Here is a 144179-nt window from a genome sequence, read left to right as displayed (position 1 = left end):
AAAAGGGACATCAACATTGATAATCAGGGCACTGATTATCAGTGTCCTGATTATTAGTTTAGTCCTAACAGTACCCACTAGTGCTGCCATCAGTGCTCATCAGTGCCTCCTCATCAGTGCACATCAGTGAAGGAAAAGAAATCCTTTAAGAAAGTGTGTAGAGCCAAAAGTGAATGAACAACAATGAAATGTGGATACTGTGTTATAAATAATAAAGTAAAAAAAATGTGCATATATAAGTCCAATCTTGAATGAAAATCAACAATAAAAAAACAATATATTGAAAAATATAGATTTAAATGCGCCGTCGCATGCTAGGATCAGCAATACAAACTTATTGGTGAAAGTTCAGTGCACAGATGTGCAAAAAAAATGGTGGCGACTTGAAAAGTGAAGAAGTGATCCAGTACAGTGCTCCAGAATCATCCACCACACCCCTGTGAAATGGACACTCACCGGAAAAGCTGAGTGCCATTACAGCAGCAAACGCACCTTTTTTATTTCAATAAAATTACCTGTTTGCAAAAAATTATTTTTCAAACTTTTCAGTCTTTTTCAATTTATTCAACAAAAAATAGAAAACCCAGTGATAATTAAATACCACTAAAAGAAAGCTATATTTGTGTAGCATGACCGTGCAATTGTCATTCCAAGTGGGAGAGCGCTGAAAATTGGCCTGGGCAGGGAGAGGGTGAAAGTGCACAGTAGGCAAGTGGTTAAGATATCTTTTATCACCCATATATTTGACATATATCAGATACAAATTTTTTTTTAATGACTTTCGTAAAGCGGTAAATGCTGCAATTTTCATTTTTCCCCTTCATAAAAAAATAATAATGTTAATGCATTGATTCTAACTGGAAAATAAGCTGCTCTGCAAATGTTATTAGGTGACACTTAAATCTTCACCCAGAAAATAAATGTATATAGACACCTGCAGTAATCAATGGTGTGTCTGCATGGAAGGCTAAAAGAACAATGACAGAACTTCCTCTTTGTTTAAGTGGGTTGTGCGGTTTCTGCCTTGTCAAGTTGCCTTGATGCTTATTTTCCATTTTACTGCAGTAGAAACATGTTAATGTGCAGTCCAGGAATCATCATGCAATTCTGAATTTGCCTGGAATCCCACCTTTGGTCGACGGCTCACAGACACCTGCAAGTGCCATGCAGGAGACTTAGGATGTCTGCAGTCAGTGACAGAGCCGATGCTTCCTGTATAGTTCCGGCCTGTCACAGGCGGAGCGATATGAAATGCACCCTGTCTGTGACAGGAGCAATACAGGAAGCAGCGGCTCTGCTCTCTACTGCAGCCACTGCTTCCTCCAGCAGTACCCGCATGACCAGCATTACCCACTAGTGACCGACCGATATTGTTTTTTTTGTTGCCGATACCGATACGGATATTTTGGCCAATACATATCGGTATCGGCCGATATTTTCATACATTTAAAAAAAAAAATTTAACATTTTTTTTCTTGACAGGCACTCTTGTGGAGGGATCTGGGGGTCTAAAAGACCCCAAACCCCTCCTCTGCACTTAAAAGCATTCAAAACGCCAAGTCATGACATCACTTCCGGGTTTTTGCATGGAGACCCAATCAGAGCTAAATGCGGCTTTGCAAAGCCCTAGTACCCACCAGCATTACCCGCCAGTAGTAACCACCAGCATTACCTACCAGCATTACCAGCCAATAGTAACCGCCAGAAGTACCCACCAACACTACCCGCCAGCAGTATTCACCAGCATTACCCACCAGCAGTAACCGCCAGCAGTAACCGCCAGCAGTAACCACCAGCAGCAACCGCCAGTACTACCTGCCAGCAGTAACCGCCAGAACTACCCACCAGCAGTAACCACCAGCAGTAACCTCCAGAACTACCTGCCAGCAGTAACCACCAGAACTACCCACCAGCAGTAACCGCCAGCACTACCCGCCAGCAGTAACCGCCAGCACTACCTGCCAGCAGCAACCACCAGAACTACCCACTAGCAGTAACCACCAGCACTACCTGCCAGCAGTAAGCGCCAGAACTAGCCACCAGCAGTAACCGCCAGCACTACCTGCCAGCAGTAACCACCAGAACTACCCACCAGCAGTAACCACCAGCAATAACCGCCAGCACTACCTGCCAGCAGTAACCGCCAGAACTAGCCAATAGCAGTAACCGCCAGCACTACCTGCCAGCAGCAACCACCAGAACTACCCGCCAGCGGTAACCACCAGCAGTAACCGCCAGCACTACCTGCCAGCAGTAACCGCCAGAACTACCCACCAGCAGTAACCGCCAGCACTACCTGCCAGCAGTAACCACCAGAACTATCCACCAGAAGTAACCACCAGCAGTAACCGCCAGCACTACCTGCCAGCAGCAACCACCAGAACTACCCACCAGCAGTAACTGCCAGCACTACCTGCCAACAGTAACCGCCAGAACTACCCACCAGCAGTAACCGCCAGCACTACCTACCAGCAGTAACCACCAGAACTACCCACCAGCATTAACCACCAGCAGTAACCGCCAGCACTACCTGCCAGCAGTAACCACCAGAACTACCCACCAGCAGTAACCACCAGCAGTAACCGTCAGCACTACCTGCCAGCAGCAACCACCAGAACTACCCACCAGCATTACCCGCCAGTAGTAACCGCCAGTAGTAACCGCCAGCAGTAACCGCCAGCAGTAACCGCCAGCAGTACCTGCCAGCAGTAACCGCACCAGCAGTACCCGCCAGCAGTAACCGCCAGCAGTCTGAAAAATAAGTAGAAAAGGTATGTGCATTAGTGTGTGTAAATTGTTGCAATATTTTTTTTAATAACTAGTTGTGCTTTGTCATAATATATCATGTCCTTGTTCATACATGTATTGCATTACATTACATGCATTTTCTGTCTGCCTGAGTCATATGTGCTAGGGGTGCAACTAGCCCCCAGCACATAACTGTAAATATCCCAGCATGTGCAGGGTTTCTGACTCCTCCCACCATGACCACTTCAAATCACTGAAGTGGTCATGGTGGTTAGAGTGTTCCTTTTATATCTCTTAACGAAGTAAACCTCTGTATACTGATTCCATGTCATTTGATCATCCTCTAGTTGTGTTAAATTAGTGCGGGGGGGGGGGGGGGGGGTGCCTGCATATGATTAGTAGGTGCCTAGACTATATAAATTCTTAGTTACCTCAAATGTTTGTTTAAATCATGGTAAAAAAAAACTATAAAGCTATAAAAAAAAAAACCTTAACATGTCTATTTAAAAATGACCTCGCAGGGAAGTACAAAACAATAATCCAAACCTTTTCATTAATCTCTCAAGAGTTAAGCTGTCCATGCACGGGTTAATAAAAAACAGACTCTTTTGTCCCATCCACACATTCAGGCTAGGTTCACACCTATGCCTGCGGGAATTGCATCAGTACTCGCAACCACCCGCAGCCGAATCGCGCTGTTCTTAGGAGATGTGCAGGGCTGCCATTCATTCTGCATGGCATCCCTACGCATCTCAGCATGCAGCCCGCTTGGTGAAACTGCAGGGAAATCGCATGGTCAAAAAGACTGCGATTTCCCTGCGGCCGCGTTTTTGAATAGGTGCATGCGGAATCATTTGAATGGGCTGCCGTGTCGGTGCAAGCGTGGCCCGCACAACAAACGCGTCAATATGGATGGGGGAACCCTCCCCACTGTGTGATTGTATTCCGACAGTAAGGAGACTCGCCCAGCCTCAGAATATACAGATCAGTTTTGCAGCCTATTGCCTGCAGCGCTGATGGCGGTTGAACAGAAATCGATCAGTATATCAACTTCTGCTTAACCACAGTGTCCACACATGAACTTAATTAATGCCGGTCGCTGTTGAACCAACTGAATTTCGATCCATGCATAGCCAGCACATTACACTATATTATTGATTTAATGTTTTAAATAATGATGAGTAAAGCACTGCAGGTGTTTGAGCTAGCAACTTGGCACATATCTTTGGTAGAATTCATTGATCACATTTAATATTTTAGAGTGATAGCGCTGATTACCTTTATTAAATAAAAAATCATACTCACCTAGATGGCTGCAGCAACGATCACGGCTGCAGCAGCAATCCCAGCTGAAGCTGTCCCCGCTGCCTCTACCCTGAGAACTGAGCGTTCAAACACCGCTAATCACTCAGCTCTCCCCCTCCACTCTGAACAGAGAGCCGTGAGTTTAAGTCACCGTCTCTCTGCTCTGCCCCTCCAGCGCTCATTGAAGCGCTGGGCTGTAAGAGGAGATGGGAGCAGCTGGCTCAGTCTCTTAGTGGCATGCTGAGAAGCTGAGCCAGCTGCCGGTCCAGACATATGGGTGGATCCCAACTGTAAAGTCGGGATCTTTCCCAAGCCTGGACCGTCTGAGTGACATCAGTCGACAGTGAGCTTTAACCTGCTGTTGGTTGAAAACAGGTAACAGGACTGCAGAATGATCCAAAAGGCTTTGGCTATACTTCTCCTTTAAGGGTACCTGTACAGATGAGATATCTGGCTCCCAGACTGTTTATGTATGGGCACCAGCCATTGCAGTCATCCCCTATGATAACATTCTTACCAAAATGATTGATTAGTCTGAAATGGATTTTCACAATGACTTGCCATTGTTCCTCTTACAGAAGGCTGTTGCAGAACAAAATGTAATCCAAACATATCCCCTGACAACATCCATAGTCCATCTATAATTATATCTTTTACTGACTCATTAACATATCATCATCTTATGCAATAGTCTGCGCACACCAATGGCATATGGAATGGTAATCTCAAAGTCTTTCAGTGGCGGAGCTACAATGGTCGCAACAGTGGCACTTGCGACTGGACCCTGGCGTTCCGCCACTGTAGGGGGATCCCAAGACAGTAGGAAAGACTTCCAGTCAGGTGCGTTATATAGCAGCCACAAGAAGGGTGAGCTCCAGCACAGCTGGTACTCACTTCTGCCACTTTGGTCCAGTGACTTGCCTGCATCTTGTGCTGGGGGTGGGGGGGGGGGGTGTGCTAATCTGAGGTTTGTACTGAATCTGAAATATACAACATGATACTTGCAGGGGAAAGGGGACAAGTTGTCAGAGAAGGATACTTGCAGTGATTTGGGGGGGGGGGGGGGGTAAGAAGATGCTGTATGTGTTAGGGGGCACTTTGGGAGGGGAGAGAACTTGTGCTATAAGGGGGGTTTAATATAAAATATGACCCCCCCCAGCACAAGTTCTCTTTCTCTCAAAGTGCCCCCTAGCACATACAGCATCTTCTTATCCCCCCCGAATCACTGCAAGTATTCTTCTTTGACAACCTGCTGCCCTTCCCCCTTATTTAAAGAGATGCTAGCTGCTATTGAGGAGACAATTGTGGTGTCTGGGATCCCGGGCATCTTGCTAGAGATTCATGGAAATCACCCAAGGTGCCCACAATAGTGCCCCCCTGTCAGACAAGTTAGTGAAGCCGAGTGCCGGAACTTTTTTCGGCACTGGGCTCCAGGACTCATGGTCAGTTCATGCCACAAATTTCAAAGGAACACACTGTGCATTCCTGTGCAATTCACAAGCCTTCCAGGTGTTGTGCGATTTCAGCCCTTTTATTTGAATAGGCTGAAATTCTGCTCATCTTCATTAAGAGCTGTGCATGCTCTACTGTACAAAACGCACAGCAACTAGATTGCATGGTACTTCTGATCATACGATCTGGGGCAGGCAAACACTGCATTTGCGACCTGCATTTGGGGAGTCATTAAGTTGACATGTCATTATGGCAGTTCATTTTGAATGCAGTGTGGGAAACGCACACAAAATGCAGGTTTCCCTCACGGCATTCTAATATGAACAGAGCCTTAGTCTGGATACACAGGATTTAATTTTTATCTCAGAAAGGTCCCACCAACTAGGACAGTTGGGAAGTATGGATTTGTTTTAGAAGGGGAAAGGACTTGTGTTTGGGGGGGGGGATTGTACTGGGAAGGGGAATTTGGGTTTGTGACAGAACTGGGGAGAGTACTTATGGGGGGGGGGGGGGGGGATTGTGCTGCAAGGGAGGACCTGGGGGAGAGGATCTGTGCTAGAAATGGGGATAACATTTTGCTGAGAGGGGGATCGGGTGGGTGGTGGATTTGTTCTGAGGGGATTTGAAGAGACGTTCTTGACATTGCACCCCATTAAAAATACAGGTGCAATGTGATGGAGGTCCCAGCATGGCTGGAGACAGTGGGGGTGGGGTGTTACATTGTGGAGAAAAGAGGGGTGGAAGAAGGACAGTGTGGTGGGGGGCACCAAAATGCACCTTCATCTGTGTAAACAAAAATCCTTGCACCAGCCCTGCTGGTACTAAAAACCGCTGCCTGACTTGGCCCCCTCCCCGCCACTGCTAGCCCAGTGCTGCCAATCTGATCATCCATGTCCTTAGTGTAAGCCACTTGCTGTCAGAGCTCTCCTCCTGCACCACTGCGGCTCATATTCCTGAGGTCGGCGAAGGGTATGCTGGTTCTCCTGTCATGGGTTATCTGCTCAGGGTCCCCTCCCCGAGCCTGCCAGTAACATCCTGTTTAAAAGCCTTCCAGAAGCTGGGAGTGCAGGTCTTATATGTCGGTAAAGTCTCCTAACATTTATAGCAGTACCTAAATACAGGTGGAAAACAGTGGCGAAACTATCCGGATCACAAAGGTTGCACTTGTGACTGGATCATGGCCTTCTACCACCATGGGGGGCCCAAGATGGCAGGAAGAGGGCCGATGTGGTACCATAATAAAGTGCCCCATGATGGACAAGGCCAGCCAGACAAACTATTTCCTTCACTAAGTGCTGCACTGTCTCTAAGCACATTATGTACTGCATGTAGCTACGGCAACATACAGTACACAGTGCTGGGTTCCAGCTGTGTGACAGAGACTTCCTATTACACACCAGGAATAAAATGGAGTCGATCTGAGTGATGCCCAGCCATTCATAGGCAGCTTTGAATTTTTTAAATTTAATACAAAGCTTCCTCTGGCAAGGTCAGAGATTGTGATGTCATCAGCCCGCCTCTCTGCCTCAGCCATTCAGAGGAAGCTTTGTACTTATTCACAGAATACAAAGCTACCTATGAATGGCTGAGCACTGCTCTGACCGACTCTAAATTTGTTCTGGGTGAGATGGGTCTATGTCTCACAGCTGGAACCCAGCACTATGTACTGTATGTAACTGAAGCACAGTTTATACAGTGCTTAGAGACACTGCAGGACTTAGTGAAGGAAATAGTTTGTTTAGACCAGCTTGGTCTATACAAACTATTTAAAGTGACAGGAAACATGAAAATTAGCTTCAACCACTTGTCTACTGGGCACATTCACCCTCTTCCTGCCCAGGCCAATTTTCAGATTTCAGCGCTGTCACATTTTGAATGACAATTGCGCTGTCATGCAACACTGTACCAAAGCAAAATTATTATCCTTTTTTTGAGACAGATAGGGCTTTCTTTTGGTGATATTTAATCACCACTGCTTTTTTTTTTTTTTTTGATAAACAAATAAAAAAAACCTGAACATTTTGAAAAAAAAAAAAAAAAAGTTTCTGTTATAAAATTTTCGAAATAATTAATTTTTCTCCTTCATTGATGTGCGCTGATGAGGATGCACTGATAGGCTGCACTAATGGGCACTATGAAACGGCATTGTTGAGGCTGCAGTGGCACTGATAGGCGGCACTGACAGGCAGCACTGATGGGCATTGATTTGCAGCACTTGAGAGCACTATTGGGGCTGCACTGATAATCGGGACACTGATAAGTGTCCTAATTATCAATGTAGATGTCCACTGTGTGGGATAACCGGCAAATACTGTTAACACTGTGATAAGCTGTGATTGGTCACAGCTAGTCCCATGGTAAAGAGCCGCTGTGATTGGCTCTTTACCCTGATCTGTGATCAGCAGTGTTCTTCGGACACAGATCCATGATCACAGATGTGTCCCGCAGGGGGCGAGCGGGAAGCGCGATCATAGGAGGATGTCCAGTGATGTCTTAGCAATATAAGCCCACGCTGTAGCCATCTTTCGTCTATAGCGCAGGTTGGGGGTTAAATACTTACCTGGCTCTTCTTCTGATCCAGCGCTGTGCAGCATCACTTGTCTTTTCTGCCTATTTCTCACAGGCACAGAGACAGCAGCCGGAGCCATCAGCTCCTGCTGCTGTCAATCAAGTCCTGTAAGAAAAGAGCAGTGGTCTAGGTCTAGCAGCACTGTGTGTGTCTGAATGCATAGAATAGATTAAGATTTAAAAACAAATCTTCTGCCTTTAGAACCACTTTAATATTTTGCACCAAGTTCATATAACATGTGTGGCACATTTGGTTCTGACAGGACCACCAGGTGAAACTAAAGGAAAAATAAAAGCTTAAAAATAGAAAATTTCTTTGCAAAGTGAACAGTGTATTTGCCTTTCATAAAATAATAAAAATGAAATGATCATAAGTGAAACAGTCTGACAAATTGAAATCACTTCTCCATATGAGTGTGTGTTGAGAACCAAAAATTCAATTTCCACCACACTGTGGCTTTCACTGGAAAGAAAATGCAGTCTCACTCCTTGTATGTACACAAATCACTCACTGGAACAACTGTGACCTTTAATACTAAATAAGGGCCTGCAGTGCTTGTTAAAAAGGAATTCTGCTTCCCATGCCCCCCTCTGGATTATCAGTATGTTCCACTCCTTGCCAGCATAACAAATAAAAGGCGCAACAAAGTGTGACAACATAATTGGTTAACCAGTTCCCCTGTATATCCTAGTCACTTGTCACTTTTCCTGGCTGCTGTGGCTGGAAAAGAAGCTAATGGAGCACAGCGTGTGCTCCATTAGCTTCAATAAAGGGCAGGTGAGACATCTGAGGTCTAATAGATTGCCGATGTCTCAATAAAGAAAACCTGTCACAACAAAATTGACTTTTGATCCCCCATGTGATATACATTTTTAGTGTAAAATAAAGTTACACCCAAGCAGTTAAACTCTTCCCCTGAAAATGTAAGCCCATTCTGTCCTCACTTAGGCACACATAGGAACAAAGCATATGTGTCGGGGTGCCTACATATGAATGTAGCACCCTCTTAGGTAGGTGCTAGTGAGAGAGTAAAGTTTTTGGCTCTGTCTGCCTATCAGAGGAGCAGCAGGCAAATCTATATTGCTTTCTGCCTACCAGAGAGCAGGATCTGTGAGTTAGGTCTGCTTATAGTGCTCAGTGTGTGATTCATCTGGTCTAGGATGTGTTTCACACTGGTCCAATAGGGGGGCAGATTGGACAATGGAGGAAATCTGACCAATGGGTACACAGGCTTTGGTACAGCCCCAGTGATTGGCACAGACTGATTGTGCATTGTGGGGTGTGGTATAAAAGCCAGGAGTACATGTGCTGCGAGGGTTTTTGGCTGGTGAGCAGAGTCCCGGAGGCAGGGTGGCGGTTGCCTCCTCCTCTGTAGCAGTGGCATGCGGTCACAGGTAGTTGGCCTGGGGACTAGGAAGGAAGGAGCTGAGCCCAGAGGTCCATGAGAGCTGACTGAGGGGGTAGAGACACTGGAAATCCTCAAAAAAACAGCATCAAGAGTACAGGGGATCAGAGGCGTACCTGGGGTCTCCAGCGCCCTTGGCGAAGAGCTGTATCGGCGCCCCCCCGAGAGAGAGAGAGGGTTTGACAGAGAGAGACAGGGGTGTTTGTCAGAGAGAGAGAAGGGAGAGAGAGAGAGAGAGAGAGAGAAGGAAGGGGGTGACAGAGAGAGAGAGAGAAAAGGAGGGGGGTGACAGAGAGAGAGAGAGAAAGAGAGAGAGAAGGGGGTGACAGAGAGAGAGAAGGGGGTGAGAGAGAGAGAAGGGGGTGACAGAGAGAGAGAGAAAGAAGGGGGGGACAGGGAGTGAGGGGTTGGCAGGGAGAGAGAGAGAGGGGGTGACAGGGAGAGAGAGGGGGGCTACAGGGAGAGAGGGGTTGACAGGGAGGGTGACAGGGAGAGAGGGGGGTGACAGGGAGGGTGACAGGGAGAGAGAGGGGGGTGGCAGGGAGGGTGACAGGGAGAGAGGGGGGTGACAGGGAGAGAGAGAGAAAAGGAGGGGGGTGACAGAGAGAGAGAAAGAGATAGAGAAGGGGATGAGAGAGAAGGGGGTGAGATAGAGAGAAGGGGGGGACAGAGAGAGAGAAAGAAGGGGGGACAGGGAGTGAGGGGTGGGCAGGGAGAGAGAGGGGGTTACAGGGAGAGAGAGGGGGGTGACAGGGAGGGTGGCAGAGAGGGTGACAGGGAGAGAGAGAGGGGGGTGACAGGGAGGGTGACAGGGAGAGAGGGGGTGACAGGGAGAAAGGGGGGGGTGACAGGAAGAGAGGGGGTGACAGGGAGAGAGGGGGGGGGGTGACAGGGAGAGAGGAGGGTGACAGGGAGAGAGGGGGGTGAGAGGGAGAGAGGGATGTGACAGGGAGAGAGGGGGGTGACATGGAGGGTGACAGAGAGAGAGGGGGTTACAGGGAGGGTGACAGGAAGAGAGGGGGCTGACAGGGAGATAGGGGGGTGACAGGGAGGGTGAGAGCGAGAGGCCAGCCAGGGCAGATCTTCCGTCACTGCAGACAGAGAGGGCATTCATCCACCAGCCTGGAGCTGCCTAGGAGCCGACTGATGAGGTCATGTGTGCAGAGCCCTGTGACGAGGGGAGCCACCAATCTCACCGAGCTCCGACACAGACTGTCATCTCCTGCCTGGCCCTGGACACACAGAGAGCTCCGGTCGGCTTCCGGGATTGGAGGAAATCTGACCAATGGGTACACAAGCTTTGGTACAGCCCCAGTGATTGGCACAGACTGATTGTGCATTGTGGGGTGTGGTATAAAAGCCAGGAGTACATGTGCTGCGAGGGTTTTTGGCTGGTGAGCAGAGTCCCGGAGGCAGGGTGGCGGTTGCCTCCTCCTCTGTAGCAGTGGCATGCGGTCACAGGTAGTTGGCCTGGGGACTAGGAAGGAAGGAGCTGAGCCCAGAGGTCCATGAGAGCTGACTGAGGGGGTAGAGACACTGGAAATCCTCAAAAAACAGCATCAAAAGTACAGGGGATCAGAGGCGTACCTGGGGTCTCCAGCGCCCTTGGCGAAGAGCTGTATCGGCGCCCCCCCCCCCCCCCCCCCCCGAGAGAGAGAGAGAGAGGGTTTGACAGAGAGAGACAGGGGTGTTTGTCAGAGAGAGAGAAGGGAGAGAGAGAGAGAGAGAGAGAGAGAAGGAAGGGGGTGACAGAGAGAGAGAGAGAGAAAAGGAGGGGGGTGACAGAGAGAGAGAGAGAGAAAGAGAGAGAGAAGGGGGTGACAGAGAGAGAGAGAAGGGGGTGAGAGAGAGAGAAGGGGGTGACAGAGAGAGAGAAAGAAGGGGGGACAGGGAGTGAGGGGTTGGCAGGGAGAGAGAGAGAGGGGGTGACAGGGAGAGAGAGGGGGGTTACAGGGAGAGAGGGGGTGACAGGGAGGGTGACAGGGAGAGAGGGGGGTGACAGGGAGGGTGACAGGGAGAGAGAGGGGGTGGCAGGGAGGGTGACAGGGAGAGAGGGGGGTGACAGGGAGAGAGAGAGAAAAGGAGGGGGGTGACAGAGAGAGAGAAAGAGATAGAGAAGGGGATGAGAGAGAAGGGGGTGAGATAGAGAGAAGGGGGGGGGGGACAGAGAGAGAGAAAGAAGGGGGGACAGGGAGTGAGGGGTTGGCAGGGAGAGAGAGAGAGGGGGTTACAGGGAGAGAGAGGGGGTGACAGGGAGGGTGGCAGAGAGGGTGACAGGGAGAGAGAGGGGGGTGACAGGGAGGGTGACAGGGAGAGAGGGGGTGACAGGGAGAAAGGGGGGGGGTGACAGGAAGAGAGGGGGTGACAGGGAGAGAGGGGGGGGGTGACAGGGAGAGAGGAGGGTGACAGGGAGAGAGGGGGGTGAGAGGGAGAGAGGGATGTGACAGGGAGAGAGGGGGGTGACATGGAGGGTGACAGAGAGAGAGGGGGTGACAGGGAGGGTGACAGGAAGAGAGGGGGCTGACAGGGAGATAGGGGGGTGACAGGGAGGGTGAGAGCGAGAGGCCAGCCAGGGCAGATCTTCCGTCACTGCAGACAGAGAGGGCATTCATCCACCAGCCTGGAGCTGCCTAGGAGCCGACTGATGAGGTCATGTGTGCGGAGCCCTGTGACGAGGGGAGCCGCCAATCTCACCGAGCTCCGACACAGACTGTCATCTCCTGCCTGGCCCTGGACACACAGAGAGCTTCCGGGATTGGAGCAGGGGGGGGGGCGCCGGCCGCTGGGGCGCAGGTTGAGCGGAGGAGCGGTAAGTCACTGCGTCTGTTACACTACACTTCCAGTGATTTTGCGCCCCCCCCTCGGACTGCGCCCCTGGCGGGCGCCTTTCTGGCCAACCGCACGGTACGCCCCTGCAGGGGATCGTGTCTAGGAGCCTGACCTGAGGGGGGCCACCCCAGTGTAGGATAGTTAGAGGATGAGTGTCTGCAGGTGGAGTGAAAGGGGGTACTAGGTGTGTATCCCGAAGGTCATTCATCCTAAAAAGTCAACAAAAAAGAGACTTAATACTAAATTCATCTAAGTGTCAATGTGAATCAGCAGCCTGGCTGCATCTTCAGACAGGAGTCCTCATCTACTGTGAATAGTTCGAGTTGGAATATCCCACTCTTCCCTTCTCCCATTCCTAATTTAAATAAAACCACAAAAACAACTACATCCCCTAGACTGTTCATTGACTGAGCCAGAGAGTAAAGAGTTAAATTGTGCATGCTGCAGTTGCTAACGGTAACTAAGGGGGATCCCAAGGTGTACAATCCAGCAGTCCTCAAGGGGGCAGTGCTACATGAAAATTTCAGTTGCGCGTTACATATCACTGCACAGGCCAGAGAGAAAGCAATAATGCTATGCCAGTTATTTATATTTCTCTTCAACCCCTAGGTGCAGAGCGCATGTAAATATGTAGCCTCTTGGTGCCGAGCGGCCGCAGATTTGCATGCGTTAAAGCCAAAAGAACTGTGCCAAGAGCACGCACCCTTCACGCTCCCAGCACAGTGGCTGGCGGCTCACAAAAATCTAATTAAACAAAAAGAGTTTTCTGATCAAGTGACCGCCATGACAGCCAATCATGGCGGTCACATGGTCCTGGAATTCACAACCCCCTAAACCGCCGGTGGAAGCTGGCACCAAAAGGTTAGGTTGGTGGGGTTTTAAAATGTTGCCTATAGAAAATTTAGTGTACTGAATTGCATCAACATTTCACAGGCACATGCAATTTTAAGGCTTGAGATATTGGGAATCTATATGCTTGGTGCAACCTCATCTTTTATATTTTACAAAAAAATTAGGTAATATAATTAATTTTGTGATGTCACTTGGGCGGAGCTATGGGTGACATCACAACACTACTGGCAGTGCCTCCAGGAACTGATCCTGTGGTGTGGAGCGGTAAGTGATCACAGGTATAATAGCAAGTAGCAGCAAAATACATTCTTATAAGCTTGGCTGGATATATTACCCTGGAGTGCTTTTATTCCTGTATTCAAATACATGTTTGTTAAAATGAAATCACTATGAGTGTTGTTTGTTTTTTGAGTTTACTTGCCCCATGGATATAAAGTCACATTAAAATGACTGAGTGAATAACCCCTGGTGGTATAAAGCACTTTATGGAATTGTCAGTTAGTAGGTCCCATTCATTAAGGTGAGCACATACCTGGGGTGTTGTTTTGTAGTGTAACCACAGTAGAGAATGCACAAAAAATTTACAGTTTTGGGTGGAGTATATCACTGAAGAGTGATGGTGGAAAATTTAGAAGACAAATTGTATGACTGGACCTATTTTTTAGGCACTGGATACATATTTGTATTGAACATATTTATTTATGGACTAGATATTTACAATATGTGCATTGGACATTTTTTTTTTTTCTTTGGTATTGTATGTTTAGTTTATACAGTATATGATGATGTAATCTATCAGAGTGCAGCACTTTTTCTATATACTCCTAATGTTCTGGTTCTCTGCCAGAGAGATCACTTAAAAAAAAAAAAAATTATATATATATATATATATATATATATATATATATATATATATATATATATATATATATTCCTTACTTAACTTACTTAACTTCCTTACTTAAAATAACTACTGACAAACATTTGGAGTCATTGCACATATCTAGACCAACTTCCCTAATCCACTGCTAAGCTGGCTCTATATTCACCACTGTCAGAGGTTCATGACTCTATGCCATATACACTCAGCGCTTTATCACATCTAACATGTTTCAACAGTTAACCATCTTCATCAGTGGTGGAGAGCTGAGCAGTCACACTTCCTTTATCTTACCAGGAAAGTACTTCATCTTGGTCTTTAACCCAAATCTCATTCAATACCAAACTTATAAATCATTAAAACCATAGGTTTTTTGACCAATGAATACAAAAATCTACATTCACTTTTAAAACACAAATAGCAGTTTAAAGTAAAATCCATATTTAAAGTGGTTCTAAAGCCTAAATATTTTTTACCTTAATGCACTGTATGCAATAGGGTGAAAAATGCTTTAGTAGCAGTATTGCCCCCTCAATCCCCCCCTTATACTTACCTTACTTCCTCACTCAATCCAGCGTTATGCCTGTTTGTGGTGGCTCTCTCCTTTCTCCCCTCTCACACAGGCTTTTCTGAGGCAGTGAGAACCATTGGCTCCCAATGCTGTCAGTCAAATCCTGTGACATTGTGTGTTTCTATGGACACAGGCAGCGCAGCTTGAGAACAAGCCCACATGTGTGCCTCCGTAGGAAGTGGAGAAGAGGAGGAGCCAGGCTTTTTTAAGCTTTTTTACCTTTTTTTTTTCTTAAAGCCCGTGGCGTGTGAAACACACTCAAAAGACTCCACCCGGTGCATAAAAAAGTGCACACACGCAAACGTGAGAACACAAAAAGTGCACAGGGTGTGCGAAAAGAATGGTATTCCCTCCGAAGAGGTAGGACCCTAACCTCGATCCCCCGGGGCGCAAGACTCCTGACAGGGATTTAAGGTACTTATGGTCAGTCGGCCGAAACCAAACTGACCCCGTTCTTCAGGGGGACTGCTGAAACAGCCCACCCCAAGTACTAAGTGGGGCTCCCCCGAAGGGAGACCCCATGAGAGAGGGCGAACTAAGCCAAAAGGCCATATCCACCCCCTCCCAAGACTCAAGGCTGGGCCCGAGGACCCACACCCTACAAGTTGTGCAAATAAAGAAAAAAAAGGTGATAGTGCAGTGTACAAACTACAAAGAAAAGGAGACAAACAAACAAAGAAGTGGGGGAAGGGGAAGTGGGGAAAGTGCTATGGTGCCATGTGAGGAACCAAGGCAGGCCTTCCAGCCGGAATAAAAAATTCCTCTGGTGCAAGCCAAAAGGCCTGTCCCAAGAGGCAGGTGTGAAAAAGGTGTGCATGGTGCAGTGACCAAGGTGCCGAAAAAACTCAAGGCGAGCTGCCCCTCACCAGTGAGAAATGAAGGCACCCCTGGGCTGCCACCCCAGGGGTACTTACACCACGGGCTTCTTCAATCTCAGCCCCGGCCAGACCGAGTGTAGCCTATCCCCACCAGCAGACATCAGAACCTGGACAGCTTAGAGAGAGCTTACCTACCACTGGGGACAGGCCGTCGCAAGCCCGGCCAGATCGAAACCCAGGAGAGAAAGCCCTCCCCTCGCCATCCCGTTCCACATCCAGGAGCAGTTCCACCGGCCCCCCTGTTAGACCGGCTTTCCTGCTTTTACCTTTATTTCACCTGGTGATTAAGCCAATAACACATTTTCAGTCTTAGGGTGTCTGCATTCTGGAAGTAATAAAGCAGACACCTTTGGACAGCAGCATTGTCAGCCTAGGGAGAGGGTGTTGTTAGACTAGCAGATTTAAGCTGGGTATACGCTAGTTGAATTTTGAAACAAAAAATTGAATGAAAATTCTCAGCACATTCAATTGTTGTTCAAAAGTAGTCCAAGATTTTGTTTGCATAAAACATTTAATTTTCACTTTACCGGATGAAGCCAGTGCCACATATACTGTTAGAATACTGTACATTCGATAAAAATTTTCTTTGAATTTCTTGTCACTTTAGTTGAAAATAAACACCAGTTTGACCAGTGGCGGCCGGCCCATAGGGGGCGCAGGGGCGCCGCCCCCCCCCCCCCCCCCCCCAAAAAAAGAAAAAGAAAAAAAAAAGATTTAAAAAAAAAAAAAAATAAATAAATTTTTTGCCCACAAGGGGCGCCCGTCTCATTGGTGCTTATGGGGGTGGGGTTTTCCACCCGCAGAGGCGCCGATAGACGGCCTTCTGGGGCGTAACTGTAGCGCAGAGCTCTGCGCTCCACCACCCCTCTTTCGGCGTCCGCCGCATTGGTGCCGATGGGGGGTGGGGTTTTCCACCAGCAGAGGCGCCAATTGGCGGCCTTCTGGGGCGTAACTGTAGCGCAGAGCAATGCGCTACACCACCCCCTTTTGTGATGTCTTGGATCATGATTGGTCCAGACTCCAGCCTGGACCAATCATGATTCAGGACATCCATGGTGACCTCGTTGGGGGCGGTGCCGGTGCGTGCATCAGTCACTCACCGTCACCGCCCGGTCACTTTCCCGCCGCAGCCCGCGAAGAAGAGGAGTCGCGAGGAGGGGAGAAGCCGCCGCCAGGAGCCGAGCAGAAGAGGACGGACATCCGAGTCGCGAGGAGGGGAGAAGCCGCCGCCGGGAGCCGAGCCGTCGCCAGGTAAGTGCCTATTCCACCACCTGCGCCATGCCTGTGCCATGCCTATTCCACCACCTGCGCCATGCCTGTGCCATGCCTATTCCACCACCTGCGCCATGCCTGTGCCATCTGTGCCATGCCTATTCCACCACCTGTGCCATGACCTTACCACCACCTGTGCCATGACCTTACCACCACCTGTGCCATGACCTTACCATCACCTGTGCCATGACCTTACCATCACCTGTGCCATGACCTTACCATCACCTGTGCCATGCCTATTCCACCACCTGTGCCATGCCTGTACCATCTGTGCCATGCCTATTCCACCACCTGCGCCATGCCTGTGCCATGCCCATTCCACCACCAGCGCCATGCCTGTGCCATGCCTATTCCACCACCTGCGCCATGCCTGTGCCATGCCTATTCCACCACCTGCGCCATGCCTGTACCATCTGTGCCATGCCTATTCCACCACCTGTGCCATGACCTTACCATCACCTGTGCCATGACCTTACCATCACCTGTGCCATGCCTGTACCATCTGTGCCATGCCTATTCCACCACCTGCGCCATGCCTGTGCCATGCCTATTCCACCACCTGCGCCATGCCTGTGCCATGCCTATTCCACCACCTGCGCCATGCCTGTACCATCTGTGCCATGCCTATTCCACCACCTGTGCCATGACCTTACCACCACCTGTGCCATGACCTTACCATCACCTGTGCCATGACCTTACCATCACCTGTGCCATGCCTGTACCATCTGTGCCATGCCTATTTCACCACCTGTGCCATGCCTGTACCATCTGTGCCATGCCTATTCCACCACCTGCGCCATGCCTGTGCCATGCCCATTCCACCACCAGCGCCATGCCTGTGCCATGCCTATTCCACCACCTGCGCCATGCCTGTGCCATGCCTATTCCACCACCTGCGCCATGCCTGTACCATCTGTGCCATGCCTATTCCACCACATGTGCCATGACCTTACCATCACCTGTGCCATGACCTTACCATCACCTGTGCCATGCCTGTACCATCTGTGCCATGCCTATTCCACCACCTGCGCCATGCCTGTGCCATGCCTATTCCACCACCTGCGCCATGCCTGTGCCATGCCTATTCCACCACCTGCGCCATGCCTGCCTGTACCATCTGTGCCATGCCTATTCCACCACCTGTGCCATGACCTTACCATCACCTGTGCCATGACCTTACCATCACCTGTGCCATGCCTGTACCATCTGTGCCATGCCTATTCCACCACCTGTGCCATGCCTGTACCATCTGTGCCATGCCTATTCCACCACCTGCGCCATGCCTGTGCCATGCCCATTCCACCACCAGCGCCATGCCTGTGCCATGCCTATTCCACCACCTGTGCCATGACCTTACCACCACCTGTGCCATGACCTTACCATCACCTGTGCCATGACCTTACCATCACCTGTGCCATGCCTGTACCATCTGTGCCATGCCAATTTCACCACCTGTGCCATGCCTGTACCATCTGTGCCATGCCTATTCCACCACCTGCGCCATGCCTGTGCCATGCCCATTCCACCACCAGCGCCATGCCTGTGCCATGCCTATTCCACCACCTGCGCCATGCCTGTGCCATGCCTATTCCACCACCTGCGCCATGCCTGTACCATCTGTGCCATGCCTATTCCACCACCTGTGCCATGACCTTACCATCACCTGTGCCATGACCTTACCATCACCTGTGCCATGCCTGTACCATCTGTGCCATGCCTATTCCACCACCTGCGCCATGCCTGTGCCATGCCTATTCCACCACCTGCGCCATGCCTGTGCCATGCCTATTCCACCACCTGCGCCATGCCTGTGCCATGCCTATTCCACCACCTGCGCCATGCCTGCCTGTACCATCTGTGCCATGTCTATTCCACCACCTGTGCCATGACCTTACCATCACCTGTGCCATGACCTTACCATCACCTGTGCCATGCCTGTACCATCTGTGCCATGCCTATTCCACCACCTGTGCCATGCCTGTACCATCTGTGCCATGCCTATTCCACCACCTGCGCCATGCCTGTGCCATGCCCATTCCACCACCAGCGCCATGCCTGTGCCATGCCTATTCCACCACCTGCGCCATGCCTGTGCCATGCCTATTCCACCACCTGCGCCATGCCTGTACCATCTGTGCCATGCCTATTCCACCACCTGTGCCATGACCTTACCACCACCTGTGCCATGACCTTACCATCACCTGTGCCATGACCTTACCATCACCTGTGCCATGCCTGTACCATCTGTGCCATGCCTATTCCACCACCTGTGCCATGCCTGTACCATCTGTGCCATGCCTATTCCACCACCTGCGCCATGCCTGTGCCATGCCCATTCCACCACCAGCGCCATGCCTGTGCCATGCCTATTCCACCACCTGCGCCATGCCTGTGCCATGCCTATTCCACCACCTGCGCCATGCCTGTACCATCTGTGCCATGCCTATTCCACCACCTGTGCCATGACCTTACCATCACCTGTGCCATGCCTATTCCATCACCTGTGCCATGCCTGTACCATCTGTGCCATGCCTATTCCATCACCTGCGCCATGCCTGTACCATCTGCGCCATGCCTATTCCACCACCTGTGCCATGCCTGTACCATCTGTGCCATGCCTATTCCACCACCTGCGCCATGCCTGTGCCATGCCTATTCCACCACCTGCACCATGCCTGTACCATCTGTGCCATGCCTATTCCATCACCTGTGCCAAGCCTGTGCCATGCCTATTCCACCACCTGTGCCATGCCTGTACCATCTGTGCCATGCCTATTCCACCACCTGCGCCATGCCTGTGCCATGCCTATTCCACCACCTGCGCCATGCCTGTACCATCTGTGCCATGCCTATTACATCACCTGTGCCATGCCTGTGCCATGCCTATTCCACCACCTGCGCCATGCCTGTACCATCTGTGCCATGCCTATTCCACCACCTGTGCCATGACCTTACCATCACCTGTGCCATGACCTTACCATCACCTGTGCCATGCCTGTACCATCTGTGCCATGCCTATTCCATCACCTGCGCCATGCCTGTACCATCTGCGGCATGCCTATTCCATCACCTGTGCCATGCCTATTCCATCACCTGTGCCATGCCTATTCAATCACCTGCGCCATGCCTGTACCATCTGTGCCATGCCTATTCCACCACCTGTGCCATGACCTTACCATCACCTGTGCCATGCCTATTCCATCACCTGTGCCATGCCTGTAACATCTGTGCCATGCCTATTCCATCACCTGCGCCATGCCTGTACCATCTGCGGCATGCCTATTCCACCACCTGTGCCATGCCTGTACCATCTGTGCCATGCCTATTCCACCACCTGCGCCATGCCTGTGCCATGCCTATTCCACCACCTGCGCCATGCCTGTACCATCTGTGCCATGCCTATTCCATCACCTGTGCCATGCCTATTCCACCACCTGCGCCATGCCTGTACCATCTGTGCCATGCCTATTCCATCACATGTGCCATGCCTATTCCACCACCTGCGCCATGCCTGTACCATCTGTGCCATGCCTATTCCACCACCTGTGCCATGACCTTACCATCACCTGTGCCATGCCTGTACCATCTGTGCCATGCCTATTCCACCACCTGTGCCATGCCTGTACCATCTGTGCCATGCCTATTCCACCACCTGCGCCATGCCTGTGCCATGCCCATTCCACCACCAGCGCCATGCCTGTGCCATGCCTATTCCACCACCTGTGCCATGACCTTACCACCACCTGTGCCATGACCTTACCATCACCTGTGCCATGACCTTACCATCACCTGTGCCATGCCTGTACCACCTGTGCCATGCCTATTTCACCACCTGTGCCATGCCTGTACCATCTGTGCCATGCCTATTCCACCACCTGCGCCATGCCTGTGCCATGCCCATTCCACCACCAGCGCCATGCCTGTGCCATGCCTATTCCACCACCTGCGCCATGCCTGTGCCATGCCTATTCCACCACCTGCGCCATGCCTGTACCATCTGTGCCATGCCTATTCCACCACCTGTGCCATGACCTTACCATCACCTGTGCCATGACCTTACCATCACCTGTGCCATGCCTGTACCATCTGTGCCATGCCTATTCCACCACCTGCGCCATGCCTGTGCCATGCCTATTCCACCACCTGCGCCATGCCTGTGCCATGCCTATTCCACCACCTGCGCCATGCCTGCCTGTACCATCTGTGCCATGCCTATTCCACCACCTGTGCCATGACCTTACCATCACCTGTGCCATGACCTTACCATCACCTGTGCCATGCCTGTACCATCTGTGCCATGCCTATTCCACCACCTGTGCCATGCCTGTACCATCTGTGCCATGCCTATTCCACCACCTGCGCCATGCCTGTGCCATGCCCATTCCACCACCAGCGCCATGCCTGTGCCATGCCTATTCCACCACCTGCGCCATGCCTGTGCCATGCCTATTCCACCACCTGCGCCATGCCTGTACCATCTGTGCCATGCCTATTCCACCACCTGTGCCATGACCTTACCACCACCTGTGCCATGACCTTACCATCACCTGTGCCATGACCTTACCATCACCTGTGCCATGCCTGTACCATCTGTGCCATGCCTATTCCACCACCTGTGCCATGCCTGTACCATCTGTGCCATGCCTATTCCACCACCTGCGCCATGCCTGTGCCATGCCCATTCCACCACCAGCGCCATGCCTGTGCCATGCCTATTCCACCACCTGCGCCATGCCTGTGCCATGCCTATTCCACCACCTGCGCCATGCCTGTACCATCTGTGCCATGCCTATTCCACCACCTGTGCCATGACCTTACCATCACCTGTGCCATGCCTATTCCATCACCTGTGCCATGCCTGTACCATCTGTGCCATGCCTATTCCATCACCTGCGCCATGCCTGTACCATCTGCGCCATGCCTATTCCACCACCTGTGCCATGCCTGTACCATCTGTGCCATGCCTATTCCACCACCTGCGCCATGCCTGTGCCATGCCTATTCCACCACCTGCGCCATGCCTGTACCATCTGTGCCATGCCTATTCCATCACCTGTGCCAAGCCTGTGCCATGCCTATTCCACCACCTGTGCCATGCCTGTACCATCTGTGCAATGCCTATTCCACCACCTGCGCCATGCCTGTGCCATGCCTATTCCACCACCTGCGCCATGCCTGTACCATCTGTGCCATGCCTATTACATCACCTGTGCCATGCCTGTGCCATACCTATTCCACCACCTGCGCCATGCCTGTACCATCTGTGCCATGCCTATTCCACCACCTGTGCCATGACCTTACCATCACCTGTGCCATGACCTTACCATCACCTGTGCCATGCCTGTACCATCTGTGCCATGCCTATTCCATCACCTGCGCCATGCCTGTACCATCTGCGGCATGCCTATTCCATCACCTGTGCCATGCCTATTCCATCACCTGTGCCATGCCTATTCAATCACCTGCGCCATGCCTGTACCATCTGTGCCATGCCTATTCCACCACCTGTGCCATGACCTTACCATCACCTGTGCCATGCCTATTCCATCACCTGTGCCATGCCTGTAACATCTGTGCCATGCCTATTCCATCACCTGCGCCTTGCCTGTACCATCTGCGGCATGCCTATTCCACCACCTGTGCCATGCCTGTACCATCTGTGCCATGCCTATTCCACCACCTGCGCCATGCCTATTCCACCACCTGCGCCATGCCTGTACCATCTGTGCCATGCCTATTCCATCACCTGTGCCATGCCTATTCCACCACCTGCGCCATGCCTGTACCATCTGTGCCATGCCTATTCCATCACCTGTGCCATGCCTATTCCACCACCTGCGCCATGCCTGTACCATCTGTGCCATGCCTATTCCACCACCTGTGCCATGACCTTACCATCACCTGTGCCATGCCTGTACCATCTGTGCCATGCCTATTCCACCACCTGCGCCATGCCTATTCCACCACCTGTGCCATGACCTTACCATCACCTGTGCCATGCCTATTCCATCACCTGCGCCATGCCTGTACCATCTGTGCCATGCCTATTCCACCACCTGTGCCATGACCTTACCATCACCTGTGCCATGCCTATTCCATCACCTGTGCCATGCCTATTCCACCACCTGTGCCATGACCTTACCATCACCTGTGCCATGCCTATTCCATCACCTGTGCCATGCCTATTCCATCACCTGCGCCATGCCTGTACCATCTGTGCCATGCCTATTCCACCACCTGTGCCATGACCTTACCATCACCTGTGCCATGCCTATTCCATCACCTGTGCCATGCCTGTACCATCTGTTCCATGCCTATTCCATCACCTGCGCCATGCCTGTACCATCTGTGCCATGCCTATTCCACCACCTGTGCCATGACCTTACCATCACCTGTGCCATGCCTATTCCATCACCTGTGCCATGCCTGTACCATCTGTTCCATGCCTATTCCATCACCTGCGCCATGCCTGTACCATCTGTGCCATGCCTATTCCACCACCTGTGCCATGCCTGTACCATCTGTGCCATGCCTATTCCATCACCTGTGCCATGCCTATACCATCTGTGCCATGCCTATTCCACCACCTGCGCCATGCCTGTGCCATGCCTATTCCACCACCTGCGCCATGCCTGTACCATCTGTGCCATGCCTATTCCACCACCTGTGCCATGCCTGTACCATCTGTGCCATGCCTATTCCATCACCTGTGCCATGCCTATACCATCTGTGCCATGCCTATTCCATCACCTGTGCCATGCCTGTACCATCTGTGCCCTGCCTGTACCATCACCTGTGCCATGCCTGTACCATCACCTGTGCCATGCCTGTACCATCTGTGCCATGCCTATTCCATCACCTGTGCCATGCCTATACCATCTGTGCCATGCCTATTCCATCACCTGTGCCATGCCTATACCATCACCTGTGCAATGCCTGTACCATCACCTGTGCAATGCCTATTTCATCACCTGTGCCATGCCTGTACCATCACCTGTGCCATGCCTGTACCATCTGTGCCATGCCTATTCCATCACCTGTGCCATGCCTATACCATCTGTGCCATGCCTATTCCATCACCTGTGCCATGCCTGTACCATCACCTGTGCAATGCCTATTCCATCACCTGCGCCATGCCTATACCATCACCTGTGCCATGCCTATACCATCACCTGTGCCATGCCTATACTATCACCTGTGCCATGCCTATTCTACCACCTGTTCCATGCCTATACCATCTGTGCCATGCCTATTCCATCACCTGTGCCATGCCTGTACCATCTGTGCCATGCCTATACCATCACATGTGCCATGCCTGTACCATGACCTCAAAGTCATGCAATTTTTTTACCTCGTTTTTTGCCGCGAAGCAATACCTATTACATTTTTGTTTTTGCGCCCCCTCAAAAATTTTGAGCACCAGCCGCCACTGTGTTTGACCCAATTAATGATTAGAAAATCAAACAGTCTTACAGGTTTTTACAATGTTTTTAAAAAGACAAATGTTGAACAAAATTCTGCTAGTGAGTACCCAGTGTGAAGCCCTTCCACTGTGAAAATGGTTGGAAAAAGAACACAGGATTCGTCAGGAGACGAGATTTCCCTTACAAATGCAGCTATCACAAGAGCTTAGTCAACCCAGGCCACCCCAGATTTAGATGGACTTGAATGATAAATTGAATCTGAACAGCTATCACAATATACGCAGTTAGGCAACAGTTTATTATGGGATAAAGGTTTTACATAACTTAACCACTTGCCAACCAGCCGCCGTAGTTTTACTGCAGCAGGTCGGCTCTATTACACGAAACAACGTACCTGTACGTCACTTCATGTAATAGACAGTGGGGGCTAGATGGGGAGAGCCAATCAGCCGATCTGGCGGACGCAATATCCACCGCCCACCCGCGATCACTCCCCATGGAGACAGAACGGCAGTCTGCCTATGTAAACAAGGCAGACTGCCATTCTGTCACAGATGATTCCTCCTATTTAGGAACACAGGTCTCTTTGTTCATCTATTGAGTACATCCCCCACACAGTTAGAAAGCGCTATACTATACTGTATATATTATGTTGTAGCGTCTACAAACGATGCAATATTTTTATGGATTTTTTTTTTTACTAGTAATGGCGGCGATCAGCGATTTTTAGCAGGACTGCGGTGGACAAATTAATCATCTGACTGACATTTTTGACACTTTTTGGGGACCTGTGACACCAATACAGTAATCAGTGCTAAAAAAAAAAAAAAAAAAAAAAAAAAAAAAAAAAAGCACTGTCACTGCACTAATAGGGGTTAACATTAGGGTTGATCAAAGGGTTTAATGTGTCCCTAGGGGGTGCTTACTAACTGTTGGGGATTTCACTGTTCGGGGGAAGACAGAGATCGGTGTTCCTGCTTAGCAGGAACACAAGAACTCCATCTTATCTCTTTGTAGAACGGCCATCTACCTTATTTACATAGGCAGACTGTTCTGCCTCTCCCGGGGATTATCGCGGGTGGCCGGCAGACATCAGGTCCTCGAGGCCTGCTGATTGGCATCCCCTCTAGCCAATCATGGCGAGATCGTGCCATCTAGTGGCTATTGAATGAAATGACGTACAAGTATGTTGTTTCGCACAATAGAGCCACACTGCCGCAGTGAATACTTGGCAGGCAGTCGGCAAGTAGTTAAAGGAAGCTGAAAAATAACAGATACATTTTTTGTTTTTGGGTTTAATATGGCTTTAACTATATTTAAATGATGGATTTCCTCACTGGTCTTTCACATTTTAGCATTTTATTTTTAGAGTGCAGCGCCTAAAGAAATTATACAATACCTATGCTAATTGATTGTAATTGATTGTAATGTGCATAATATAAACTTCACCATAAAAATAAACGTCAAAACATATGAGTGCACAGAAAAATGAATGAAAACAAAAAAAGATCCAAAAAGAGTGTAAAGAGGTGAGATATCTTCTCAGTATGTAGCAGAAAAAGAGAGTAAAATGTGCATCCTAATAGCCTGAAGGCCTTTCGGCAATAGAACCACCACACAGACCACCACGGTGTATAAACCGGACAAAGATGTCCCTCACTGAAGAGAGGTCAAATAGCGTTATGATGTTTTGCAGCACCTCCAACTTCCTTACGAGATCTAAACCGATGATTGCCCCTCTGGGTATACCAGCAGATCAGTGTGCAATGAAGCTCAGCGCCAAAATGATGCCATGAAAGAAGGAAGAAACCTAATCCTAATTCTAATCCATCTCCCTTCTTTCTAAAACTAAGAAAAAAAGTTTTTTGCCTTGAGTTATACTTTAAGCAAACGCAGACTGAAACCATTTGGATTTTTGCTAATCAGATTAGTGGGGGATTTATCTGTCTCAGTGTGGCTGCTGCATTATTTTGATCCTCTATCCCTTGATGTGTGCTGCAGGATCTATTTTCTACTTTCTGGTCATTTCTCCACCAATCGACTTCTGTTTAATCTTCCTGTGGGATAAAACTAGCTCAACCAGAGCTGCAGGCAATAATCTGCAAGTGCTAATCTGTGTATTCTGACAGCGGGGGAGTCTCTCTCCTGCCAGAATATAATAGTGCAGTGGGGAAGATTCCTCTGTCCACCTCTAATGTGTGCATGAAAAAAAATTGGTTCAGTTTGTTTTGTTCAGCCTGCTAGATGAAAGGGAAAAAAAACTGAACCATGTATGGCGAATTTTACAGATTCGTCCATCCACACAAACAAGGGGGATGGAGGACTCCCCCTGCCGGGGCATTATGTTCTGACCGTGCCACCCACTGCTTTCAAAATACACTGATCAGTGGCTGTGGCCACTAATCGAGAAAAATTCCAGCATGTCCTTTTGACAGAAGGAAGAACAAGGGGCAGCCACACACTGATTGAAATTTTGATCTATGTATGGCCAACTTTAAAAATAAGAAATGTACTACTTGAGAAGGAGTCAGTTAGATTTGAGATAAGATTATCTATAAGGCGTTTTTATCAACTCAATTAGGCTCTGGGTGTGGGCGAGAGAGAGAGAGAACACTATCAGATTCAAATATTTGATAAGCGTAATTGTGATTAAAAAATACATTTAAAATCTAAAAAAATAGACACAAGTCCATCTGGCTCAACCAATAAAAAACCAAAAGAAAACACAACCATACAATCCCATATACACAATCCCATACCCACAGTTGATCCAGAGGAAGGCGAAAAACCCCAGCAAAGCATGATCCAATTTGCTACAGCCGGGGGAAAGATTCTTTCCTGATCCCCCGAGAGTCAATTGGATAGTCCCTGGATCAATTTTTGGGAAAAAAGGAGAGGTTGGAAACGGCGCTACCGTTTAATACCAGGTAGCGCCGTTTCCAATCACTTCTTTTTTCCCAAACATTGTTGGCTCCTAATTTTTTAGGGGCTGGTTGGTGGCAGCTTTTACACCTATATACATTTGTCTCCATCACTCCATAGCGCTGGTCACCCCCCATTCACCCCCTGGATCAATTTTACCTGTAAATGTTAGTACCCACTCATATCATGTACACCTAGGAAAGATTCCAGGCTTTCTTTAAATTGCTCTACAGGCACACAATTGGAACTACCAAAGTAAACGAAAAGAACAAAAAGAAAAACTGACAGATCGTTGCATCAACACAAGCAATGGAAATCAATCAGCTTCTAACTTCCGCTTGTTCAGTTAGGCCCCTTTCACACAGGCGAACCGTTCAGATCCGCCTGTCCGTTTTTTTGGCGGATCTGAACGGTCCCCCCATGCATTCCTATGGGGCATCGGATGCCAGCGGAGACATGTCCGCTGACATCCGACCCGATCCGTCAAATCTGGACGGATGGAAACCCTATTTTCCATCCGTCCAGCGGATCGGATCGGATGGGATCGGATGAGAACGGACTGACGGTCCGTTGACATCCGATTTCCCCCATAGAGATACAGGGGGAACTGTCAGCTGTGTCTCCACACACAGCGCGGAGACACAGCTGTCCTCCTGCTGCTCAGCGGGGGATCAGCGGCTCGATTCCCCGCTGAGAAAAACGGAATCCGTCCAGCGGACAGAGTGTGTGAAAGAGCCCTTAAGCTTTGGCAATTAATCCTGGAAGCTGATTGCAGAAGTAAGCCTGATTTTGCACTCTACAGCTTTAGTAAATAAACCCCATTGCATTCTGACATGGGAACCTTCTCCCCCTCCCCTTCTAGAATACACTGATTAGCACTCAATGATTGGCTGCAAGCACTGATCGAATGCTGGTTTTCCAACATGCTTGTTTGACAGAAACTAGCCATTAGACCAGCTTCTGTAGAATTGACAGCTGTACACAGGGAACGAAAGTCAGACGGTTCCTAGTAAAGGTCGGTTTTGGCCCGTGTGTACTGCGCTTAGGTTGGTTGCTACATCTAAAACTGATGATAAAGCACTAGGGACAATATTCATGAAGAAATAAACTAGGAAATAGGAAACAAAAGCACTTTGGATAGGAATTGTAAGTTTTCTTTGGATAAGATCCTAGCTCAAGTTTTACCATTTTTTTATTTATTTGGAATTAGAATTCTGATATACTGTAAATCTAGACTGTATATACAGTATCTCACAAAAGTGAGTACACCCCTCACATTTTTCTAAATATTGTTTTATATCATTTCCTGTGACAACACTGAAGAAATTACACTTTGCTACAATGTAAAGTAGTGAGTGCACAGCTTGTATAATAGTGTAGATTTGCTGTCCCCTCAAAATAACTCAACACACAGCCATTAATGTATAAACCGCTGGCAACAAAAGTGAGTACATCCCTAAGTGGAAATGTCCAAATTGGGCCCAAAGTGAACCCTACCCCCCCCCCCCCCCCCAAACCCTTCAACCTCTGCAGCAATGCTGGCAGCCCTAATACATCTATTTCCCAAAGACAACCTCTGGATATGACGCTAAACACATGCACTCTACGTCTTTGGTCGACCATGGTGAGGCCTGTTCTGAGTGGAACCTGTCCTGCTAAACCGCTGTATGTTCTTGGCCACCGTACAGCAGCTCAGTTTCAGGGTCTTGGCAATCTTCTTATAGCCTACGCCATCTTTATATAGAGAAGAATTATTTTTTTCAGATCCTCAGAGAGTTCTTTGCCATGAGGTGCCAAGTTTAACTTCCAGTGACCAGTATGAGAGAGTGAGAACGATAACACCAAATTTAACACACCTGCTCCCCATTCACACCTGAGACCCTGTAACACTAACGGGTCACATGACATCGGGGAGGGAAAATGGCTAATTGGTCCCAATACGGACATGTTCACTTAGGGGTGTACTCACTTTTGTTACCAGCATTTTAGACATAAATGGCTGTGTGTTGAGTTATTTTGAGGGGACAGCAAATTTACTCTGTTATACAAGCTGTACACTCACTACTTTACATTGTAGCAAAGTGCCATTTCTTCAGTGTTGTCACATGAAAAGATAAAAAAAAATATTTACAAAAATGTGAGGGGTGTACTCACTTTTGTGAGATACTGTAAGTGTTTAGAAAGTAGGTGTAAGATCCCAAACCTTTTATTACAGGTTTATTCAATACCTCTTGGGCTCTAGCGATCACAGGATGATCACATTTAGTATAAATAACAATATAACAAGGCAAGTGGGGAACATAAGAACCCTAAACTTCAGAAGGGCAAACTTTCCAAAATTGTACTCATTGATGGAAAGGGTAAACTGGGACCAAACCCTGGGATCCCTGACCACAGAGGAAAAATGGGAATGCTTTAGGAACATATTAGGCAAAGGCATCTTGCAGTGCATTCCTATGGGAAATAAATTTAGAAGAGACAAAGCCAAACCTGGCTGGCTAAACCGTAGCGTCAAAAAACTTATTAGGGGAAAAAAATTGGCCTTCAAGAAGTATAAATCAGAGGGCACAGTATCGGCTTTCGAGCAATACAAGGAGGCAAATAAGAAAAGTAAACAAGAAATCAAGATGGCTAAAATCAACTTTGAGAGACAAATAGCGGAGGATAGTAAAAAAAACCCAAAGAAATTCTTTAAATATATCAACAGCAAAAAAACTAGGGCAGAGCATATTGCACACATAATTAACAATGATGGGAGGATGGTTACAGAGGACACTGAAAAAGCAACCGTGCTGAATGCTTTTTTCTCGTCAGTCTTTACACAGGAAACGGAGGGGTACACTGACCATGACTGTTTGGTTAGTAGTAATACACAGGACTTGCCACTATGGCTAACAGAGGGTAAAATCAGGGAAAGGCTGGATAAACTCAACACAAACAAATCACCAGGCCCGGATGGCGTACATCCGAGAGTACTCAAGGAACTCAGTAAGGTTATATCCAGACCACTGTTCCTGATCTTTGCTGACAGTATTAGGACAGGAGATGTACCAGGGGATTGGAAGAAAGCTAACGTGATTCCGATATTCAAAAAGGGCCAGAGGCATATCCCGGGAAATTATAGGCCTGTCAGTTTGACATCAATAGTATGTAAACTTCTGGAGGGGATGATAAGGGACTATATCGTAGAGTTTGCTAAAGACAACAACATCATCAGCAGTAATCAGCACGGGTTTACAAATGGGCGTTCTTGTCAAACCAATCTATTAACATTTTACGAGGAGGTGAGCTGTGAGCTAGATAGGGGGAGACCAGTGGATGTGGTGTACTTGGATTTCGCTAAGGCGTTTGATACAGTTCCCCACAAGCGCTTAATTTATAAAATAAGATCTGCAGGTATCGACAGCAGGGTTTGCTCTTGGATGCGGAATTGGCTTAAAGGGCGTGTCCAAAGAGTGGTAATAAACAGCGCATACTCAGACTGGTCTGAGGTAGTAAGCGGGGTGCCCCAGGGCTCAGTCCTGGGACCAACCTTGTTCAATTTATTCATAAACAACATTGAGGTCGGGATCAGTAGTTCGATATCAGTTTTTGCAGATGACACAAAATTGGCCAGAGCAATAACTGCACAGCATGAAGCAGATATCCTACAGAATGACCTGGACAAAGGAGGGAATTCCAGCAAGGGCATAGGCCTGTCCCTATGGAAGGGTCAAGACTACGTCCCTACAAGAAGAAAAGGGGGTTTGAATGTGCCTCTACAAACAGTCAAAGTATGCACATGTTCTTGTAACATAGCAACGGTACACAACTGTTATTTTTTTAAAAAATTCATAAATCTTTATTAATACATAATAAAAACAAAAAGTATATCACTCTAATAGATAGAACATTCAATACATGGTGACAGGATTAGTATAAATACAGATAGAAAATGCTGGAGCTACGCGTTTTGTCCTTCTGACAAGCAAAGCATAAAAGAATTTGTTAAACAGAAATGGTTTTTCTCTCCCTCCTTTTTATCTAAAGGAATCTATAATATAGGAACTAATATATTAACCAGCTATATTTATGGAAAATCTATCTTTTGATCTACTTATATAATTGTTAAAAAATTAGAGTAAAACTGATGTGTTCAAGGTTAAGATATGAGTATAAGTAACATACAATTGATAGCTGCAAATAACAAACTGAGAATAATAAAAATGTTATAAGACATATGTGTATATTCACAAATCTAATAACTGTTTTATGTACCTTTAGATTATTAAAGATTGAATCTCTGTTTACATACTTTCCTTTGCTGGACCCTGAGGAAGCGCATAATGCGAAACGCGTAGCTCCAGCATTTTCTATCTGTATTTATACTAATCCTGTCACCATGTATTGAATGTTCTATCTATTAGAGTGATATACTTTTTGTTTTTATTATGTATTAATAAAGATTTATGAATTTTTTAAAAAAATAACAGTTGTGTACCGTTGCTATGTTACAAGAACATGTGCATACTTTGACTGTTTGTAGAGGCACATTCAAACCCCCTTTTCTTCTTGTAGGGACGTAGTCTTGACCCTTCCATAGGGACAGGCCTATGCCCTTGCTGGAATTCCCTCCATTGTTTGCATATGGGGGCAGGTGCCATTATAATCTCTGATTAAAAAGACCCCAATCCCCCCTTCCATCTATACTGTCTAATGACCTGGACAAAATTACAGAGTGGGCAACGACATGGCAAATGAGGTTTAACGTGGAGAAGTGTAAGGTTTTGCACTTGGGGACTAAAAACATAAAAGCACAATACACGTTAGGAGGGGAACCCTTGGGGGAATCAAAAATGGAGAAGGATCTGGGAGTCTTGGTTGATGATAGATTAGGCAACAGCATGCAATGTCAAGCGGCAGCTGCCAAAGCCAGCAGAATATTGGCATGCATAAAGAAAGGGATGTATTCCAGAGATAAGACTATAATCCTTCCACTTTATAAAACTCTGGTCCGACCGCATCTGGAGTATTCTGTCCAGTTCTGGTCGCCAGTCCTCAGGAGGGATGTGTTGGAGCTGGAGAGAGTCCAGAGAAGGGCAACTAAACTAATTAGGGGATTGGAGGACCTTGACTATGAAGAGCGTCTACAATCGCTCGATTTATTCTCCCTGTAGAAGAGACGTCTGAGGGGGGACATGATAGCAATTTATAAATATCTTAATGGGGATCCCAGCTTAGAAAAAAAGCTGTTCATTCGAAGGGATTGCATGAGGACTCGAGGGCATACAATGCGATTAGAGGAGAAGCGTTTTAACCTCAGGCAACGTGGGGGGTTCTTTACTGTTAGGGCTACAAGATTGTGGAATTCTCTACCACAAGAGGTGGTTTCTGCGGGTAGTATGGTGGCTTTCAAAAGACTCTTAGACTTACATCTCAAGGATCAGAACATTCAGGGGTATGTGAGATGATTACAGCCACACACACCTACACAGGTTGAACTGGATGGACTATTGTCTTTATTCAACCTCACCTACTATGCAACTATGCAACTCTTTCTCAATGACAGAATTTGAGAGCGCTGTATTGTCACTAAAAAAGGGCAAATCTCTGAGCCCAGATGCATAAACCATGCATTATTACTTTTTTGCAGAATTAGGTCCACCAGAAAAAAAATATAATACAGACTTTGGTTTTTCAGAAAACATTACATGTAAGTGTGTTCATTTATATAGAAACCTAGAATGACAGAAACAAGTCACACAACATGAACTTAGTCAGTTCGGATATATTCCTCCCATGAAAAAGCAAGGAAGTCAAATAATTGGTGCTAAAAGCAACCACCCATCACCTGGAAAATCTCTTTGCATCAATGTAAAGTTAGTTAAACCTGGACCATTGATTTTATTTTTTATAGTGTTTAGGTATGTGCTTTGGGTTCAGGTCAAACATGCATTCAACCTAAACCCAACTTGTTGGTTTGGTGAGCATTTGAAAAAACAGGCAGTAGGTGAACATCATTGGGTGGCACTCATTGTGACTGACATGTATCTATATCACTAGGCAATGTTATTGATATTGGATTTACATCATGGGATATTTTTTTTCTTTAATAAAGAACTTTTTTATGATGTGGTTATTTTTAATTACTTTTTCAATTTCTTTTTGTGAATGAGTAACCGGGGTTATTATGTACCCTGTGCTCATTCATGTAAAAAGGGGGTTATATAAAAGAGGGCTTTCAGAATCTGATAAGTTCCCCTCCTGTAAGAATCAGCATATTGGGACACATCCTACAGACTGTAAGTTAAGTTGCTTGTGCAGCTTGTTTCTGTTTTTAACTTTAGCTGCATTTGGGCTTTAAGGAATCCTTGAAGTATGTTATTTAAAGTGATACTAAACACACACTGTTTAATTTACATTGCCCCTTCTATTTCTGTATGTGGATGATGCCACTATAATTATTTATTTAATTGGCACTGTAATTTTACCTTTTTCCTAATCAATATACAACTGTCACATGACCCAGCTCTCTCCCAGCCTGCCTGCAGGGAAATTTAGGCAAAAGCAGCATCTGGTCCTCTGCTGCTGGACACATGTTAAAAAAACTGCCTTTGGAATAGAGAATCAACATAAATAATGCATATCAATAAACTGCTTTAAATTGTCATACAAATATATATTTGAAATCAAATCTTTATTATTTTTTGGCACTAACATGGTGTAGGCGGATTTATGCCAGTCATAGGTTGTGTCACGCCCCTCCAGCCTGTGTCTTAAAATAATTTACATGTAATATCCTGCCCCCATTGTGTTTAGCTGGGTATTGGACATGGAGGAGGAGGGAGGGAGTAGGCTGTCATTTATCACTGTGTTATACGCCCATATGTGTAACTCTATGGTCACATGGGCTGCTCAGACTTGATAGGGAGGAAATGCTCAGCATAGAAACTCTCTGACAACTGATGCAAAAAAGTGACCAGGTGTGCTTCTCAATTAACAATCAATAATCATCATGAAATGTGTACTACATAGCCAATACATAAATAGTTTAAACAAAACAACTTGAATGTTTTGTTGGATGTCAAATGGGAAAGGAGCCTCCTTTCCCAGTTGACGCCTGTTATGGGGAAACGCATCGGGTGGAGCCACATCTGAGACGTCTGTGTACACGAGCTGGGTGGCGGGGTCCGCAGCTGTGTTTGTTTGATTCTATACCACGCTAACAATGATAACCTGCAGCCAGCAAGAAACGAATGACTATTCGCAATGACCAATGATAAAAAATATTGCAGCACTGGTGATGTGAAAATAAATAAATAATAATAAATAAGTGAAGTAGGATTCAAAACTTACAGATCAATATGTGCAAATGAAGCAAAAATCGTGCTAACATATATTAAAGTGCATTGTGACATAAACCATAATAATGGTAATAAAAGTGCATATAAGTAATACATAATGATTGAATGCATATAGTCCATCCAGTGAGGTGAATATATACAATGCTGTCTGTAGGAAAGTCCACCAAAAGTACAAGGTGCAGAATCTCCTTTGAATAAAATATAGTGATCTCTGGTATATGTGACCACCACTGGTTAATGAGGTAAGTAGGGGGCTTACCAGATGGATAGGACCCAATAGTATATACACTCTTTAGGTCACTCACGCATTTGAGGAGAAATATTTGTCACTCTATTGCTGATGCTGGAATGCCTTCAGTACTCAGGGACCACCTCCAAATGCATCACATCATCCATATGGGAAGATCAATGGGTAACTGCTTGAGACCACGGGCAAGATATCCTCCACAAGAGCACAATAAAATAGATAGCTCACATGTGTGTACCAATAAAGGAACCATTTATTTTAAAAGTAGGAACACTTACAGTATCGATGAGAAAATAGTGCTTATAAGTAGTAGACAAAGTAGATGCAACACCTGTAGATACTACTGCTGATTGTTTTCATCCTATTTGTGAGTGCAAACTATGTTTTAATGAACTGGAATGTTTTAAATACTACACTATGAATTGCCTACCTCTTCTTTCACTTTATACATGCTGAGGATCGATTTTACCACTGTTGGAGCGTTTTATATGTAAAATTGTCTGGTGGTCACACATTGAATTATCTGGGTGACAGTGGCGTAGCGTGGGGGGTGCGGGGGGGGGGGGCAATGGCACCGGGCGCAACATTCCGGGGGGCGCATCGCGCCAGTGTCACTTTCTAAAGTTTTACAATTTCCATTGCATGTGTCCCCAGCCGCCGCCATCTTCAGGCTCAGCGATGGCTGGCCGGCGCCCTGTGACTGGGCGAACATCGTCATGTGCTGCAGCTGGGCTGGCCAATGGCGCAGTGTGGGTGGCGCATGCGCAAACGGTCCCTTTGGAACCCCCGCCTCGCCGCCTGGGTCGCTGTCTTCTCCACGTGGCCGCTGCGGAGCAGATGGATCAAGACAGCAAGACACCGCTAAGTCATTTGCGTGGGGGGGGGTTAGGAGTGGACACGGTCTGGGGAGGAGGCACAGTGTAGTGTAGTGGACAGTTAGTGTAGTGGACAGTTAGTGTAATGGACAGTTAGTGTAGTAGACAGTTAGTGTAGTGGACAGTTAGTGTAGTGGCAGTTAGTGTAGTGGACAGTTAGTGTAGTGGACAGTTAGTGTAGTGGACAGTTAGTGTAATGGACAGTTAGTGTAGTGGACAGTTAGTGTAGTGGACAGTTAGTGTAATGGACAGTTAGTGTAGTGGCAGTTAGTGTAATGGACAGTTAGTGTAGTGGACAGTTAGTGTAGTGGCAGTTAGTGTAATGGACAGTTAGTGTAGTGGACAGTTAGTGTAGTGGACAGTTAGTGTAATGGACAGTTAGTGTAGTGGACAGTTAGTGTAGTGGCAGTTAGTGTAATGGACAGTTAGTGTAGTGGACAGTTAGTGTAATGGGCAGTTAGTGTAGTGGACAGTTAGTGTAGTGGACAGTTAGTGTAATGGACAGTTAGTGTAGTGGACAGTTAGTGTAATGGACAGTCTAGTGTAATGGGCAGCATAGTGTAGTGGGCAGTGTAGTGTAGTGGTCAGCGTAGTAAGTCATTTGCGGGGGGGGGGGGGTTAGGAGTGGACACGGTCTGGGGAGGAGGCACAGTGTAGTGTAGTGGATAGTTAGTGTAGTGGACAGTTAGTGTAATGGACAGTTAGTGTAGTGGACAGTTAGTGTAGTGGCAGTTAGTGTAATGGACAGTTAGTGTAATGGACAGTTAGTGTAATGGACAGTTAGTGTAGTGGACAGTTAGTGTAATGGACAGTCTAGTGTAATGGACAGCATAGTGTAGTGGGCAGTGTAGTGTAGTGGTCAGCGTAGTGTTAGTGGTCAGTGTAGTGTAGTGGGTAGTGTTGTGTAATGGTCACTGTATTGTAATGGGCAGTGTAGTGTAGTGTTCAGCGTAGTGTAGTGTAGTGGTCTGCATAGTGTAGTGGGCAGTGTAGTGTAGTGGTCAGCGTAGTGTTAGTGGTCAGCGTAGTTAAGTGGGTAGTGTCGTGTAATGGTCACTGTATTGTAATGGGCAGTGTAGCGTAGTGTTCAGCGTAGTGTAGTGTAGTGGTCAGCTTAGGGTAGTGGGCAGTGTAGTGTAGTGGTCAGCATAATGTTGTGGTCAGTGTAGTGGACAGTATAGTGTTAGTGGTCAGTGTAGTGTAGGGGGTAGTGTTAGTGGTCAGTGTAGTGTTAGTGGTCAGTGTAGTGTTAGTGGTCAGTGTAGTGTAGTGGTCAGTGTAGTGGACAGTATTGTGTTAGTGGTTAGTGTAGTGTAGGGGGTAGTGTAGTGGTCAGTGTAGTGGACAGTATTGTGTAAGGGGGTAGTGTAGTGGTCAGTGTAGTGGACAGTATAGTGTTAGTGGTTAGTGTAGCATAGGGGGTAGTGTAGTGGTCAGTGTAGTGTTAGTGGTCAGTGTATTGTGTAGTGGTCAGTGTAGTGTTAGTGGTCAGTGTAGTGTAGGGGGTAGTGTAGTGGTCAGTGTAGTGTAGTGGTCAGTGTAGTGTGTAGTGGTCAGTGTAGTGGTCAGTGTAGTGTGTAGTGGTCAGTGTAGTGTGTAGTGGTCAGTGCAGTGTTATTGGGCAGTGTAGTGTAGTGGGCAGGTAGGTTAGTGTAGTGGACAGTGTAGGAATCAGGTAGGTCAGTGTAAGGGTCAGTGCCGTGGACAGGTAGGCCAGTGTAGAGGTCAGTATAGGAATCAGGTAGGTTAGTGTAGAGGTCAGTGTAGGAATCAGGCTGGTCAGTACTTATGTAGGAAGGTACTCAGGGAGTGCTAAAAGTCCGCAGGTTAGGGGGCGCAAATTACATGCCTTGCCCCAGGCGCTGACAACCCACGCTACGCCACTGCTAGGTGATGATCGGATATTGCAAGTTATATGCTGAACCATCTTGGCTGATGACCGATCTTTCATCTTAAATGAAACACAGAAGTACGGAGAACAAAGCGTTTTTGGCCTTTATCATTGGAGACCCATGGTCTCTGGTAAGAGGTGAGTGAATCGGTGGAGAGGGATCTGTCAGAGCACCCTATCACTATATGTGTTGCCATGTTTTCACTTTTATTTTCACTGGGAAAACTCTTAAGACTTTTTTTGTGATTAAGTTTCTTGTACTTAGACATAATTTGGTTATACCAGAGTTAAATTTTTACTAAACCCACAACAGTAAAATCAGTCTGTATATGCAGTAAAGCATGCTTGTTATACCCACTATGGAACCTAAGGGGTAAATCCTCTGCAATGTGTAAAAATGCTGTTTGATCCTGTATGCACAGATCCTCCTCTTCTTGCACTGTCCCCATAACCTGTCCGGAAAAGACAGAGCCTTTGGAGTCAAGCTGCACATGCTCAGTTTGATGTGTATGGCTAGAGAGTTTTTTTTTTTTTCTTGGGAGAGTGCATGTGATTAGCACAGGGCCAATCAGCACTATCCAGACAGAGGGTTAGGGGTCACACATCCTGATAGGACAACCAGTGCAGTATGAAAACTCCTCCTACAAGCTGTAACCAGGCACCAATAGACGTTACAAGACTGCAATTATACTGCTGATAAGAAAAGGTATTTAGCAGTTTATATTTACAAAAACTATTGCATTTCCATGTTCTGTGTACTGTGGGAGACCAGATATAGTGACTGCAGAGTCCTGGGTTTAGTAACACTTTAAGCTTTAAAGTTGTGGAAGACTAGAAAAATAGCCTTCATAAATTTGCAGTCTACACTGACAAAAGCGATCACCTGGAAAGTTCGCCTATGTCAAATCTTTAAAATCCATTAATAAACCATTATAGCATTCACAACCCAAGCGCACACAATGTTTTGACAGCATTACTCCATACATCCTGTTGTAATGGTTTACATTTTCCATATTTTCCTTTTACACAGCTGTCAAAGCATTGATTCAATGGTTTGGAAAATATTGAGTGGAGGTTTTTTAAATATGACAACATGAAATTGTTATATTATTATACTACAGTGAATGGCTACATAAGCATTGGCTCAGCCTATACACCCAAGGTTTGTTATTCTCATTCCTGCACCAGCACTATGGTGTCCATTCTCAAAAACAACTTGGAGAAGGAAATATTTCAGATTAAAGGGGATAGACTGGTTCATGTTTTACAGCTTGCAAACTTAAGTAAAGAAGATCCCAAGACTTATCTATGCATATCTGGTATGTATCTATTTTCGTATTAGTTGTTCAGTTAAGTGAATATTGCCATATAACTGAAAATAATTGTTTCAGATTACTTTAAAAAAGCTTAAGAGCAATGCACATTTAAAAAACAAAAAAAAACAAAAAGGTTTGTTTCTGCTTTAAACTTTACAAAGAGTTTTGGAAATGTTTATTGAAAATACAGCATGTGTTATCTTATTATAATTAAGACTGTCCAGGACAGTTTGTAGTGATTGCTAGCTGATTTTATTTTCTCTATAATGTAATCATATTTTACTGTTATGTCTTATACTGGCTTACTTGACTATAATGGAACAGTATAATTTCAGTTACCTAACATAAGAAATAGGTATATAATAAAAAATATATAATATGCATTTATGGCACATCACCTTCATTAGATATAGTTGTAAATATTGCTGAATAATACAAGTTTAGCATGCGGACAGGCTCAGGAAATGTAGTTGTTAGACCAGACATTAGAATGAGGGAGTTGGTTGATCTAAGATGCTTTGACTGTGGAATTAGTTTTGGTGCCATTTGTAGTGGTTGTAGTATGTTGGAAATGGTTGATCTCCTGGGATGTTTACACTTTATAGTCTCTAAAGCTGCTGTGGGTATCACCTTTGTTAGTCAATTTCCTTGTTACTGAGAAAGGGCAGAGGAGAACAGCGAAACGTATTCAAGCTGACGAAAAAAAAACAGAATTTCTCAAAACTATTTTTGCAGTAGTGGTATGCAGAAGGGTAATTTAGATTCCACAACACTTTTGGACCTTGAATATGACTGGCAGCAGTAGAGAAGATCAAGGCAGGTTCAATTCCTGTCTCCTAAGATCATGAAAATAATGGGCACCAGGTCACTAAAACTGGTTGACTGGTGACCTCTGATTTAGATTGTGTAAACAGATTTGGCTAGCAGAGGTATAGTAAAGGGGGGTGAATAATTTGCCTGGTACACTTGAAACAAAAAAGGCTATCCCCATAGGAGGAAGGATTGAGGGGGGTTGTCTGTGGTTTGTGTTCCCACATGCCGGATGAAAGGGTCCTGTGTGGCTCCAAAACGTTGCTATCTGCTGTAACAATGTGATCACTGATTAAATATTTGGACCCACTCTTGAGACCCTTGGTGTGTTGGTGAAATTTTTTTGCTTTGACTTTGATACAGTTCCAGGCATTGGTCGCTATAGCACCCACTTAGATGCACAGCCATTTCTACAGGAACATGTGCGTTGGGATTAGTGCATTGGTGATTTTTGCCCCCCCTTACCCCTATGTGGATTGCTTTTTTACTCTCTTTTTTTTGTTTCAAGTGTTATTTATTATGCCGATTGTAAATCTATACCCTTGCATCACATTCATTGTATAGATTTTCTTAATTTTTACATTTTTCCTAATATCTGTCAAGTTTGAGTATAATGACTTGAAGAAGAATAATCACAAAACACTACACTGACTTGATACACACAACAGTAATCCTCTTTTGTATGAAATAATTGATTCTCTGTACCTGTGCTTTTAGAGCCGGTTCACACTGGGGCGATCTGTCAGGCGACCTGGTCGCCTGACAGGTCGCCGTAGGTCGCCTGCCATAGAGAAGCTGTGGACCTGTTCTAATAGGAGCGACACAAGTCGCTCCGACTTAGAAAAAGGGTCCGGAGCTTCTTTGGGGCGACCCAGAGCGACCCGGAGCGACCTGCATAGACTTCAATGTTATGAAGTCCGTGTCGGTCGCTCCGAGGTCGCCCAGGCAAGTCGGATCGCTCTAATGTGAACCGGCTCTTAACCTTTGTAATACAATTATGTTTGTAAATCTTTTTAGATACATCTAATTGTTTTGTTTTTGGTGTGTAATTTAAATGTCAGTGGGCCACCCAAGAACATCCATTCCTTATCCTATTTTTACTTTACTTTTGATCTGCCCAGTAACACACTACTTAGGGTCTTAGGGTGTCTCCACTCCAATGCAAGTGCAGTGCAGATACCTTTGGACAACAGCATTGTCAATGTGGAGGGAGGGTAGTTCTAGATACATTAGCTAATTTAAATGGATTTGACTAAGGGCGGCCATACTCAGTGCAAACCACGAGTGACAGGAAAGAAATTGGACAATTCCCCCCACCATCCCTCCTGCCGAGCCATTGTCTGCTCCTGTTGGGGTGATGGAATAATTATCGCTAGTGGTTATAGCAGCAACTAGCAATAATCGTAAGAGAATCCAGCAGGCTGGTTGTACCCAAGTTAATCAATTAACTTGGTACATTCTGCCTGCCCATTAATGTGTATGGCTGGCCTAAAAAAATTAAGCCAAACCCTTTTTAAGTTACAGCAAAAGTTTTTCTTTCCCTTTTGAAATAAAGGTTTTATATAAATGAATAAAAGCTGTAATTTGTAAGCACCCTGACAGTATGCTCTTAACCCTCTAACTGACACCTAGCTAGATCACCAGGTGAAAAAAACAAAAAACAAAGAAAGAAAATGATTGAAACCACCACATCTAAGTATTGGTAAGCTGCAATCGTATACATTTTTGTTTTGAGGTTTATTGCTGAGACACAGCAGCTGTGCCATTGGCTCGCTCTGCTGTCAATCAAAGTCAGTTAGCCCTTGAGGAGATATAGGGGGCAGGCCCGAACCGTGGCTCCATGTCTGAATAGACACACAGCTGCGGCTCAGCTCAATTGCCCCCATAGCAAGTTGCTTGCTGTAGGGGAACCCGGCGGGAGGGAGGAGCCAGGAGCGCCAGCGAAGGACCTGAGAAGAGAAGGATTCGGGCTGCTCTGTGCAAAACCAATGCACAGACCAGGTAAGTATAACATGTTTGTTATTTAAAAGAAAAAAAAGAAAAAACAAGGCCATAGTATCACTTTAAGTACTTCTAAAGGGATGCATGCACTGCAGCTTTCGTCATTAAAACACTGAAAGTAAATCAGACCCTGTCAATCAAGAAGGAGTCTGCAAAGGACTGCTTTTTTTCTTCAGAACAGAAACATGTAGGAATTTGCTACAAAGTTTGTTACAATCTTTGCAATGTACATTGATCACACAGAAGGGACTGTTTTTTTCTCAACAAAAATGGAGTTACACTTTAAATAATATCCAAACCCAAGAACCCAAATTTAAATATATTGCAGCTTATTGGTTCCTTAACTGTGGTGGGTGCATTTGTTTTTTTTTTTTCTTTTTTTTTCAGCCCTTTTCCCTTTATTTTTTGGATAACATGCCAGTAACATGATTTTTGTCCAGGACTATAGAACACCTCCACATCTCTTTAAAAAGGAAGAAGGTGTATTCTGTAGTGCACAGAGGTAAACTAGGCAGGGTTGATAGCACTGCTGAAGATAACACTGCAAACAGCAAAGAAAGCAACAAGCTCAGTATATTTCAGGCAGGGCCAGCTAGTATTTTCTTTGTACTTGTAGCACCCTACAGGTAGGTGCTAGGTAAACGTATAGTGGGCATTGTCTGCCTAGCAGCAGGGCTGTGATTTGTTTAGTCAGGGTGTCATGGTTTCCAGGTGTGCCTGCTGAAGGGGGGTCTCCCCACTGGCTCCTGTGAGAGGCTTCTCATAGGGCAGAGGAGGAAACCCAATCAGGGGACACATTCAGGCTTGTAACTACCCCAGAAGGCAGATTATGCTGCAAAGGATTCTGGGAGTGGGCATAAGTTTGGGGGTGGCACATGACAAGATGTCTTTGATGGGAGCAGAGTCCCAGGAGTGAGAGAATGGCTGTCTCTCCTCCTGTCTGAGGAAGAGGATCTCGGAGTGTTGCCTGCAGATCCAGAGAGTGCTGAGCTAAGCTGAGGGGATCCAGTGTGCCGAGAGCCTGCAGAGCGAGAGAGGGGTCCAGTCCCAGGAAAGCCTACACAGGTCATGAGTACTGTGGATTGTCTCTGGGGGTCTGCCTGAAGTTAGAGGGGACCACTCCAGTGGAGGTTCGGGGATCCAGTGCCAGCTAGTGGTGAAAGGGGGTACCTAGGTTGAGGACCCTGAAGTGACAGAGGGGGTACATAGTAAGTGAACCCTGAAGAGTTCAAAGTTAAAGGGGGTGCCTGCAGTTGGGCCCTGAATTGTACAGAGTGTGCCAGTTGGAAGTTGCAGCTTTACAGAATCCTACAACATACTACCTCAAAACCAATGCAAGGTGGGAGGGAAGTATTCAGTGACTTTGCATTATAGCAGTGTCAGCAGTTCTACAATTCACAGTCCTGGATTTTCTGGACTTCAAGTCGAGGATTCAGCAGTTCTATTGAATGTCAGAGTGCTCTCAGAGTTAGTGAGCATTGGCTGGCGCCGGCTGGCGTCAAGGAAGCGCCAACGGGCATTTTTCAGGAACAAAGTCTCAAGTGTATAAAGTTGAAGCCTAAAGGAGTACCCCACTCATTCCCTTCTCCCATGCCCTTTAAATCAAATAAAACAACAAACAAAGATGCCGGAGTTGTTGATGTCTCAGTGCTCACACCCAGGGTCACAGCTCACAGGGGCTGGAGAGGTAACCAGTACCGATGGCAGACCCACATCAGGCCACAGGCCTGGAAAACCTGCTACATACTTATTGAGCAGGTACAAAATGTTTCAATGGAATATTTGAAAAAAGGAAAAGTTTATCTTTGGAACATGTTACATGTAACACCCATATCAATAAGTTATTGATAGCGCTGTCACTTATTTATATCAATCACAAAAGTGTTTGTAATACTTTAAAGATAACAATTGCACTTTTTATTAGGAGATTTTTCTGTGGCACAGATATATCCTTTCTTTGAAAAGTGTGTTCAGAAGCTCGTCATTGCACCTATGAGCTGCTGATTGTGGGTACAGGTTTCTGTTTTAAGTAAATGCACATTTTGTACCCGCAAACATTTGTGCATTTATTATTTTTTTTAGGTAAAGGCGAACTTAGCCTTTAAAATACCAAAAGAGCAAAAGTGAGCAAATAAGAGAAGTTCACTTTAACATTTATGGGAGCCCCCAAAGTGACACACACTCAGTGTGACTAAGCTCAAATGCAGCACTCAGGGGCTTTTTAAGCTGGAGTTGCAAAGCTTTAACCCATCCATCACACATTGCTTTGTCCTTTTAGTCTCCAAGCTCATCCTTGGCAGTCGCTCTTATTCTCCTACAGGAGTCCAACATGCATGAACACCACAATTGCATCACAGAGCTAAGGGATGAGCCAAACCTACGTCGGTTCAGTTTAAGGCAGGTTCAGTTAACATTAACTGAAGTTCAAGTTTAAGTGCTGAATCCAAACCCCACTGAAGTTAATAGAAGCTGAGTGTTAAAAAAACAATATCAATTTTCTAGACTAATAGGCAAGATTTTGTCAAACAAATGGCATGGGGCAGATACTGCCTGAAGAAAATGTACCAAAGCAAAATAATTTTTCCTGACAGACTTCCATGACAGCAAACATTTGGGTAGCCCTTTGGGACCATCGGGTCCGGGGCTTTTGAAAAGTTATTGGTGTGCTGTGTCTCTTGCCAAGATAACAGCTTTAGGCTAGGAAGGATCCTTTGGTGACTTACAGCTCCAAATAGGATCCCCTCTAGTCCAGTTGGAGTAAAGATTGAGCCATTATGTCTTTCCCTCTAGGTCTATGTCCTCTGCAGGAAGCTTGGCCAAAATCAGGGCTCTTAAGGCCCCTTGACAGCGTGCTTCTCCAGGTGGAATCTTTCAGTTCATTTTTGAGTAAATTCTCACTCATGAAAGCAGCCTTTCTATGGGTTCTTTTCCTCAGTCGGGAGATTTGCCGGGATCTGGGCCTTGTGCCAAGAGGGATCCTTGTGGCTTTCTACCCAGTATGGGTAGTATTTATATTCATACTGGGTGGCAAACTGAGGTGGCTTCGGCATTCTATGAGAACAAAGGATTTGTTCCTCCCTTATGCAGGACCACCATGAATAACTGGTTCCATGCCATGGTAATTGGAATGTTTCGAGCATGCTTTCAAACTACTGTTTTGCTCAGAGTTTTAGGACACATTTGTCACTCTCTCTAGCAGAATCAGCAGGGCAGTGATGTCATTCAGAATTTTTTGCTAGATGGGTCATTCCAGCTAGTCATTAGGTTTATAAAGCTTAGCGCTTGGTTCCTATGGAAGTAGTCACCACACACTCATACTCATCTAAGAGTGTGTAGGCTTCGTGGGCTCCCTGTGAATAGGCACCAGGAATAGTTGGAGGATGATATATCTTCTTTTTTTTCCAATAGGTTTTTATTGAGGTTTATATAACAGCCAGTATACAGTATCTCACAAAAGTGAGTACACCCCCTCATTTTTGTAAATATTTTATTATACCTTTTCATGTGACAACACTGAAGAAATGACACTTTGCTATAATGTAAATTAGTGAGTGTACAGCTTGTATAACAGTGTAAATTTGCTGCCCCCTCAAAATAACTCAACACACAGCCATTGTTGTCTAAACCCCTGGCAACAGTTTGCTGAAGACAAGCAGACTAAGGACATGGATTACTGGAACCATGTCCTGTGGTCTGATGAGACCAAGATAAACTTGTTTTGTTCAGAAGGTGTCAAGCATGTGTGGCAGCACCCAGGTGAGGAGTACAAAGACAAGTGTGTCTTGCCTACAGTCATGCATGGTGATGGGAGTGTCATGGTCTGGGGCTGCATGAGTGCTGCTGGCACTGGGAATCTACAGTTCATTGAGGGAACCATGAATGCCAACATGTACTGTGACATACTGAAGCAGTGCATGATCCCCTCCCTTCGGAGACTGGGCCACAGGTCAGTATTCCAACATGATTACGACCCCAAACACACCTCTAAGATGACCACTGCCTTGCTAAAGAAGCTGAGGTTAAAGGTGATGGACTGGCTAAGCATGTCTCCAGACCTAAACCCTATTGAGCATCTGTGGGGCATCCTCAAATGGGAGGTGGAGGAGCGCAAGGTCTCTAACATCCACTGGCTCCGTAATGTTGTCATGGAGGAGTGGAAGAGGACTGCAGTGGCAACCTGTGAATCTCTGGTTTACTCCATGCCCAAGAGCGTTAATGTCCAATGTGGACATTTTAACTTAGGGGTGTACTCACTTTTGTTGCCAGCGGTTTAGACATTGATGGCTGTGTGTTGAGTTATTTTGAGGGGACAGTAAATTTACACTGTTATACAAGCCTTACACTCACTGCTTTACATTGTAACTAAGTGTAATTTCTTCTCTTCATGTTGTCACATGAAAAGATATAATAAAATATTTACAAAAATGTGAGGGGTTCACTCACTCTTGTGAGATACTGTATGCATCTGCGTAGTACAAAATTGGTGTTTACAACAGACAACGTAGCTACATCTTAATCTAACTGTAGTACAATAAGGATTAGGTATGAAGTCCACTTCCAGCAAGAGAGCCAAGTAGAGTCCCGGTTGGGGAACATTGTGGTGGGTAAGTTGAGATATGAGCTTCGCTCTTCCTCACCCAAACACCCCATTGGGATCATACTGTGTTATGGAGTGGGAGGTGATGCTCAATCCTAGATAATAGCTCCCAACGTCTGCTTGGTGTACATACTGTATGAAGAGACATGGTTAAGGAGTCAATTTAGTATACGTGAGGAAACCTCAATACCTTAACTAATACCCTAACAAAATAGAAACAACTTGTAAATCATGATAAGAATAAAGAGTGCGCAGGGGTACTGTACTCCCAGGGTGGTTCTGGATGCAAAATACCCATAGGGAAGAGAGAAGAGGAGGGCCAGGGGGGGGGGAGGGAAATAAGGGGAATGGAGGGGGAGAGGGAGGGGTTATTTTGGCCACACATCTAAGGGAGGGGCGTGGAGGTAGAAGATTATTGGAGTTGGAATAGCAGTGTGTTGAGCCTGTGGGCCACAAATTAGGAGATATTCTTATTTGGGGGGGGGGGGGGTTGAATGTGTACAGTTCCTATTTTTGAGGCAGGGTGACCAGGATTCTAGGAATTTTGTATATGAAGCGTTTTGGACTGCTGTTAACTTTTCCATTTCACATTGGTGATTGAGGGTGGATATCACATCGGAGATGGCTGGGATTGATTATTGAGTGTTCCAAAGTCTAGTGATGCATAGATTTGCAGCTATAGGGTGAATATCACATTGGTGATGGCTGGGATTGATTATTGGGTGTTCCAAAGTCTAGTGATGCATAGATTTGCAGCTAGTAGTAGGTGGGTGACTACAACTCTTAGTTAGGTTGGATAGTTGTCAATACCTATATGTAAGATTGCCAGATCGGGATCTGTGGGTTTATTGTCTCCTGATATCTTGGAAAGCAGGGTAAATATTCTATTCCAATAAGATTTATTGGATTTACAGAGCCAGAGTACATGGTATAGGGGCCCAGGTTCTCCGCAGTTACTCCAGCTAGAATCATTCTACGTTTGGTAGATTCTCGAGAGTCTGATGGGGGTTAAGTACCATTGGTGAAGATCCTTTAGTAGCATTTCAAAGTGGTGTAGCTGAGCGGGTTATATTTATGGCTTTGAGCCAGCTCTTTTCAGGGATGGGGGCACTTAAATCCTTTTTCCATTTGATCATAGTGGTCATTTTGGAGAAGGTATTTCCCCCCTGTAGGAGATTGTAAAAAAGGATATGCCTTTTGATTTGTGAGGCGATTCCTGGAAAAATTGGTAGATCACCTCAGGTATTGTAAGTTTTGGAAGTAGGGAATTATGCACAGAGGATTTGAGGCCTTGGTAAGTGAAAGGCATCGGAGGTATCCAGCTCATAGAGATAGGAGATATGCTCAAGGTGGAAAAGAGTATTACCTTCTGCAATGTTTGGGGATCGCAGGACACAGGCGTTGCAACCAAAGAAATGTTTATTAACTTAAACAGGCTTCATAGCAGCAAAAAAACACAACAAGGAAAAAAACAGTCTCACCGACTTGAAGAGTTCAGAGCTGCTTTTGCCGTCAAACAGTCCCAACTTTTGAAGAGGGTAGCTTCCCCTGGCAAAAGGTTCCCATTCAGCACACTGACATGCGCCCTCTCAGCTGTACAAAAGTCCACCATCCCCCATCCACAGTCTCCTCTATGCTCCACCACACCCAATCTACAACTTCCTGTCCTTCTTAAACCCACTTCCTCTGATCAATGAGTTAACCCCTTTTGTTCCCTTAAAGGGACCAGAGCCCAAACAGAGGGGAAATATAGCGTCCTTCAAGGACCCACCCTCGACAACCTGTACATACCCCCCCCCCCTCTGCCCCAACGCCAAGGAGGTGGAGGCAACAGTGGAGCTAAGACAATGGGCTCATGAGAGGGCATCTCCATTTTGTTGCTGTCTCCTAGGCCTGTGCTCCACTACAAACCTAAATTCCTGGAGTGCCAGGAACCAACGGGTAATCCTGGCATTAGTCCCTTTACTTTGTCTCATCCACGTTAAAGGAGCATGGTCCGAAATCAGCCTAAATTTCCTCCCCAAGAGATAATACCTGAGGGATTCTAAGGCCCACTTAATGGCTAAACACTCTCGCTCAACTATCACATAGTTTCTCCGCTGGTGTCAGCTTCCTACTGAGGAACATTTGGAAGGATTGGGAAACAGAGATTTCGGGCACAGGAGTTTTGTTAAAAAGATTTCTTTTATTCAACACAGAACTAAATATTTTAAAATCATAGAAAAATACAGGCAAATAATTGTGTATTAAGGACACAGTGAGACCACACAACAATGGTCTATGTTGTACAATATCTCAGTGCATAGAACTTATAAAAGTCGGTTTACATACAGTTCAAAGTACAAGATCATTAGTAGTCATATAATCCTTGGAAACGTATTGCTTGTTATCAGAAGAACCGCCGACGGACACCCAAGCAGTATGGTGCCGGTCAGCAGGGTCGACTGAAAATATAAGTTAACATTCACCATGTAATATATGACCTTTGCTCGACATGTTTCGCTTTCTTAGACAAAAAAGCTTCATCTGGAGCATATCATTTCTTTTGTCTGTGTGAGAAATAACAGTATTTAGATAGATTACATATATGTGTTACCTTATTTTCAGTATGTTATAATTACAATTGCATATCATTTATCTTTTCTTTTAATTACATATAATCGTCTTACACATCTCAGATAAGTCCTTCTATTTTTGCAATATCAACACAATATAACATTGGGTCTTAAGTTGCATTCAGACACTAGAGGAGTTTAGGGGAAAGAACGGAGGTTGCCAATAGTGAGTATATGTGGGGATCCATGCTGTAATTATAGTATAAGCATATATATCCTATTTATATACCTGGTAAATGGACAGAAAGATGTATACATACCTGTACATATAGTAATCAGGCACATATCTCAATTTCCATAGAGAATTCTTTAACGAGGAGGACTGTGCGTTTTGGGAAACTCAAAAAGGCAATGTATAGTGACATAGTAGTGAGGGTAGTCACTCCATGTCTCATATCTGGGTGGATGAGAGCAGAAAAACAATGTTTCTCAGAGTAGTAAGCGTTTTAATTCTATGATATCACTTTAAGGGAAAGCCCATAGGAATGCCAAACCATAAGCTCAAGTGTTCTAAAGTGGTAAAATCTGTATGCCTCATGCTTGTTATAAGAGTGTGTAAGTACCCATAGAGCCCATAGAACATCTGCCCTAAAAGGGGGGGGGCAACAGAAAAGACACATAGTCATTCTGGACCGTAAGAGAAGACAGGTGCCATGCGTTTATAAACGATTACACACCAACATATAGAGTTTACCCATTCGTATATGGGCTACCCCTATAGTAAAATATATATCATGTATACTGATTTGCTTTCACACACATATGTGAATATGTGTGTGTAATCAATTTCGTATCCGGCCCACCCTCCTCTATAATAGTAGGGGGGTGACCAGGGTTATATATAGATAAGCAGTTGCTACATGAGGTCCAAGATGAGTACATGCAAAGCGTACTTAGAATAAACATAAGTAATAAATATAGTAGTAAATATATATAGAGTGCCACCCAAGATGATAGATCGCTATGCAGTACAAAGGTTCCAAACATACACAGACACCTTAGCAATGCTCACCAAACTTAGGAAGGACCAGAGCTTAAATGTAGGGAGCGTGTCTCCTCTGCTTGTATGTCGGCTGTTAAGCACAGTAAGATTAAGGTGAATTCCCGGATATCACAAAAGTGTAATGTTACAGTATTAATACTGGCCATATAAAGCTTACCCCTTGCCACGCTGTTCCCAGCTTCCGCACAGTCCTCACCGGATGGGGAACCTCCACCATACCAGGGCTTGTAAATGGCGCCCTTAAGTAGCATGGATCCCGGGTGGTTCGTCAAACGGACGTCACCGCCCCGGCCACTCCCACCGGACATCGCTCGAGAGCTAGCGCGGGGACACCCCGGCGAGGCTCTCGGCTTAGTCACAGGTGTATGCAGACTATACAGAGGCAGGAAGTGCCTCCGCAGTCCGCTCAGGTGCCACAGGAAGTTCCGCCCGGAAGGGGCGGGACTGACCTGCGGCCTATCTGGCCGCACATATCTCACTGATGAGGCCGACCTCCATGCTTACCCACACTGCCCCCACAGGATCGGTCCGCAATTACATCAGAATTCTAATTGCCTGAAATGAAAAAACAACACAACAAGGACAGAAATTATATATTTAAAAAATACAGATATAAAAGCAAATTTCACTAAGGTACAAAAATGTTCCTGGTGAAACCAGGAGATATATATCGGTAACATATTTGTTTATCAAAAATTATTCTATAACCATGTTTATTTTTTGACATTAACCACTAGTAAGGGCTTCAATAGTAACAGCCCTAATGAAAGAACAGGGGCTGAACTGCCCCCTACTAGAAACACTTCCATACTTCAAACCCCAAGAGAAAGTTGCATATTTTGACTTATTATAAATCCTCAAGATCATAGTATTGATGAGATAGGGATTATAGCACAAAAAACTGTTTGTTATACATAAGAAAGGAAGAGGGGTATATGTGCCATAAGACCTATTTAATGTGAAGAGGTATCAGAATAATTGAATATATGTATATACGGGGGGAGGGAGGATGATCACGCCAAAACCAAGCCGACACCCTGACCCATATATCCCACAGAGGGCCATTATCGTAACCCGAGTATACTACTCGAGGTCAATTAGGTCTGTTGGCATTAGGTAAGCAAGGAAACCTTCACAGAAAGGGTTTGTACGACTGTGTTTCGTTTAACCCAGGTCTATAAGTGGCATTGAGACGCTCTATCCAGAGAGTTTCTCTCTGGAGAATTTTTTTGTCCCAGTTGCCACCCCGAGGATCTTGAGGGATAACCTCAAGCACATAAAATCTTGCCTTTTTGGGATTGAACCTGTGGTATAGGTCAAGGTGTCTGCTCACGGGCGTGATCATCCTTCCCCCTGCTGATACGTACACATGGTCATTTATCCTTTGGCGGAGCTCTCTTATAGTTTTACCTATATAGAACATGCCGCAGGTGCAATGCATCATGTATACCACTCCACGTGTGCTACAGTCGGCTCGAAATTTTGGAGCAAATGTCTCCCCATTAGGTAAAGTGTATTCAGTATTCTCCTCTATCCAAGGACATAAAGCGCATTTGCGACATTTATAAGTACCTCTACCTGTTGTTACTTTATTTCTAATGGGTTGATAGTGGCTTGTTGTTAGTTGATCTCTTAAAGATCTTGTTCTCCTGAAAACAATTTGGGGATGTTTGCCCACGTATTTGTTTATAACTGGATCATCACGAAGAAGATGCCAGTTCCGTTCAAGAATATCTCTCAATACTTTTTCATGAGCGGAGTATTTGGTTATTAGTTTAACTGTCGATTGCGTATTTGGAGGTTTGGCTCTAAAGATGAGGCTGTTTCTATTTTGAGAAAACGCTTTGTTAAAAGCTGTTCTCAACAGACGCTTACTGTATCCACGAGCCATTAGGCGTTCTCGTAAAAGGTTAGCCTGTATTTTGAAATCCTTATCAGATGTGCAATTACACCGTAGGCGTATGTATTGGGCGTATGGAATACTACGTATAAGCGCCCCTGGGTGGGCGCTAGACGCATGTAATATTACATTCCCTGACGTCTCCTTTCTGTATAGGTTAGTCGTCAGGTGTCCATCCACATGTTTGAGTACCGTTAGGTCAAGGAAATTAACACTCGAGTCACTGATGGTAGATGTTAACTTCAAATTGAAGTCGTTTATATTTAGTTGGGCAATAAACTCATCTAGCATTGATTTTGAACCTGTCCAGACAGCAAAAATGTCGTCTATATAACGAAACCAGATTGCCACAGAGGAAAAAAAATGGGATAAATTTTCATCTGATGTGATTTGTCGCTCCCACCCCCCCAGGTACAGGTTGGCGTAGGCCGGGGCACAACAAGTGCCCATGGCCACGCCCTGCACCTGGAGGTAGTGGGACCCGTTGAAAGTAAACCAGTTGTGTTTCAAAATAAACAATAGAAGTTCCAAAATAAAATCACAAAATGGCCAAGTGTGATGATCTTGCTCATATAAGAACGTGCGTATCATCCCGACGCCCTGCTCGTGAGGGATACTGGAGTATAATGCCTCCACATCCAAAGTCACGAGCAGGGCGTCGGGAGGAACCACCATATCTTCAATCATTTTTAAAAACTCGAGTGTGTCCTTGACGTATGACGGTAACCGCACTACGTGTGGTAGTAAATAATAATCGATCAAACGACTCGCATTTTCAGTTAAACTTCCAATGCCCGATACAATAGGCCTCCCCGGTGGAGAAGTTAAATTTTTATGGGTTTTTGGGAGTGAATAGAATGTCGCCTGTCTCGGAAATTTGTTGTTAAGAAAATTATAACAGTCTTTGTCTATAAGAGCCAATTGATATGCACGTCCAATTATGTCCAAATATTCTGCTTTAAATTCTGTAGTAACCGATGGGGATATCTTTTTGTACCATGTACGATTTGAGAGGATATTAAGGCACATTTTTTCGTATCCCTCTCGAGTCATCAATACTAGGTTACCACCCTTATCTGAGGGTTTGATAACCAAGTCTGTATGGTTTCTTAGTTTGTTAAGCATCTGTAGTTGTTGTTTAGAAAGATTATTTTGTGTTGATTTTAGCTCACAATTTTTAATCTCACCTACCACTGTGGTCAGAAAAGCCAAAAGGTTAGGATTTGTAGTCAAGTCAGGAAAATTATTGGATTTTGGTTTGAAGGGGACCTGTCTTGGATTTACTGTCTTTGTTTGTATAGGTTGATCGGGGGACTGGGAATCCGGAAGACTGCCTTCCTCCAATAGTAAGATTAGATCCCGTAGAACACGGAATTCTTGCATTGTATAATGTTTTATTTTTTCTGAAATTTCTTTATCTTGTGTATTGCGTTGTCTTTCTGGGTCGTAGATATGTTTATACGTCAGGTTCCTTATGAACATATAGACGTCCTTTATGGTCTCATATCTATCCATAGGAGTAGATGGACAGAACGTGAGGCCAAGTTCAAGGACCTCTTGTTCTTGGGGGGAGAAGTGATAAGGGGTTAAGTTAATGATCGATAATTTTAAGTGGGAAGGCTTAGTGATGTGCTCAGGGGAAAATTTGAGGCCTGGGCCTGTGAAGCTGCAAAGTGGCCATCAATAGTGGTTTGTCTAAGAGAGGTAGTGCTGGGTATATTTAAAGGTAGTGTGTTAGAAAAAACCGGTGCCACAGCACCTAGTGAATGTGTTTGAGAATTAGATGTGAAATCCTGTGTGGATGGATTACTTGAATTAGTGTTAGTGGATAAGGGTTGCAACATTTGTATCGCTTGGAGAGCCAGGGGTCCCAAATAAGGGTCCTGTGCTTCCAAACCATCTTGTGTGAGTGCCTCGACAGATCGAACAGTCTGTCCAATTTGAGTCCCCCCAGTTCCTAATGGTTGAAATTTGGAAGTTTCATCGGGTCGCTTTTTGGAGCGTGGTGTGTAATTGGCTCCTTCCTGTTGTCCTCGTTTACGTGTCGCCATGTCTGTTTTTGGTCTAGTATCTTGATTAGATCTAATCGATGTTTTGGATCTATTAGATTGTGCGGAGATCGAAGACGAGTCTGATTCCCAGTCGGTTTCCCTTGGACCTGTATTCAACATCTGTTCACGGGGGCCTCGCGAATAGCGGGGTCGCCTTGAACTATTGGGTCCCGGCCATCGGTAAGCATAGCCTTCCGTGAAGGCCATCTTATCTTTTAAAAATTTAGTTTGTTTTTTGCCAATGATATCCCTATTAAGTTTGATTCCATACTCCTTCACCTCCTTCCATCTTGCCTCGTAATGTATATGTTTTTTTAGATTCTCGTTCTTAGTATATAAAGATGATAACTCAGTATCCAAAGTAGCTAGGTCTAATTTGTATTGGGACACCAACAGCTGGCACAAGTCGGTACTGCATTTGGTTAGAATACGTTCCCACAAAGTTCTAAACTCGCTCGAAGCATTATCGAAGGAGGGGAATAGATGAATCCTCAGACCCATAGGGCATACATTTGCCTGTATATACTTCAAGAAAAATTCTATATGCCAATATAGATTTGACTTTTTTTTAATAAGTCTCTTTACTGTATTAATATATTGGTTTAGGCTTATATCGTCCTTGGCCGGGATGTTACAGGTAGATTCAATTTCAGTCATAAGACCCGTCCATGCATTTCCAACGAAATCCATGGTTGTCCTATGAGTTCTATCAGTTGTTGTTAGAATGATTTATGGTCTCTTCTATATAGGTTTCTATTTTTTGAAGAAATGTGTATAAATTATGGCTTGACTAAATAAACAAATACAAAATTATCTTCAAAGGCCAGATGCAGGCCAAAAATTGGCACTAGAAAATTATAGGCAACTTTTTACGGGGTTTTTTTGCATAAAAGATGTTTCACGATCCTTCCATATGATACTGCTCAAATATAATATGTATACAAGGTAATAAGTGATACTTAAACCTATATACTTTGCTGCTTGCCACTTCCCAGGATGGCTGGTGCTTCCACCTTTATATCAGAATTATTTTACAAGTCATGTGTCCACAGATAGCAGCCATCTTGGCCATGACGTATCCAATTTAGGGTGTGCCCCTATCCTCAATTGATCAATTACATTTGGAAGGATTGGGAAACAGAGATTTCGGGCACAGGAGTTTTGTTAAAAAGATTTCTTTTATTCAACACAGAACTAAATATTTTAAAATCATAGAAAAATACAGGCAAATAATTGTGTATTAAGGACACAGTGAGACCACACAACAATGGTCTATGTTGTACAATATCTCAGTGCATAGAACTTATAAAAGTCGGTTTACATACAGTTCAAAGTACAAGATCATTAGTAGTCATATAATCCTTGGAAACGTATTGCTTGTTATCAGAAGAACCGCCGACGGACACCCAAGCAGTATGGTGCCGGTCAGCAGGGTCGACTGAAAATATAAGTTAACATTCACCATGTAATATATGACCTTTGCTCGACATGTTTCGCTTTCTTAGACAAAAAAGCTTCATCTGGAGCATATCATTTCTTTTGTCTGTGTGAGAAATAACAGTATTTAGATAGATTACATATATGTGTTACCTTATTTTCAGTATGTTATAATTACAATTGCATATCATTTATCTTTTCTTTTAATTACATATAATCGTCTTACACATCTCAGATAAGTCCTTCTATTTTTGCAATATCAACACAATATAACATTGGGTCTTAAGTTGCATTCAGACACTAGAGGAGTTTAGGGGAAAGAACGGAGGTTGCCAATAGTGAGTATATGTGGGGATCCATGCTGTAATTATAGTATAAGCATATATATCCTATTTATATACCTGGTAAATGGACAGAAAGATGTATACATACCTGTACATATAGTAATCAGGCACATATCTCAATTTCCATAGAGAATTCTTTAACGAGGAGGACTGTGCGTTTTGGGAAACTCAAAAAGGCAATGTATAGTGACATAGTAGTGAGGGTAGTCACTCCATGTCTCATATCTGGGTGGATGAGAGCAGAAAAACAATGTTTCTCAGAGTAGTAAGCGTTTTAATTCTATGATATCACTTTAAGGGAAAGCCCATAGGAATGCCAAACCATAAGCTCAAGTGTTCTAAAGTGGTAAAATCTGTATGCCTCATGCTTGTTATAAGAGTGTGTAAGTACCCATAGAGCCCATAGAACATCTGCCCTAAAAGGGGGGGGGCAACAGAAAAGACACATAGTCATTCTGGACCGTAAGAGAAGACAGGTGCCATGCGTTTATAAACGATTACACACCAACATATAGAGTTTACCCATTCGTATATGGGCTACCCCTATAGTAAAATATATATCATGTATACTGATTTGCTTTCACACACATATGTGAATATGTGTGTGTAATCAATTTCGTATCCGGCCCACCCTCCTCTATAATAGTAGGGGGGTGACCAGGGTTATATATAGATAAGCAGTTGCTACATGAGGTCCAAGATGAGTACATGCAAAGCGTACTTAGAATAAACATAAGTAATAAATATAGTAGTAAATATATATAGAGTGCCACCCAAGATGATAGATCGCTATGCAGTACAAAGGTTCCAAACATACACAGACACCTTAGCAATGCTCACCAAACTTAGGAAGGACCAGAGCTTAAATGTAGGGAGCGTGTCTCCTCTGCTTGTATGTCGGCTGTTAAGCACAGTAAGATTAAGGTGAATTCCCGGATATCACAAAAGTGTAATGTTACAGTATTAATACTGGCCATATAAAGCTTACCCCTTGCCACGCTGTTCCCAGCTTCCGCACAGTCCTCACCGGATGGGGAACCTCCACCATACCAGGGCTTGTAAATGGCGCCCTTAAGTAGCATGGATCCCGGGTGGTTCGTCAAACGGACGTCACCGCCCCGGCCACTCCCACCGGACATCGCTCGAGAGCTAGCGCGGGGACACCCCGGCGAGGCTCTCGGCTTAGTCACAGGTGTATGCAGACTATACAGAGGCAGGAAGTGCCTCCGCAGTCCGCTCAGGTGCCACAGGAAGTTCCGCCCGGAAGGGGCGGGACTGACCTGCGGCCTATCTGGCCGCACATATCTCACTGATGAGGCCGACCTCCATGCTTACCCACACTGCCCCCACAGGATCGGTCCGCAATTACATCAGAATTCTAATTGCCTGAAATGAAAAAACAACACAACAAGGACAGAAATTATATATTTAAAAAATACAGATATAAAAGCAAATTTCACTAAGGTACAAAAATGTTCCTGGTGAAACCAGGAGATATATATCGGTAACATATTTGTTTATCAAAAATTATTCTATAACCATGTTTATTTTTTGACATTAACCACTAGTAAGGGCTTCAATAGTAACAGCCCTAATGAAAGAACAGGGGCTGAACTGCCCCCTACTAGAAACACTTCCATACTTCAAACCCCAAGAGAAAGTTGCATATTTTGACTTATTATAAATCCTCAAGATCATAGTATTGATGAGATAGGGATTATAGCACAAAAAACTGTTTGTTATACATAAGAAAGGAAGAGGGGTATATGTGCCATAAGACCTATTTAATGTGAAGAGGTATCAGAATAATTGAATATATGTATATACGGGGGGAGGGAGGATGATCACGCCAAAACCAAGCCGACACCCTGACCCATATATCCCACAGAGGGCCATTATCGTAACCCGAGTATACTACTCGAGGTCAATTAGGTCTGTTGGCATTAGGTAAGCAAGGAAACCTTCACAGAAAGGGTTTGTACGACTGTGTTTCGTTTAACCCAGGTCTATAAGTGGCATTGAGACGCTCTATCCAGAGAGTTTCTCTCTGGAGAATTTTTTTGTCCCAGTTGCCACCCCGAGGATCTTGAGGGATAACCTCAAGCACATAAAATCTTGCCTTTTTGGGATTGAACCTGTGGTATAGGTCAAGGTGTCTGCTCACGGGCGTGATCATCCTTCCCCCTGCTGATACGTACACATGGTCATTTATCCTTTGGCGGAGCTCTCTTATAGTTTTACCTATATAGAACATGCCGCAGGTGCAATGCATCATGTATACCACTCCACGTGTGCTACAGTCGGCTCGAAATTTTGGAGCAAATGTCTCCCCATTAGGTAAAGTGTATTCAGTATTCTCCTCTATCCAAGGACATAAAGCGCATTTGCGACATTTATAAGTACCTCTACCTGTTGTTACTTTATTTCTAATGGGTTGATAGTGGCTTGTTGTTAGTTGATCTCTTAAAGATCTTGTTCTCCTGAAAACAATTTGGGGATGTTTGCCCACGTATTTGTTTATAACTGGATCATCACGAAGAAGATGCCAGTTCCGTTCAAGAATATCTCTCAATACTTTTTCATGAGCGGAGTATTTGGTTATTAGTTTAACTGTCGATTGCGTATTTGGAGGTTTGGCTCTAAAGATGAGGCTGTTTCTATTTTGAGAAAACGCTTTGTTAAAAGCTGTTCTCAACAGACGCTTACTGTATTCCCCTAAACTCCTCTAGTGTCTGAATGCAACTTAAGACCCAATGTTATATTGTGTTGATATTGCAAAAATAGAAGGACTTATCTGAGATGTGTAAGACGATTATATGTAATTAAAAGAAAAGATAAATGATATGCAATTGTAATTATAACATACTGAAAATAAGGTAACACATATATGTAATCTATCTAAATACTGTTATTTCTCACACAGACAAAAGAAATGATATGCTCCAGATGAAGCTTTTTTGTCTAAGAAAGCGAAACATGTCGAGCAAAGGTCATATATTACATGGTGAATGTTAACTTATATTTTCAGTCGACCCTGCTGACCGGCACCATACTGCTTGGGTGTCCGTCGGCGGTTCTTCTGATAACAAGCAATACGTTTCCAAGGATTATATGACTACTAATGATCTTGTACTTTGAACTGTATGTAAACCGACTTTTATAAGTTCTATGCACTGAGATATTGTACAACATAGACCATTGTTGTGTGGTCTCACTGTGTCCTTAATACACAATTATTTGCCTGTATTTTTCTATGATTTTAAAATATTTAGTTCTGTGTTGAATAAAAGAAATCTTTTTAACAAAACTCCTGTGCCCGAAATCTCTGTTTCCCAATCCTTCCAAATGTAATTGATCAATTGAGGATAGGGGCACACCCTAAATTGGATACGTCATGGCCAAGATGGCTGCTATCTGTGGACACATGACTTGTAAAATAATTCTGATATAAAGGTGGAAGCACCAGCCATCCTGGGAAGTGGCAAGCAGCAAAGTATATAGGTTTAAGTATCACTTATTACCTTGTATACATATTATATTTGAGCAGTATCATATGGAAGGATCGTGAAACATCTTTTATGCAAAAAAACCCCGTAAAAAGTTGCCTATAATTTTCTAGTGCCAATTTTTGGCCTGCATCTGGCCTTTGAAGATAATTTTGTATTTGTTTATTTAGTCAAGCCATAATTTATACACATTTCTTCAAAAAATAGAAACCTATATAGAAGAGACCATAAATCATTCTAACAACAACTGATAGAACTCATAGGACAACCATGGATTTCGTTGGAAATGCATGGACGGGTCTTATGACTGAAATTGAATCTACCTGTAACATCCCGGCCAAGGACGATATAAGCCTAAACCAATATATTAATACAGTAAAGAGACTTATTAAAAAAAAGTCAAATCTATATTGGCATATAGAATTTTTCTTGAAGTATATACAGGCAAATGTATGCCCTATGGGTCTGAGGATTCATCTATTCCCCTCCTTCGATAATGCTTCGAGCGAGTTTAGAACTTTGTGGGAACGTATTCTAACCAAATGCAGTACCGACTTGTGCCAGCTGTTGGTGTCCCAATACAAATTAGACCTAGCTACTTTGGATACTGAGTTATCATCTTTATATACTAAGAACGAGAATCTAAAAAAACATATACATTACGAGGCAAGATGGAAGGAGGTGAAGGAGTATGGAATCAAACTTAATAGGGATATCATTGGCAAAAAACAAACTAAATTTTTAAAAGATAAGATGGCCTTCACGGAAGGCTATGCTTACCGATGGCCGGGACCCAATAGTTCAAGGCGACCCCGCTATTCGCGAGGCCCCCGTGAACAGATGTTGAATACAGGTCCAAGGGAAACCGACTGGGAATCAGACTCGTCTTCGATCTCCGCACAATCTAATAGATCCAAAACATCGATTAGATCTAATCAAGATACTAGACCAAAAACAGACATGGCGACACGTAAACGAGGACAACAGGAAGGAGCCAATTACACACCACGCTCCAAAAAGCGACCCGATGAAACTTCCAAATTCCAACCATTAGGAACTGGGGGGACTCAAATTGGACAGACTGTTCGATCTGTCGAGGCACTCACACAAGATGGTTTGGAAGCACAGGACCCTTATTTGGGACCCCTGGCTCTCCAAGCGATACAAATGTTGCAACCCTTATCCACTAACACTAATTCAAGTAATCCATCCACACAGGATTTCACATCTAATTCTCAAACACATTCACTAGGTGCTGTGGCACCGGTTTTTTCTAACACACTACCTTTAAATATACCCAGCACTACCTCTCTTAGACAAACCACTATTGATGGCCACTTTGCAGCTTCACAGGCCCAGGCCTCAAATTTTCCCCTGAGCACATCACTAAGCCTTCCCACTTAAAATTATCGATCATTAACTTAACCCCTTATCACTTCTCCCCCCAAGAACAAGAGGTCCTTGAACTTGGCCTCACGTTCTGTCCATCTACTCCTATGGATAGATATGAGACCATAAAGGACGTCTATATGTTCATAAGGAACCTGACGTATAAACATATCTACGACCCAGAAAGACAACGCAATACACAAGATAAAGAAATTTCAGAAAAAATAAAACATTATACAATGCAAGAATTCCGTGTTCTACGGGATCTAATCTTACTATTGGAGGAAGGCAGTCTTCCGGATTCCCAGTCCCCCGATCAACCTATACAAACAAAGACAGTAAATCCAAGACAGGTCCCCTTCAAACCAAAATCCAATAATTTTCCTGACTTGACTACAAATCCTAACCTTTTGGCTTTTCTGACCACAGTGGTAGGTGAGATTAAAAATTGTGAGCTAAAATCAACACAAAATAATCTTTCTAAACAACAACTACAGATGCTTAACAAACTAAGAAACCATACAGACTTGGTTATCAAACCCTCAGATAAGGGTGGTAACCTAGTATTGATGACTCGAGAGGGATACGAAAAAATGTGCCTTAATATCCTCTCAAATCGTACATGGTACAAAAAGATATCCCCATCGGTTACTACAGAATTTAAAGCAGAATATTTGGACATAATTGGACGTGCATATCAATTGGCTCTTATAGACAAAGACTGTTATAATTTTCTTAACAACAAATTTCCGAGACAGGCGACATTCTATTCACTCCCAAAAACCCATAAAAATTTAACTTCTCCACCGGGGAGGCCTATTGTATCGGGCATTGGAAGTTTAACTGAAAATGCGAGTCGTTTGATCGATTATTATTTACTACCACACGTAGTGCGGTTACCGTCATACGTCAAGGACACACTCGAGTTTTTAAAAATGATTGAAGATATGGTGGTTCCTCCCGACGCCCTGCTCGTGACTTTGGATGTGGAGGCATTATACTCCAGTATCCCTCACGAGCAGGGCGTCGGGATGATACGCACGTTCTTATATGAGCAAGATCATCACACTTGGCCATTTTGTGATTTTATTTTGGAACTTCTATTGTTTATTTTGAAACACAACTGGTTTACTTTCAACGGGTCCCACTACCTCCAGGTGCAGGGCGTGGCCATGGGCACTTGTTGTGCCCCGGCCTACGCCAACCTGTACCTGGGGGGGTGGGAGCGACAAATCACATCAGATGAAAATTTATCCCATTTTTTTTCCTCTGTGGCAATCTGGTTTCGTTATATAGACGACATTTTTGCTGTCTGGACAGGTTCAAAATCAATGCTAGATGAGTTTATTGCCCAACTAAATATAAACGACTTCAATTTGAAGTTAACATCTACCATCAGTGACTCGAGTGTTAATTTCCTTGACCTAACGGTACTCAAACATGTGGATGGACACCTGACGACTAACCTATACAGAAAGGAGACGTCAGGGAATGTAATATTACATGCGTCTAGCGCCCACCCAGGGGCGCTTATACGTAGTATTCCATACGCCCAATACATACGCCTACGGTGTAATTGCACATCTGATAAGGATTTCAAAATACAGGCTAACCTTTTACGAGAACGCCTAATGGCTCGTGGATACAGTAAGCGTCTGTTGAGAACAGCTTTTAACAAAGCGTTTTCTCAAAATAGAAACAGCCTCATCTTTAGAGCCAAACCTCCAAATACGCAATCGACAGTTAAACTAATAACCAAATACTCCGCTCATGAAAAAGTATTGAGAGATATTCTTGAACGGAACTGGCATCTTCTTCGTGATGATCCAGTTATAAACAAATACGTGGGCAAACATCCCCAAATTGTTTTCAGGAGAACAAGATCTTTAAGAGATCAACTAACAACAAGCCACTATCAACCCATTAGAAATAAAGTAACAACAGGTAGAGGTACTTATAAATGTCGCAAATGCGCTTTATGTCCTTGGATAGAGGAGAATACTGAATACACTTTACCTAATGGGGAGACATTTGCTCCAAAATTTCGAGCCGACTGTAGCACACGTGGAGTGGTATACATGATGCATTGCACCTGCGGCATGTTCTATATAGGTAAAACTATAAGAGAGCTCCGCCAAAGGATAAATGACCATGTGTACGTATCAGCAGGGGGAAGGATGATCACGCCCGTGAGCAGACACCTTGACCTATACCACAGGTTCAATCCCAAAAAGGCAAGATTTTATGTGCTTGAGGTTATCCCTCAAGATCCTCGGGGTGGCAACTGGGACAAAAAAATTCTCCAGAGAGAAACTCTCTGGATAGAGCGTCTCAATGCCACTTATAGACCTGGGTTAAACGAAACACAGTCGTACAAACCCTTTCTGTGAAGGTTTCCTTGCTTACCTAATGCCAACAGACCTAATTGACCTCGAGTAGTATACTCGGGTTACGATAATGGCCCTCTGTGGGATATATGGGTCAGGGTGTCGGCTTGGTTTTGGCGTGATCATCCTCCCTCCCCCCGTATATACATATATTCAATTATTCTGATACCTCTTCACATTAAATAGGTCTTATGGCACATATACCCCTCTTCCTTTCTTATGTATAACAAACAGTTTTTTGTGCTATAATCCCTATCTCATCAATACTATGATCTTGAGGATTTATAATAAGTCAAAATATGCAACTTTCTCTTGGGGTTTGAAGTATGGAAGTGTTTCTAGTAGGGGGCAGTTCAGCCCCTGTTCTTTCATTAGGGCTGTTACTATTGAAGCCCTTACTAGTGGTTAATGTCAAAAAATAAACATGGTTATAGAATAATTTTTGATAAACAAATATGTTACCGATATATATCTCCTGGTTTCACCAGGAACATTTTTGTACCTTAGTGAAATTTGCTTTTATATCTGTATTTTTTAAATATATAATTTCTGTCCTTGTTGTGTTGTTTTTTCATTTCAGGCAATTAGAATTCTGATGTAATTGCGGACCGATCCTGTGGGGGCAGTGTGGGTAAGCATGGAGGTCGGCCTCATCAGTGAGATATGTGCGGCCAGATAGGCCGCAGGTCAGTCCCGCCCCTTCCGGGCGGAACTTCCTGTGGCACCTGAGCGGACTGCGGAGGCACTTCCTGCCTCTGTATAGTCTGCATACACCTGTGACTAAGCCGAGAGCCTCGCCGGGGTGTCCCCGCGCTAGCTCTCGAGCGATGTCCGGTGGGAGTGGCCGGGGCGGTGACGTCCGTTTGACGAACCACCCGGGATCCATGCTACTTAAGGGCGCCATTTACAAGCCCTGGTATGGTGGAGGTTCCCCATCCGGTGAGGACTGTGCGGAAGCTGGGAACAGCGTGGCAAGGGGTAAGCTTTATATGGCCAGTATTAATACTGTAACATTACACTTTTGTGATATCCGGGAATTCACCTTAATCTTACTGTGCTTAACAGCCGACATACAAGCAGAGGAGACACGCTCCCTACATTTAAGCTCTGGTCCTTCCTAAGTTTGGTGAGCATTGCTAAGGTGTCTGTGTATGTTTGGAACCTTTGTACTGCATAGCGATCTATCATCTTGGGTGGCACTCTATATATATTTACTACTATATTTATTACTTATGTTTATTCTAAGTACGCTTTGCATGTACTCATCTTGGACCTCATGTAGCAACTGCTTATCTATATATAACCCTGGTCACCCCCCTACTATTATAGAGGAGGGTGGGCCGGATACGAAATTGATTACACACACATATTCACATATGTGTGTGAAAGCAAATCAGTATACATGATATATATTTTACTATAGGGGTAGCCCATATACGAATGGGTAAACTCTATATGTTGGTGTGTAATCGTTTATAAACGCATGGCACCTGTCTTCTCTTACGGTCCAGAATGACTATGTGTCTTTTCTGTTGCCCCCCCCCTTTTAGGGCAGATGTTCTATGGGCTCTATGGGTACTTACACACTCTTATAACAAGCATGAGGCATACAGATTTTACCACTTTAGAACACTTGAGCTTATGGTTTGGCATTCCTATGGGCTTTCCCTTAAAGTGATATCATAGAATTAAAACGCTTACTACTCTGAGAAACATTGTTTTTCTGCTCTCATCCACCCAGATATGAGACATGGAGTGACTACCCTCACTACTATGTCACTATACATTGCCTTTTTGAGTTTCCCAAAACGCACAGTCCTCCTCGTTAAAGAATTCTCTATGGAAATTGAGATATGTGCCTGATTACTATATGTACAGGTATGTATACATCTTTCTGTCCATTTACCAGGTATATAAATAGGATATATATGCTTATACTATAATTACAGCATGGATCCCCACATATACTCACTATTGGCAACCTCCGTTCTTTCCCCTAAACTCCTCTAGTGTCTGAATGCAACTTAAGACCCAATGTTATATTGTGTTGATATTGCAAAAATAGAAGGACTTATCTGAGATGTGTAAGACGATTATATGTAATTAAAAGAAAAGATAAATGATATGCAATTGTAATTATAACATACTGAAAATAAGGTAACACATATATGTAATCTATCTAAATACTGTTATTTCTCACACAGACAAAAGAAATGATATGCTCCAGATGAAGCTTTTTTGTCTAAGAAAGCGAAACATGTCGAGCAAAGGTCATATATTACATGGTGAATGTTAACTTATATTTTCAGTCGACCCTGCTGACCGGCACCATACTGCTTGGGTGTCCGTCGGCGGTTCTTCTGATAACAAGCAATACGTTTCCAAGGATTATATGACTACTAATGATCTTGTACTTTGAACTGTATGTAAACCGACTTTTATAAGTTCTATGCACTGAGATATTGTACAACATAGACCATTGTTGTGTGGTCTCACTGTGTCCTTAATACACAATTATTTGCCTGTATTTTTCTATGATTTTAAAATATTTAGTTCTGTGTTGAATAAAAGAAATCTTTTTAACAAAACTCCTGTGCCCGAAATCTCTGTTTCCCAATCCTTCCAAATGTAATTGATCAATTGAGGATAGGGGCACACCCTAAATTGGATACGTCATGGCCAAGATGGCTGCTATCTGTGGACACATGACTTGTAAAATAATTCCTACTGAGGAAGACTACCGGGTGCTCCTCACCATGAACAACCTGACAGGACTGCTCCTAACCCCATATCTGAAGCATCAGTCTGGACAATGAATTCTCTTGAAAAGTTTGGCGCTATCAGGACAGGGTGTTGGCACAGTGCTGACTTAAGCTCCAAAAAAGCCCTTTCAGCGTCTGCATTCCACTCAACCATGACCAACTTCCGACCCTTAGTCAGATCGGTCAGTGGAGCCGCCAATGTGGCAAAGTTGGGTACAAACCTCCTGTAGTATCCCACTATGCCCTGGAATGCACGTACCTGCTTCTTTGTTAGGGGGCGGGGCCAGTTCTGTATTGCCTCTACCTTGTTGACCTGAGGTTTTACCAGCCCTCTACCTACGATATACCCCAGGTATTAAACTCCTCCATTCCCAACGCACATTTTTCTGGATTCACTGTGAACCCCTCCTCCCAAAGGGAGTCCAGCACTGCCTGGACTTTAGGCAAGTGTGATTCCCAGTCTCTGCTAAAAATGACTATGTCATCCAAATATACAGAGGCATACTCTGGGTAAGGTCGTAAAATCCTATCCATTGCTCGTTGGAAGGTGGCTGGAGCAGTTTGTAGTTCAAAAGGCATTCTTTTGTACTGAAAACTCCCCTCTGGGTTAAAAAAAGCAGTTTTCTCTCTGGCAGCCTTAGTCAGGGGGATTTGCCAATACCCCTTAGTAAGGTCTAAGGTGGTGATATACCTGGCTGGGCCTAGTCTTTCAATAAGCTCATCCACCTGGGGCATAGAGTATGCATCAAACTTTGAAACTTCATTAAGTTTCCAATAATCATTGCAGGACCGCAGAGTCCCATTGGGCTTTGGTACCAACACAATTGGGCTTGACCACTCAATCTGCGATTCTTCAATAATATCCAGGTCTAACATCTTTTTTACTTCCTCTGAAACCGCCTTTCTCTGAGCTTCCGGGATACGGTACGGCCGGACACAAACTTTGACCCCTGGTTCTGTGATAACATCATGCTCGATGACCGTAGTAAGACCTGGAAAATCTGAAAATTTCTCTTTATTTCTCTGCAAGAACTCCTTTGCTTGCTGACTTTGGATTTTAGACAGGGTATTTGCTACTTGGACACTCTCCACACCAACCTGAGGTTCAAGTCTTACACCAGCCAGGGAGGTCACCGGTTCCCTGTCCATCCAGGGCTTTAACAAGTTTACATGATATATTTGATATGGCTTCCTCTTGCCTGGTTGGTGGACTCTATAATTTACCTCCCCTATTTTTTCCACAATTTCAAAGGGACCTTGCCATCTGGCCAAGAACTTACTTTCCACAGTGGGAATCAGTACCGCCACTCGATCCCCCACTTGGAAGTGCCTTATTTTAGCGGCCCTATTATATACCCCCTGTTGAGCCTCCTGGGCTTTTTGCAAATGTTCCTTGACCAGTGGCATCACACTCATGATCCTTTCCTGCATTTTGGAGACATATTTAAGAACACTCTTATGCTGAATAGGCTCACTTTCCCATTCCTCTTTAACAAAATCAAGCAATCCACGAGGTCTCCGCCCATACACCAACTCAAAGGGTGAAAACTCAGTGGTGGCCTGAGGCACTTCCCGAATAGCAAATAGGAGAGCTGGTAACAGGCAGTCCCAGTCTTTCCCATCTCTTTGTACCACTCTCTTGAGCATTGACTTTAGAGTCTTATTAAATCGCTCTACCAAGTCGTCTGTTTGGGGATGGTAGACTGATGTGCGCAGCTGTTTAATCCGAAACAGCTTGCACACATCTACCATAACCCTCAACATAAATGGAGTGCCCTGGTCCGTGAGTATTTCCTTAGGAAATCCAGTCCGTGTGAACAATTGGAATAACTCCCGAGCAATAGTCTTAGAGGAGGTATTCCGCAGGGGTAGCGCCTCTGGATATCGGGTGGCATAGTCAAGGGTTACCAGTATATAGGAGTGACCTCGAGCAGACTTTACCAAGGTACCCACTATATCCATCGCTATCCTTTCAAATGGGACCTCAATTATAGGCAGAGGGACCAAAGGGCTACGGAAGTGAGTCACTGGAGCGGTTAACTGACAGGTGGGACAGGAGGCACAGTATTTCTTTACCTCTGCTTTCAGACCTGGCCAGTAAAACCGGTCGGTGATTCGTTCTTCTGTCTTCTCCATTCCTAGGTGTTCCCCTAAAACATCGTTATGGGCCAGGTCAAAAACCTTCCGTCTACATTGTTGGGGTACCAACAATTGTTCTACCACATTTTCTCTTATTTGGTTAACCCGATAAAGCAATTCATTGCATACTGCAAAGTGTGGCCATCGCTCATTTGCCCCTGGCTCTTGTGGAACCCCATCTACTACCACAACCTGTTCCTGTGCCTGGGCCAAAGTGGGGTCCTGCATCTGGGCAGTACCAAATGCCCCCTGGGTAACACCCAAATCTGGTAGAGCAGGGGTAGAGGCCACTTCCTCCTCTTCTTCCCCCAGCATCACCTGAAGTGGAGAAGGTTCCCCCCCCCCTCAGTATTCAGGTTGGTCTGTGGACCATGTATTTTGGCATCCTCAACAGTTTCAATATTGCTTTTATCCAGTTCAACCTCAACAAAATTTGGCAGATCAGGATTACTCTCCTCAACAGCAGGAACAGAGGGCGTTTCTCCCCAGTCTCTGGGCCATTCATTTGGTTGTCCTTGTTCCCACAGTTTTGCAAACAACGGACAGTCTCGTCCTATGATCACATCATGCACTAAGTTTTGCACCACCCCCACCTCTTGAGTACCAGTGCCACACGCCGTGGAGATGGACACCAAGATGAGAGGGTACTCTCTAGTGTCTCCGTGAATGCACACAACCCGTAAAGTTTTGCTTACTGGGCCGATTCTCCCAATAACTCAGATTCACCATGCTTCCTGAGTCCAACAAAGCCCAGGCAGGAAGGTGGTTCACTCAAACTTCACACTCAAACTTCCCCTCACCAAGATCCAGATGTGTTGTGCATGCTTTATGGGCATAAAAAGACCCCTTTTGGAGGACCCCGCATTCCATGGGCTCCTCTTGCGGTGGGCAGTGTGCTTGGGTATGGCCCCAGGAATGACACCGCCAACATTGTATATCCCCTACTTTCCAAGCAGGAACAGCCCTCTGAGGAGGCACAAGGAGTGACTCTTGGCCTTGTGGAATTGGTGCTCCAGGGTTCCGTGGGATTTCCATCTGAGTGGCTGCAGTTGACCGAACAGGCCGAGACGTGCTGGGGCCTTGGCACTTGGTAGGGCCAAGAAGATCCTCCACTACCGTATATCGTTCCACCATCTCAACAAGGTGGTTCACTGTTTTGGGATCTCCATGGCTGACCCATCGTTGAAGGTCGTCTGGCAGGGACCTCAGGTATCGGTCCAACACAACAAGTTCCACAATTTGGAGGCCAGACAACACCTCGGGGCTGCAGCCATTTTTTTACCAGTTGCACCAGGTCGTGCATGTGGGACCTTGGTGGCCGGTCTGGATAATATTTTCACTGGTGCACTCGTTGGGCCCGAACAGCCGTAGTTACCCCCAGACAAGCCAGAATTTCTGCCTTTAATCGTTCATAGACTTTTGCTTCATCAGGCGGCAGATCAAAGTAGGCCTTTTGAGGATCTCCGGTGAAGAAAGGAGCAATGAGACCGGCCCACTGGTCCTGGGGCCACCCTTCTCTCTATGCCGTCCTCTCAAATGTAGCAAGAAATGCCTCTACATCATCACTCAGAGACAACTTCTGCAGGAAATTACTGGCCCTCACCATCACCTGGTTGCTAGGGGTAACCGCTGCCTGTTCATGACTCTGGGAAAGGTGCTGTACTACCGCTTGTAAGGCATTCACCTGAGTCTGTATAGCTCCTTGCTGGGCTGCCAGCTGGGTTACCAACAGGTGAGTACTTTATTGTTGCTGAGCCAGAGCCTCTTTGTGGTGAGCTTGTTGTACCTCCATCTGGGTTGCTAAGCGCTGATTAGCTTCCTCATGACGAGTCTGCGCTTGCATATTAGCCAGGGATAACTGTTTAATTAGCTCCTCCATTGTTTCAGGTTTTAGTGCAGCTTTAACCCAGGACATAAGTCAAATGTACTGTCCCTTTAAATGTCAGTTTTCAGTCCAATGCAAAAAAAAAAAAAACTTTTTTTTTTTCTTGTGCCTGTTACTCTGTCCTGCCCCACATCCTGCACCAGTTGCAATGTCTGGGAAATCAGCTGGATTGCAGGACACAGGCGTTGCAACCAAAGAAATGTTTATTAACTTAAACAGGCTTCATAGCAGCAAAAAAACACAACAAGGAAAAAACTGTCTCACCGACTTGAAAAGTTCAGAGCTGCTTTTGCAGTCAAACAGTCCCAACTTTTGAAGAGGGTAACTTCCCCTGGCAACAGGTTCCAATGCCCAAACAGAGGGGAAATATAGCGTCCTTCAAGGACCCACCCTCGACTACCTGTACACTTCGTATAGGTCCGGGCAGTGCTTTAAGTGAGCCGGTATGCACGTACCGCCACTTCCAAATATGGCTCTTGAGCATACCGCCACCTCTCCATGCACCTTAGCATACCAGTACACTCATTTTGGACATCTGCACCCTCAATTGCCCCCCCCCCCCAAGAATATTTCCCACTCCAGAGCCAGACCAGTCACCACCAGTGAGTCCCCCTGCTCCGGAGTCCCAGCCCAGGCCAGGGGGGGTGCTCTGTGGGGACCCTGATGTGGGGTGGGGGGGGGTGCGACAAAATTTATAGGCTATAATAGAGTACCTCTTTTGGGCCACTTAAAGCACTGGGTCCAGGATATATGTTAAACCTTTGCTGCTCCATCTAGATAGTGGGAGGTCTGGGAGAAAATTAGCGAGTACTTGGATAGGTACTTGAAGGGATTGAGATGGTATGGGGGCTGTGAGTATCTTTCATAGCGATGACCATGTTTGGGTTGATACTTTGATTGTGGGGAACTGGGAAGTCATGTTTGGTAATCCTAGACTAATCACCATAAGTGCCGATTTTAAGTTAGAGTGTGATATTAGAGTGGCTTCCATACTGGACCATAATGTATCGTTGGAAGGGGAAGAGGAGCTGGTCTAATACACAGGCCTTATGGTAGAGGGAGATATTTGGGACACCCATTCCTCCAGCTTTCCTATGTCTCATCATTATGAGGAAGGAGCACCTGGGTGGTTTATTGTGCCAGATGAATTAGTTAAAATGTTTTTGGAGATTCCAGGAAGGAGGTTGGAAGGGAGATAATGAGGGTACAGGATAGATAGAGTAGTTTTGTAAGGATGCTATTCTACCCATTGTATAGAGTCCATGTGTTTTTAGCTGGGATAGTGTGTTGGGGAGGGATGACAGAAAGGTTTTGAAATTGTGTGTACAGGTTCGATGGTTTGGGTGTAAGTAGGATACCAAGAAAAGGCGTAGAGTCTAATCTCCAGCAAAATGGGAATTTGTTAAGGAGGGTATTACGGAGTCTGCTCGGGATATTGAGGCCTAAAATTTGGGATTTGTTGGCATTTAGTTTGTAAAAGGATACTTCACTAAATTGGGATAGTATTTTTTGGATTGTGGGTAGGAACTTCTCGGGGTAAGTCAACATTACCATGACGTCGTCCGCAAATAGGCTGATTTTATGCTCACGTTTTGCCATATTTATACCAGTGATACTTGGGTGGGATCTGATGCTTTCCGCTGAGGGTTCCATTAGCAATGTAAAGATAATTGAGGATAAGGGACAGCCCTGTCTTGTGCCATTAGTGATATGTATAGGGTTGGGCATTATACCTGAGGACAATACTACAGCAGAAGGAGAGGAATATAGGGATAATATAGCTGCTTGCATCTATCTAGTGATTCCTAATTTATGTAGGACTTCTTTCAGGAATCCCCAGTGGACCCTGCTGAACTCCTTCTCTGCCTCCTTGGACAGAAGCAGAGAAGGCGTTCGTGCAACCTTAGCATGTGTAATGAGGTTTAGAAGGCGTCTGGTTCCATCTGGTGCTTGTCAGCCAGGGATGAAGCCCACCTGATCTGGATAGATGAGAGCAGGGAGAACCTTTTGTAGTTGTATTGCTAGAAGTTTGGCCAGTACAGTATTTTTACATCTGCATTTAGTAAGGATATAGGTCAGTAATTCGTAAAATGAGAAAAATTGCACTGCGCTATGGGTATAAAGAATAATATATATGTATAAATAAATAGAAAAAACCTAAATGCTGCTGTTCAAAAAATATACATTTTTTAAAATATGAAATGACTACTACACAGCGCAAAAAGGTCGTGATAAAATAATACACATTACAGTAAACATTTAAAGTGTAACACACACAGCTGAAAGTGCAACGTGCCAGATAGTTGCATCAAAATTGTGTGGAAAATGCAATAGTGACAAAAACAACCATATATAGTGAAACACTTGAATCCTAAATATTTCACGTGAAAGTCCAGAAATATCAATAAATATAAATATAAAGTGCATTCAGCAAGTGATTAGTGAAAAAAAATATATATAGTCCACATAAAAATAAATATAAAGTGCATTCAGCAAACAGCCAGTGAAAAAATAGTCCAAATATTAAAGTGCCAAAAAAATGTGCAAAACCATGCCAGCAATCCAGTGCAGTGTAGATGCAGATCCACCCCTAATTCGTAACCATATCAGGATCTTTGTTAGGTTTCAGAATCGTCACAATCAGAGCTGTAAGCATTTCAGGTGGCAAAGAGCCAGAGGAGGCGGCAAGATTGAACACTGATAGTAGATGCAGAGCAATATGCATAGACATTTTTTTGTAACATTCATTGGAAAAACCATCCACTCCAGGGCATTTGTGGGGTGGAGGTTTTCCAATGGTTAAATACAATTCTTGTGTAAATGGTTGTGATATAGAAGCCAATTGTTCAGGTGAGAGTTTGGGGAGATTAATTACCTGAAGGAAGGTGTCAATGGCAATGAGGGTAGTTTGTGGGGTGGTGGGGTCTGATTTTAGGTCATACAGTGATTAGTAATATACCTGGAATGCATTAGCTATGTCATGTGGATTCATTAATCTGTTTTGGGATGTAGGGTGTTTAATATGGGGAGATCTTATGTTTTAGTTTGCTTGCTTTGACTCTATTGGCTAGCCATGCTCCGACTTCATTGTTTAGGCTAGAAGTATCTGCTTTAAGATATTTTAGGTGATCCTCATATTTGTACAGGAGTAGGCTTCTTCACTTTTGTCTCAGGAGAAGTACAGCAAAAGCTTGTTTGGCTGTATATCTCATATGGATCACAGAACTTTGTGTGTTCGCAAATTTGCGAAATCACGAACGTTTGCCGATGTTCGCGCTAATGTTCGCAAAGCCATGTACTTTTACATTCGGAAGAACTTTGACCCATGAGACTTCCATCAGGTGGTACAGGACAGCCCATTGAGACATTTCAGCACATGGACATACCCCCTACCTTATAAATAGACTTCAGCTGGCTGCCATTTTACATTCTGTCTTTTGTCAGTGTAGGGAGAGGTTGCTGTGAGGAGCAGGGACAGACTTTTAGTGACACAAATTGCTAGGTATAGGTCCACAAAAGTCCTTTTAAGGACTGGTATAGGTGTACTATTCTTTGGTGTGCAGTATTTAGGGGTGTAATACACTTATAATATACTTTCTAATATAGAAAGCAGATTATAGTGGATTTGTATCGTGCAGCATTGTGACTGGTGTGGTTCTGCAGCAATGCTTCAACTACAAAGAGTGACAAATGTAGATGTGAACCAGGGCTTGGAGAACCAGGGCTTAGAGAACCAGGGATTAGAGAACCAGGGCTTAGAGAACCAGCAGGGTGATATATATATATATATATATATATATATATATATATATACTTTCAGAATAGTGTATTTGGGTACTGCAGAATTTATTTTTTTCCTATAACACAAAATATTAGATTATGAGATCGCAAATGCGCTTAATACTTCTGTTACATCAGTGTCCATGTGTAGGGATTATGTGTGCACAGCTAGGAAGTATTTGGGGCTGCAAATACGACCTGTAGGTTTTTAAAGTCCGCCTGCCATTAAAGTCAATGGGGTTCGCCGTGAACTTGCGGTTAGCGAATGTTTGAGCGTGAGCGCGCAAACGCGTTCGCGAACCGCCCCGGACGATGTTTGCCCCATCTCTAGCGACATTACCCCACTCAGTCTTTCAGGACTCGAGCACCACGTAACTGTACCAACCACCAGGTACCACCATAAACTGTGTCTGCCCACACCTGAGGGGCAATATAAACCCAGTAAAGTTAGGGCCGTGACAGAAGGGAGGGAGGGAGGGAAGATGACAGTTTAACCACTTCAATACAGGGCCCTTTCACCCCCTTCCTGCCCAGGCCAATTTTCAGCTTTTAGCGCTGTTGCATCCTGAATGACATTTGCGAGGTCATGCAACACTGTACCTAAACCAAATTTATGTCATTTTTTCCCCCAAAAATTTTGCTTTCTTTTGGTCGTATTTGATCACCGCAAGGTTTTTTCTTTTTTGCTAAACAAATAAAAAATCCTGAAAAGTTAAAAAAAGTTTTTTCCTGCACTGATGATCATTGATGAAGCCACACTGACAGGCACTGATAAAGTGGCACTGATGATGAGGCACTATAATGCAGCACTGATGGGCGCTGATAGGCGGCACTGATATGTGGCACTGATGGGCCCTGATATGTGGCACTGATGGGCCCTGATATGTGGCACTGATGGGTGGCACTGATAGGCAGCACTGATGGGCACTGATGGGCACTGAAAGGCAGCACTGATGGGCAATTATGGGCACTGGTGGGCAGCACTGATGAAAATGATGGGCAATGGTGGGCGGCACTGATAGATGGCAATGATGGGCAACACTGATCCCTGGTGGCCATGGGTGGGCAATCCCTGGTGGCTCTAGTGGCATCCCCTAAGGGTCTGCACTGGTAATCAATGCACTGTTTACCAGCACAGACCCCCCCCCCTGTCAGGGGAGCCGCCAATCGGCTCTCCTCTATTCATGCCTGTCAGGCGTGAACTGAGAAAAGCCGATCAACGGCACTTCCTATTTACTATGTGACCAGCTGTGATTGGACACAGCTGGTCACATGGTAAAGAGCCTATGTCATAGGCTCTTTACCGGGATCCGAGATGCGGTGTGTCAGAGTGACACACCGCCCCACCGATCGCCGCTCTGCGTGCCCCCGGGGGGGCATGCAGAATGGCCTGTCCTGCTGGACGTCCTATGACGCCCAGTCGGGATAGAGCAACCACTTTGCGGCCGTCATTTTGCTATATGACGGGCGGGAAGTTCTTAAAGAAGATTCAAACTGTTGTACCAAACCACAGATGTTGGCACCTCTGAAACACTTCATCCCCAATGGTTGCTTGATTGGTTGCCTGATTGACTTTCAAATTACATTTTTTTTTTATACTGCCCAGGATCAAAAAAGTGATTAATTTCTGTCAATAGCTGTCTTCTGTGCCTCTTTAGCTGGGACCAGGATGTGACGAGGGGAGGGGAGAGATGTCCCTGGACCTGAAAAAAAAAAACAGAGAAAGCAGGCAGAAAGATTCTGTACCTTTTTATTGTGCTAATTCAATTAAAGCTGTAAACCATGGAAGAACATACAAGAAGGAAAAAAGGAGTTGGTTGTAGAGGGTGACAAGTCCCATGGGGTCATTTGGCTAGCCCCGTGTCCTTAGCATTCTCTGCTGCAGCACCCGTAATCTCCTTCCACTGTGCTCAACCCCTTTCTTGTGATTGGAAGATAAAGGTTTTTCCTAACAGTTATGTAACTCAGTGAAAGAAGAAACAAATCTCTTAAAGCCCTCGTTCACACTAAGGGTGGGTTTGAATTAGTGTAAATTCAGCTAAACTCGCACAATTTCAAATCCGCAATGTCAGTGCAAGTTCGGGGGTAATTTGACAGACATCTGTGTGGGTTCCTGCACAGATGTCTATTGAAATCTCCCTAGAAGTCACCAAAAGTAGTGCAGAAACTACTTTTAAGAATCGGTGCGGCGCAGCAAAGTCGGCGTCGCACTGATTCATACGATGACATTACGGGCAATAGGCTCTGATTTGGCATGCGATTTGACATGTCAAATCACATGTCAAATCGGCTCTATGTGAACGGGGGCAAAGACACATTCACACTAGCCCCTTTGTGCTTTTCTAGCACACAACACGCTGCGTGCTAGAAAAATGTAGGATATGTTACACTTTTGCACACCGTGTTCTGACACTATATAATGCATCACAACATGCTGGCACGCATTGAGTTTATTGAAATGTCAGATTTATTACAGTTTAAAAAAAAGGAGAAAAAGTACAATCGCTGAAATGCAGTGAGCAACTATTCCACACACAAGCACACATACACAGGAAATAATATATGTAATAAAAAAGGAACTAAAAAGAAATTGCTTCCTGTACCTAAATATATACAAACGTGTCATGAGGAGGTGAGGTCATAAAAAGTAAATGTAGTGATGTCAATATGAAAGTTTAATCAGTAACATTTTTCTCCTTTTTTAGCCAAGTTCAACTTTTCAGTGGTATGCGTTCGTTACGTCTATATACTAAACTATACTAGAATAAATGTATTTTCCAGTAAGACACAAAATGCAACTTTCAGTTATGTAAAGTGGGCAAATATTTTTTTTTATCCATGTGTTGTTAAAGAGGAAGTAAACCCGCTGAATCAAATGTGAAAAAAAAAAAAAACCTGTAAAGACAAAGGCATAATGAGCATAGTATGCTATCGCATACTAGCTCATTATGAAGTAATTACCTAAAAACGAAGCCCCCGCAGTGCCGACAGGACAGCCGACATGTTTGGCCGTCCTGCTTCCTGGATCGCGTCCTCCGGCCATCTGATTGGCCGAAGGCGCGATTACAGCACTCCCGCGCCTGCGCGTGGGAGCCGCCGTTCACGGCACTGTGCTCTGAAGGAATGGCACAGGTGGCCGTTCCTTCAGAGCGTATGCGCCGATGACGTCATCGGCTGCATGCACTGTAAATATCTCCTAAACAGTGCAAGTTTAGGAGATATTTATAGCACCTATAGGTAAGCTTTAATATAGGCTTACCTATAGGTAAATGTCAACAAAGTGGGTTTACAACCACTTTAAGGCGTACTAGGCCAATACACAAAAAACATAAGCAGTGGTTTTCTGGGAATATCATCTCTGCTTCCCCTTTTAAAAGTGTTTATGGAATAATTTAGCTGTTAACCACATACTGCTGTGTCTCATGCAGGCTCATAGGCAACTAGGGTTGCCACTTCATTCCTTTAAACCCAAACCCTTATGAATTACACAGGTTCTGAGGCTAATTTAATGCAGATAAGGCACCAAGTGAGTTTAATTACCAACTTAATCGGCCACAAAACCTGTGTAAATAATATGTGTTCTGTTTTAAAGGGATGAGGTCGCAATCCTATAGGCAACACATGATTTCACCTATGACATCACCACTGATCAACATTTAATAATCTGATCCCATCTCTACCCTATGTTGACTTTGCTATCCTAAAAAGTATGTTCCTTGTTGACAAAGCCATTCAACTCACAACATCAGGACTTTCCTGCCCAACTGCTGGTGCTTTCTCTGGGAATTGCACAAGAAACAAAGGTATATAGTGTAGGCAATTTCATTTTTGCACAGTTGAATACTGTGCGGGTAGCATTAGCAGATTGGTAATTCATTTTACATGTCATCTAGATTTGATATTTAATGGATTGTTATACTTTCAGTCCTACACTGCTGCTATTTTTGGAAACTGACAAACACAGAATCAGAATAATGGACAAATCCAAGATTTTCTTTGCTAGGTGAATATCTGAAATTTGCTTTGAAAACCAATAAAGGAGTCCTCTGTATATTTCCTATATTTCCTAGTCAACTTGAGGAGAACAATGCACACCCCACCCCTAACCATTGGAGAACTGGTCAATGAGCACAATGGACCCAGTGGGGAACATGCTTTTTATTGTACATAAGACTGCCCAAGATTGTGGGTCAGAATATCTTCCCCTTATTTACCCAATATGGATGTACTAAGCTTCTATTCTAGGCTGCTATGATTACCAAATATGGCATATCTTTAGAGGAGGAATAAATAAATCTCTGTAATGTACAGACTTCCCATGAAAAGCAAACACATGAACTTTTTAGGGGTTCAAATGAACCTTTTTTCAGGCAGTAGATCAGATGGGTTTACCCAGCAGAACAAATCAGAAGTTTTACTGGAAACGTTTGATTTTGTACATTTAAGTGCTAAGTTCACACAAAACAATTCAGTTATTGCATCAAACATTTCCTCTTAATGTAAGTTATTATATTTTATGACTTAACCTTTTGGGGCCAACAGGTCTCTCAGCGGGTGGTTCTTAACACCAAGCGCCTAGAAACGGAAAAGCTCTCAAACACTGCTTGCAATTGGAAGTTTACTGAACATGTGACCGCTGTGACAGCCAATCACAGCAGTCACATGATCATAACCCCCACACCGCCTCCCGACATCGGAAACCCCTTAAAGGCGTTAAAGAGTAATAACACAAAGTGCTTTTTACATATTAAAAGTGTCTGTCCCAATAATGAAATCTCATTAAACTTTTATTTGGGGGGAGGGTTAAAATATTATACATGTACAGTATCTCACAAATGTGAGTACACCCCTCACACTTTTGTAAATATTTTATTATACCTTTTTATGTGACAACACTGAAGAAATGACACTTTGTTACAATGTAAAGTAGTGAGTGTACAGCTTGTATAACAGTGTAAATTTTCTGTCCCCTCAAAATAACTGAACACACAGCCATTAATGTTTAAACCGCTGGGCTGGCAACAAAAATGAGAACACCCTAAGTGAAAATGTCCAAATTGGGCCCAAAGTGTCAATATTTTGTATGGCTACCGTTATTTTCCAGCACTTCCTTAACCCTCCTGGGCATTGAGTTCACCAGAGCTTTACAGGTTGCCACTGGAGTCCTTTTCCACGACATCATGGAGCTGGTGGATGTTAGAGACCTTGTGCTCCTCCACCTTCTGTTTCAGGATGCCCCACAGATGCTCAATAGGGTTTAGGTCTGAAGACATGCTTGGCCAGTCCATCACCTTTACCCCCAGTTTCTTTAGCAAGGCAGTGGTCGTCTTGGATGTGTGTTTGGGGTCGTTATCATGTTGGAATACTGCTGTCAGGGCACAAACACCAGGAGAAGGGCTCTAGGACCCAGCAGCACTAGCAGCACTTTGGCAGGAGAAGGACTTTAGGACACAGCAGCACTACCAGCAATTTACCTGGGCCTATATAAGGAAGCCTGCCAATGATTTTAGTTGCTGGTTGATCTTCGGCTCCTGTGTTATCCTTGTGATATTCCAGTTCCTGTCTCCTGTTACCGACCCGGCTTGTCCTTGACCTGTCTCCGATTGTTTCCTGTGTTCGACCTCAGCTATCCACCTGACCATGCTTGTTCTGATATCCACCTGGCTCCTGATCTTGGCTATCCACCTGACCACACTTGCTCTGATATCCACCTGGCTCCTGATCTTGGCTATCCACCTGACCATGTTCCAGTCTCAGCATTATCCAAGTCCTGCAAACACCTCACGGGCGCCACCTGTCTGCTGATTCCACTCCAGCTGTACTCTGGATCCTCCTGCACAACAGTCCAGATCCGTGCTACTTTGGGCCTGAAACTTAGCCGCAAGGGAAGCCCTCTCTCTCCATTGGCCTCCAGCACCAGGTACGTGATAACTGCCCTGCGGCCCAGTCTCCGAAGGGAGAGGATCATGTTCTGCTTCAGTATGTCACAGTACATGTTGGCATTTATGGTTCCCTCAATGAGCTCTAGCTCCCCAGTTCCGGCGGCACTCATGTGGCCCAAGAGCATGACACTTCCACCACCATGCTTGACTGTAGGCAAGACACACTTGTCTTTGTACTCCTCAGCTAGTTGCCACCACACACGCTTGACACCATCTGAACCAAATACGTTTATCTTGGTCTCATCAGACCACAGGACATGGTTCCAGTAATCCATGTCCTTAGTCTGCTTGTCTTAAGCAAACTGTTTGCAGGCTTTCTTGTGAATCATCTTTAGAAGAGGCTTTGACAGCCATGCATACCGGTTTAATGCAGTGTGCAGCATATGGTCTGAGCATTGACAGACTGACCCCTCACCCCCATTAACACTGGCAGCACTCATGCGTCTATTTCCCAAAGACAACCTCTGGATATGAGCAAGTGCACTCAACATATTTGGTCGACCATGGCGAGGCCTGTTTTGAGTGGAACCTGTTCTGTTAAACCACTGTATGGTCTTAGCCACCATTGCGCAGAACAATCTTATGTAATTGTGTGTTAAAGCCTTAATGCACTAACCTTCTTCTACCTTAAAGTTAGCATACACATAAAATAATAAATTCCCCCATCCTCCCTAAACAGCATATTAAGGTGGAATCTGTGCTGTCAGTTATTGTGTTCACTATTGTATTTATGCAACCTTCACACCCATGGCTTAGAGAATAATTTTGTAAAAATATTATATGACCTCGGCCAATAGTAATAAAAATATAATTCCAGCCAATCAGGAAGGAACACTGTCATTGTAATCAGGCAGATGTGGTATATGAGGTAACGTTTTGCACAGGCACTTCACTGCTGCTATCTAGGGATTGCTAGAGAGCAATGGCATGAGGGAAGGAGCAATAAAGAACTCACAACAGCCTCTATGACAAGTCACCTTACGTTTATGTGAAACATAAAAGTTATGTCTTCAAATGGTAACACCTTCTCTAGTTTAACCACTTCCATACAGAGCAGTTAGACACCCTTCCTGCCCAGACCAATTTTCAGCTTTCAGCACTCTCACACTTTGAATGACAATTGCTCAGTCATGCTACACTGTAATCAAACAAAATTTTTAACATTTTTTTCACACAAATAGAGCTTTCTTTTGGTGGTATTTGATCACAACTGGGGTTTTTTTTTTCCGTGATATATGCAAAAAAAGAGCAAAAATTTTGAAAAAAACACACTTTTTTTAGTTTCAATTATAAAATTTTGCAAAAAATTAATTTTTCTTCATACATTTGGGCCAAAATGTATACTGCTACATGTCTCTGGTAAAATTAACCCAAATTAGTGTATATTATTTAGTCTGTGTGAAAGTTATTGAGTCTAGAAGCTATGGTACCAATTACTGAAAATTGATCACACCAGATGTACTGACTGCCTATCTCCTTTCTTGAGGCCCTGAAATGTCAGGACAGTACAAATACCGCCCAAATGACCCCTTTTTGTAAAGTAGACAGTCCAAGGTATTTAGTAAGAGGCATGGTGGGTTTTTTGAAGTTGTAATTTTTTCCCACAATTCTTGGGAAAATGAAGAAAAATTTTTTTTTCCTTTTTTTTCTCACAAAGTTGTCAATTTATAAGCTATTTCTAACACATAGCATGTACACAGCAAAAATTACACCCAAAAATACATTCTGCTACTCCTTCCGAGTATGGCGATACCACATGTGTGAGACTTTTACATAGCCTGGCCACAAAAAGAGACTCCACGTCCAAGAAGCACCTTCAGGCGTTCTAGGAGCATAAATACACATAAAACTTTCTTACTACCTATCACACTTTTCAAGGCCCTAGAGCACCAATACAATGGAAAAGTCCACAAAATGACCCCATTTTGGAAAGCAAACACTCCAACGTATATTCTATGAGGCATTATGGGTCGTTTGAACATATCATTTTTTTCCACTGGTTTTTGGAAAATTTACACAAAGTTGTCAATTTATAGGATATTCCTAACACATAGCATGTACACAGCAAAAATGACACCCCAAAATACATTCTGCCACTCCTCCTGAGTATGGCAATACCACATGTGTGAGACTTTTTCACAGCCTATCCATATAGAGGGGCCCAACATCCAAAGAGCATCATCATGCATCCTAGCCACTTGCCTAGGCCTATTTTTGACATTTGGTGTTTACAAGCTAAAATCAGTTATTTTTGCTAGAAAACTGCTTAGAACCCCCAAACGTTATATAGATTTTTTAGAAGAGACCCTAGAGATTAAAATGGAGATTATTGCAATATTTTTTATCACACCGTATTTGCGCAGCGGTCTTCCAAACGCAATTTTTTTGGAAAAAATTCACTTTTTTTAATTAAAAAATAAAAACCAGTAAAGTTAGCCCAATTTTTTTCCATAATGTGAAAGATAATGTTACGCCGAGTAAATAGATACCCAACATGTCATGTTTCAAAATTGCGCACGCTCACGGAATGGCGACAAACTTTGGTACTTAAAAATCCCCATAGGCGACATTTTAAAAATTTCTACAGGTTGCCATCTTTGAGTTACAGAGGAGGTCTAGGGCTCAAATTATTTCCCTTGCTCTAACGATCGCGGCGATACCTCACATGTGTGGTTTGAACACCGTTTACATATGTGGGCGGGGTTTCCGTATGCGTCGCTTCTGCGCGCGAGCTAACGGGGACAGGGTGCTTTAATTTTTTTTTTTTTTTTTTTTTACTATTTATTTTATTTATTATTTTTTATTTTTACACCGTTTAACAAAAAAAAAAATGGATCATTTTTATTTCTATTACAAGAAATGTAAACATTACTTGTAATAGAAAAAGGCACGACAGGACCTCTTTTTTGTGAGATCTGGGGTCAAAAAGTCCTCAGATCTCACAAGTACACTAAAAGATAGAAAAAAAAAAAAATTATTATATAAAATGAAAAAAAAAAAAAAGGACCTTTAAACCGGTTGCTAGGCAACAACATTTTCCGTAGCTCCGGTCCTCCAAGACCATAGAGTCAAGTGAGGGCAAGCTTGCCCTCACTCGACATCCTGTCTGTGAGGATCCGGGACCGGATCGTTTTCCCCGCACACGGCGGGAGGGGGGGGGGGGCACCTCTTCCGCCATCCCTGAAGGCTGATCCCACGGCGCACCTGATGGGCTGGTGACAGGTACTCGGGTACTTTCATGGTCTAGTGACAGGTGCTCTTTATTGGGGGGGGGGGGGCAATCAGTGTGGTTGGGGTGCACTGTAATCGGTAACTAGCTGTTACCACACTCTCTTCCTCACACAGGATCAGTGTGTGAGGAGGAGAACACGGTGACAGCTAGTTACCGTGTTCTCTGTTGACATTTGTGACCGGCTGTGATTGGACACAGCCGGTCACGTGGTAAAGAGCCAATTTCATTGGCTTTTTACCTAGATCGGGGATCGACTCTGTCCGAGGGACGAGCCTCGTGGGCGCGCATTGCAGAGAGAACGAGCGGCTCGTGCTGGAGCCGCTCATGTGATCGGCTGTGATTGACACAGCCGATCACATGGTAAACAGCCAATTTCTATTGGCTGTTTACCTTGATCAGGAATGGGCTATGTCCGAGGGACGAGCCTCACCCCCGATCGCTGCGCTGCGCGCCCCCGGGGGCGCGCAGTAGCAGCTAGAGCGGGCGGACGTCATATGACGCCCGCCCGGATCCGTACAACCACTATGCCGACGTCATATTACTATGACTTGGTATGGAAGTGGTTAAGGGGAGCATCCCCTTGACTTTGGAGCAATTACCTCTCGCTCTTTGTGTCTCTTCATGGGTGCTCAACCTGTGGCCCTCCAGCTTTTGCGGAATCACAACTCCCATCATGCCTCTGCCTTTAAGAGTCCTGCTTGTAACTGTCCGCAGCTTGCAATGCATCATGGGACTTGTAGTTTCTCAACAGCTGGAGGGCCACAGGTTGGCGCCCATGCTCTAGAACACAAAATAAAGAGGAATCTCCTCAATGGGACACAGAAAGTAATAAATTGACTGACAGGCGTTTTAATGCTGGCCAAAAATCGTTTGAACTCATTTTCAAAAAACGAACACTGGGCCATGGGAGCAGACAATCGTGCCTTCATGTAATGACCGAATTTTGATCAATAAATCATTCAACGGACATGAATGAATCAGTTTTTCATTCATTTTGTCACATATGCCTAGTGCAAACAGTTTGGATGAGAAACACATTAACTTTTTAATTTATCGTTCGTACGGCAGAATTTTCCAAACTGTTCCTTTGATTTTTTAGCTCTGAAAAGTAAAACCGATTTTCTATTTGTGCCCATTAACTGGACGAAAATGAACAAACGGACCAAATGACAGATTTTCGAACGCTTTTTTGGCTAGTGTATGGCCAGCATAACTATTCCATACTCTATTCAAAACTGAAAAAAGAAAGTTATGGCTTTACATGCACTTTAACCTCTTCCTGACTGCCCGCCGCCTATTTACTGCGGCAGTATGGCCCTCCTGCGCAAACCGATGTAGACCTACATCGGTCGTGCGCCTGCAGCTAGGGGGCGAGCGTGTGCCCCCGGCAGTGCGCTCCTGCCCCCCACTCGGCAGCGGGGACTTCGATTCACGGGGCAGGTGGCTCTGATTGTTGCCTGACACCTGCGATCGATCCACGCTGAGAGAGAAGAACGGTCAGCTTTTGTAAACACAGCTGACCGTTCTCTTCGCTGGAATGATCACAGAGCGCCTGTGATCCTTCTATTTAGGAACACAGGTCTCTATGGTCATTTCACAAGCCACGCCCCCCCACAGTTAGAATCACTCCCCTAGGCTCACATTTAACCCCTTGATCACACAGAATGTTAACCCCTTCCCTGCCAGTGTCATTATTACAGTAACAGTGCATATTTTTAGCACCGATTACTGTAGTAATGTCACTGGTCCCCCCAAAAGTGTCAAAAATGTCAGTTAGGGGTCCGATCTGTCTGCCGCAATGTCGCAGTCCCGATAAAAATTGCAGATCGCCGCCATTACTAGTAAAAAAAAAAAATGACGTCACTCTTCCCCATAGTTAGTAGACGTAATAACTTTTACGCAAACCAATCAAAATACACTTATTTTGATTTTTTTTTAATCAAAAATATGTAGTAGAAAACAAATTGGCCTAAAATGTAAAATTTCGATTTTTTATTTTTTTTTTCAGAATTGTCGCTCTTTTTTTGTTTAACCACTTACCGCCCGCCCGCCGTCATATGACGGCGGGACGGTGCGGCTATTATCCTGGGCGGACGTCATATGACGTCCGCAGGAAATGCAGGGCAGGCGCGCGATCGCGGGCGCGCCGCCGTGCACTGCCGGTGTCGGCGTGTCCCCGGGACACAGCCGGTCACCGGCAGGGGGGAAACAGCCAAAAGGCATGGCTGTTTCCCACGTGATCGGCTATGTTGCAATGACATAGCCGATCACAACAGTAGATGCCGGCAGAAGGCCGCACATGCGCGATCGGGAGCGCGCAGCGCGGTCATGTCGGTGGCACTGTGTTCCGTAGGAACACAGCTGTCACCGGCAGTAGTAAACAGTCTGTTTACTATGTGATCGGCTGTGAATCCATTCACAGCCGATCACAAAATGTAAACAAAGAGCAGTAACTCACTGTTACTAGCTCTTCTCTCCTCATTCAGTTTCCAGTGTGAGGGGAGAAGAGCTAGAAATAGTGAGTTACTGCTCTGTACACCTGTAAAAGTAAAAATCACACTAAAATCACACAAATAAAGGTCCCCACACAGTCCTCAGCCCCCCCCCCCCCCCAATGTCACCTGTCACCCAACAGTCACCTCATCAGTGCCCAGAAATTGACACCCATAACGTTCACATGTGAGCGCAGCGATCGCGGGCAGAATCACTGCGATTCTGCCCGCGATCCGGAAATCATTGCAAATTGTGGGACGCCTGTGCGTTGCCCGTTTTTTGCAATAGCACCCCAAACGCTGTGCGATGTTGCCGACATTTCAGCCTGCCGAATCGCGGTAACATCGCGCAAACATCGCATGACGCCCAAAAAAGGTACAAGAGTTTCTTTGGGGCGTCATGCGTTGTTTGCGTGATTTTACCGCGATTCGGCAGGCGGAAATCGCAGCAACATCGCACAGCGTTTGGGGTGCTATTGCAAATCTCGGGCAACGCACAGGCGTCCCGCCATTTGCAATGATTTCTGGATCACGGGCAGAATCGCAGTGTTTCTGCCCACGATCGCTACGCTCACATGTGAACGTAGCCTAAAGTTCACCGGTCACCAGAGACTGCCATCAGTACCGCCGTGCACCACCGCCCGTCACCTGTCACCCATCAGTGACCATCGCCCGTCACCTGTCACCCCATCAATCACCGTCACCTGTCACCCCATCAGTCATCGTCATCTGTCACCCTATCAATCACCGTCATTTGACACCCCATCAGTGATCGTCACTTGTCACCCCATCAATCATTGTCACATGTCACCCCGTCAGTGATTGTCATCTGTCACCCATCAATCATCGTCACTTGTCACCTCATCAATCATCGTCACCTGTCACCTCACCAATCATCATCACCTGTCACCCCATCAGTCACCGTCACCTGTCACCCCATCAGTCATCGTCACCTGTCACCCCATCAGTCACCGTCACCTGTCACCCCATCAGTCATCGTCACCTGTCACCCCATCAGTCATCGTTACCTGTTTGCCATATACATGCAATCACTTACTGACCGCCTAACGACTATATTCGTCGGCCATTAAAAGCTAAATACTGGGGTTATGACAACAGATAGCCCCCATAACCCCGGTATTTTTTTTTTAAACGGCGGGTGGTCGGTTTTCAGATAAGGGTGGTCCCAGTGGCGGATTCGCCGCGGAATTACCCTTACGGTGCAGGGGAAGAGGTGCCCCCCCCCTGCCGCGTCCCAGACGTTTTCCCAGCTTACCGGACCCGCCGGCAGCGGGGAAAACTATCCGGTCCCGGATCCTCAGAGACAGGAAGTCGAGTGAGGGCAAGATGGCCCTCACTCAACTCTATGGTCTTGGAGGACCGGAGCTACGTCAAAAGACGTTGCCTAGCAACCGGTTTAAAGGGACGCTTTTTTTTTTTCTTTTTTTTTTTTTTTCCTCTTTCAACGATTTTTTTTTTTTTCTTTTTTAGTGTAGTTGTGAGGTGTGAGGTCTTTTTGACCCCAGATCTCACAATAAAGAGGACCTGTCATGCCTATTTCTATTACAAGGGATGTTTACATTCCTTGTAATAGGAATAAAAATGATCAAAACATTTTTTTTTTTAAACTGTGTAAAAATAAAAAAATAATAAATAAAATAAATAGGAAAAAAAAAAAAATTAAAGCGCCCTGTCCCCGTTAGCTCGCGCGCAGAAGCAAACGCATACGCAAGTCCCGCCCACATATGTAAACGGTGTTTAAACCATACATGTGAGGTATCGCCGCGATCGTTAGAGCGAGAGCAATAATTTGAGCCCTAGACCTCCTCTGTAACTCTAAGCTAGTAACCTGCAGAAATTTTTAAAATGTTGCCTATGGGGATTTTTAAGTACCAATGTTTGGCGCCATTCTGTGAGCATGCGCAATTTTGAAGCATGACATGTTGGGTATCTAATTACTCGGCGTAACATTATCTTTCACATTATGGAAAAAAATTGTGCTAAATTTACTGTTTTCTTATTTTTTAGTTTAAAAAAGTGAATTTTTTTCAAAATAATCGCATTTGGAAGACTGCTGCGCAAATATGGTGTGATAAAAAATATTGCAACGATCTCCATTTTATTCTCTAGGGTCTCTGCTAAAAAAAAATATATAATGTTTGGGGGTTTCAAGTAGTTTTCTAGCAAAAAAAATGATTTTAGCTTGTAAACACCAAGTGTCAAAAATAGGCCCAGTCTTAAAGTGGATAAATGGACAACTTTGTGTAAAGCGCTACTTGGATGTTAGGCCTATGTATGTGGCCAGGCTGTGAAAAAGTGTTACACATGTGGTATCGCCATACTCAGGAGGAATAGCAGAATGTATTTTGGGGTGCAACTTTTGCTATGTACATGCTATGTGTTAGAAATATTGCATAAATGGACAGCTTTGTGTAAAAAAAATGTGTTTTCATTTTCTTTCCACATTTTCCAAAAACTTGTGGAAAAAAATGACATATTCAAAAGACTCATTATGCCTCAAAAATTATACGTTGGGCTGTTTGCTTTCCAAAATGGGGTCATTTTATGGGGGTTTCCATTGTCCTGGTGCTCCAGGGCCTTCAAAAGTGCGATAGGTTGTCAGGAAATTATATGTGTAATTTGTGCTCCTAGAATGCCGGACGGGGCTACTTGGATGTTAGGCCTCTGTATGTGGCCAGGCTGTGAAAAAGTCTCACACATGTGGTATCGCCATACTCAGGAGGAGTAGTAGAATGTGTTTTGGGGTGTAGTTGCAAGTATACATGTGCTGTGTGAGAGAAATAACCTGTTAATACAGCAATTTGTAAAAAAAAAAAAAAATCTTCATTTTGCAAAGCATTGTGGGAAAAAATTACAACTTCAAAAAACTCACCATGCCCCTTATTAAATACCTTGGAATGTCTACTTTCCAAAAAGGGGTCATTTGGGGGGTATTTGTACTTTCCTGACTTTTTAGTGTCTCAAGAAATGATAGGCCTTCAGTACATCAGGTGTGATCAATTTTCAATGATTCGTACCATAACTTGTGGACTCTATAACTTTCATAAAGACCAAATAATATACACTTACTTGGGTTATTTTTACCAAAGATAAGTAGCAGTATAAATTTTGGCCAAAATTTGTGAAGAAAAATGACTAATTTGCAAAATTTTATGACAGAAACAAAGAAAAATGCGTTTTTTCACGTCTTTTTTTATTTATAGCACAAAAAATAAAAAACCCAGTATTGATCAAATACCATCAAAAGAAAGCTCTATTTGTGTGAAAAAAAGGAGACAATTTTTGTATGGGTACAGTGTTGCATGACTGAGTAATTCTCAGTCAAAGTGTGAGAGCGCTGAAAGCTGAAAATCGGTCTGGGCAGGAAGGGGGTGAAAGTGCACTGTAGGCAAGTGGTTAAAGTGCAAAAAATAAAAATCGCACAGGTGATCAAATACCACCAAAAGAAAGCTCTATTTGTGGGAAAAAAGGACATCAATTTTATTTAGGTACAGCGTCGCACGACCATGCAATTGTCCGTTAAGGTAACGCAGTGCTGAATCGCAAAATATGGCCTGGTCATTAAAGGGGAAAATCTTCCGGTCCAGAAGTGGTTAAAGTGTAAGTCAAGCTAAGGCTGGATTCACATTTGTGTGATGACAGACATCGCATTTGATTCACACCGAAGTGCTGTGCAGATCGCAAGCAAACTTTCTGCGATGGGAATTCAGCCATACAAACTGTATGGCTGAAATCGCATTGCATTCGCACCTAAATGGTGTAGGACCCCTTTTTTGGTGCGCACTAGAATCCGATTGCATGAATGTTTACACCTATGCAATCCGATTCCTGCACCGTTTGACAGTTCGCACTACGATCTTTGAACTGATCTGGGGGTGTCATTACCTTTACATTGACACCCCCAGCGGTTCGCAGATCATAGTGTGAACTAGTGTGCCATTCAGGTGCGATAGGTGCAGGGTTTCCCGCATCGCACCAGTGTGAACCGGCACTAAAACCTTTTAAGTTTTGGATGGTATGGGCAAGTATTAGAGCTCCTGCTAAGTTTTTACTGCTATCCAAATTTACCTCCACATTATGTGCTGTTGAAAATGATTTCACTAGAAATATGGGGGGGGGGGGGGGGCTGGCGGGCGATATGAAACAGGGACAAAGGCGGGAAAAAAAGAAAACATACTCAGTTGTACTAAAAGTTGTATTTTGTCTGTATCAGGGCCTAACCCTTTCCTCCCATTTTTCCCTTTATTCTCTTTAGGCTTTTAGGTTACATTTCCTGACAAAATGCCTATTCCCAAAAATACTACCCATGATGACGTCATAGGCAAAGGCACCGAAATCTGTAGCATAGTTTTTAACTAGACTGATTATGTAGAAAGAGCAGTGTGTACATTTACATTTGGAATACAGCAAAGTTTACACTGCTAAATGCTTTTTCTTTGCAATTTGAAGGTGACATTTATTTTTTGGTATCATAGTGTCTACAACAAATGACGTTTGCCTGACTTGGCTAGCTGTGACAGAGAAGAAAATGGCTCTAAAACATAAATCAAGGGGCATGTGGCTTTTGAAGGATTTGACATTAATTGATGGCATTGATCAATCACAGGTAAGTGAATAAGTGGCAGAACAGCTCTTTAATACAGACAACAATCAATCCATCACATTCTCCCTTTAGGTCTCCTATACTGTACTGAAAGGTAAAATCTGATTTACAAATGAATGATCAGAGGAGTTAACCACTTAAGCCCAGGAAGATTTTACCCCCTTACTGACCAGGGCCTATTTTGCGATTCGGCACTGCGTGACTTTAACGGACAATTGCGCGGTTATGCGACGCTGTACCTAAACAAATTTGATGTCCTTTTTTTCCAACAAACAGAGCTTTCTTTTGGTGGTATTTGATCACCTGTGCGATTTTTTGATCATGCGCTATAAACAAAAAAAGAGCGTCAATTTTGCAAAAATAATATTTTTCAAATTTTCTTATGTGAAATTCCCCCCCCCCAAAAAATGTAAAAATTAAACATTTTTAACATTTTAGGCCAATTTGTTTTATGCTACATATTTTTGGTAAAAAAAATTGCAAAAAGCGTATTTTAATTGGTTTGCGCAAGAGTTATTGCGTTTACTAACTAAGGGAAAGATTTTTGTCATTTTTGTTGTTTTTTTTTAACGCGTAATGGCGGTGATCTGCGATTTTTTTTTTTTTTAGGGGGACTGCGACATTGCGGCGGACAGATCGGACCCTTGACTGACATTTTTGACACTTTTGGGGTTACCAGTGACATTACTACAGTAATCAGTGCTATACATATGCACTGTTACTGTAAAAATTACACTGGCAGTGAAGGGGTTAACTTTTTTGAGAGAGAGGGGTTAAGCGTGTCCCTAGGGGCGTGATTCTAACTGTGATTGGTTGTGGCTTGAGGTGTAAGAACAGTGATTAACGGTCCTACATAGCTGAACCGAATGATCACTATTCTTACACAGGGGAGAATGACAGGCGGCTTTGTTTACATTAGCCGCCTGCCTTTCTCCCGGTGTAACGGACGATCGCGAGTGCCCGGCGGACATCGGGTCCACCAGGCACACGCGCGGGGGGGTCAGTGACCGAGCGGGAGTGCGCATCCAGCTGCGCGCGCTCGCTCCCCAGAGCCTCACAGGCTAGTGACGTACCCCTACGTCACTTTGCCTGTGAGGGGCTGACCGCCGCAGTATATGTACTTGCAGCGGTCGGCAAGTGGTTAAATCAAGATAAACCCTCATTCTAATTCTTCTAATCCTTTGTGAGCACCTTATTTATACATACCTGTTTTCAAGAAGCCTTGGATCCAGTGACATCACAGATCCAATTCCTTCATTTATGTCCCCAGCTGTGAGTCCTAAATGCTGTTCAATGTGGTGCCACATATTGATGTGGAATCCTCTATCTTCAACATTATTTCTGTGAGCCCAGCTAGGTCCCATGGGCTCACAAGATGTTACAAGAATTCCCATCATTATTCAAGAGCAGACGCATCTTGTGTCTAAGATGGACTACTAAAGAGGACAGCACTAAAGACGGTGGGAGTAGAGGGAGTCCAGACCTACATTTATATTTTATTTTTATCAGGAGTTTTTTTTTTTATTTATTCATTAAACTTGTGTTAGGCTTCAAATGTGAACATAGAAGGCCTTTTTGAAATTAGCACATTCCTTATGTCTGCACATTTTTGTCTGTGCTGCAAATATCTGCTGTTAAAAAGCATTTAGACATGTGTTCTTCTCTATCTGGAAACATTCCTAATATGGTTTACGTAGGTGCTGCTTATGAAGAAGCTATAAATTGTGACATATATTCCGTTATATGATGCAAGCAGAGACTTAAATCTGATAATTGCTCAGCAGCAAGTGACAGATCATACTACATGAGTTTTGTCACTAGCTTAATTTTTTTATATCGTCGTTGCAGCAACAGGGCAAAATTATGTCCAGAGGACTAATTGGTGCATAGAACGGAAGACTTTAGGGACCGAAAGGTCTTTGTTGTTTTTTTATGTTTTAGAAAATGAAACAAAGCAAAACACTATTGGGATGATTTACTAAAGATGAATAGGTGGTTCACGTTTCATGGGAATTTGCACTTAGCAAGGGAATTTATCCTTAGTTTAGTGAACAAGTGAAAGCTGTGCTGACTTCCATCATCCAATCATGTGTGTAGCACAATTCCCAGCCGTTTTGCTGGATATGTGTCCCCCCTGGGTTACTGCTAACAACAGCACATTTAAGCATGTTTCTCCATGTGTGAGTACTGAGACAATGACCAGTCCAGTATCTTTGGGTTTTTTATTTATTTGGGAACTTGGATGGGAGAAGGGATGAGTGGGACACTCCTTTAACTCAACTATACACAATTTGGCAGAGACACTTAAATAGTAATGTTTGACGCTGTTTGAATGCCTGTCAATGCTGGCTTGACGCTGGTTAACGCTGGCCAGATGCCAGTCAACACTGAGCTATTCTTACATAGTTACATAGTAGTTGAGGTTGAATAAAGACAACAGTCCATCCAGTTCAACCTGTGTAAGTGTGTGTGGCCATAATCATCTCTCATACCCCTTAACCACTTGCCGACTGCGCACAGTATATTTACTGCGGCAGTCAGCCCCGGCCAGGCAGAGTGACGTAGGTCTACGTTGCTACTTCCCACCGGTCCTATGCGCGCTCCCGCGCGTCGCTGCCGACACTGATGGCTCGATTGGGTTTAGAACCGATCAGTCATCAGGTCCAGGCCAATGATTTTTGGCCTGGACCTGTAGATCGGGCCTGCCCAATCAGATCCTGTTCTGAGTCTGTGAAATGTAAACACAGACTCAGAAAAGACGTGCCCTCTTCTCCCATGATCCTTTTTGGATTCATCTGGAGAAGAGAGCACATCTAACTGTAAGTACTGCACCAAACACAGTCACACACAGCTAGATAGGCACATTTACCCCCCGATTGCCCCCCCCCCGATTAACCCCTACAGCCCCTGACACAACACACACTATATACAGCATATAGCATTTTCCTATATACCTGTATAAGTGTGATTTTTGGTCAGGTGTAGCGCTTGCGGCCCCCCCTTTTCCACTTGAATTACCCGCCACCCCCCCTAATAAAGATTTAACCCCCTGATCCCCCCTGACCCCCCCTGATCACCGCCAGTTAACCCCTACACCCTCTGTCACATCAGCACTAATACAAACGTAATATACAGTGTTTTTGTAATTTTGTATTAGTGTGATTGTGATCAGAATTAGCGCAGGCGACTAAGTTTCTGTCCCAAGAAGGTTTAGGGTCCCCGCCACCCACCCAATAAAGATTTAACCCCCTGACCCCCCCCTGATCACCCCTACACCCCCTGCCACAACACTCACCGTATACAGTATATAGCATTTTCCTATATAGCCGTATAAGTGTGATTTGTGGTCAGGTGTAGCGCTTGCGACCCCCCCCTTTTCCACTTGAATTACCCGCCACCCCCCCTAATAAAGATTTAACCCCCTGATCCCCCCCCCTGATCACCGAGAGTTAACCCCTACCCCGCTGTCACATCAGCACTAATACAAACGTAATATACAGTGTTTTTGTATTTTTGTATTAGTGTCATTGTGATCAGAATTAGCGCAGGCGACTAAGTTTCTGTTCCAAGAAGGTTTAGGGTCCCTGCCACCCACCCAATAAAGATTTAACCCCCTGATCACCCCTACACCCCCTGCCACAACACACACTGTATACAGTATATAGCATTTTCTATATACCCGTATAAGTGTGACTTGTGACCAGGTTTAGCGCTTGCCACCGTTCCTTTTATCCTTAGGATACCCGCCAGCCCCTTCCAATAAAGATTTAACCCCCTGATCCCCCCCTGATCACATCCAGTTAACCCCTTCCCCCCTGTCACATTGCACACTAATACATACATAATATACTGTTTTTACTGTATTTTGTATTAGTGTGATTGTAACTTGAGGTTGCGCTAGCGAGTTAGTTTCTTTCCCAAAGGAGGTTTAGGGTCCCCCCCCCCCCCCCAGATCCCCGGCGCATAGTTAGAAATAACCCCTTGATTACCACACACACACACAAACACGCACGCACATACACTTCCATTACTAGTATAGTGTTTGAACAGATCAATATCTGATCTGATCAGAACTATACTAGCGCCCCCATAGTTTAGGGTTCCCAAAACGCGGTGTTTGCACGATCAGCACTGATTCCGGCCAGCACCTGCGTTTAACCCTTTCACCCAGGTAAGTGTAGTAATCAATAGATTACTGTCACTTACAAAAAAACACATCACACAAAACCGCTGTGTTAGCAGAGTCAGGCCTGATCCCTGCTAGCATTAGCAGTTTTTTTGGTAGCGCATGATATATTCCTTGACAACCAGGTGCTTTTATTACCTGTGAGTCGCACCACTGTACCGGTAAATTTAGTTACCAAAATGACCAAACGTTGGTACAGTGGTGAAGAGGTATATAATATACTGGCCGTGTCATCTGATAGCGATGGGGAAGCTACAATGACCGAATTAGTGTCAGTATATGAACCTGATGACAGCAGCGGCTCCCTGACAGATAGCTCCGACGACAGATGGGTCCCTGTTAGACCCAGGCGTACCCGACCCCATTCTGGAGTTGTTGAGATGCAGGAATCGCAGTGTGGTTACTAGTGCCGCTCACTTTTCTGGTGACCTGGCAAGCGCCAGCGGCCTAGTACACCCTGGACCAACTACAACCAGCACTGCAGTATCACCTGGTGACGTGGCGAGTCCCCTAAGTGCAGTTGAAGCTGGTGTGGTGGCTAGCACAAGTAGTGGCCCGCAGCCACCGCGTATTCGTAGACAGGCCCGTAGAGCCCATAGTGCCCTCCCTGATGCGCTGGCATATCCCAATTGGCAACCCACTGATTCTACAGTGCCAGTACTTCCCCCATTCACCACCCAACCTGGAATCCACGTGGAGACAGCTGGTTTTACGCCCCTGAACTTTTATGAGCTGTTCTTCACGGAAGATCTTTACAGATCTATTGTGGATCAATCCAATTTATATGCACAACAGTTCATCGCCGCCAACCCAAATTCGCCCCTTGCCAAACAATTCGGCTGGAAACCTATAACGGTTTCCGAATTTAAAATCTTTCTGGGCCTTTCCCTCCACATGGGCATAACTAAACAAAGTGAATTGCGGCTATATTGGTCCACTAGCCCAGCTCACCATATGCGCATGTACTCTGCCTCCATGTCCAGGGGGAGATACAAGCAAATTCTGCGATTTATGCATTTCAGCGACAATGAAATCTGTCATCCTCGGGGAGACCCTGAATATGATCGGCTCCACAAAATTCGGCCCCTCATAGACCACTTCGATCAGCGGTTTGCAGCCTTGTTTACCCCCGAACAAGTTGTCTGCGTTGACGAGTCCCTGATTAAATTTACTGGCCGCCTTGCTATGAAACAGTACCTCCCCAGCAAGCGTGCCAAGTATGGGGTCAAACTGTATAAATTGTGTGACAGGGCCACAGGCTATACAGTTAGTTTCCCGGTCTATGAGGGAAAAGATAGCACTGTGGAGCCCCCGAACTGCCCAGACTACATAGGGAGCAGCGGTAAGATTGTTTGGGACTTGGTGTCACCCTTATCTGGAAACGGGTACCATTTGTACGTGGACAACTTTTACACAAGCGTGCCACTATTTAGTTACCTTCTCGATTTACAAATTGGCGCACGTGGCACCGTGCGACCTAATCGCCGGGGCTTCCCCCAACGGCTTGTAAATTCCCGTCTTAGTCGGGGGGCGAGAGCCTGCTTGAAAACGGACAAATTGCTTGCGGTGAAGTGGAAGGATACATGGGATGTTTATGTTCTGTCCTCCCTTCACGCAGACACGACGATCCAAATCACTACGGCAACTGGCGTTGTGGAGAAACCCCTCTGTGTCCACGAATATAACCTTAACATGGGAGGGGTGGACCTTAACGATCAGCTTTTGGCGCCGTATTTAGTTGCCCGTAAAGCCAGACACTGGTACAAAAAAGTGTCTGTTTACCTTTACCAATTGGCTATGCTGAACGCCTTTGTTCTATACAGGGCGTCCGGACGAACTGGATCTTTCCGGGAATTCCAGGAAGAGATCATCCTTGCCTACCTGTACCCAGGAGGCATGCCTGCCCAACTTCCCCTTCCAGATGCAGTGAGCCAGCTGCATGAGAGGCATTTTTCTTATGTCCTCCCGAGTACCCCTACCCAAAGATACCCCCAAAAAAGATGTTGTGTCTGTAGCAGGCGCGGATGTAGGCGTGACACCCGTTATTGTCCCAAATGTCCTGACCAACCTGGTCTCTGCATCGGGGAATGTTTTGAGCGCTACCATACACTAGTGGAGTATTAGTGTAGGGTACAGCACGACACAGTGTAGGGCACACAAACACAGGGTCTCGAAGGATGTTGGATGTCCATCTACATTTTGAGAGACCCAAGCTGGAAGATCGCAGTCCCAAATCAAGACATCAAGAAACAGTTAGAAAGAAAAATAAAAGGATCCAAAAACTGTTGTTATGTCAGTCATTTTATATGTTCTTCTACTCTTCCTACTGTACTTTTTTTAATGAACTTTTTTTGTTTTTTCATTCTTTTGTGACCTGTTTCTCTTGCAGGTACTCGTCGGCTACCACGCATTGATTTCATATATTCTGACACAAACAGTGTTTGCGCTCAGCATACATGGATACCTTTGCTGATAGCAGCTGTGGTGATTTTCTGATTTCAGCACTGCAGTTAAAATCCTATTTCCTGTCTGTCTCCATGGCAGCCTACGTGTGGGTTAACCCCGCCTCCACTCCAAGGGTATAGGACCCCCCTCCCATAAATTTCAGCTCTCAGGTACAGCAGGTGTTCATTTTTTGTCCTCCTCCAAGGACCTACACTTCTGATGTCTTACTACGTCCAGCTTACCTTAGGATACTTTGGATGGTGTCTGCATGTCCAGAGCCCAGCCACGGGCGGGTGAGTGACATTTAAAATCCCCTGCTCTCTGCGGTTGACTGAAGCTTGATTGGCATTCTCTGACATGGGTCTGAAGATTCGCATTGCTTCCCTTCATGGCAGCGGTATTTGTTATTTATGTACACTTTGTTTGTCTCTTTTCCTATCACTGTACAATTTGTTTGTTTGGCCCAATGGCGCTGGAACGCTTCCTGCGTTCCAGCAAAACCCTTCCTGCGTTCCAACAAACCCTTCCTCTTCCTCCTCTGCTTCTAGCGTCCAATCGGTAGACGCTTCGTGGTCCCGCGCATGTGCAGTGCGCCGCGAGCGAAGTCGAGGCTTGGTTCGCACATGCGCATTAGCGATCGCGGCCGCATCACCGCTGACGTCATTCCGGCGGGAGATTTAAACAGCTGACGATTCCCCTGTACTTTGGGAATGTACTGTGGGCGTTGCGGCAGCTTCCCAGTGTCTCTGGATTCCTTGCTACAGGTATGTGCAATGGAGACTTGACTGCAGAGGGGGGGGGGGGGGCGGAGGGTTGTCACCTCACAATGTATCACTGACATGGTGTCTGATATGTATTACCTTTCTTTATCAGTCTGGTTGTTTGGCCTGAAGTATGGATCCTGCGTCACCGCCCTCCTGTGGCCAGCCCTCTCACAACAGGTGGGTGCTGGCATTTTTCAGAGGGGGGGGCGGGGAGGGCTTGCTGGTCCCTAGGTCATGGCTAAATCCAGTGTCTCCCCGATTTTCTCTTTTTTCCATCAGCTCTCCCAGGCCTGATTTACCACAAGAAAGAGACCCTGTCAGACCTCGTGGGAGTTCATCCTCCAGATCTAAACGCCGTGAATCTCCATCAGGGAGTAGGCAGCAAGGGAGACGCTCTAATTCCTCCCCCAGACACCATACAGGATACCAGAGTCACCGCACACACCAGAGAGCCTGTTGGGGTTGTGGGGCGCATGTCCCGGAGGACAAGTCCCTATGTGAGCCATGTTTTGCTCATGCAGCCGGTGAGAGGGGGCAAAAGGATCAAAGATTGGAATCTCTAGTGAAGAGAATAGTACAACAGTCCCTGAAAGAATGGGGTACAGTCCCACCACTTGGTCCCACCACATCCAGTTCTCCAGGGGAAGTGCAGGAAGATCAAGGCCCCTCTCAACCGAGTATTACTTCTGCAAAGTCATCTGACAGTGATTCGGAAGAAGAAGGGGCTGTAGGCGGCTTTGAGTTCGCCCTAGTTTCACCCCTGATCAGAGCCATTAAAGAAGCTCTCAGATGGGAGGATCCTGTGTCTCCTCAGAAAAAGCAGCGGAAGTTCTTCAAGCACCTTGGTAAGGAGCGTATCAACTTCCCTTCCCTCTCTGAATTACAAGAGGTGATTACTGAAGAATGGAGTAAAGGGGATAGTAAGTCTTCCTTATCCTCCAAACTTGGGAAATTATATCCCTTTAAACCTGAAGATGTCGCCCGTCTGGAATCTGCTCCTCTTGTGGATGCGGCAGTTACAAGATTAGCAAAGCATGTCACTTTGCCACTAGATGACGCGGTCTCTTTCAAAGACCCTTTGGATAGGAAGATAGATCTGGACCTAAAGAGGATCTTTGTGACGGCCGGCGCGGCCTGCAAACCTGTGATGGCATTAGCAACAATGTCTAAAGCCATGGAAGTCTGGGTTTCCGATATAGAATCCAAACTTGGAAGTCTCTCGGAAGAAGCCGTAGAAAGTTCCCCTATTCACGAACTCAAGCTGGCTTCAGTGTTTTTAGGAGAAGCATCTATTGATGTTCTGCGTCTTCTGTCCAGATCGATGCTATCCTCAGTAACAGCAAAGAGGGCCTTGTGGCTTCGCCCGTGGATTGCAGATCCAGCTTCTAAACAGGCATGGTGTAAGATCCCTTTTGAGGGTACTTCCCTTTTTGGAAACAAACTAGACAGCGCCATTGCCAAGGCTACTGGCGGAAAGTCAGGTTTCCTCCCGCAAGACAGACGACTATTTGGTCAGAAGAAGCCTCAACCTAGGAGGCAATACACGGAGAGATCAAGAGATGCACGCTCTTACAAGCCTAATAGAGATTTCCGAAGAAACTGGAGAGGTGGTCAATCCTCTACTCGGAGGTCATCAAAAAATCCAGCGCCTGCTGGACAAGATTCCACTAAATCTTTTTGTCCAGGCATGTCAGGTGGGGGCACGTCTTCTCCATTTTCAGCATGTCTGGGCGGCCTCAATCACGGACTTTTGGACCGTCAGGACGGTCTCTACAGGCCACAGATGGTCATTTCTGGCAGATCCAGTTCCAAGATTCATCTCAACTCATTTACCCTGTCTAGAAGAGAGAAGAGAAGTCTTGCTCGCCTATGTAGACGCTTTGGTGGCTCAAGGAGCGGTAGCTCCGGTTCCGGAACAAGAAAAATTTCAAGGGGTTTACTCACCCCTCTTCTTAGTCCAGAAGAAGAACGGGGCCTGGAGACCTGTTATAGATCTCACATACCTGAACAAGTTCATAAAGAACGAAAAATTCAAGATGGAAACACTCTCAACTATTCAAAGGGCAGTACTGCCGGGAGATTGGCTCGCCTCAATAGATTTAAAGGATGCGTATTTTCATGTACCTGTGGCAACCGACTTCCACAAATATCTTCGCTTCTGTGTTCGGAATCAGCATCTGCAATTCATTTGCCTACCCTTCGGCCTGTCTACCTCGCCCAGAGTATTCACCAAAGTTCTTCTAGCAGTGGTAGCCTTCATAAGATTGAAAGGTATACGTCTACATCATTACTTAGACGATCTTCTGCTTCTGTCTCAAGAAAAGGATCAGTTATTGGCACACAGAGATCAGGTCATATCGACCCTCAAAGAGTTTGGCTGGCTGCTAAACCTACAAAAGAGTCAGCTGGAGCCCACTCAGCGCCTAGTCTATCTTGGGGCGCAATTCGACACCGTCGAGAATTCAATCTCTCTCCCATTAGAGAAGATACCGGTAGTGAGGGAGAGAATCCTTCCGGCTCTTTCCTCTCCTCGGCTGAAAGCCTCTCAGTGCCTCAAAATTATTGGCACCATGGTGTCCACGGCTCCAATGGTCAAATGGGCTCTCTGGCATATGAGGCCCTTCCAAAAAGGGTTCCTACAACAATGGAACACAGAAGAGAAAGATCAGTACATTCATATCTCCTCCAGCATGAGATACAGTCTTCTTTGGTGGCTGCAACGCAGGAATCTGCTCAACTGTCATTCTCTGGTTCCAGTCTCATGGACTATAATCACAACAGACGCCAGCAACTCAGGTTGGGGGGCTCATTGTCTGACAGAGATGACACAGGGGAGATGGTCTTTTCAGAGACACACTCCAGTCTCCAATATACTGGAACTCCGAGCAGCCTACCAGGGTCTTCGATCTTTCCAACACCTGCTAGAGGGGAAATCTGTAATGATTCGGATGGACAACACCACGGCAGTGTCTTATGTGAAGAGACAAGGTGGGACACGGAGTCTCTCTCTGCTACGAGAATTAGACCCGATCATGTCCTGGGCCCAGACTCACCTAGTAAACATCTCGGCAGTTTACATCCCAGGTTCACAGAATGTTCAAGCGGATTTTCTGTCCAGGGTCCAGTTGAACCACAACGAATGGTCGCTCCATGTGGAGTCGTTCAAATGGATTCTGTCGTTGGGAGTATCTCCCGAAGTCGATCTGTTCGCCTCCCCTTGCAACCACAAGTTGGAGAAGTATGTCACGAGAGGCAAGTGTCCTCAAGCTTACGGGACAGATGCACTAACCGACAGGTGGGAGTTCAGCAGGGCTTACGCCTTTCCTCCAGTACCCATCATTCTCAAATTCCTGCAAAGACTTCAAGCGGAAGATGTGGAGATAGTGATGGTGGCGCCTTTCTGGCCGAACAGCCCATGGTTTCCGCTACTCCTACAACTGAGTTACCGGGACCCGGTCCCTCTTCCCCTCAGACCAGACTTGCTTCTTCAGGGAACATCAGTGCACCCCTGTCCTGCAATTCTCCGGTTGACGGTCTGGCTCTTGAGAGGGAAAGGTTGGAATCGCTCGGCTGCCCATCTACAGCCATTTCCACCTTGATGAATGCTAGACGACCAAGTACTAATAAAGTATACTGTAGAATCTGGGCAAGATTCATGGAGTCTGCATATCCTGAAGGTATGTCTTCCTCAGTCCCTGGGATTCAAGAAATACTAAGTTTTCTTCAGGCTGGTCTGGATATGCCCCTTTCAGTGGCAACTCTTAGAGTTCAAGTTTCGGCCTTATCGGCCTTCTCCGGGGTCATGTGGGCCCAACACCCACTAATTCAACAATTTTTCAAAGGAGCAATCAGGCTCAATCCTCAGAGAAGACCTAGGTTCCCGAAATGGGATCTACCTCTTGTCCTAAATGCCCTCTCCAAATCGGGCATAGATTCCTCTTCTTCTATCAAGGACCTGACCATCCGAACTGTCTTCCTGGTAGCCATTACTTCGGCTAAAAGGGTCTCTGAATTAAGTTCTCTCGGATGTAAAGAACCATTCTTGACTTTTTTTCCGGATCGGGTAGTACTGATACCCAGGCTGAATTCAAATCCGAAAGTCACCTCAGTGTTTCACCAGAATCAGGAGATTGTCCTGCCTACTTTCCGTTCATCTAATGAGTCCAATCCTCATCCGTTGGATGTAGGAGAATCCTTAAAAGCCTATCTTCAAGCAACTGCACCATTCAGGCAGTCTGACAACCTCTTTGTCCTGTTCTGGGGAAAGAACAGAGGTAAACCTGCTTCATCTAGGACTATCGCTTCATGGATAGTGGCAGCTATCCAACAGGCCTATAGAGCTGAGGGGCTGGCTCCTCCGGAGGCGGTGACGGCGCACTCTACAAGGAGTATCTCTACTTCCTGGGCGGCTTCGCGGCACGTGGCTCCAGATGTGATTTGCAGAGCGGCTTCGTGGTCATCAGTCAATACTTTTATGACCCACTATTGTGTAGAGCCTGCTTCTCTGTCCTCAGTTAATTTTGGTTTGACTGTTTTGTCTGCAAATAGCATGAATTAAAATTTTCTTTGCTAAAGCATTCCCACCCGTGTGGAGTGAGCTAGTTATTTCCCACACGTAGGCTGCCATGGAGACAGACAGGAAAACGGAAAATTCCTATCATACTTACCGTAATTTTCCTTTCCTGATAGTCTCCATGGCAGCCGGAGTACCCACCCTCTCGTCTTGGATTCGGCTAAGATATGGAACACCTGCTGTACCTGAGAGCTGAAATTTATGGGAGGGGGGTCCTATACCCTTGGAGTGGAGGCAGGGTTAACCCACACGTAGGCTGCCATGGAGACTATCAGGAAAGGAAAATTACGGTAAGTATGATAGGAATTTTCCGTTTTTGGTATACGTGGATAGTGTCGTGTATACCCATCATTAAATTCAGTGGGTGGCTGTTTGGGCGGTTAATGATGAGTAATACTACGCATTATTCCTGTGCTGATTTCTGATAGGTTCTCTTTTTTTCCGTTCAGCCCACAGGCTGCATGAAAAAAAAAAAAACCTATATGCCAAACAAGGACCAGCAATGTACTGGTACGTTGCTGGACTTTGAGTGGTTATACCAGGATGATGCCTGCAGATTTAGGCATTATCTAGGTATCGTTTTTTACAGCCAGCGGTCGGCTTACATGTAAAAGCAATCCTAGCAGGTAATTGGCCGCTAGACTGCTTTTACATGCAGTGGGAGGGGCCTCCCCCCCCCACCGCCGCCTTCCGTGGTTTTTCTCGGGCTCTCCTGTCCCACCGGTTAACCCGAGAGTGCAGTCGGTGGTTCAATTATCTAACCATAGAGCTAATTGGAGATGAGAATGGCTCCAATCATCTCTATGGCCTAAGATACCAGAAGCTACGAGCATTTCATGACTTCTGTTTCGCCAGAAATAAACAGGGCCATTGGGAAATTGGGAAAGTATTTTATCACAACAATTTTGGTGTGGTCAGATGCGTTAAGGTCAGAGGAGAGATCTAGAGTCTAAAAGACCCCAATTTTTTAAAAAAAGAGTACCTGTCACTACAGATTGCTATCATAGGGGATATTTAAATTCACTGTGATAACAATAAAAATGATTAAAAAAAAAAAAATTAAAGGAAAGGTGTCAAAATAACATAAAAAAGCAAAGGAAAAAAAAAATCGAGCCCCCCCCCCCTTTCCCCCTGTGCTTGCGCGCAATGGCGCACGCAAGCGTTGGTCTAGTGTCATATGTAAACCGCAATTGCAGCATGCATGTGAGGTATCGCCGCGATCGCCAGATCGAGTGCAGTAATTCTTGCAGTAGACCTCCTCTGTAAGTCTAAAGTGGTAACCTGTAGAGACTTTTAAAGGTTTTTAAAAATGTAAGTACGTTGTTGCCGCTGCGCAGGCGTGCGCAATTTTTAAAGCATGTCATGTTTGGTATCTATGTACTCGGCATAAGATCATCTTTTAAATTTTACCAATAAAAAAGGAATTATATAGTGTATTTGTGCAATAATTTAAAAAAAAATTATTTTTTCGCAAAAATTGCGTTTGGAAAATCTGTACGCAAATACCGTGTGACAAAAAAATTTGTAACATCCACCATTTTATTCTATAGGGCCTCTGCTTTAAAGAAATATATAATGTTTGGGGGTTCAAAGTAATTTTCTAGTAAAAAAAAAATATTTTTTCATGTAAACAAAAAGGCACAGAAAAGGCTTGGTTTTCAAGTGGTTAGAAGAGTGGGTGATGTGTGGATAAGATTGAGCATAAAATTCCGGGACAGTTCAAACACCCCCCAAATGACCCCTTTTTGAAAAGTAGACACCCAAAGCTATTTTCTGAGAGGCATGGTGAGTCCATGGAGTATTTTTATATTTTGATTGAACAGACAAGGACTCACTGCTCAAGGTGGTGTAATTGCCTGATGACTCACACAGGTGCATGCCCCGGCTCGCCTCCGTGAAAACTTAATAAAAGAAAAGGAATTGGCAGCACTCCAGGTTGAGTCAAAATCCAGATTTATTGACTGGACATCCAAATATGACAATCGTGACAAGGTAGACGCGTTTCACACACTGACTGTGTGCTTAATCATTACTAATGCTAATTAATGATTAAGCACACAGTCAGTGTGTGAAACGCGTCTACCTTGTCACGATTGTCATATTTGGATGTCCATTCAATAAATCTGGATTTTGACTCAACCTGGAGTGCTGCCAATTCCTTTTCTTTTATCAAGTATTTTATATTTTGCCACAAGTTTCGGGAAAATTATTATTTTTTTTTTTTTGTTGTTTTTTTACAGAAAGTTGTCACTAAATGATATATTGCTCACGCATGCCATGGGAATATATGAAATGACACCCCAAAATACATTCTTTTGCTTCTCCTGAGTACAGGGATACCACATGTGTGAGACTTTTTGGGAGCCTAGCTGTGTACGCGACCCCGAAAACCAGTCCACATCTTCAGGTTTTCTAATGGCGTAAATTGCTGATTTTACCCCTGACTACCTGTCACAGTTTCAGAGGCCCTGAAATTTCAAGATAGCACAAAACCCCCCCAAATGACCCCATTTTGCAAAGTAGACACTCCAATCTATTTGCTGAGAGGCATGGTGAGTATTTTGCAGCTCTCATTTTTTTGGGAAAATGAAGAAAAAACAGGAAAATGCATTTTTTTTCCTCTTTTTTCAATTTCCAAAACTTTGTGACAAAAAGTGAGATCTGCAAAACACTCAACATGCCTCTCTGCAAATAGCTCAGGGTGTCTACTTTCCAAAAAGGGGTCATTTGGGGGGGGGGGGGGGGTTGTGCTGTCTTGGCATTTCATGGCCTCCAAAACTGTGATAGGTAGTCAGGAGTGAAATCAACAATTTACGCCCTTGGAAAGCCTGAAGGCGATGATTGGTTTTCGGGGTCCTGTATTCGGCTAGACTGCAAAAAAAGTCTCACACATGGGGTATCCCTGTACTCAAGAGAAGCAGCAGAATGTATTTTGGGGTTTCATTTCACATATACCCATGGCATGTGTGAGCAATATATCATTTACTGACAACTTTGTGTAAAAAAAAAAAATAATATATATATATATATATATATATATATATATATATATATATATATATATATATATTTCCCGGAACTTGTGGCAAAATATAAAATATTCCATGGACTCACCATGCCTCTCAGCAAATAGCTTGGGGTGTCTACTTTCCAAAATGGGGTCATTTGGGAGGGGTTTTGTGCTGTCTTGGAATTTTAGGGCCTCCGAAACTGTGACAGGTAGTGCAGAGGTGACATGAACAATTTACGCCATTAGAAAACCTGAGAGTGTTGATTGGCTTTTGCGGTCCTGTACACAGCTAGGCTCCCAAAAAGTCTCACACATGGGGTATCCCCATACTGAGGAGAAGCGGCAGAATGTATTTTGGGGTGTCATTCCACATATACCCATGTCATGTGTGAGAAATATATCTTTTAGTGACAACGTTGTGTAAAAAAAAAATAAAAAAAAAAAATTTAATTTTCCCCAAACTTGTGGCAAAATATAAAATATTCCATGGACTCACCATGCCTCTCAGCAAACAGCTTGGGGTGTCTACTTTCCAAAATGGGGTCATTTGGGGGGGTTTTGTGGTATCTTGACATTTCAGGGCCTCCTAAACCGTTATAGGTAGTTTGAAAATGCAATGAAAAATGTACGCCCTTTGAAATTCTGATGGTGGTGATTTGTTTTCGGCCTCCCGTACACAGCTAGGCTCCCAAAAAGTCTCACATATGTGGTATCCCTGTACTCAGGAGAAGCAGCAGAATATATTTTGGGGTGTAATTACACATATACCCATGGCATGTGTGATCAATATATCATTTCAATGACAACTTTGTGTAAAAAAAAAATAAATACATTTTTTTTTAGTCATTTTTCAAACACCTGTGACAAAAAAATGAAATATTCAATGAGCTCAACATGCCTGTCAGGACATTCCTTAGGATGTCTACTTTCCAAAAAGTGGTAGTTTGGGGGGGTTTTGTACTGCCCTGCCATTTTAGCACTTCATGAAATGAGATAGGCAGTCAGAAATTAAAGCTGCGTAAATTTCACTATTTACACCATAGTTTGTAGACGCTATAACTTTTGCGCAAACCAATAAAAATACGCTCATTGATTTTTTTTTGTCAAAGACATGTAGCTAAATATATTTTGGCCAAAAAAATTACATAAATTGAGTATATTGGATATTTTTTAAAAGACAAAGTTGAAAATGTCATTTCTTTGCAAAATTTTTCCTCTTTTTTTATTAATATCGCAAAAAATAAATAGCGCAGAGGCGATCAAATACCACCAAAAGAAAGCTCTGTTTGTGGGAAAAAAGGACGTAAATTTCGTTTAGGTACAGCATTGCATGACTGCGCAATTATCAGTTAAAGTCACGAAGTGCCAAGTTGAAAAAAGGGGTCTGGTCTTTAAGCTGCAAAATCCTCCGGTGGTAAAGTGGTTAATGTTCTGAGCCTTGAGATGTACGTCCAAGAGTCTGTTGAAAGTAGCCATACTTCCCGCAGAAACTACCTCTTGTGGTAGAGAATTCCACAATCTTGTAGCCCCAACAGTGAAGAACCCCCTACATTGCTTGAGGTTAAAACGCTTCTCCTCTAATCGCATTGTGTGTCCTCATGCAATCATTGCAACTGAATAGCTTTTTTTCTCTGCTGACATCACCATTGAGGTATTTGTAAATTGCCATGTCCCCTCTCAGGCGTCTCTTCTCCAGGGAGAATAAATCAAGCGATTGTAAACTATCCTCATAATTAAGATCCTCCAATCCCCTAATCATTTTAGTTGCCCTTCTCTGGACTCTCTCCAGCTCCAACACATCCCTTCTGAGGAATGGCGACCAGAACTGGACAGAATACTCCAGATGTGGTCGGACCAGAGTTTTATAAAGTGGAAGGATTATAGTTTTATCTGGGGAATACATCCCCTTCCTTATGCATGCTAATATTCTGACAGCCTTGGCAGCTGCAGCTTGACATTGCATGCTATTGCCAAGTCTATCCTCTACTAAGACTCCCAGATCTTTCTCCATTTTTTATTCCCCCAAGGTTCCCCCCCTAAAGTGTATTGTGCTTTTATGCTTTTTGCCCCCAAGTGCAAAACCTTACACTTCTCCATGTAGTTGCCCACTCTGTTATTTGGTTCAGGTCATTCTGTAAGATATCTGCCTCATGTTGTGAAGTTATTGCCCTGTCCAATTTTTTGTCATCCGCAAAAACTGATATTGAGCTACTGATCCCGTCCTCAATGCTATTTATGAATAAATTGAACAAGATTTGTCCCAAGACTGATCCCTGGGGGACCCACTTACCACCCCAGACCAGTCTGTGTATGCGTTATTGATTACCACCCTTTGGACACGTAATTTTAATAAAGTTCCGTACCAAGAGCACACGTTGTGATCGATGCCTGCAGACCTTATTTTATATATTAAGAGTTTGTAGGGAACTGTATCAAACGCCTTAGCGAAATCCAAGTACACCACATCCACTGGTCTCCCCTATCTAGCTCACAGCTCACCTCCTCGTAGAATGTTAAGAGATTGGTTTCACAAGAACGCCCGTTTGTAAACCCGTGCTGATTACTGCTGATGATGTTGTTATCTTTAGCAAACTCTACGATATAGTCCCTTATCATCCCCTCCAGAAGTTTACATACTATCGATGTCAGGCTGACCGGCCTATAATTTCCCGGGACGTTCCTCTGCCCTTTTTTGAATATCAGTATCACGTTAGCTTTCCTCCAATCCCCTGGTACATTTCCTGTCATAATACTGTCAGCAAAGAACAGGAACAGTGGTCTAGATATAGTTTTACTAAGTTCTTTGAGTACTCTCGGATGTACGCCATCCGGGCCTGGTAATTTATTTGTGTTCATTTTATCTAGCCTTTCCCTGATTTCACCCTCTGTTAGCCATACCGGCAAGTCCTGTGTATTACTACTAACCATATAGTCATGGTCAGTGTACCCCTCCTTTTCCTGTGTAAAGACTAAGGAGAGAAAAAAGCATTCAGCACGGTTGCCTTTTCAGTGTCCTCTGTAACCATCCTCCCATCACCGTTAATTATGTGTGCAACATGTTCTGACCTAGTTTTTTTGCTGTTGATATATTTAAACAATTTCTTTGGGTTCTTTTTACTATCCTCCGCTATGTGTCTCTCAAAGTTAATTTTAGCCATTTTGATTTTGCACTTACATTTTTTATTTGATTCTTTGTATTGCTGGAAAGCCGATAATGTGCCCTCCGATTTATAATTCTTGAAGGCCATTTTTTTTTCCCTGATATGTTTTTTTAACCACTTTACCACCGGAGGATTTTGCTGTCTTCCGTCCAGGCCACTTTTTGCGATTCGGCGCTGTGCAACTTTAACTGACAATTGCGCGGTTGTGCGACGCCGTACCCAAACGAAATTTACGTCCTTTTTTTCCCCACAAACAGAGCTTTCTTTTGGTGGTATTTGATCACCTATGCGATTTTTACTTTTTGCGCTATAAACAAAAAAAGAGCGTTTATTTTGAAAAAATAACAATATTTTTCACATTTTTTTTATATGAAATTCCCCCCCCAAAAAAATGTAAAAATCAAATTTTTTTTTAATTTTTGGCCAATTTGTTTTCTGCTACCTATGTTTGGTAAAAAAAATCGCAATAAGCGTATTTTGATTGGTTTGCGCAAAAGTTATTGCGTTTACTAACTAAGGGAAAGATTTCTGTCATTTTTGGTGGGGTTTTTTTTAACGCGTAATGGCGGTGATCTGCGATTTTTTTATGCGGGACTGCGACATTGCGGCGGACAGATCGGACCCTTGACTGACATTTTTGACACTTTTGGGGGTACCAGTGACATTACTGCAGTAATCAGTGCTATATATATGCACTGTTACTGTAAATATGACACTGGCAGGGAAGGGGTTAATTTTATTGGAGAGGGAGGGGTTAATGTATGCCTGGTGCTTACTGACGTGTGGGGGGGGGGAGGTGACTGAGTGACAGAAGGACAGATCGGATGTCCAGCTATGCTTAACACTCCGATCTGTCAGTCCCTGTCACTATGGAGATCCGCCCGCTCTGTTTACACAGGCGGGCGGATCTCCTCACTCGATTCCCCGACGATCGGGGCAGAGCAGCGGCAATCGCCGCTGCTCCTCCCCTGGCCCGACTCCCGCTGTGACTGAACACAGTGGGAGCGAGCCTCCGGCGGCGCGCGAGCGCCGCCCACAAGGGGCGGAGTCCAGCGACGTAGGTCTACGTCGCTGGACGGGATCGTGCCACATTGCCGCAGTAGCAGCAATGTGAGCAGGGTTTAAGTGGTTAACATTACTGTTTAGCCAGCCAGCTTTGGCTTTGTCCCTTTTAAATTTATTTCCCTTAGGAATGCACTGCGAGATGCATTTGTTTAAAATATTACTAAAGCATTCCCATTTTTCCACCGTGGTCAGTGTTCCCAGGGTTTGGTCCCAGTTTCCCTTCTCCATCATTGAGCACAATTTGGGAAAGTTTGCCCTTCTGAAGTTTAGGGTTCTTGTGTTCCCCTCTTCCCTTGCTATATTGGCATTTATGCTAAATGTGATCATCGTGTGATCGCTAGAACCCAGGTTGTCCCGGACTCCTACATCTGAGATTCGGTCTGGGTAATTAGTGATTAATATTAACATTTCCTCTAGGTGAAGAATCCACCAACTGAGACATGTAGTTGTCCTGTAAGGTTTCCATGAAGAGACGGGCCTTCTGTGAGTGTGTAGTCCCCTCATCCCAGTCAATGTCGGGATAATTAAAGTCCCCTATACGATGACTGATCCCAACTTAGCCACTTTACCCAACAGTGATATAAATTCCAGCTCTACCTCCTCCCTTTGGTTAGGTGGTCTATAACAAACCCCCACAATTACTTTTCCCTTTACATCTTTCCTATGGAGTTTTACCCACATGGATTCTAACTCCGTACTCATCCCTTCCATAATATCACTCCTTTCCATCACCCTTACATTATTCCTGACATAGAGACATACCCCTCTTTTTCCTACCCTGTTCTTCCGATACACAGAATACCCTTGGATATTGGCCAGCCAGTCATGAGAGTGGTTGAACCAAGTTTCTGTTATTCCCACAAGGTCTATGTCCTCCTCATGTACTAACATTTCCAACTCATCCAATTTATTAGCACAGTCCCCTCGCTATTAGACATTATGGACCTGCTGTCGCTGCTGTCCTTAGTAACGCCTTCTGTCCTTAGATCCCTCCTATCTGACTCTACCACTGAGCCCTCCCCCCTTCTCCTAGTTTAAAAGCCCCTCCAACTTGGTGGCCATCTTTCTCCCCAAAAGAGCTGTACCGTCCCCATTAAGGTGCAGCCCATCCTTACTAAAGAGCCGGTAGCCAACTGAAAAGTCAGCCCAGTTCTCCAGGAATCCGAACCCCTCCTTCCTACACCAGTTCCTCATCCACTTGTTAAGTTCCCTAAGCTCCTTCTGCCTCTCTGGTGTGGCTCGAGGTACAGGCAGTATTTCAGAGAAAACCACCTTGGAGGTCCTATTCCTCAATCTTTTCCCTAAGTCCCTGAAATCGTTCTTTAGGACCCTCCACCTTCCTCCCACATGCACCATGACCGCTGGGTCATCCCCAGTCCCGCCCAATAATCTGTCTACCCGATCCGCGATTGTGCCAAACTCGAGTGCCCGGTAAACAACATACTTTTCTTTTCGACAGATTGCCCTCTCTGTCCTCTTGATAATTGAGTCTCCCACTACCACAACCTGTCTAACCTTTCCTGAGTCTAAGCCCCCCTCCTTACTGGATCCGCCACTCCCCTGGCAGCTGGGGGAGGGCGCCTGCTCCAGCACTGCCACCCCTGAGCTGATATCCCCATCAACATGCAACTTGGCAAAATTGTTAGGGTGTATCAACTCAGGACTGGCCTCCCTAGCGCTCTTCCCCCTACCCTTCCTAACGGCCACCCAACTACCTACCTCTGATGCCTGCGTCTCCTCTACTCCTCCCTCCTCAATGCCGGCCCCTGCCAGTGCCTGATGGGTAATGTGCAAGCTCCTTTCCAGGTTGGCGATGCTATGCAGTATTGCTCCCTTGTTCTCTAGATCCAGGATCTGAGCTTCCAGGGAAACAAGTCGCTCACATCTTGCACAGCAGTATTTGCCCTCGATTGGTTCATCAAGGAACGCATACATGCAGCAAGAAGTGCATTGAGTGGCATCCCCAATCCTGTCAGACAATATTAACCTCTACTCTATGGGGATAATTAGTAAAGACCTGCTATTCCTTACCTACTCTACCTCTATCTCCCCTGGTACTAAACCTGGGGTACTCACCAGTCGCTAAGGTACTCACAAGTCCCCCCAAGATTTAAGAATGTTGCACGCTACTCAGATGTAGATAAAAATCCTTGCATCAAAAATAGAAGTTAAATCCAGCTAGCATATCATTGTGCAACTTATGGCAACATTAGTACACTGTGTTGTTCCACTTAGCAAGCTTGTAAAGGGGTCCTAGGTTATGCTGTCTCCCTTTTACTTTAGACTTCTTTGCATACATCTTTGTTGTAGTGGGACATTAACCTGTCTATAGAATTTTGAACATGACCTATGTTGTGAGGGATAAATGGGAGTACATTTACATTGTAAATAAGTGTGCACTCTAGAGGAAAGTAAGAGACTCCCTGTAATGTCCTAAGGCCTACTGACACTTAGTCAGGTCATAGGCTATTTAACTATGGTCAAAACTAACGTTTTCATTTTGGGTAAGTACTGGAGACTTAAATCCTCTCCAGCTTACTAAATATCTATATTACTATGTTAAATTGATTAAATTGATGTAGCTTCCTGAGTCCCCCCATTTTATCAATCCTTTGGTGGATATTATAAGGAGTTCAGATTCAGATTCAAAACACTTTATTAATCCTAAAGGGAAATTACCAAAATACAGTTACATTCAACAAAGACAACACAAAAATCACAATAATAAGGTACAACAATACAATTGCCAAGACCAGCAAATAATACCACATAAAAATAAATGAATACCCTAATGCAATCAAACATACCATCCTATTAAAATACTACATAGAAAAAAAATGAAAATCAAACTACTGTACAGGACACCGGGAATGTGTCCGTGATGGCAGGTACATTTCCCCGATATTTGAATTGTGGTACCTTTAACGGGGACAGTTGCAGAGCTCTTGTGGTGGGTATATGGGGTTCTCACCCATGAAGGGTTGAGGTATCCAGGGTTAAGTTTGGCTGGAGAGGACTGACTTCCAGAACTCTGGATTGCTAAGTTTATATCAGGGCCCGGGATTTCGAAGGTTCAAAGAGACTGGGGGGGGGGCAAGAGCCTTCAATTCCTGAGTACCAGGACTTTTGCCCCAAAGAGGTTAAGTCCCAGGTGAGGGAGGCTTGAAGGGCAGCAGAGGGAAATCAGCACCTGTGTCAAGTGAGTGGAAGAGAGAGAGAGACACACAAGCTGTGTAGCAAGTGGAAGCTCTCAGACAAGCTGAGACACAGGCTGCTACTCTCTGTGTGGCCTGCCTGGCATCATTACTTTGGAGGAACCTGACCCCTGTATGGGAAAAAAGACTAGCGGTGAGCCTGCTGCTTTATTATCAATACCAGGATTTGGACTGTTTATTTACTTTGGCTGAAGTAAGCTGTCTTTTGTTTTGCTGTGATTAAAATAAATATAGGGTCCTTTCACACGGCCGCTCCGTGTGAAAGGCCCGCTGCGGGACTTTTTTTTTTTTTTTTTTCCACGGAGCGGATGACATTTCTGTCATCCGCTCCGTGTGCCCGCATATCATCCCATCCGTTTGCGGATGATATGCGGACATAATATAAGTATATGGCACTGCGGATTTCAGCGGATGACACCGCTGACATCCGATTTTCCTTCCTTTCCGTTTTTTACACGGAAGAAAAAATGGGGTTCCGTTCCATTCGTAAAAACGGAACAGAACTGAAAGGAGGAAAATCGGATGTCAGCGGATGGTATTCCGCTGACATCCGCAGTGCCATTCACTTACATTATGTCCGCAAATCATCCGCAAACGGATGGGATGATTTGCGGACACACGGAGCGGCCGTGTGAAAGGACCCTAACTGTTTTGCTTTTACCAAACTGGCTGGCGGTCATTCCAGAGCTACCCCAGGTTACACTACCAATATGCAAATATTATACCACTTTCTCTAAAATTACCAAAAAATCATTACACATACTGTAGGTAACCAAACACCAACATAATCTAAATACTACATAAAAATCTGGATTGTAAACCAAAGTAAATCCTCACATTCAGCACACACAGAGAAGAATTATAGAATTTGATGGCCACAGGCAAAAATTATTTCTTGTGTCTCTCTGCGGTGCATCATATTTGTAACAATATATCACTGAAGATACTCTTCAGACTGACCAGTGTATTGTGGAGTGGTTGGGAGAAGTTGTCCAAAACTGAACGTACCTTGAATAACATTCTCCTCTTTAACACCGTTGTTAAAGGAGAAGAACAGCCAAAGCGTGTTTGGCTGTACTTCTACTGTGGATCACAAGAGTGCAATTTGTTCTGCACTCCTGTGATCCGTTTTCAGCAGACAGCGAGCTGAAGCCCGCTTCAAAGCCCAGCATGCTCAGACTTAGGCTTTCACAGGACAGATGCAGCATTGAAATAATACTGCATCCACCTAGGTAAGTATGAATCTGAAAAAACAAACAAACCCATACTTCTCTTTTAAAGACTCCGACTCCAATCCAACAACATCATTTAAGTTTGTTGGTGTCGGCTACCCTAAGTCTGCTTCCCCAGCATGCAACCTCATAAAGGAGAGCACTGGCCACAACAGACTCATAAAACAACTTTAGCATCGCCTGGCAGATGTTAAAAGACCTCAGTCTTGTTTGCTGCTGGATTTTTCACTACATTGGTGTAGGAAGTATGCAGCAGTGTTACTCAATCATTTTGATTTTCAGTCAATCTGAGGCATAGCCAGATATGTTGGCAGAAAGATTTTGCTATAGTCGTTGAGCAATATAAGGTGAGAGGGTTTCTGCTTACTCACATTAACACATGTTAATGTTGATGGGGACAAGGGCCTCTTCCCCACAACCTTGGACTGTGCTTGTGGGGGTTTGCGGGCAGGGGGCTTATTGGAATCTAGAACAAGGGGTCCCCCAGATTCTCGCACTCTCAAACACAAAGCATAGACCACACTCCAATATAAATGAAATTAGTAGAATTTATTCACCACTGTAAATCCAGCAACAGACTTGAAAACATCACGGACAGGGAGCAAAGGATGACGCGTTTCACAAGATTACACTTGCTTACTCATAACCACCAGATTCTGCCCCCATTTGAATGAGTAGGGGTAGCCCGACTCCTTCACCAAAAAAGGTGTCAAAAATAAATAAAAACACACACAGTTTTTGACAATTCCTTTATTAAAAAAAAAGTAGAAGTAGATTCATTGTCAATCATGATGCCCTACCACGTGTATGGGGGAGGAGTAGAGCTCTGTTACATTTACCAGAGTCATGCAGATTGAGGTGGTGAGCCAGATTGCACATGAAAAACGTGTTTTATTTTATTCTTTTTAAGAGGGGTATAATAAGATTTATTACGGTAGTACACTATTGCCTCGTTTCCACTGAGCGGATCGGTTCGGGTCAGTTCGGTACGGTACGCTAATTTGAGTTTTTCCATTATGAAAGTGGCCCATACAACCAAACCAAACCGCACCATTCCTGGTCCTGCTTCAGATGTAGGGCCATAGGAAATGGTATGGTACGGTTAGGACGGAGCTACTGGCGTCGCACGATAGATTCCACTGATTGGCGGACAGGAAAACTTCAATGCTCACGTCAAATGAAAGAGCAAAACAAACACCTCATTAGTTGTAAACCCCACATGGTCCCTGGTGGCCCGACTTGCAGTGGAAACGCTCACCTGAATAGACCGGACCATTCTAACCCTTCCAAACTGTACCGACCCGAACCGTTCCACTCAGTGGAAACGAGGCATATGTCTGTCCTTTCTGCCTTAATACATATATACTGAACAAAATTATAAACACAGCACTTTTGTTTTTGCCCCCATTTTTCATGAGCTAAACTCCAAGATCTAAGACTTTGTTTCTATGTACACAAAGGCCTATTTCTCTCAAATATTATTCACAAATCTGTATAAATTTGTGTTAGTGAGTGTAACGAGACCCTTGCTCGCTCACTTCCGCTCTCCCGACACTCCTCTGTTTCTAGTGAGTCAGCTTGCAGATCGCACCGTCTGATGGTTCGGTCAACCAAGGCTCCGAGATCCGAACTACAGCTATGTGCCGTTCGGAATCCATTAGAACAAACACCAAGCAGGCTGTATGTAAGTTCAAACAGGAAGACGATTTATTGGAAGAACACAGCACACTTTTTTACAGAATTTGGAACATCCTGCCCCCAACAACCGCTTTCCCATTGGTCAATTGCACAGTATATGCCGTTCTCCTTCAGGTCCTCCTTAGCCATGCAAATGAGGACTTGAAAATGAGTCAGCAGGGATTGGTCCAAATGGCTTGATTAGAAGGACTGTTATGTGTAATGAGACAGAATCCCCCAGGGAACAATCAATGTACACAATAGCCAGACACAGAACAATGGTTCCATAACGATCCCCCAATACACATTACTCTGAGTGTCAATACATCCCTTAGCAGACAACAGGTTTGTTCATTAGCACACCCGACAATAGGTGAATGGAAAGCCACCTCAGACAAAAGCAACATTGTTAGACAGTCAGTCTCCTCATTGAACTTCCTGGAATGACCATATTATGAGTTGTACTTCCTGGTCAGAGACCTCATGGCAAATGGGAACAAATCTCAATATTTCTACATGGAGACCTTGCCGACAAATATGAAGCAATCCAAACCATCTCCCATCTGTCCTTAAATTTCAGTGACGGTGAACACCGTCACAGTGAGCACTTCTACTTTGCTGAGATAATCCAACCACCTCACAGGTGTAGCATATCAGAAAGCTGATTAGACAGCATGATTATTGCACAGGTGTGCCTCAGGCTGGCCACAATAAAAGGACACTCTAAAATGTGCAGTTTTACTGTATTTGGGGGGGGTGTGTGTCCGAAAACCAGTCAGTATCTGGTGTGACCGCCATTTGCCTCACGCAGTGTAATACATCTCCTTCGCATAGAGTTGATCCGGTTGTTGATTGTGGCCTGTGTACACTCCTCTTCAATGGTTGTGCGAAGTTGCTGTATATTGGCAGGGCCTTGAACATGCTGTTTTATACACCGATCCAGAGCATCCCAAACATGCTCAATGGGTGACATGTCCTTTGAGTATGCTGGCCATGCAAGAACTGGGACGTTTTCAGCTTCCAGGAACTGGTGCAGCAGCCAGCTTCTCGGCCCGCTTCTTAGCAGCAAGCTCAATGCGATAAATTACTGCATGAAAATATGCTATAATTACCGCATTATCTAAACTTTACTGCAGTAGTTCTTTACTGCACACTTCTTCGTGAATTGCACTATTAAAATTATTACAAGCTTTTCATAAGCTATTTTACAGCATTTTATTTGCCGTTATTTAACTCTTAGGGAATTGACCCCATTGTGTCCACACAGACCCACTTTTTTATAACAGTTACAAAAAAATAATGAGATGACCCCTGAAATGGTTTTACAGGTGGAGGCCACAGAAAATCTTTTCTGACTGTTTTTTTCACTAGTTTTGCATTTGGCTAGGGTCAGTGTCACTACTGATGGCATGAAGTGATACCTTGACCACATAAAGGTTGCACTGGCATTCCAACTCCTCCAGGATGACACATCAATACATGTCAGTGCCAGAAGGTTTGTTATGTCTCCCACCACAGTCTCAAGAGCATGGAGGAGATTCCAGGAGAGAGGCAGTTACTCTAAAAGAGCTGGACAGGGCTGTAGGTGGTCCATAACACATCAGCAGGACTGGTATCTGCTTCTTTGTGCAAGGAGGAACAGGATGAGCACTGCCAGAGCCCTACAAAATGACCTCCAGCAGGCCACTGGTGTGAATGTCTCTGACCAAACAATCAGAATAAGACTTCATGCGGGTGGCCTGAAGCCCCAATGTCCTCTAGTGGGCCCTGTGCTCACTTCCTGGCACTGTGGAGCCTGATTGGCATTTGACATCTAACATCAGAATTGGCATGTCCACCACTGGCGCCCTGTACTTTTCACAGATGAGAGCAGGTTCACCGTGAACGCATGTGAAAGGGTCTGGAGAAGCCAAGGACAGAGTTATGCTGCCTGTAACCTTGTTTAGCGTGACCAGTTTAGTGGTGGGTAAGTGATCGTATTTGGAGGCATATCCATGGAGGGACACACAGACCTCTACAAGCTAGACAATAGCACCCTGACTGCAAATAGGTATTGGGATGAAATCTTTGGACTTATTGTCAGACCCTACGCTGGTGCAGTGGGTCCTTGGTTCTTCCTGGTGCATGACAATGCCCCAGCCTCATGTGGCGAGAGTATGCAGCCAGTTTCTGGACGATGAAGGAAGTGATACCATTGAAGGGCCCCCCCCCCCCCCCCCCGCTTGCCTGACCTAAATCCAATAGAACACCTCTGGGACATGTTTTGATCCATCTGACGCCACCAGGTTGCACCTCAGTCTGTTCAGGAGCTCAGTGATGCCCTGGTCCCGATCTGGTAGGAAATACCCCAGGACACCATCCGTAATCTCAAAAGGAGCATTCCCCGATGTTGTCAGACATGCATACAAGCACGTGGGGGCCATACAAACTACTAAGTACCATTTTGAGTGGCTGCAATGAAATGTCAGAAAAATGGACTAACCTGTTTGCTGCATCATTTTTTCACTTTGATTTTGGGGGTGCCTTTGAACTCCGCCCTCTGTAGGTTGATCTTTTCATTTCCATTAAAATGATGTGGCATCCTTTATGTTCCTAACGCGTTACCAAGTACATATCAGTATAGATATCCAGCATGAGATTTTTCGCCATTGAGATCTGATGTGTTTTCGAAGTGTTCCTTTCATTTTTTTTGGGCAGTATATATGGTTTGATAAGAGTGTTGGAACCAGCAACAAGAAGCCCTAGACTTTTTGAAAAATGGGACTTCAACAATTTTGTAAAATGCTGAGTCTAATAAGGAAGTTGTATTATATGATTGCTGTCTAAGTTAGTGCTTGACCATAACTGGTAGGCTCCCTCTGGTGGTTCTCCACACCTCAGGGTCAGCCTTTCTTCCAATGCCCCCCCTTTGGTTTATCTGATGAATTATCTCACAATTTTTTAATGTTTTCCCACTTATCTCCCCCCCCCCCCTTCTTTCTCTTTTGGCCCATTCTGTGTATATCTCTTATCTAACGTGTCATTCTATTGAATATTTATTTGTATGTCACTATCCTCCATGGATAACAAACTGACACTCTTTTCTTTGATATAATAAAATTAAAAATATTTATATACCATTGATGGAAGATATACTTTTGTATATAATAAGTATATGTGGGATGAATTAACATGCTAAGCATGAAGATGTTATACTCGTGTGTCACATAAATTACTTTATTGCTTTGTATAATTGTTTTTCATGCTTCTAATTATTGTATTGTTTACCTATAGATCTTTTGTATATACTCATTATGAATGTGTTCAAATAAATTGCTGGACCCTGATGAAGCATCTATAGCGAAACGCGTAGTTCCAGCAACTAATATATCTATATAATGCCCTTTTGGGATTATCAGAATGCAATGTTACTTTGGTCTTGTTCTTGATATGTTCACTAGCGAGATTTTGTATATCTTATGATGTGATGTATTTTTTATGACATATATTTAATAAACTTTGTTACTATTTTTATTTCTTGCATTCATAAATATTTGTTGAAGAGGCACATTTAAATCCCCTCTTTCCAGCTCTGCCGGTCTGGTAGGTCTGGAACCTCTGTCTTCCAATTTTTTCCTAGATGGGGGAAGGTGCCATTATATTTATAGTTTTTTTTTGAGGCAATGATCTCCCCCTCCACAACAAACTTGACCATAACTGCATTGTACAGTAAATACAGTAATAACGTGCAACTCCAAACTGAACTTGTTTAGATTTCTCTAAGCTTCCTGTCTGTTCACAGAGATGGTAAATTCAGTAAAATTTCCCCAGAAGGAACACAGACGGTATTAAAATAACTTTTATTCAGTTGGGGTTTTACATTTGTTGTGTCCTCAGTGGGGAGAGCTTACTGGTGGGATGTAATTGGAAATCTCAAATGCAAAAAAGTCATTATTCTGCATATGGCAAATGTTCTAATGCTTCTTAACCCTATCCAAAACAAATTTCATGTTACATATCCCACTAAAAAGTGCTGCTAACAGATTTCCTTTATGCTTGTAGTTTTGCCAAAGTTTTCTAACATGAACATACAGTTTGCTGAAAACTAAATGTAATTTTCATTTACTCATGTAAGCTGTGAAATTAACATTTCATTTTTTTATTGTAGGATAATGCTTTCTTCAGCTTGCATTTTAGTACTGAAATCTATACTTTGGAAGCCTATAGTACTGCATCTAAATATGCCTTCCTCCGCTGTCTACGTGAGATGAGTACACAGTATCTTCAAAGAGAACTTCAGTGGATTCATTTTGATAACGATTTTGTTGGAAAAACATCTATATTTGTTCCCGATGATGCAGTGCTATACGTGACACTGTGCATTAAGGTCTTTAGCTGCGCTTGTCTATGCAGCTGCATTTAAAAGACTATTCAGGTATTTCTTCTCATAAACTGTGCAAGATCACTGCCATTCAAAAAAAATGAATGCATAATTTGTGAGATACTCAAATAATACAAATGATTTTTGCGTGCACAATAAATTAACTTAATTTAAAAGAAAAGTGTTGTCCTATTAATGCTCATTTATAAGTACAGGTTAAAGAAATCAGCTTGATGTAAACAATTTTATTATGTGTAATAAAATGTTTTTTATGCATAATTTGTAATTCTGTATGTATATGGAGTCAACCATATTCCGTCATTACATCTACAGGCTTTGCTTCTTGCCTGCAGTGCTACACAGTAGTAATGCTTCCCTGCTCCAACTGTGCAAGTCTAGGAGTTGTCTGACACACTGAAAACTCTGTGTGGTTGATATCTTATCTATACAGTTGTTTAGCAGTTAGACAAACTCATTGTAGTAGTGAAGTTATGCCCCTATGGCTTACCACAAATCTAAATGTAATAACAAACAAATGAAAGAAGAATTTAAACAGTGAAACCTACACAAAAAATACTTAACCACTTCAATACAGGACACTTTCACCCCCTTCCTGCCCAGGCTAATTTTCAACTTTCAGTGCTGTCACATTTTGAATGATAATTGCGTGGTCATGCAAGGCTGTACCCGAACAAAATTTTTATCATTTCTTTCCTACAAATAGAGCTTTCTTTTGGTGGTATTTGATCACCTCTGGATTTTTTATTTTTTGCTAAACAAATAAAGGCAGAAAATTTTGAAAAACAAAAAACGTTTTTCTGTATGTTAAAAAATTTGTAAATAAGTTTCCTCCTGCACTGATGAGGCGGCACTGATAGTCACTGATGAGGTGGCACTGATGATGAGGCACTAATATGTGGCACTGATAGGTGGCACCGATATGCAACATTGATGGGCACTCATAGGCAGCACTAATGGTCACTGTTGGTGGCACTGATGGGCACTAATAGGCGGCACTGATAGGCAGCACTAATAGGCGGCACTGATAGATGGCACTAATAGGCAGCACTGATGAGGCACTGACAGGCATAACTAATGGCCACTGATTGGAATCCCTGATTGGCATCTGATTAGCATCCCTGGTGGCCACGGGTTGGCATCCTTAGTGGCATGGGTTGACATCCCTGGTGGGCTCTAATGGGCATCCCTGGTGGGCTGTAGTGGGCATCCCTGATGGGTCTGCACAGATAATCAATGCGCTGATTATCAGCGCAGACCCTTCCTGTCAGGAGAGTGCCCGATCGGCTCTCCTCTCCTTGCGAATGGTCAGCGCAAATGGAGGAAAGCCGATAAACGGCACTGGTCAGAGCGAATGGAGGAAAGCCGATAAATGGCACTTCCTGGTTATGATGTGACCAGCTGTGATTGGTCACAGTTGATCACATGGTAAAGAGTCTATGTCATAGGCTCTTTACAGGGATCGGAGATGCAGTTGCGGGTGGCAAGTTACACGCTGCATCTGGTGGCAGGCTGCGGGTGGCATGCAACGTGCCACTTGCCACTGTCCCCTGCCACCAAATGCAGTGTGCCACTTGCCACCTGCAGCCTTCCACCAGATGCAGTGTGTCACTTGCCACCTGCAGCCTGCCACCAGATGCAGCATGTCACTTGCCACCCGTAGCCTGACACCAGATGCAGCGTGTCACTTGCCACCCATAGCCTGCCACCAGATGCAGCGTGTAACTTGCCACCCATAGCCTGCCACCAGATGCAGCGTGTAACTTGCCACCCACAACTGCATCTCCGATCCCTGTAAAGAGCCTATGATTTAAATGCTCCACCTAGTCTCATTAGCCTCTCAACTCACACTTAGCCCCTGTGTCACCAGACGGGCTAGTAAGACATAAGCTTTCTCCAAGGATATCACCAATATAGATCAGATCAATATTCCTCTTCATCAGAAAATAAGGCTCACAGGTAACAGATCACAGGTCCATAAAGTGGGTCACAGGTCCATAGGAAAACAAAGGTCCGGACATAGTGCATTACTGCAATAAATTACTTTATTGAACATAGCATAAAATCATAAAATTACCTTGTAAAGCACTATACAAGTGCATGTGATGAGCAAATCGTATTACACACAGCGGTCCCGACCGCAATGGATGGCGGGTGATGTCACCGGCCCCTCCCCCTTCGCACGCGTAACGTCCCACTGGGCGGGACTTCATCAGCTGTTGGACAGGGCTACTTATAGTCACTCACAGCCTTTAGACCCGGAAGTGCAACTAAGAGAACAAAGAGAACACCCCACACAGGAAGTGAACATCTCACACAGGAAGTGAGCACCTCACACAGGAAGTGATACTCCATTGCCCCAGGGACAGCCAAATAAACAACAATAAAGATGCCAGAACTCTAAATGCAAGCTACAGGAATCAACTGGCGGTGATCACCTTCTATTAGGTATGATCGAACGGTTCGGGTCCACCATCGGTTCGGCCCGAACATTGGGTGTTCGAGGTTCGGCCGAATTTAGAACTTTTTGCCCAAAAAGTTCAGAATTCGGCAACCAGAACCGACCAAAATGCAATGCTTCGGGAAATGGGCTTTAAAAGCCCGTGATTGGACCAGAACCATTAGCAAAAGCCAATTGAGGGGGCAGGAGAATGCTAGGAATGTGATTGGAGTGACTAGGGGGTCCCTAGACCAATCATTAGTGAATACACCCCCAGTATATAAGATAGCCCCCGCCATATTCCTAGCATTGTTATACTGGACATGGAAGAGAGTGGAAGCAGTTCTGTTAATTTTACTTTAAAAGTGTCATTTAGCATTTATTAGTGTGAGGAAAGGGATATCTAGTGTAGTTAGAGTGCTCCTTTACACTTAAGTTAGCTTCAAAAATTTAGTTTCTGTAGGGAAAGTGTTAAGTGTAAGGGGACCGTAGTGTAGTGTAGGGTTAACTGACAGTGACTGCTATGGAAGGGAGACAAAACCCTTCCATAGCAGGGTGATCGCTATAGAGAAATGATAATTTCTCTGAGTTGCTTCGGGACAGGAATATGGCTTCTCACCAGCAAGCATTTTTCATGCTGCAGGGGTTGCCACTGCCAGTGCTTTTTTGAGGACATGTTTGATGTCAGACATGACATCTGAACATGTGTATAGGGGGTATATATACACATATATGTCTGTATATATACCCCTAGACATATATAGGTGTGATAGTAGCAGAAATATATGCTTGCGCTAATGAAATCATTTACAGTAATATATTTCTGCTACTATCACACCTATATATGGCTAGGTGTCTATATACATATAATTATGTGTGTATATATACCACTATACACAAGTTCAGATGTTTTGCCTGCCTCAAAAGAACCCCAAAAAATGCCAAAAAAAATGCTAGCGTCAAAAAAAAAAAATGCCCAGGTGTGTTTTTGCTGGCATTTTTGGGGGGTTTTTGGAGGCAGGCAAAACATCAGAACTTGTGCACAGTACCACTATACACAAGTTCAGATGTTTTTCCTGACTGCAAAGAACCCAAAAAAATGACTGCTATTAAACCGGCAAGGTGTGAAAACTCCTGTGCTGAAAGTGTTCTAATACAAACAATCTTTTTTTTATGGTTCTGGACATGCCACAGAGCTGAAACTTCACATGCACACTTTTTAGACCCCCCAGATACGAAATCCAAAGTAAAAATTAAAAAATCTCTCTTTTTTTTTTTTAATTTTTCAATAATTGGCTTTTTTATCAAAAATGACAATTTTTAAGAACTTTTTTTTGTGTGATTTTGTGTCTGGGGGTCTAAAGGGTGTACCTGTGAAGTTTCAGCTCTGTAGCATGTCCAGAACCAGAAAAAAAAGATCATATAGGTGTAAAAGGAGGGTCCCACATCCCTGTTCTACTGAAAAATTATCTTTTTTTTCCTCATGGTTCTGGACATGCTACAGAGCTGAAACTTCACAGGTACACTTATAGACCCCCCAGATACAAAATCCAAAGTCTACTAAATCAAAATCAAAAATCAAAAAATCTCTCTTTTTTTTTTTTTTTTCCAATAATTGGCTTTTTTTTATCAAAAATGACAATTTTTAAGAACTTTTTTTTGTGTGATTAATAGTTAATGGGGCATGACCCAGAACCCTGGGGACTTTTTAGGGGCATTTATTGGGTTTTAGGGCTTAAAAATTGTGTTTTTTGATTACCGAAGTTCGGGTCCCATTGATTTCAATGGGGTTCTGAAATCCGGGCCGAATTTTCGGGGAGTTCGGATGTTCTGGCCGAACCAAACTTTTCAAAAGTTCGATCATCCCTACCTTCTATAAGCACATATAAACATATAATAAATATGGCTAATTGCATATGCATAACTGATCAGACCTGCTGATTCAGATATAATATTTTAAAAGCGAATTACTTTTTTAAAATAGGATTTCATGGGCTGATCTCAACTGAATAGTTGTAGAAACACAACCCAGAGTCTGCGGGAAAAAGGGGCCAGGACCTCAAAACCAGCCATCCATATAACACAAATAATACACCACATACAAATCGGTAATGATGAAAAAAATGTAAATAAAAATAAATAATAAAAGTAAAAATAAAAATAAATATATATAAAAATAAAAATGCAAATACAAATAATACTAACGGTCAGAAAAAAACAGTTTGGATCGAACTTCACGTTAAGACCTCTGGGGGCAGACACCTTAGTTTCGTGAATCCAAAAAGATTCACGTTGGCTTAACTGGCGTATAAAATTCCCTCCTCGCCAGTGAGGTTTAACGTGTTCGATGCCCCAAAATTTAAGACTACGTGGATCACGGTTGTGGATATTCCGGAAATGTCTTGACACACTGTGTGTTTTTAAACCCTTTTTGATATTACCCACATGTTCTCGGAGCCTAACTTGTAGTTGTCTGGAAGTCCTCCCTATATACTGCTTGCCACAGCTGCATTTTAACATGTATACGACTCCTACACTAGCACATGTTATGTGCCTGCAAGCCACACATCTACCACATGCATAAAATCCTGATAAAAACAGAAAAGATCTGTTTTCAACAGGAATCGGAGGATCCACCACACCAGGGGCTATACGGTTCCTTAAGGTGGGTGCCTTCCTATAAACAAATTTGGGTATCTCAGGGAGGGTAGGACCCAGTATTCTATCTTGCTTTAAAATGGACCAGCAACTGATCGAAACGCGTATATTCCGCTCGACAGTTGCCATCATCGTTCATGGCTCTGCAATATACCAAAAGGCCAGTTTGTCAGATTACGGCGTAACTGTACCACTGAAGGTGACTATTTGTCACAAGCAGAAGTGCTAGTAGAACGCTTTGCGCAAAAAGGTTATGATAGAGACATATTGGCCAACGAGGTAGCCAGAGTAAAGGAGCTTGATAGAAATACACTGGTGGCTCCTAAACCTAGTGCTGACCATCTTCCTGAAAGTAATCAATACAGACTCATATTTGATTATAATACACAACATAAGAAGTTAGAAAAAATAGTCAAAAAGAACTGGTCCATTTTAAATTTAAATTTATTATGATTTAAATGCTACCATCAGCAGAATTCCCTGTCAACCTTAAGACTACATTCCCCCCCCCCCCCCCCCCCGGAATCCTTGCAAAATTTTTCTTCCACCAAACTGGTCCCCAATGCTCTAAAGTGACATCACTTCCTCCTAGCACTCTACAGTATGATATCGATAGCCACGCAGGAGGGAAAGGGGTGACGGATTCCATTGTCGGCAAGGGTTTTGAAATCCTTTTTTGGGAAAGGGGGCGGGGTGTGTGTTCCTGAATGGCAGTTTGAAAATGTGATCACCTTAAGCTGATGGGCACGAGTGGGGCCTCGTGTCTAGGTTTTTTGCTGTAGACATGAGCAGGGCAAAGAGAGTGGAGTCGGGGGCGGAGCTAGAGAGCGGCAAAATGAGGTTTCACCCAGGGTGTCAAAAATCCCAGCACCAGCCCTGATGACAAATGCCAGTCGAACTCCATTGTGCCTGGAAGTAAGCACAGGACCCACTACAGGACGTCGGGCCCTCAGGCCACCCTCACGAAGTCTGTCTCTGATTGTTTGTTCAGAGACATTCACACTAGTGGCCTGCTGTAGGTCATTTTGTAGGGCTCTAGCAGTGCTCATCCTGTTCCTCTTTGCACAAAGGAGCAGACACCGGTCCTGCTGATGGGTTAAGGACCTTCTACGGCCCTGTCAAGCTCTCCTAGAGTAACTGTCTATCTCCTGGAATCTCCTCCATGCTCTTGAGACAATGCTGGGAGACACAGCAAACCTTCTGGCAATGGCACGTATTGATGTGCCATCCTGGAGGAGTTGGACTGCCTGTGTAACCTCTATAGGGTCCAGGTATGCTACCTCATGCTACCAGTAGTGACACTGACCCTAGCCAAATGCAAAACTAGTGAAAAACAGTCAGAAAAAGAAACAGTCAGATGAGTAGGGAAAAAAATGTCAGTTGCATCCACCTTTGAAACTGTTCCTGTTTTGGAGGTCAACTCTTTGTTAATGAATTTTATTGTTAATTTCATTAACACCAAGACAGCTGAAACTGATTAACAACCCTCTCTGCTAGTTAACTGACCAGATCAATATCCCAGGAGTTTAATTGACTTGATGCTATACTCTGATTAAAAAGTCTTCCTTAATTTTTTTGTTGAGCAGTGTATATTATTACTGAATAAAACAAAATTATGTTAGGGTGAATCTTGTGTTTATAAGCAGGAAAGCCCTATGAACCCACCATAAAACTAGTGCTCCAGGAGATCAGCATCACAAATAGAATACAGCCATTAGGATAAAAATTTCTGCCACAGTAGTTTAGCACTGCTACGCATAGGAAGAGCTGGCAATATATGAGGGTCGGTAGAGACACTCAGCTACCGTCCTTTAACAAAGGCATCTCAATTTGGGAAGCACTATCATAGCAATCCCTACAGTGGAACAAGTCACATAAGAGGCATATTACTACTTCAGTAATATTGTGGGAATGTCTTTATTTTGAGTTAAATTTGTGATTTTGAGCAAAAGTTCCGAAGAATCAACGCATCCTAGTCAGCTGCTACCGTATGTGCCTGTTTTAGAAGTTGGAACATGTTTTGTTTTTCAATGCATAAAAGTATTCGTGGTACCCACATTCTTAAAGAAAAATTGATCATTTACACACCAGGGTGCTGCAGAAAACAGATCGCCATTAGTTATGTGCTCGGAGAGATCGCCAGGACCCCCCTAGAGTGATCGAAGCGCAGCTGTTTTTTACTTCTAACTTTAAAAGGAACATGTAGTCTTTTCAATTTTTTTAATTTAAAAGAGATGCAATCGAAACATTCACTAGATCCTCCCTGCAAGGGGCGTGGCGCCGTGAGACAGCGTGCAGCGAGGCTCCGGGACCGCGGGTGACTCACCGCTCTGAGCAAGACTGCGTTCTCTGCTAAGGGGCCGTGGTGACTGATCGAACGGAGCAGAAGGCATTGCGCCGCACAGCGGGGAAAGGCAGACCCAGAGATAACATCATACTAACCTGACATACGAGAGAGTGCTGGGAGCCATACCCCGAGGCGGAAGAGGTGGAAGAGAGAGCGCTGGCTGGTCCTGTGAGTAACGGTGGGGAGTGCCGACGATCAGGGTGCCTGATTTGGTGGAGTGGAGGAGGAGCGATTGTGCCCTGCTGAATAGAGGAGTACGAAAGCAAACCCAGAGGTAATGCTGTTTCCAGTTGATGTATATGGGAGAGCTGGGAGCCCTGTATCGAGGCAATAAGAGGAAGCAATATCTCGGCTCAAATAAGACAGAAGTCCTTACCTGGTCTATGAGTGGTGGAGGGGAGTGTGCGGCTGCTACAACGCCGGTAAGACATTCAGATATTTCAGAGTATTTCATCCGAAGCCTCCCCACACAGGAAAAAAGTGTTGTCTATCCCAAAATGGCACAAACACGCTCAGGGGCGGCTAATGCAAACACTTCCAAAAAAACTGGCAGTAACCAGCGGGACCCCACTGAGGCCATATTAGCGAGTCAGCATCAGCAGGGTGCAGATAGAACTGTATTAATACCCGGTACAGACTCCCCCACTCCCCAGGATTCAGGAATTCAGGATTGGCAGGAGTTGCTGGCAATAATCCCTACAAAACAGGACATGTCAGAAATGGCATCTTCAATTGTAATTGCGCTGACACAAGAAATTAATTCCCTTAAAGGACAAATGGATGTAATGTCAAAAAAAATAGAAATGGTGGAAGTGGGATCAAGTGCTCTGAGTGCCAGAGTGGATGATATAGAAGACACCCATAAAGCATTTATAAAGGAACTAGTGACATTAAAACTCCAACAAGATGATGGGGAGAATCGAAGTAGAAGGAACAATATACGCCTCAGGGGGCTTTCAGACAAAGTCCAAGGCCCTGACTTAAAACCCAAAGTGGTGTCTATATTAAACATACTTTTGGAAACCCCTCAAACTGAAGCCATAGAAATAGACCGGGTGCACTGGGTACGGGCACCTAGGAGTATGGGATCAGATTTTCCTCAGGATGTTCTGATAAGGATTCACTTCTATTCAATCAAGGAGAAAATAATGAAAAACGCATGGAACAAGGGTCCATTTGACTTTGAAGGTTCAACCATACGGCTATTGCCAGATCTCTCAAGACAGACACTCAGGATGAGAGCTACTTTAAAGCCTTTGTTAGAAGTTATTCAAAACGCTGGGGCTAATTACCACTGGGGCCACCCCTTTCATTTAATTGTTGTTAAAAATGACGGTTCATATATCCTAAGGTGGCCGGATCAGCTGCCAGGACTATTTGCATTTTTAAAGGTCCCTACGGTGGCAGTCCCCGACTGGCTGGGGCTACAGGGATATAAAAACTCCCTGGGGTCCCTGGTAGCCGGGAAATAATCATCAAAGGGCAACCCCTAGATGGGGGGGGTCCTCTTCGGGTCGTGGAAGAGGAGTACACACCTGGGGGGCATCGTCCCCTAAACGGGGGGGGTTATGACTCCCCGAGGGGACATCACATTACAAGTATATTTAGCAGAGAGTATTTACAGAAATGTGGAGGTGCGAGGGCTGCATGAGGAGGCCATAAGGTAAAGAAGCAACATTAAAAAAAAAATAAGGGAAGAATGGAATCTGAATGTTTATAGCAAAACTTAAATTGGACGCATAGACAAAATGCCTCAGAAGAGGCTGGAGTATACGATAGGGTTAAAAATAATTTCCCTTAAAATAATCTTGGCCTATCATGCGGCCCCGCTCCTCTTTGAAAAAAACTAACAGAGCGGTCTCACCGGGTCCATTGGAGCCGCGCTCGCAAATTAAGCGAGGAAGTTATTGTTTTTGTGTTGTGGGTGCTTTTTTTTTTTTTTTTTCTTCCTTTCTTTCGGGAATACAATATGTCTCATGGAGCAACCCTCCCACATGCCCCTGAAATAGATAAGCGCTTAGTCGCGTTTAGGTCAAGGTTTGACAAGTAGGGAAGCACGGGAAAGCAGGTAGAGAGGATCGGTGCTGTGCTATATCCCCTCCAAGGGAGAATTATTAGGGGGGGGGGAATTTTTTTTCCCCTCACCCCTTTTTTTTTTCCTTCTCTCTTTCTCCTCATCTCCCTCTTTGGCTCCCCTCCCCCCTAGCTGTGCAGGGATTGGGCCTAGCAATATAGGTAGAGGGGAGATGGCTGGGATGGCCAGGGCTGTTAGAGCGGGCTTGAAATGGTCCTCTCTAACTGTGAGGGGATTGTCCACCCCAGAAAAACGTATGCGGGTACTTAATGACATGAGAAAAGGTCATACACAGGTGGCTTTCTTTCAGGAAACATATTTTTAATGCGTAAGTGTACCTAAATTGTGTAATAGAAATTACCCATGGGCGTACCATGCCCCCTCTCCAATCCCGAAGTCGAAGGGGGTCAGTGTTGTTATAGCAAAGGAAGTAGATTGGACATACCAGGATTCAAAGGCAGACCCACAAGGAAGATATCTTATGATAAAGGGCACAATAGGACAAAAGACAGTGACAATGATTAACGTTTATTTTCCAAATGTTAATCATTTAACATTTCTACAGCAGTTGTTGCCTTTGATTTTGGATTTCCGGGAAGGCCTTTTAATAATGGGCGGAGACTGGAATTACGTGGCAGAACCCTTGTTGGATACGTCACGTGGTTCCTCCCATTTGTCATATGCAAAACTTAATGGGCTTAGGAAGGAACTCTCGCTCCTCGACTTAATTGACCCATGGAGGATCATGCACGCAGGGGAGAAAGACTACTCATACTTCTCTGCATCTCACAACACATACTCAAGGTTAGACAGATTCCTGATCCCTCAGGGGGACCTGGGTAGGGTTAGGACTGCCACTATCGGGACGCCTATTATGTCAGACCATGCGCCTGTACATATTGTGATTGATCTGGACTCTGTACCACCGAAACCACCCACATGGAGACTAAACAAAGCCCTATTGCAATCCCCGGAGACGAGACTAGAAATAGAATTAGCCTTGGTTAATTATTTTAAAGAAAACACTGAATTGCAGGCATCCCCGTCTATAGTTTGGGAAGCACACAAATGCGTGATCAGGGGGATATTAATGCAGCTGGGATCTCGTCGTAAAAGGGAATTCGAAAAAAGCGTAATGGAATTGACGACACGTGTGGGAGAGCTGAGTGCGGCACATAAGGAATCGTTGGCGCAGGAACACCTACAATCCCTTATTAAAACAAGGGAAGAGTTGAATAATCTTCTATACCAAAGAACAGTAAAATGTCTGACGCTTACGAGGAGACAATTCTTTGAATTTTCCAACAAACCGGGTGCCATGTTGGCCAGGGCACTTCGAGGACCCCAAAAAAAGACAGTAATTGCACAGATACAATCAAATAAGGATGGAAAAATTACAGAGACAGGAAAGATTGTAGAAGAGTTTGGGAAGTTTTACCAATCCCTCTACAATATAAATACAGGGGGAGAGGTGGACGAGAAGTCCAGACCTTTGCTCCCAAAAGTGCGGGAGTATATCGGAACATCTGGGATGCCCATATTAAAGAAAGATCAGGCGGAGGCTTTGGAAGGAGACATCTTAGAAGAAGAACTAGAATATGCCCTAAACCAAAATAAACCACATAAGGCTCCGGGTCCGGATGGCCTAACTCTACCGTACTATAAACAATTCTGGACACAGTTAAAATCTCCACTATTAGCTCATTTCAATAGTATTGGAAAGGGGGGATCTTTGCCCTTAGATAGTCTGCGGGCATATATTTCACTCATACATAAGGAGGGAAAAGATCCCTCATCATGTGGTAATTACCGCCCTATAGCCCTATTGAATCTGGATCTGAAACTATTCTCCAAGATCATTGCAAATAGAATTATAACATTCATCCCTCAACTGATCCATTATGATCAAGTGAGATTCGTCCCCTCGAGAGAAGCAAGGGACAATACGACAAGAGTAATTGACCTCATATTCCATGCCCAGAGACTACAAAAACCATTGATGCTTCTATCTGTTGATGCTGAGAAGGCATTTGATAGGGTGGCCTGGGATTTTATCGAGGCCACCCTGTCGCATGTTGGACTGGGGGAGTGGATGAGAACTTGCATCATGGCTCTGTATTCAGGACCGACGGCAGCAGTAAAAATGAATGGCTGGAGGTCAAATTTTTTTGAAATTAAAAATGGTACACGCCAAGGATGTCCGTTATCCCCATTAATTTTTATTTTGACGTTGGAGCCCCTATTATGTAAAATCCGGAAAGATCTAGAGATTAAGGGCCTACAGGTGGAAGGGACGCACCATAAATTAGCAGCTTATGCTGATGATTTAATTTTATTTATAACAAATCCGGTGCAAATGCTACCACTAATTCTAGGGGCAATACAGGAATATGGGAATCTCTCCTACTTTAAAATAAATTTTGAGGCTAATTTCCCCCCTTTGATAAAGACCCTTAAGAGGGACACTTTGAGATGGCAGACCCTTGCTTTAACGTGGTTTGGAAGAAGTAGTGCCTGGAAGATGAATGTACTCCCACGAGTGCTATATCTCTTACAAGCACTACCAATAGAAATACCAGAATGCTTTTTTATACAAATGAAGACTCTATTGAGAACATTTGTGTGGGCTAACAAATCCCCAAGGATAGGAATAAATATTCTCTCTCGCCCTAAATGTGAAGGGGGGATAGGGTTACCAGACTTAAAGCGCTACCATAAGGCAATACACCTTACGCGGGTGCTTGATTGGCATTGCAATACGACAACTAAACAGTGGGTAAACCTAGAAAACGAGTTGACAGATAGACCAGTCCCTCTGGCCCCATGGGTCCCAGTTTCAATGGATGATCCTATACACTCCCATCCGACGATAGGAACTACAATTAAGGTATGCAGGAACATACAAAAAAATGTAGAGATCGCTCCCTCAATTTCCCCAATGTTGCCGCTAACGGGAAATGCGGACTTCCCTCCGGGATACTCTAAGGGGAAGATAAGAAATCTTGCCAGGAGTGGTAAAATTCGCTTAATAGACATATGGAGCCAGGAGAATCCCCCCAATCTGAGTGAGATTGTGTCCTGGTCGGAAGAGACGTTGGATGTGTTTTCTGCGTTTCAAATTAGACATTATCTTTAAAAAATAGGAACAAGGAGGGGCAGGGGGACTTTTAAAGGGGATACCGTCATTAGACCAATAATCAAAGTACATATGGGGTAAAAAACAATCTTTATTGGAAGAAACCATCATCATATATAGAAGAGATTGCTGTATTAAAAAACATAGATACTGTATTGCAAATATTGTAGGTAGCATGCACAGAAACCCAAGGGGTAACATAGGTTTGATGTAGTGATGAACGTTGATGCCCATACACTGGCCCAACATGTTTCGCGGGTGACCGCTTCTTCAGGGGCATATACACAGATAAGGGACATCACAGATGCTACCAGAACAAGAATGAAAAAGAACATGATGAGTGGAACAAAATATCACACAAAACATAATACATGCAGTACACGAGTATTCATTTGAGATGTAGGGGTCAAAAGGAGAGGCTCACATGAGGCCATAACACCCACCTGCAACCAGACCAATCCCAAAACCTAGAGGACAGACCAGGGATCGCAATTAGGGTAGATGTCCCCTCAGGCGGACATGGGAGCGGTCCAAACCTAAACGAGGCTAGGTAGTAAGGGTCACGATGGTGGCGTGATTGTTCACTATAAAACAAGGTAGGATAAGGAAGAAATTGAATATGTAGAATATCCATATTGATCCTCAAAGTATATGGAAGATTATAAGTATGGGTAAAGAAAAAGGGGGTATATATGGGAAACAATCTTACCGAAATGTATGTATGTATACATCCCATAATCCATCCAGATGAGAGGGCTACGGGGTGGCTAATGGAAGAGCCTATGCTGGTAAGTAGGAGGGGGGGGGATCAAAAATATATAATCCAATAATATATTTTTTTTTGTGTGTGCTTTTACGGTGGTATTTTGGGTGCACAGATAGTAATGAAAATAATTTTTTGGATCCAATACACAGGTGGATCGATAGCACCAGTTCAACTGGTAGTATTGGGAGGTTTTTTCCCCCTTTTTTTTCTTTTTTTTTATTGTGTGGTCATGGGTGGGGGTGGAGGGAAGGATGAGATACACAAGAGTTTGATTGGAGGATCTGGTGTTTTGAGTTTGGTATACCTTAAGTATGTTTTATCACATTTATACCGTCTATAAGATTATAGACCTTTACCAAGGAAAGAGGAAAGTGTTTTTTGTTTTTTTTTTTATTGTGTGGTCATGGGTGGGGGTGGAGGGAAGGATGAGATACACAAGAGTTTGATTGGAGGATCTGGTGTTTTGAGTTTGGTATACCTTAAGTATGTTATATCACATTTATACAGTCTATAAGATTATAGACCTTTACCAAGGAAAGAGGAAAGTGTTTTTTTTTTTTTTGTGTGGTCATGGGTGGGGGTGGAGGGAAGGGTGAGATACACAAGAGATTGATTGGAGGATCTGGTGTTTTGAGTTTGGTATACCCTAAGGATGTTTTATCACATTTATATAGTCTATAAGATTACAGACCTGTACCAAAGAAAGAGAAAAGGTGTGTTTTTTTTTTTTTTTTTTATATACAGGGGGGATTTGTGGATACTTGGCTGAATCTCCGGAAGGGAATTTTATGTTAAATGGATATGTAGATAATAAGTATTGATATTTTGCTGGCTGGATTGTATCTTATGTTTATATCTTGTATTATGTGAAAAAAACAATAAAAATTGGAATTAAAAAAAAAAAAAAGAGATGCAATCATATTATGGGGTGCTAACATTTTTAAAAAGCTGTTTCTATATATAGATGAAAGTTATATATGTGTAGATGATGGCGGTCATTTACAGCATGCTTATAGCACACAGAATGCAAGTTCTGATTCCACATTTTCAGTGTTACACAATGTTAAAGTGATTGTAAAGTCTATTGGTTTTTTTCTAATAAAATAACAAACATGTTATACTTAACTCCTCTGTGCAGTTGTTTTGCAAAGAGCAGCCCGGATCCTCCTCTTCTCGGGTCCCTAGCTGGAGCTCCTGGCCCTTCCCTCCTGTTGAGTGCCCCCACAGCAAGCAGCTTGCTATGGGGTCACCCGAGCCGAGCTGCAGCTCCGTGTGTCCATTCAGACAAGGAGCTGCCATTTGGCCCGCCCCCTCTCTCTCTAGATTGGCTAACTGACTTTGATTGACAGCAGCGTGAGCCAATGACACCGCTGCTGTGTCTCAGTCAATCAGGAGAGAGAGTCCCAGACATCTGAGGGACTCGTGGACATCGCTGGATAGAGAAGGGGGTCAGGTAATTATTAGGGAGTGGGGGGCTGCTGCACACAGAAGGCTTTTTATCTTAATGCACAGAATGCATTAAGATAAAAAAACCTTCTGACTTTACAACCACTTTAAGTCTTTTTCGCTCAGGTTTTACTGACTCGACAATGGTCGATAAAAGCTGGCCAAACACTTAGTGAATATTGCCCGGTTCCTGATGAACTGGATGGAATTCTCTTCATGGGTTGCCCTGTCAGTACTCTCCCGCTCGACCTCTTTCGATTGAAAAATCGAGCTGGGTGGAAAATTGTCTGCCGAACAGCAGCTGAATCCAATTAAGATATTCTGACAGCTGCTAATATCGCTGCCAGAATACAATAACTGACACTGCAGATCTATTAGTGTATGTACAGCAGTGAAAGCTGCCTCTAGAAGCTAATCTACATATGTGACTTGCAAGCATCTCCTTTTTATCCATGTGCTTTTTTCTTTTTTTATCATTATGCAACATTTGGTCTGCTTTTAATCCCAACTACCAGCATTTAAAGTTATAAACGAAATACTTTAAATATTTTTCAACTCTAGTTCAGTCAAGTGGTACATTCAATAGAAGCTTTGTGTAAGCAATTAATAATGCAAAAATGTAAAAAAAATTTACATTAATCATGTGTAATACTGGTATTCTTTTTATTTACACTGCTCAGAAAAATTAAAGAAACGCTTTAAAAACACATCAGATCTCAATGGAGAAAAATATAATGCTGGATATCTACTGTATACTGATATGGACTGGGTAATGTGTTAGGAATGAAAGGATGCCACATCATTTGTTGGAAATTAACATTATCAACCTACAGAGGGCTGAATGCAAAGACACCCCGAAAATCAAAGTGAGAAAATGATGCAGCGGGCTAGTCCATTTTGCTCAAATTTCATTGCAGCAACTCAAAATAGTACTCAGTAGTTTGTATGGTCTCCATGTGCTTATATGCCTGAAAATGTCGGTGCATGCTTCTAATAAGCTAACAGTTGGTGTCCTGGGGTATTTCCTCCCAGATCTGGACCAGGGCATCACTGAGCTCCTAAACAGAGGTGCAACCTGGCGTCATCGTATGGATCAAAACATAATGTCCCAGAGGTCTTCTATTGGATTTAGGTCAGGCGAGTGTGAGGGCCATTCAATGGTATCAATTCCTTTTTACTCCAAACTGGCTGCATACTCTCGTCACATGAGGCCGGGCATTGTTGTTCACCAGGAGGAACGGAGGACCCACAGTACCAGCTTAGGGTCTGATAATGGGTCCAAGAATTTCATCCCGATATATAATGTCAGTCAGGGTGCCATTGTCTAGCCTGAAGAGGTCTGTGCGTCCCTCCATGAATATGCCTCCCCAAACCATTACTGACCCACCACCAAACCGGTCATGCTGAACCATGTTACAGGCAGCATAACATTCTCCATGGCTTCTCCAGACCCTTTCATGTCTGTCACATGTGCTCAGGGTGAACCTGCTCTCATCTGTAAAAAGTACAGGGCACCAGTGGTGGACCTGACGATTCTGGTGTTCAATGGCAAATGCCAATCGAGCTCCACAGTGGCTGGCAGTGAGCAGAGGGCCCACTAGAGGAGGTCCAGCCCTCAGGCCACCATAGAAGAAGTCTGTTTCTGATTGATTGGTCCTGCTGGAGGTAATTTTGTAGGGCACTTGCAGTGCTCATCCTGTTCCTCCTTGCACAAAGGAGCAGATACTGGCCCTGCTGATGGGTTAAGGACCTTTTTTATGGCCCTGTCCAGCTCCCCTAGAGTAACTGCTTGTCTCCTGGAATCTCCTCCATGCTCTTGAGACTGTGCTGGGAGACACATCAAACCTTCTGGCAATGGCACATATTGATGTGCCATCTTGCAGGAGTTGGGCTACCTGTGCAAACTCTATAGAGTAGGAAAACAATTGTTAGTGTCCTCCACCTGTAAAACCATTCCTGTTTTGGAGGTCGTCTCATTGTTGCCCATCTAGTGCACCTGTTTTAAATTTCAGTAACACCAAGGCAGCTGAAACTGATTAACAACCCCCTCTGCTACTTAACTGAGCAGATCAATATCCCCGGGGTTTAATTGATTTGATGCTATACTCTGATTAAAAAGTGTTCCTTTAATTTTTTTGAGCAGTGTACATGATCACATGGCATACTAAGAAGTCAGGCTGTTAAGGCTTGGTGTTCTAAAAATAAAAAAATAGAGATCATTTGAAAAGCCATACATTACTTTATCTTGCTGACATTCTTTCTTGATTTTTCAACTTCCTTCCTTGGTTACACCCTGATAAAAAAATAAAATAAAAATAATACAAAATGCAATGTTTCATTGAAAACAGTAAGGGCCAGTGCTTAAATTGTATGTTGTCACATGTTACAGGCGTCATTCCTCTTCCATTGGCCAAACCAAAGCATGAAATACCTAGGCATTCAGCTTACGATACACCCTAATTCTCGATGAAGAGGGAATTACCCTCTGAAGCTATCTCACTTAACCTAATTCTAACCTAACTTAATTCAGTTGTTATCCCTCCAAATCTCCTGGTTGGGTAAAATCTCTGCAGTCAAGATGACCCTAATACCAAAAATTATTTACTTGTTTCGAGTTTTACTGGTCCCTGTTGCCTCTCTTTTAATACATACAACGTAAAGTCTCCCATTTTATTTTGGGGACAACCTGACCCCGCTACCCAAAGTTGACGTTATGTGCTAAATTAGACAGTGGCCCAGGCATCCCCCATTTCATAAAATATTACCAAGCAGCCTACTTGACCCCCCTCCTCAAATACTATGGAACCCAAGGAGTACCCCCTTTGCGTGGGCTTGGAAGCTGTAGATGCCAATCCTCACACTATGGACAACTTGCTTTGGCTCCCTACTCAGGACTAGTGATGAGCCGAACACCCCCCAGTTAGGTTCGCACAAGAACACTGCAAACAGAGGAAAAGTTTGTTTGAATAAACAAACCCCATTAAAGCCTATGGGACTCAAACCTCGAAAATCAAACAGCCTAATTTTGAAGGCTTAAATGCAAGTTATTGCTCCAAAAAAGTGTATGGAGGTCCGAGTACTGACCTGGGGAACATGTTGCAATGAAAAAAAAGTTTTTAAAAAAGATCATTTTTAAAGGAGCAGTGCTTTACTGATTTTAATGAGGCTTAAAGTGAAACTATAAAAATGAAAAATTCCTTCAAGTATCGTGTCTGGGGGGGGGGGGGGGTCCCCTGAATGTGCCTGTAAAGTAGTGCATCTCTACGATGTATGTAGCCTGCTGACATTTCTAAAGCAAAAAATGTCATATACAAATATACATACAAATTTCAATTCAAATGTACTTGTCATACAGGTGCAGAAAAATTGGGCCTTGGTTGTTGGTGGTGCCTGAACACCGTAACCCCTCGCAGTTACTCTTGCTCGGTGCAGGAACGGGCCCTGCTGCTAAAAAATCCATAGAAATTTGAAATCGCATGTACTTGTCATACAGGTGCAGAAAAATTGGGCCTTGGTTGTTGGGGGTGCCTGAACACTGTAACCCCTTGCAGTTACTCTTGCTGGGCGCAGGAATGGGCCCTGTTGCTAAAAAATCCATACAAATTTAAAATTGGGCTTTTGCTGTTGGTGGTGCCTGAACACCGTAACCAAGCCCTCACAGATACTCTTGCTGGGTGCAGGAACGGGACCTGCTGGTAAGAATTACATACAAATTTGAAATTGCATGAGCTATACAGGTGCCAAAAATTGGGCCTATGCTGTTGGTGGTGCCTGAACACCGTAACCAAGCCCTCGCAGATACTATTGCTGGGTACAGGAACGGGACCTGCTGGTAAGAATTACACACAAATTTGAAATTGCATGTGCTATACAGGTGCCAAAAATTGGGCCTTTGCTGTTGGTGGTGCCTGAACACTGTAACCAAGCCCTCGCAGTTACTCTTGCTGGGTGCAGGAACAGGATCTGCTGGTAAGAATTACATACAAATTTGAAATTGCATATACAGGTGCTAAAAATTGGGCCTTTGCTGTTGGTGGTGCCTGAACACCATAAACAAATGCTCGCAGTTACTCTTGCGGGGTGCAGGAACGGGACCTGCTGGTAAGAATTACATACACATTTGAAATTGCATGTGCTATACAGGTGCAAAAATATTGCACCTCACAGTTAGCAGGGCACAGGGACAGGGCCTAATAAAACAAAGAATCCCGTGAGCAACCTCCCTAAATATACAAATAAATGCCGCAAGCACTTCACTTCTCATAAAGTGTGAAAAATCTAAATAAATAATTTAATAATGTTGCAGAGATAAAAGTAAGATTACCTAAAAACCTAGTGAGATCAACAAATAAATAAAAAATTATATATATGCGTGAATCGATAATAATAATCAGTAACTCTTCAAATTCATTAAATGATGCCACATATAAATATACAATTTGCACAATGTAAAAAAGCCAATCAATACTCAAGTGTTAGTGTAGATAAAACGTGTAAAAAAGTTACAAAGTGTATAAATAAAGTCCAATAAAAAAGTCCAATTAATGTTAATAGTGCAAAAGTATAACACAGTATATAAATCCAATCCAATAAAAAAGTCCAAATAGTGTTTGGTGATAAAACAAAATCTTCCAAAATAGTGCTCAGGCCACCTCAGAGTGGCTGGTGCTTCCCCATCCGTGAGTGACCGGAGTGTCACATCCCGACAACAACTGTGCACCCCCATAAAAGTGGGTGCTCCCCTTAATCAAGGTACAATGGAGCATATATGCAGAGGATCTCATGCAGGTCCGTCTGGATAGAAATGGCTCCACCCCAACTACACCAATCCAGCCAATGTAATTTACCTCACAATCCAACGTCATATGCAGATAAAAACAGACTGGCAATAGTGCTGAAATCCTTTTAAAAAACTTTTATTCACATAAAATATATTGCACTCACATGTATAGGTGCATCCATGCACCTTTAAGCAGCCATTTGTACAATCAATGTACCGAGGAAGATACCGTGGTGGTGTAGTGGGAGACTCCGCAGCTGTCTGCCTCCTCCTGTGCCCGGCAGCCCGACAGTCTCGCTAATAGATAGCGAAGCATTCCGTCCATCCTTGCCTCTCCCCTTGCCTGATGCGTGTACAGTGCATTATGGGAATCTCAAATTTCCCTGGAAGAAGCACATTTGTTAGTTATTCATCGAACGATCGATGTTCGAGTCAAAGTTAGCTTCGACTTGAACTCGTAACTCATACCTACTAAGGACTGAGGATCACACTGTACCTACCATTACTGCACCTGACCCAGTCCAGTCTCCAGCGATGGAAGCTCTGTGCAGGAGAGGACCGACAACGGCTGTGAACTAAATGGGCTAAATATAGCATTTTTCAAGTAATTTATCTCAATTGCATGTCATTTATAGAAGCAGCCTGATGAGACAAAAGAAAGATGTATATAACATAAAGCACATTGCATAATTCTACTTTAAATTCTGCATATGTGGAAAAAACTTACAATTCATTGTTGTTTCTAGACATGGTGACTTATCCTTGAAAAAGGCTAATACCTATACAGCCAAAACGCGTAAGATAATCTCCTGGACATTTTCCTCTGAACAAAGTTCCAAGCCTGAAATACACGCATGGAACAACAGAGACAAATGTTCCTCAAAAGTTACCATTTTTCACCTTGTCACCTACCTTTCTAACTTCTTCACTTCTCTAACTGATGGACCTTAAACCCATCCACGACAAACTTGTCTATTACCTTGTAAAACTTTTTGAAAATAAATAAAATAAACTGTTCACTTTTTATTCTATGATACTTTACTTTGTTTACTCTTGCCCTTAAAGTCCCAACAACCTTGGTTTGAGGCACCAAGCCCAAAACACAACGATTTCACAGGGACGGTGGCAAAAACCCTACTATAGGGCACCCTAGAGATCAAAACCCCTCCCCCACAACCTCACTACATTTATTTAAAAAGCAAACAAGTATTGCACTCACAATGTACTTGGTAAGTTTTGGCATTAAAACAGCAGATAGTGCTGCGGCATTCCTGCGGGCTTCGTTTTTCCTTAACACAGCTTCGGGGAGGGGTGTCAGTCAGCCTCCAACCAGAGCCGAGGAGCCTCATGTCGAGGGCGTAGTCTACGGTGGTGATGACATCACGCTCCTCGGCTCTGGTTGGAGGCTGACTGACACCCCTCCCAGAAGCCGTATTAAGGAAAAACAAAGCCTGCAGGAACGCCTCAGCATCAGCACTATCTGCTGTTTTAATGCTGAAACTTACCAAGTACATTGTGAGTGCAATACTTGTTTGCTTTTTAAATAAATGTTTACTCTTTTAATGCACTATCCGAGCTTCTCCCCTTTCTTATCTTATGATTGTGAGGATTGGTGATCGTTTTCATGTTACTGGTTGGAGGCTCCATGGATCATCTGATCTGACCATTTATTACTGATTTGATCTGGCTGACATTCTGGAGGATATGAGAACATTCCTATAAGGATAGATGTGACACCTGTTGTGACCACCTATAATTTAGTGCTTTGGTAAGGAGATTACTGTATCTCAGAGGGTGTGAAGTGTCTCTTCTGACTTTCCAGTCACCCTTTCTCCCTATCCTGTTTCTGGTTCTCTGGGATTAGTGGTGTCATTTAACCTGTATTTGTCCCGGATCATCTGTTATGGACTCTGCATGAATTTCATTTATTGTATTAAGACTATTTTTTACAATCATGTTGTAATAATATTTATACCGTCAGTAGCGCTGCACTATTTGTATAAAAGTACTTAAAACAAATCTCCACCAAAAAGGGGAAGCTCTGCTTGTTTGCAACCTATACCCCCCCCCACTACCACATTTGGCGTGGTTTGGAGGGGAGTGGGTACCTGGCGAACTGAGCCCCCCTCCTTTCCCCCACAGTCTCCTGGGACACATCACAGGTTCCAGAAGAAAAGGACTATTCACAAGGTGTAGCGAGACTTGTGCATAAGCAGTAGGAAACGGGCTGTGAAGCCGCAAGGCTTCACTTCCTGTTTCCCTTACTAGAGATGCCGGCGCCTGCACCCAAAGCTGATTGAAAAATCAGGGGAGGACATCAAGGTATCCCTGGACTGGTAAGTGTGACAGTATTTGTAGCTGCTGACTTTACATTTTTTATGACGCAGCCTGGAGCTCCCATTTAAATATTATGCATGGAGTTGCAACACTCTAGTGTTGATTTTTTGTTTATGAAAAGCTGACTGGTATTAGTATTCAAAATGCGGCAAATGCTTATGTAAATTCTTTATATGTAGTCACCAATGTTTTGGTGGCTTTTTTTCAGTAAAATTAGTACACTTTAATGTTGATTTGTTTTTTATTAGAAACTAACTATGCTGTCCTGTTCAACCTGTGACCAAGTACAAGTGCATAAATATTGTGCATGAAGTCACTACACTGTTTTTATTAGAAGCTAGGTCATCATGTATCTCAATCTAACCTTTAACTATGAAAAGGCTCTTGCTCTTAGTTCAAATTCCTTTTCTAAGTTTAAAAAGGCTTGGGAATGCTGGTCTACAATGTTACCCAACTGATTCCACCAGTTATGTACGGTGGTTGCCTCTATCATATTGCTAATTGTTCTACTGGTGACCTCCTCATGCTTATAAAGGTTCTCATGTATTTGAATGTACTGATTGTCAAATCACTATGGTTTTGGAAATGCGTCCTTTCTATTACTTGTTACTATTTGTTGTGTTTTCTACAAACTCAATAACAAAGCTTCAAGCTTTATCCAAGGTTTTCTGTCCATTTGCAAGCATCAGTTGACACCATTATCATGCCACTTTGGCTAGTCAAAAATGTCTAATTTTTCACATATGATCAATATTCATCTATTCATAGACCCCACAGTTAAAATAGCAAAGTCCTTTTTCTGGATGATCGCCTTATCCCCCACTCCATGCCCCTGTACCATTCTTGGGGTTACTGTACTTTTCTCAAGGCATCTCAGATCCTCAATTTCAAAAGCTGTTTAAGAGTCGGTTCACACTGGGGCGACACGACTCTGTTCTACTTCGGGGGCGACTTGTGCATTCCCATGCACCACGACTTCGGAGCGACTTGCATGGACTTCACATAATGGAAGTCTATGCAAGTCACTTTGAGGTCACCCCGAAGTAGTACAGGACCCTTTTTCTAAGTCGGAGCGACTTGTGTCGCTCCTATTAGAATGGGTCCTGTAGCGGTCAATGGACCGCGAGGGAGCGCGACTTGTCAGGCTGACAAGTCGCCTGACAAGTCGTGCTAGTGTGAATCCAGACTTAGAAGGAGTATATTTTGGTTTGTTCACTTATCTGTTTCAATATTTTTATTGAAGGCTTTCACAGAGTAGAGAAATAACAATGAATATATTTAAGTAATACACCGTTTACACAATCTGAAGTGCTCATATATCAACAAAAGAAAGGGTTTTGCATCATTAGTCAATGGAGTTCGGGATTCACCCTTCTCTTGAAGAAGGTACCCTCCTCACTGGGAAGGAGACCCCCAATTTTCTGTTACTAGAATTGTGTATTCAAAACCTTTTTTACATAGTTACATAGTTACATAGTAGGTGAGGTTGAATAAAGACAATAGTCCATCCAGTTCAACCTGTGTAGGTGTGTGTGGCTGTAATCATCTCACATAGCCCTTAATGTCCTGATCCTTGAGATGTAAGTCTACGAGTCTTTTGAAAGCCACCATACTTCCCGCAGAAACCACCTCTTGTGGTAGAGAATTCAACAATCTTGTAGCCCTAACAGTAAAGAACCCCCCTCGTTGCCTGAGGTTAAAACGCTTCTCCTCTAATTGCATTGCATGTCCTCGAGTCCTCATGCAATTCCTTCGAATGAACAGCTTTTTTTCTAAGCTGAGATCCCCATTAAGATATTTATAAATTGCTATCATGTCCCCCCTCAGACGTCTCTTCTCCAGGGAGAATAAATCGAGCGATTGCAGACGCTCTTCATAGTTAAGGTCCTCCAATCCCCTAATCAGTTTAGTTGCCCTTCTCTGGACTCTATCCAGCTCCAACACATCCCTCCTGAGGACTGGCGACCAGAACTGGACAGAATACTCCAGATGCGGTCGGACCAGAGTTTTATAAAGTGGAAGGATTATAGTCTTATCTCTGGAATACATCCCTTTTTTTATGCATGCTAATAATCTGCTGGCTTTGGCAGCTGCCGCTTGACATAGCATGCTGTTGCCTAATCTATCATCAACCAAGACTCCCATATCCTTCTCCATTTTTGATTCCCCCAAGGGTTCCCCTCCTAACGTGTATTGTGTTTTTATGTTTTTAGTGCCCAAGTGCAAAACCTTACACTTCTCCACGTTAAACCTCATTTGCCATGTCGTTGCCCACTCCGTTATTTTGTCCAGGTCATTCTGTAGGATATCTGCTTCATGCTGTGCAGTTATTGCATTGGCCAATTTTGTGTCATCTGCAAAAACTGATAACGAACTACTGATCCCGTCCTCAATGTTGTTTATGAATAAATTGAACAAGGTTGGTCCCAGGACTGGGCCCTGGGGCACCCCGCTTACTACCTCAGACCAGTCTGAGTATGCGCTGTTTATTACCACCCTTTGGACACGCCCTTTTAGCCAGTTTCGTATCCAAGAGCAAACCCTGCTGTCGATACCTGCAGACCTTATTTTATAAATTAAGCTCTTGTGGGGAACTGTATCAAACGCCTTAGCGAAATCCAAGTACACCACATCCACTGGTCTGCCCCTATCTAGCTCACAGCTCACCTCCTCGTAGAATGCTAAGAGATTGGTTTGACAAGAACGCCCTTTTGTAAACCCGTGCTGATTACCGCTGATGATGTTGTTGTCTTTAGCAAACTCTACGATATAGTCCCTTATCATCCCCTCCAGTAGTTTACATACTACTGATGT

The 144179-nt window shown here is 44.3% G+C and overlaps 1 protein-coding gene across 1 annotated transcript; it reads left to right on the top strand.

Annotated features, from left to right (window-relative positions):
* Positions 1-38655: 38655 nt before the first annotated feature.
* On the top strand, positions 38656-119405 carry LOC309555055 (exocyst complex component 1-like; the record flags this gene model as incomplete). The annotated part of the gene is made up of 3 exons (XM_082256876.1): positions 38656-38782; positions 89548-89678; positions 119151-119405. 3 exons carry the CDS (start codon positions 38656-38658, stop codon positions 119403-119405), a joined length of 513 nt encoding a protein of 170 aa, XP_082113002.1.
* Between the last annotated feature and the right edge of the window lie 24774 nt (positions 119406-144179).

The sequence above is a fragment of the Pelophylax lessonae genome, assembly GCF_965119305.1.
Source record: "Pelophylax lessonae genome assembly, chromosome: 4".
Lineage (NCBI taxonomy): Eukaryota > Metazoa > Chordata > Amphibia > Anura > Ranidae > Pelophylax > Pelophylax lessonae.
The sequence above is the reverse complement of the archived record's forward strand: the minus strand, read 5'-3'. Positions and strand labels throughout refer to the sequence as shown.